At 40.0% G+C, this 121,896-nt stretch overlaps 2 protein-coding genes across 7 annotated transcripts in view; one reads left to right on the top strand and one right to left on the bottom strand.

Moving 5' to 3' along the window:
- The first annotated feature begins 1,178 nt into the window (after nucleotides 1-1,178).
- Nucleotides 1,179-107,306, top strand: RASGRP3 (RAS guanyl releasing protein 3). Of its 6 annotated transcripts, XM_045447174.1 has the most exons (19): nucleotides 1,179-1,467; nucleotides 32,657-32,802; nucleotides 63,189-63,321; nucleotides 66,893-67,087; nucleotides 68,076-68,178; nucleotides 69,373-69,435; nucleotides 70,000-70,131; nucleotides 71,383-71,530; nucleotides 72,977-73,150; nucleotides 73,531-73,647; nucleotides 75,663-75,938; nucleotides 82,247-82,324; nucleotides 86,369-86,485; nucleotides 90,840-90,955; nucleotides 94,023-94,170; nucleotides 97,135-97,171; nucleotides 100,126-100,251; nucleotides 100,577-100,941; nucleotides 104,287-107,306. In XM_045447174.1, exons 4-19 carry the CDS (start codon nucleotides 67,018-67,020, stop codon nucleotides 104,293-104,295), a joined length of 2,079 nt encoding a protein of 692 aa, XP_045303130.1. In that variant the 5' UTR covers nucleotides 1,179-1,467; nucleotides 32,657-32,802; nucleotides 63,189-63,321; nucleotides 66,893-67,017; the 3' UTR covers nucleotides 104,296-107,306. The 6 variants fall into 6 exon arrangements, with proteins under 6 accessions (XP_045303130.1, XP_045303129.1, XP_045303128.1 ...); XM_045447173.1 differs by lacking the exon at nucleotides 32,657-32,802; XM_045447172.1 differs by lacking the exon at nucleotides 1,179-1,467 and having other exon boundaries at nucleotides 32,520-32,802.
- Nucleotides 107,307-119,021: 11,715 nt separating this feature from the next.
- The window catches only part of FAM98A (family with sequence similarity 98 member A), a 16,043-nt gene continuing 13,168 nt past the window's right edge, over nucleotides 119,022-121,896 (bottom strand). Inside the window, exons 7-8 of the mRNA XM_045447170.1 lie at nucleotides 120,910-121,077; nucleotides 119,022-120,820 (exon numbers count right to left, since the gene is read on the bottom strand). Of these exons, the coding sequence (XP_045303126.1) occupies nucleotides 120,146-120,820; nucleotides 120,910-121,077 (843 nt within the window). The 3' untranslated portion in view covers nucleotides 119,022-120,145. The remainder of the gene's footprint in view (nucleotides 120,821-120,909; nucleotides 121,078-121,896) is intronic.

Raw genomic sequence — 121,896 nt, 5'->3', positions numbered from 1 at the left:
ACAATTCGTGGGTTCAAGCCCCTCATCAGGCTCTGTGCTTCAAGTCCCGCATCAGGCTCTGTGCTGACAGCTCGGAGCCTGGAGCCTGCTTCGGATTCTGTGTCTCCTTCTCACTCTCTGCCCTGCCCTTGCTCATGCTCTCTCAAAAATCATAATAAAATAAACATTAAAAAATTAAAAAACAATAAAGTTGTTGTTAAAATTAATAAGTTTTTACAGCATGGGTGCACACTACAAAAAATAAAAGGGCACTAAATATGTATATCACAAACTGATCTGTCCCCACATTCCAGATCCACACTCCCACTTTGCCAAATCAACCGTGTTTAAGTATTTTGTTTGAGTATTTGAATTTCACATTTTGAAAGAAGTTGAGAACTGCCCTCCTCATAGTTTGTGCCAGTTTATACTTCCATCAGCTGTTATGGGGATGCTTATTCCTCCACACTTGAATGGTATTATGCAATACCAAAATTTTGATCTGTCCATATGATATGTGAAAAGCAATATCTAATTTTTATCTTATTTTATGTTGTATGTAATCATGGGAGAAGTTAAACATCTTTCAGTTGCAAAACCGTGGATAATCTTTAATACAGATGGGTGACCAGTCTATAAACTCAACTTCATAATTTCTTTTAAGCAAAAGTGTGTGCTTTTCTTGTTCACCTGTTGATAACTTCCTTTTGTTGAACCTTGCCTCCAAAAGTATTTCAACTACTTTTGAATGAAAAGAAATAAGTTCGGTGACCCCTGTGGTCTGCCCTATCCCTCATTTCCCCCAGGAAATTCTATTTATAAGCCATTCCTTTGGGAAATGCACAAGGTGACACATGTTTGCTGATGGTATTTTATACAGAAAATGATACATCTCCAAACCCAAGCTTTCCTTACGGGAAATGTCAATTTAGCAAAGTGTAGATGATAGGAAATTAAACTTTGACTCTGGTACCATTACGAAAGCTGAATTTTCCTCAGCTTGTTTATTGTTATTCACTTGAAAGAAACACACACACACACACACACACACACATACACACACACCTCAGACTTTTTGAAATCAAATGCATTTCCTGCCTTCTTCTTTCCTCAGTGCTCTTACGACCAGCCTATTTATAGCCCAGAAAAGGAAAAAGCTCCACTGGAGGCAGGAAAACTAAGTTCAGAAAGAATAGGAGGAAGTGTGCCTGCCATTTAGCCAAACAACCTTTAATTCATTGAGCTCAAAGCCTAGCAGCTTCACTGTCGTTGTTAGGCGTAAACAGCTTGCAAATTTGAATTTTTTTTCTCTCCCCACTTTTGACCAGCACTGGGGCATTGAAGGTGATGGCAGTGTTTCAGAAGCCAGAACAGAAATCTCTAGGTGTTTGCACACAGGGAAGAGAAACTTGTTAGGGGTTGGTGAAGTGGAAAGAGAAAATTCAAGAGAGGAATGAGCTTGATATGATTCCACGTCTGTGAGTTAAGGTAAGTGTCATTTTTAAGACTGTCCATTGTTATGTCTATAATGGATATCATGAGCAATGGATATTAGCCAGAGACAGTATATATGCTTTGAAGGCAGGTCCTCATGAAAAGCTCATAAGCTTATTTATATTTCTGAAGAAATATAGAAATCAGTCTCAGTTATGACATATTCAGTCTTTAACAATGATATATATATTTTTGAAATAGTATTTGTTTCCTTAAGATAGCTTTATCTCCATTAAGCTTTCTTCAGTTTCGTGATCACCAGGGTATTAAATAGTATAAATACTTTTGCTGAAGATCATTTTTGAAAAATGATTTCTAGGATTTGTCTGTTTATTCTCTTCAAAGTGCTGATTAATGATCATGTACCATTTCTTTGATCAATACTGGTTTAGAATATATTTAAATCAGCTCTCAAACTTGAGAAAAGTTACTTAACTAAAAGTTAAATTTTGTAGAAAAGTAAGTGAAGGGGCGCCTGGGTGGCGCAGTCGGTTAAGCGTCCGACTTCGGCCAGGTCACGATCTCGCGGTCCATGAGTTCGAGCCCCGCGTCGGGCTCTGGGCTGATGGCTCAGAGCCTGGAGCCTGTTTCTGATTCTGTGTCTCCCTCTCTCTCTGCCCCTCCCCCGTTCATGCTCTGTCTCTCTCTGTCCCAAAAATAAATAAACGTTGAAAAAAAAAATTTAAAAAAAAAAAAAAAGAAAAGTAAGTGAAGATAAAGTTGTTGTTGTTGTTGTTGTTGTTTTCAACACAAAGCTTCTTCTCTGGGACATTCATTTTCAGACAAAGGAGGACTTTCTAGAAGCACCAAAACAACACTGAACAGCTATGGTGATAGAAACTGTTCACCATAATTTATTTACATTTAAGTTAGGATTTCAAAACATTCAATTAGCATGCATTTTCTGAGTGACCTGAAAAATGCCACGAGCTTTGGAAGTGGAAAGGTGGAAAGGTTAAATCCGAGAACAGTTGATGCTGCCCACAAAAACTTGGAAAGCTCCTAGGGACATTCCAAATTCTTTTAACATTCCTTGCCATCAGACAAGCACATTTGTTGAAATGATGCACCATATTTGCATCCACCACTGATAACTACCCCCCATTTTTGTCCTGCAGTAACTTGATTGATGTCACAATGACAACAAAGGGATACGTCTCTAGTGGTCTGTTGAAAAGAAAGAGCAGAAGGAAACGTTGGCTGTTATTTTGGCTTATCCCAGTTCAAGACTGGTATGTTTAGAATCTGTTGCAAGAAGATAGCAAAGCTGGAAGCCAGAAAAAGCTGAGCCAGCCAGATTGTAACTGGTGCAAGGAGCCAAGACGTGGCTGTGGCTCCATGTGGACTTGACTGGCTGTTCTCCTTCCTAGGAGAGTTTAAGCGTTATCAGTATTTTTTTTTCTGTTTAGAAAAATTACAATCCATTCCTTGGAAACTGTAGCAAAGTGTAGTATTCTTGAATAGAGAGAACCAGTTTTCTTAGTTGCTCTGAAACCATAAAAATAAAGACAGAAATAACATAAATCTGGGTAAATATGATAGATCTGAAGAAACAAGTAAAACTCTTAGCACTTGTTTCCAAGACACTCCAGTGCCACAAAGTCAGTTCTGCATCCATTTTATTTTTTCCACCAAGTGAAATCCAGGGTAATCTGATTAATTTCCACTCCACGTGAGACTAGTGATAGAGATGCTGCTTACAGTGGTCCTGGTTTCTGTGAGTGTTGAACTCCCTGCCCTTACAGTTTCAAAACAACTTTTTCATTTGAAAAATGTATATTTTTCTTTTTTTTAAACATATTTTTAATGCGTTTTTTTAAATTTTTTTTTTTTAACGTTTATTTATTTTTGGGACAGAGAGAGAGCATGAACGGGGGAGGGTCAGAGAGAGGGAGACACAGAATCCGAAACAGGCTCCAGGCTCTGAGCTGTCAGCCCAGAGCCCGACGCGGGGCTCGAACTCACGGACCGCGAGATCGTGACCCGAGCCGAAGTCGGTCGCCCAACCGACTGAGCCACCCAGGCGCCCCATTTTTAATGTTTATTTATTCTTAGAGAGAGAGAGAGACAGAGACAGAGACAGAGACAGCACAAGCAGGAGAGGGGCAGAGAGAGAGACACACAGAATCTGAAGCAGGTTCCAGGCTCTGAGCTGTCAGCACAGAGCCCGATGCGGGGCTCGAACTCATGAACCAGGAGATGATGAAACTGAGTTAAAGTCGGTCGCTCAACCAACTGAGCCACCTAGGCACTCCCAAAATGTGTATTTTTCACTTGTATATTTACATTTTGAGAATAGAAATGTTTTAAATACGATCAAAGATTTAACTAATAGAGACAATTAGGAGTTATGTATTTTATTCTAAGAACATATTTTTTTTTTTCACTTTGAGAAGTCTTATGCTTGGTCATTGGTTTCTGGATGCCCGCAGATGGTCATAAATGTGTTCCTGCAATGCCAGTTATTTAAAATAGATTTGGGGGGATTGTTTAATAGTTTTACCAGTTTCTTGATTTTTTTTCAAGCTCCTGAGTGTATTTTATGTTAGAGTTAGCTAATTTTGAAAACAAAATTATGAGCTTTTTTTTTTTTTTTTTTTTTTAGCTTTTCTATTAATCAAATAGAAATCCGTTGCTTGGTTTCCAGCATGACTCTTATTTACTGTGTGTTAATAGGTGACGTTATCAAGCCACCTCTGGCCCTCACATTTAAATATAAGTGAAATCAGATTACTGAAGAGATAGTGTGAAGTGGTGACAAATTGACATGTCGCCATGTGTAACCCATGACTTGTAGGATGCGTTGAAATGGAGTGTGGGGAGAAGCATGCCAAGGTCAGGCAGCTGGACCCACCTGGCCTGATGCTGTGGGGACGGGGGGGATTGCATATTGGTTTTAGTGTGTCTGGGAGCACCTCAAATCCAGGTAAGTGGCCGCTGGAGGTTTTCTTTCTCCTCTGCTCTCATCCCTTCGCGCCCCATATTACAGGTTTACAGCAGCCCCACACCACACAAGCATATTTATGAAGTTTTCCTACTTGCACTACAAACTTTACCTTTGATAACTCAACATTTACTCAGAGAAATGGAATTCTATAGGACACAAAGCATCTTATACCAAATTAATGATTAATATTAACCAAATTAGGGGCACCTGGGTGGCTCTGTAGGTTGAGCGTCCGACTTTGCCTCAGGTCATGATCTCACGGTCCATGGGTTCAAGCCCCGCGTCGGGCTCTGTGCTGACAGCTCAGAGCCTGGAGCCTGTTTCAGATTCTGTGTCTCCCTCTTTCTCTGACCCTCCCCTGTTCATGCTCTCTCTCTCTCTCTCTGTCTCAAAAATAAATAAATGTTAAAAAAAAAAATTAACCAAATTAGTGATGTACATAGTGGGTACCAGATAAGGAGGTCCTCCTGACTCAGGTTTCACGGAGGTATGAGGTTGAGCTGACCTCGCAGGGCGGAATATCTGATGGTACTGTAAGAAATAAGTGTCTGAGACGAGATTGGAACTGTGTACGTGGGCAGGGATGGGAATATTCTTGGTGTGCCCAAGGAATAGGGTTGTCAGATGAAAAACAGGATTCCCAGTTACATGTGAATTTCAGACAAACAACAAACTTTTTTTTTTTAAACTTTTTTAACGTTTATTTATTTTGGGGACAGAGAGAGACAGAGCATGAACGGGGGAGGGGCAGAGAGAGAGGGAGACACAGAATCGGAAGCAGACTCCAGGCTCTGAGCCATCAGCCCAGAGCCTGACGCGGGGCTCGAACTCACGGACCGCGAGATCGTGACCTGGCTGAAGTCGGACGCTTAACCGACTGCACCACCCAGGCGCCCCACAACAAACTTTTTTTGAGTGTAAGTATCTCCGATTGCACTGGTGTGTATGAAGCCTACTGCATGGGACTTACTTATTCAAAAATATTATTTGTTGTTTATCTAACATTCACATGTAACCGGGTATCCTCTGTTTTCATTTCCTAAATCTGGCAACCATAGCAGGGAGCTGTGTGTCAACAGCTTGACATAAGCAGAGGCAATAAGCATAAGGAGCAAGAGAGAAGCGTCTGGAGGAGGTTGGGGTCAGACTGTGGTGGGACTGTAATGCCAGACAGAGGGGTGCAGAATCTAATTTGAATCCCCTGGGAAGCCAGTGAGGGGCTTTGAAGAAGGAAATGACATCAGTGAGATTTGCCCATTCAAGGCAGGACCTAGTGGGTCAAAGAGAGCAGGTTTCTGATGCCTGGTGACAACAGAGAGAAGGAAACCAGATGGAGACACATTAGAGAACAAATCAACATGTTTTGTAAACTAATTGGCTATGGTTATAGGAAGAGAGGAAGTGTTACAGAGGATGTTATGTTTTACTGTCTATTCTAAGAAATAGCCAATCAGAGAGGTAGCAGCAGGTCAGGGAGTTAGCGAGGAAGATGAGGATTTTGGTTTTAGGTCTATTAAATTTGATGCTGTGATGGGATAGTCAGGTGGAAAGAGTAAGTGAACAGCTGGAAATGGGAAACAGCTTCAGAGGGAGGTGAGAAGCAGAAGAGATAATGGCCAGCATTTCCTTTTCTGCTAAGCTTTTCATGTCCAGTGTCTTGTTGAATGCTTACAACCACCCATGGGCAGGTTGTATCACTGGCCACATTTTATGAATGAGCAAACTGCAGCTCAGAAAGGTTAAGTAACACGTCCACCACCAGCTAGCTAGTGAGAGATAGGTAGAGAATGGAACGCAAGTGTGTAAGAGGCCAAAGCCCACATGCCTGCTAATTCCCATGGAGAACAAGGAGGGTCTGCTCTGGATTCATTTTTTGCATCTGCAGAGATCTAAAGGAACCAACTTTCCATGCTGTTATCCGATTATTATTATTATTATTATTTTTTTTTTTTTTGAGAGGGAGAGAGAATGCATGAAGAGGGGAGAGGGGTAGAGGGAGAGAGAGAATCTTAATCAGCTTCCACACTCAGTGTGGAGCCCTCCGCAGGGCTCTGTCCCACAGCCGGGGGTCATGACCTGAGCTGAAATCAAGAGTTGAATGTTCAACCAACTGAGCCACCCAGACGCCCCACTGTCACCTGAGTTTTAACTGGATTCCTGGTCTTCAATTTTTTCTAAGCGTGGTAGCTCTCAGAGTTATGCACCTTTTAGTTAATCTCCCCGAGGAAGAGGGAGGAGGTTATACTCAGAGATTTTTGTGTTTATTTATTTGCACATTTATTTCCAAAATTGGTTTTCCCTTCAGTGCCTCATTTTTTACTTTTCGTCACCTACCTGGTGAATTAAAGATTATGCAGCCAACAGGCCAGAGAATGTTGAACTCCTTACTCTATCCTGGGTTGCCCTCTAGTGTCTGCCTCAGGTAACGACGCTCAGGCCAGGCAGGGACCACGCAGGCAGCCCCTGCTCCTTAGGAAACCAATAGTCAGAGAATCACTGCAGAATCATCTGTGGGTTCCTCAGTGGTTTGGAGGCTAGTTGTGCTAGGAGGTTCTGGAAAAGGACTTCTTGGAATTACGTACCCCCTTCCAGCTGGCTGGCCTGAAGGGCATTTTGAATAGACCAGTGTTATATTTATCTTAAACTTTGTAATCATAAAAAAAAAATCACTTTTTTATCTTGTTAGGAAGGCACATATTATCAAGTTTGGTTATTAAATAGCTTTTAATGCACCTATGTGATTTTATTGTTAATAAATTTTCCTTTTATTCCAAATATTTACTTCAAGAAACACAATATAGTTTTTAGTCAAAAGTGAATAATCTGTCTCTGAGGAATACAGCCTAAGGAAATATTCATAGATTCAGACAAAACTGTATATAAAAGAATGCTTACCTATTTGTAATGGACAAATTTTGGACAAATATACAGTAAAACCTTGGCTTGCAAGCATAATTTGTTCCGGAAACGTGCTTGTAATGCAAAGCGCTTGTTTATCAAAGCGAATTTCAAGAACCATTGGCACAGTTGTGATCATGTGATGTTTTGCGTCCCATACTACTCGTATTGCAAGACATCATTCGTTTATCAAGTTAAAACTTATTAGAAATGTTGGCTCGTCTTGCGGAACACTCGCAGAAAAAGTTACTCGCATTCCAAGGTTTTATTGTACAAAAAAAAAAATAAGGAAATTGTTGAGTAGTATTCCACAATGTGGAATTTCATATAGGCATCAAATTACATTAAAATATTTAATGTTTATACTAAATGTTAAGTGAAAGAGAGAAGGCAAAAAAAATTATATACATGGTATGATCTCACTTTCTTAAGAAATATATATGTTTACATGAAAAAGCTGAGAGCTGAGCATTTATATACCAAAATATTAACAATAGAAGTCTCTAGTTGGTGGGATAATGGGGATTTTTACTTTCTACTTGTTTCCAGGATAAGCATGTTCCCCAAGATAAGCATGTACTACTCTTATAATCAGGAACAAAAAAACAGTTATGTTTTGAAAAAGCGGAGAGCTGAGTGCCAGTGTTCTGATTTCTTGCTGTCATGGCTGACAATCATGTAGGTGCTAATTCAGCTCCATTTACGGCCTCTCTGCCCAGTCAAGGGCTGTATCCTGTTTGGGACAGCATAATTCATTGTAATGGAAAAGATGATGATGCACTAGCCTGGTCTATGACTTCACTATATTCATCAGCAACAGGAAACAAAGACACACACTTTTTTTTCATAATTGTTTTAGTAATAATTGACAATTGGAGGAAATGAATGGCAGAAAACAATTATGGGCAGACAAGATGGTCAGCAGATCAGACTGGGAAATGCAAAGGGGCCAGTCTCAGTTTTGTTCCTACAACGATTTCAGAACATTACAAAGATATTATTGTTTTGTTTTCAATCCACTCCTGAAATCACTGTTGTTTTTACCAGCAGTTACACAATTCTTTGCTGGCAGCAGTGACCCCCCCCCCCAATATGTTTTTGATTCAGTAATCTGGTAATCACACATCAAAGATTTGGAACTGAATTTTTTATGTATATCGATACTCAGGGCCAGTGTGAACTTCTCCCTGTGTGTGTCCACTAATAACGCTCCTTTATAATAAACTGGCCATTTGTGGCCCATACATGAGATTTTAAACGCTTCATTTTCTATTAAACTTTAAAATATCAAATCCATATTTCTCTTTTCTGTGAAATGATCCCTAGTCTTCATTTGAACAGCAGGGGGTTGGGGGTGGGGGTGGGTAACAAACAACCCAAACTCAAAATAAGTGAATTCATGATTCACTCTCTGGTGGAATGAGCACAATTAGTAACCACTGAGCTGAAAATGAAGGCTGCATTCTCAACTAGGAAAGAGCTAAGTAAGGCAGGTGTTACTTACACTGTGGTAACATTTCTCCACCCTAGTGGCTTCTGTCTGTGAGCATAACTTAACTGTCCTGCTGGGCACTTAAAATTCTTAGCATGGGGGAACTACACATGCAGGGCGTGGTTTAACCTGTACTCCAAGTCATATTCTTCTCAGATTAGCCTGATATGGAGTAAAATTCTGCAGCAGCTCTCGCTTCCAATCTTAAAAACCTCTCACTGGTCATGCTCTTTGTTGTGGAGACCTCTAGACCGGTGCTGTCCCATAGGAATATAATGTGAGCCACAACTGTCATGCTATGTTTTCCAGTTGCCACATTATAAAGATAAAAAGAAACGGAATTAATTTTTTAAATATAGTTTATTTTACCCAATATACCAAAACATTATCATTTTGACACAATCAATATAAAAGGCTATTACTGAGGTAGTCTACATTTTTTTTTTCCGGTACTAAGTCCTTGACATCCAGTGTGTACTTTACTCTTTGCATGTGTCTCAGTTCAGACAAGGCTCATCTTACATGCTGAATGGAGTCAGGTGCCTGGTGGCCACTGTAGTAGACAGTGGGAATCTAAACAGAAGACCTATAGTGCAGCCACAGTAATGTAAATGGCATCTGAAATTTGGGCTGTGAGATTCCACTGTCTGTCCAGGACTCAGCCTTCTCCTCTGTGATGTACTAGCAAGCCACTCGAAGAGGGATCAACTGCAATTGAATAGTTGAATAACTGAAGAGCAAGAAAAGATGGCCACTTTTTGACTTTTTGCCTACTAGATCCAATTATTTTCCCTGTTAGAACAATCCAGTTGTTCGTTTAGACTGTGTCTGTAATGGATTCCTCAGTTGAGGGTAGATAGGGGTAACAGAGGTTTTTAAAAACTCCCAGTTTTTGAAATCTGGACTATGTAATTGTTAAGAAACTTTATTTTATAACAATGTTTTCAAGTGAAGTTAGGCATAGGAATAGATTCCATTACACAGCCTAAAACTAACTTCCAGAAAGCATTATGAACATCGTGTTTCTAATAATGCATGCAACTTAGCACAAAGAAAGAAATCTTTAGTAATACACACACACACACACACGCACACACACACGCACTCACACGCGCACACTCCTAACATTGTGATTGCTTGCTGATGTCTATTGTGCATTCTGCCTTGTCTTATTTGAAGAGAAGGAAGTATGCTTCAATAATCTTGTGTAACTACTATGCCCTGGGGACTCTCATGCCAGTCAGCTGGAGCGATAAAGATAGCTCTGTGTGCTAAATGTAGGGATCCAAAAATAGAACTAGTGGAAGTGGATAAAACTACAAGACATCGTAGGTGCTTGTGGCCCCACCAATGGCAGGAACCTGGACACAAGAGCCCCAGAAGTCCTGGCGGCAAGTCCCAGCTCCCTAGAACGATCGTAGTTTGGGTTCATTGCTTATTCCGGGAGGGTTTGTTTAGGAAAGCCAGATTTAAAGCAGTCAGAAAACTCTAAATCAAATGTACATGATGACCATCCATCGATTTACAAATTGGTAGTGCTCCAAAAGCTTGTTTGTAAGAATTTTCTTGGCCTTTGGAAGTAACTTTCCATTTTCCCCATAGAAACAAAGTCATAAATAGTGACTGGGTATGTGCACCTAAAATAACATATATTCTCAATGAAATTGTTGCAATGTATTTACTATATATTTGCAATGTATTACGTTAAGTAATTCTTCTTTATTAATCATTATTATTTTATGAATACATGTTAGTTAAATTATTACAAGGCATTAAAAATTTTTTTTGAATGCTTATTTATTTTTGAGAGAGACAGACAGAGCACAAGCAGGGAAGGGTCAGAGAGAGAGGGAGACACAGAATCCTAAATAGGCTCCAGGCTCTGAGCTGTCAGCACAGAGCCCAAGGCAGGGCTCGAACTCATGAACCGTGGGATCATGACCTGAGCCGAAGTCGGACACTTAACCGAGTGAGACACCCAGGCTCCCCTATTCCTATGCATTTTAGTGAAATAAAATTGTTGTATCACTTCTACATTACTATATCATACATTAATATGTTAATAATTACACTACATTAATCCATAAATAGTATATGAATAATTAAAACAAAAAATATGCTGAATTAACTCAGAGTCACCTTAAATCCAAAACATTGAGCACTGGAATAGGAGCTAGCAAATGTCTGGTGTTGCACCAGGCTCAGGAACAAGCATCAAAGATATATCCTACTTATTTTGTCCCTTAATGTTGGTAGGAAAGCAAATTCACCAAGGAATAACGAGGAAATAGATGGAATTCTTTACTAAGGAGGGCGCCTTACCTATGAGACTCTTAGGGGGAGAAAGCCTTTACATTTGTATGTCTAAACTTAGGATTTGCCTTCTCCTTAAGGATGAAGTACCCCTAGCAATGCTTTTAGTGCGGAGCCATAATTAGGATCCTTTCTCACTCCCAAATAGGGTGAGATTTTCCTGAGTAACATTTGGCCAAGAGGGAAGGTGGAGAGGAAGTCCACAGTGAAAGAGAATATGTGGGCACATGATACAGAGATTCGTGCACAAATGCCCCATTCTCCTGCAGGGAAAGAAAGGCAGAGAATGATGGACTCAACTTTGGATGGTTCTCTGTGCTTTTCCCTGAAGCCTTCAGGATGGGAAACAGGAGGGGAGGGAGGGGTGTGCAGGTGGTCTCTGCGTGTTGGGTACAATTTCCAACTCAGTTTTCTGTATCTTCGTGAGTGCCATGAACTCTTGGGTTCTGTGGATACCACCATGGCTCTTTCTAATCACCAGTAAATGAAGAGCAGGTGGTGAAGTCAGGCATTAACTGGCCTTTAGGCAAGGTCAAGAAGTCTGGGCTGAATGGGGCCACTGGTTGGCTTGACAAATCAGCAAGAGAATTCAAGGGCATGTGGGTCAGTTGACATTATGTATGTAGCTCAAGAACAGGAGTCTAGGCCAGGAGAACAATGGATTCCTATGACTTCTCTCTTTCGGAACACCTTCCTATAATTCCTTCTGGCTGGGAACTGGGGCTGTCTCTCTGGTAACGGAAGCCCACTAACAGAGATCAAGGCATGTTGTGCCACAGGCTGGTCAAAGAGGCATGCTACATCTGGGGCACGCACATCTGTGTTCTCTGTATCCCAAACTATCCCTACGCCTCCCGACGGATGAGCCCATCCTTCTTCGATATCCTTTCTCTCAATTTCTTTTGCTTCTAGGACATTTTCTTTAAAACATCCATGATTTGGGGGCACCTGGGTGGCTCAGTTGGTTAAATGTCTGACTCTTGATTTCCAGCCTTAGGTCATGATCTCACGATTTTGTGAGTCCTAGCCCCACGCTGGGCTTTGTACTGACAATGCAGAGCCTGCTTGGGATTCTCTGTCTGCCTCTCTCTCTGTCCCTCCCCTGCTCATGCTTTCTCTCTTTCTCTCTCAATAAATAAATAAACAAACAAATAAATAAATAAAGCAAGCAAGCAAGCATTTATGATTTTTCTTTGCTCTGAGAACTACGACTCAAACTACCTAAATCCACTGCCCACACTAGTTACTCATTTGAACTGTCAAATTCCACTGCTGAAATTCTCAGCGTGTATTCTGGCACATACCACCTTCGTTTTCTCATTTCTCTCTCAAAGTTTTAAACACATAAAATCAGATACTCTGTCCTCAATCCCATTATACTGAAAATATAATGTCAGAAACTTTCTGACTGATGCGGGAAATGATCTCTTCCCATTTTTATTCCTCTTGATCCCTGTACCATTTAATATCCTACAATTTTCCTCTGTTGAAATCTGAGATGCCACATTGTTCCCGATTTCTTCCAGTCTTGATAAGGGTTTTTTTTTTTTCCTCTGCCCTCCAATGTAGCTGTTTACCAGGGGTCCTTGTCATCTGTGTTTGTCTAAATCCTTTCTCCCTCAGAGATCTTATTCATGGCTTCCATCTGTAAATAACTCTGAACTTGCTTATCTAACTCTGAGGGAATTTTAGCCTCCATTCTAGGTGCAGGTTTCTGTCTGTCTGTTTCTACTTGATGTTCCATCATCGTTTCAAACTTAGCAAGTCCCAAACAAAAACCCTACCCTGTTTCCCTTATCTACCCTGCCTCCCTGTGTTCTTTCCTTTGATGGTGACATCATCCCATCTGGGTTGGAACCATTTTTCCTCTAACTTGTTCTTCACCTCCAGGTAACCCCGTAAGTAGATCATCCTTCCTGTTAAATATGTCTCATATTCCATTCCTCCCTTCCTGTCACTACTGCTTCCATTCTTGTTTGTTTGTTTGTTTGTTTGTTTGTTTTTACCTCAATCAAGGACTCTGTGAGCAGCCATCCAGCTGATTTCCTTCCCTCAGGCTCTCCCCTTCCCTCACACCCACCTCTCCATACTCCTGGGAGAATACTCTGTCTTGGAGAGTGTTAGGACTCTGTTAACAATTGTTAAGTAGACCCCTGTTGCTGGATGGTGAGCAAAACGGAAGTCCACACCAGAAACTGAAATAGAGAGATTTACTACTCACAGGTCCTGGAGGAGGCACTCTGCATACCTTGAGGGTCTACACGGGGAGGTCAAGGTAGGGTACAGGTACAGGACGAGGGCACATGCCTTTATTAGAGTCTGTGAGTGGAATGCTTTGGGGTTCCTGGGCTATGGCCAGATTGGTCGATTCAAACCAAAAAGAGTTTGGTAAGCTCCACCGGGGTCTTACTTAAGGGTAGCATGAGGGAAGGCCCTGGGAGGCTGGGGGGACTGTTTATCACAAGGGTCATTAGGGAAGTCCTGTTAGGAACTTACATGTACCTGTGACTCTGCAGGATATTATCCCCTCGCGTGAGGGGCTAGTGCCTGTGTAAGGGCCCGCAGGCCACTTGGCCAAACAAAATGGATGCTGAGGCAGTAACACCGTGGAGTAACTTAGCTAAATTCTTGACAGAAGCCTGCAAACTGCGTGTGGTCTTAGACAAGCTTCAGTGAATGGAAATTCACTCAAGGCAGCTATACTTGTTTTAAGAAAAATATGTCCTGGAAACACCAGAAGTGAAGTTGAGAATGGCAAGGACCTCCCTCCAGAAACCAGGTGATCAGGGCCTGAGGCTGTGACTGCTGGAACGTGATGGGTTTTGCCATTCCTCAGAGGCTCTGCTCCCCTGGCCTCCTTGCTTTTCCTGTCTCACTGAGCACAGGAAGGAGGATGTCCATCACCTCCTCAGTTTGAAGGTCCTTTTTGTTCAAGCACCGATAGAAATGGATAGATCTCCTGCTTTGAATTCCCAATTCTCTTGAGAAAGAATCTAATAATCAGACTGACCTAAACCTGCTTCAGGTGTATCAATTCCTTGTCTGGTCATTTATGACCTTGACAGAGGAGGCACGGTACTAGTCCTGAGGATGGGGACAGTTTTCAGAAGAGAGGCTTGTGCTATGTAAACCATCTCTTACACATGTGGCCTTCGGATGTAATAGAGCATTTTATTTTATTATTTTACTTCTCTCTGCCAGGTCCTAACCAATAATGTGTCTCCTAACTTTGCCTAAACATGTCGTGTGTTTTCCCTCTCTGCAGATTTCCCTGTGCTGATCTAGGCAGCTCGGGTTCCACCACATCCCCTTTTTTCTCTCAATCCAAATCCTGCAGGCTTCCAGATGTGGTACACATCTGCCATTTTTGACAAAGCCATCATCAGTCTTCAGGGACCTTGACCTCTTCAGAAATGCTATAACACACTGTCTATCTAATATATTGAATCACAGGATGTTTGGTATATTTGGGATATTTCATTTTTTTCAGTCATTTTATGCCTCCCTAGTTAATTTTCCAGGAGTTTCTCCTCTCATCAATTTAATTATAAATTCCATGAGGTATAAGTCATATGAGGGTCACTGGATACCATCTTTCTGCAGGTTATCATACATATACATGAAAATGAAATTTAAGAATGGTGTGATGACAGTCGATCTTATTTTTCTTCTTTGTGCTTTTCTGTACTTTGCAAATTGTTTGTGGTGAACATACATGAGTTTTGAAATCACACACGTACAAAGAACATAAGTCACTTTTTGAAAACCACAACTATTCCAAAAAGGATCAAGTCAACCCCCTGTGATACCTTGACATAAACTTGGGTTTTCTGTACTTTTCTAAGTTGGGTTGTATAAATAATCATGTGAATTAAGGAAGTTGCCTGGGAACAAGAATAGTTTTGAAATCTGGAGCATAAGACTGGGAAGGGTGGCCAAGGTAGAGAGCCTGGGGTGGGCCTGGCCCCCAGGGACCACCAAAGAGGGTTGCATATTATAGAGTGATGAGTGTATTATAAAGACCCTGAGTTTTTGGCTAAAGAAGGGTGTAACACAAAACTTTAAGTCTGAGATCCCATTCAAAAGAGATCAGTGGGTTTTTTTTTTTAAGTCACAAATGCACAGTGACAATATTTTGAAAGGTGGAAAATAGACAGCTGACTACTAACTCAACAATAGAAATCAGAAAATCAATCCAGTTTGCCCTGGAGAACCCAGGAATTCCCCTGAAACTGTAGGTGAAGATGAGGCTAACATCAGGAAGACTGGTTGAAAGTCTTCCTAATAAGCAGTTAGATTCCCAGATCCCTTCCCTTACTTTACATAGTTGGGAGTTGCCCCCTCTCTTGGTGTAGCAGGATTCTGGAGGTTTTTTTCTCTCAAGAAGTTAAAACATGGGGTGTGTAGACTGGGGACCCTGGTCTTTGGATGGGGTCCAGCTGAAAGCATGGATTTTATATTTAAAACTAGAGGGGTACCTGGGTGGCTCAGTCAGTTAAGTGTCCGACTTTGGCTCTGCTCAGACTTCGGCTCCAGTCATGATCTCACGGTTTGTGGGTTCGAGCCCCGCATGGGGTTCTCTGCTGTCAGCACTGAGCCTGCTTTGGATCCTCTGTCCCCCTCTCTCTCTGCCCTTTCTGTGCTTGCCCTCTCTCTCTCAAAAATAAATGCTTAAAATTTTTTTAATAACTAGAGGTTAATTGAAGTTTGACACCAGATTTCTACTCCCACTTAGATCCTAGAATGCTACGGGCAGAACAGAAAATGTGATTGCTAATAAGTTCTAGGTTTTGTATCCTAAGAGTGACAGAAAAAAGATGTTCTGGCTCCATGTCTGAAAAGCATGGGGAAGTGACTCATAGGTTAGGGAATCATCTGCCTGAATCAGATGTTCACCCCTGAAACACTCGAATGTGGCCAAAGCAAGAGAGGTACTAAGACTACAGCAGTTTGGATCACATGCCTATCCCTGGACAATGAACTTTGCCCCAAATACCAAAGAGTTTCTCAAGGTGGGAGGGGCAGAGGAGCTTGCCCTTGAGAGTGGGCATGTAGGCAGACATCACTGGAGATGTCAGCTGAAACTCCTCAGCCTCCCCTGTAGGCAATGCTATGATGGAAGCAAAGGTCCTATGAAGGCTTAAAGCTGTCTTACCAGTGTAAGAAATGAGTACACTTTGCATTTCTACAATATATTATGGGGTTTCAAAGTACTTCATTTCATTAGCTTTCCAGAAAAACCCGTGAGATGGATATTGTCATTCCTACTTTATTGATGATTATGGGGGACTCCTTATGGTAATGTGGTCGACTCACTCACTATCCCTCAACTAGATTGAGCAGAGCTGGTAGCAGAAATCCTGTCTTTTGCTTCTTAGTCTGATTGGGTTTGTATGTTAGCACCCCAGTGATCAGGCCCAAATCACAGATTCCTGGATAACTGGGCAGGGGAGGACATGTGGAGGTGCCATTCACAGCCAGGGGACTGTATGACTGACTGCCCCCTAGTCACCTAGGGTCTCCCCCACAACTGCCTGCACAGCAACCCCAACACGTGTCAAACCAGTAGAGGCTTGGAGAGCGCTTCTAAGCGCACACAGCCAGAGGAGCCACGTGGCCTCCTTTTGGAATAAGACTAAAGAATTAACTTCTGGGAAGAATTTTCCATCTGTTTTCCAGATAAGATTGATTAGAACCATCTACTCAGTTTTGCAGATTCCATGAAAGAATGGATGAATTGTCCCGTCTGGCCTGGCTATGTTTAGTCCGCATTTCTCAGAAGAGTGCTAGCTCCTCCAGGCAGGGACGGCCTCTTTACCTTCAGACCTCTCGAGAAGAGGAGTTAGATGTCCCGGATGTGTGCTCCACGCTGGCCAGAGGGGAGCATGTAGGCTGGAAGGGTGGCCCCATCTGGTGTCAGCTAGACAGCGCCCTGTGCGTTTTATTCACCCTCTGGTGAGGTTATGGTGGGGAAACACTCTGTATTTGCCAGTCCTCTCTGCGTCTCTTACACCTCCCCCACCCTCTCCCCTCCCAACCAAGTCAGTTCTCTTTGTTATTTTTGGTGTAAAGAACTTTCCTCCCATTAATTTCAAGGCTTCAGAAAAGCAGTTAAAGAGATTGAGTTGAAGGAAGCTATCTGATCCTGCTTTCTCTACACACACACACACACACACACACACACCCTCCCTCCCTACACCTGTGAAGCTGAACTAATTAAAAACGGATCCATCCTTTTGCTTGTTATTTAATAATAGTCTTTGCATTTTAACGGTGAGTCCAGACAGTCTGTACTGATTGTGGTTATTGAGGAATTAATAATGCTGTTTTTTATTCCCTGTTTACTGCTCTTTTTCTCTCCTCTCCTGCTTCTTTTGGATCTTTCAAGTTTTCCTTATTCCAGTTTCTCTCCTCTAGGGCTTTGGAAGTTAGGTCCTCTGTGTCTTTTCTTGTAACTGGGTGCACGTAAAAGACATTATTTGATGTAACAGAGTCTAAAGTTAAGATCTCCATATTGACATCTTCTGCATAGCGCACAGATCTTGCAAACCTTTCGTTTTGATTGCATTCTCCCATCTGCTGTCTTATCACTGAGGAAAATTTTAGCTCCGCAGTTTTTCTCTTTTAAGCAGTTTTGCCAAGGGATAATTGACATAGAATAAAAGGTGCGTGTCACAAGTATACAGTTTGATGTCTTGACACATGCATACACCCGTGAAGCCATCACCACCACCAAGATCATGTGTGGCCTCTTAAAAAATAGATTCAGTTCACACTTGAGCTTAACAGGCTGCATGTTACCAACGTCTGCTAGTTTTCAGGGGCTTTGTTTTGCTTAAAAGTTCTGTGGCTTCTGGACAGAAGTAACTGTGATAATTACCGTTCCTCAAAGCCCACTGGGCGTTGTGCCAAGTGCTTTACAGTAATTACTTCTCATTGCTTTCTTTATTGCCTTTAATTTTTAATTATAAAAACAGTACAGGTTTATTGTAAATAAATGTGCTTGTCAAAAATGGATAGTGTAACAAAGGAAAGACTGGCAATTCTTGAAACCCTTTGTTTTCTTCAGAGTGGATATACGTTTATTGCTTGTCACTGCAGATGTTTTCTATTGAAAACATCTATGATTGTGGTAAAAATGGAGCTGAATACATAGTGGAGGGGTTTGGGGGCTTAATAATCATTTATGCACAGTGCTTTCTGCAGCTTGATTTTTTCACTTCTTACTACCACGCCATCTGCCCATCTCATGTTTTTCACGGCCGTATGACATATGTAGCATTGCATTAATGGCATTGTGATTGTTTTTATTAACCTCTCTTTACTTTTAGGCTATTTTTTTTCTTTTTTTTTGTTGTGATTACAGGTGTCTCATGGAGTTTGTCTTAACATATGTCTTTGTGCACTTGTTGAATATTTTTATAGGATAAAATCCTGAAATACAGTGCATTATTCCCAGCTCATATAGCCATCTTTTGAGTTGGGTATTATCATTTCCTTTTCACAATTGAGGAATTTTATGCTTAAAGGGTTAAGCTTACTCAGCTGGTGAGTGGCTGATAAGGGCATGAGAGCCCTGATTTCCCAGGGCTCCAATGTGTCAACATCCTCAACCCTCAACTCACTGCTTCTCCTACTAGTTTGGAAAAATGGTCAAAAAAAAACTTTATTAATGTTGGAATTGTCAGAAGGATTAGCAGGGATTTTCAGCTAATGGTAGTTCTATGGAATTAGAATGCAGGACGTATTTCAAGCAATTTATATTTTCACCTGGCCCTTCAGCTGAGGACACTAATGTGAGAGCTGAGGGGCTATTTTTAGCAGGTTGCTTTAAGCCCTTTATGGGGGGGGGGGGGGAAGTTGTGAAATAGCCTGTCCATCACAGGCAGCTAGGAATCGCTTGCCTACTTTTTTGTTCCGAAGGAAAGGACGCACACCATCTGGGCCAGTAAGTGAGGTCCAAAATTGGACTCATGTTTATTTTACTTAATAAATGTGCTCTTGAATAATATGAGTTGAGTTTAGGTTGGTCGAATGCCATTTTTAATGCAGCAAGAGTGCACACATTTCTTGTAATCCTGCAGTGAGTGGCTTTCTAAAATAAAGAATGCTTTGGTAATGTGAACAAATTCCCTGAATTTATGTTGATTATAACTTATTTTTTCTTTTCTTAAGGCAGGGAACTCTATGCTTAGTTGCTTGTGTCTTAGAGTGTGTTGGATGGTATGGCGATACTCGTTAACTATAATGTGGAGTATATGTGCTGTTATTAGGAACATAGAAAAATATAGTTCAACTTCTCACTCTCAAGTCCCAAATCAAATGACATGACAAAACCACCTAATTTTGAAGAGGTGGTTTTAGAAAACCAACTTCCGCCGGGAGGAGTGTGGCTATAGACCGTGGGCACTCCTATCCTTGTGTGTGGACTGTGGGCCCTATTCCTGTCTCACGGTGGAGCCGTAGGGAAGAGCTGGCTCTTGGCTTACTCAGGCCACAGTCCAGAGAATAAAACAGAAACAAGTGAGGTTTTGACTGATCCTCTTTCACACTAGCACCATCGCATTCTTTGAAAGTACACTGAAATATTTTTGGTCCAATGTGAACATTTTTGTTCTTCATAACTTATTCACATTTGCTCATGTATTTTTTAATGTTTATTTATTTTTGAGAGAGAGAGAGAGAGAGAGAGAAAGAAAGGAAGAGGGGCAGAGAGAGACGGAGACACAGAATCCAAAGCAGGCTCCAGGCTGCGAGCTGTCAGCCCAGAGCCCGACACGGGGCTTGAACTCATGAACCATGAGATCATGACCTGAGCCGAAGTCGGACGTTTAACTGACTGAGCCACCTAGGCGCCCTGCTCATATATTTTTTAATTAATCAGTAGTTGATTCTACAACTGGAATGGCCTTTAGAGTTTATGGAATTTTTGGTGTGTGAAGACAATAAGGACTAGGCTCTAACTTTTAACTTTGACACATTTTAGTTGATTTGATTAAGACAATTTTGGTTTAATTTTTTTTTAAGGTTTATTTATTTTTGAGAGAGAGAGAGAGAGAGAGAGAGAGAGGCAGAACTTGAGCAAGGGAGGGGCTTAGAGAGAGGGAGACACAGAATCTGAAGCAGGCTCTAGGCTCTGAGCTGTCAGCACAGAGCCCGATGCAGGGCTCGAACCCACGGATCGCGAGATCATGACCTAAGCTGAAGTCCGATGCTTAACTGACTGAGCCACCCAGGCTCCCCAAAGACATTTTTGGTTTTAAAAAATAGTATTATTCGTGAAAAGGAAGCATCTTCAAAATAAATAATTTAGTTAATATACCTGGTGGAATATAATTCTGAGAGAAATTTTTAGTGCTTTTAATATAAAAATCTTGATCCTCTAAGTTGACATTTATCAGGTCTATTTTAAGGGCTTCTTAAGGCCATAGACCTTTGTATTGGTTTTAGGTCAGTTTTGGGAAAATGACTGAAAATGTATAGTAAAATGAATAATTTTCCAAACCCAATAATCCCAGTTTTGGATATCTATACTTTGGAATTAAAAGCACCAGTAGCTAAAGATAAACATGCAAGGATGTTTAGTGCAACATTGCTTAGAGAAGCACAGAACTGGGAGCATCTAGAATGTTCATTAATAGGGCGAATAAAGTATGATATACACTGTGGAGAAGTATGCAGCTATTGAAGAGTACAAATTAAATTATATTATTGACCTTGGAGCCAATATATGTGTTCATGATACATTAAGGGGAAAAATCAAATACAGATTCTTTTTTTAATGGAAAGAATAGAACCCCATACATCTATGTATGTAGCAATACATTTTTTGTAGGTGTGTATTATCTTGGCAAGATGGGAGTGGATAGGAGAGAGAGGTTACTAAAATTTTCTTTATGTCTATATCATTTGATTTGCTACAATGAGCAAATTTCTTTCTAAACTTAAATATTTTGGAAAGTAAAAAAGAAACATAGGAGTCTTGCTGCCAATTTTGCAAAAGGAAACAAGACTATTCTTCTATGTGATAATGCAGTTATTCTGACCATTAGAATAGAAATTGAAGAAGAATTTATAGGCATTCAAATACCTATCAAAGCATCATCATGTAGGCTAGTATTTTTCAACTGTTTTAGCCTGAGCTCCCCTGCATTTGACTGCGCCCTCCCATGTGTTTATCTCCAGGAGCCAAGAAGTTTCCCAGAGTTCTTACTTCCTATGGTTATAAAGAAGCAACACCCACCTCTCAGTTCTGACCTCTCCCCTTCACCTGCCTCTCAATTAGAGAGTTTTAGTACAGCATTTTTGATCTATTGCTTTTCACTAATAAGAGTGGCAATCACAAAGATGAGCCCTGAGAACAAAAGCTTCCTGTTTAATTAAAACATGAAGGAAAACTGGAAATTTTCATACCACTTTTTTTTTTTATGTGCTTCTTAGAGTGCTTTCTTAGTTTACCCCCTCTGATCTACAAATGAGAAAATCTGGTTGCAGTAATATTAGATTCTCATTACTCAGTGGGTTCCTGCTCTGTCTGTGGTCACCTTGTGTGCTCCCAGGCAGTCATGATGAAGAACATCTTATCCAAAGGCTTTCTATACACAAAGGGTGTGAGTAACCCCAAGACTGCAGCCAAGAGTTTGAGCAAACACAGTGTAAGAAAATCATGGTGATGTTTAGTGGAGTGTGTGATAAAAGGAATGAAACTTTAGGAAAGGATATGGAAATGAGGTTAGAAGCTCAGTCCTCACAGATTTATAACCTAGAGGTGGTGATGGTTGAATTAAAACGTGAGCAAGTAGTTTGGCACAAAGGACTGGAAAACAGGACTTGCAGTTAGCTAGCTGGGTTTGGATAATGTGATAAAGCGAAGAGCGGAAGCGATTACATAGAACATTGACATTGTTTAGAATTATAGGTTTCCCCAGCTATTCAAAAGGAGAGCATTCCTATGAAACCTTTTGTAAGCCAAAAATGGCGTAAAGCAATGAAGCACTTACCACTAACGTATATGGAAAACTTTTCGAACGTTCCCACACTCCAAAAATAACTCTCTTAGGCTTTTCTGATACCACATCTTACTAATGGATGCACAAAATAAATCGAGAAAAAACAGAGACTCACGGAGGCAGTTCAAAACTGCGGCAGCAGCTTGATACTGAGATGCTGGAGGCAGTTCCCCGGGGAAGGAGCTGGGCAGTGCAATCTTATGCGCTGCGCTGCGCTGCCTCTGTAAAGGCAATGTGCCAAATGCTGAACACCATTTTCGCTTCTCACTTTTTTTGGATTTCTGTTGGTAAGCAAAAGGAGGTGCTAATGTAGCTCTTTTGTAAAAGTGAAGTGGCATAACCTGAACTTTCAAAACGTTGGAGGCCCGCACGCACAATGTTAGCAGATGGATTTAGTATCAAAATAATATGGCTGTTTTATAATTACAACCATGGTGTAGCAATTCCTTCCTTCGTACACTGAGCATCATCTTCCAGCCAAGGCTCGTGGGCTTTGGTATGAACCCAGGACAGTTCAGCAGACTCAGAGAGTGGAGGATGGGGAGAGGGAGGCAAGGGGGTGCCTCGAGTTCACAAATGAGAAAAAGAGGATTTGGAGCTCCTAACTGTGCTTTTCCTCTGATGCCTGCAAAGATCAAATTGTGCCCACCCCGTGTATTTCGTTATCACATATTTCGAGAAGAAAAATTTTAATTTTTTTTTTTGGTCTCATTTTCCCTCAATCAGCTTTGTATTTTCTGCTTTGAAATAGCAACGATGCTGAAACTTGGATAGAAAGGAAACTATAAATCTGAAATTGCCTTTCTATTATTTTCTGTACACTAAATGATTCTCAGAAAAAATGCACAGAGGCAGGCTTAGGAAGTTGTTTTTTTCCTCTAAGCAACTTCTTCAAGAAGTAAAGCAGTCCTGGAAGCAGCAGTGGCATTGTGGGAGATTTAGATTCAGATTGACCACTAGTCTGTGGTTGATAGGGGTGCGATCCTCAAATCTGAATGCCAGTTGGTGTCAAATCAGGGTTTAGAAATAAAACGACTGGAAAAGTTTGTTACGGAAGTAATTATGCTAAGTAAGGTGATTTGTGTTGAGGGTGCTAACCTTTCCTTCTTGTGTTTACTGAATCCAGCTTCAGCTGGAAAGCTAGCCTAGTTTAAGAAGGTGATTCGATGGAGGGAAAAAAAAAAAAATCTGCCATAAAGGTGAATTTAAATTAATTAGATTAAGTGAACACAACTTTACCAATATGTAATAGGGTTTTAAAAACACAAATGAAGTTTTACAAAAAGGGAGAGAGAAGAGAGATAAAATATAGGAAAAAGAAAGAGACCAAAAGTAGAAGTCCATTTTTAACCTGGGCTGGTTTGTCCAGAAATTTGGGGATTTCTCCAGAGATGCTGAAGAAGGGGGGCAGGGTGCTGAGACTGGGCTGTGGGAGCAGTTTCTGGTGGAGGCTGTCCCCTTTTTTCAATCTCCTTTTTATTTCTATGCAGCCGATCTCCAGTTTCTGAATGGCTTGTGTTCAAAAGTTTCCCTTGTAAATCCATAAATTACAACTACTGTTGTAATGCCAATAATTAGACCCCAAAGTGCATTACAGTTGACTTGGCTATTGCACATGAGTGTAAGCAGGTTTAATTAGAGAAGGATGGGCCAGTCTATGAAAATTTCTGTGGCCCCTAAATCATTTGGTGGGTGGGAGGTGCTGCTAAATGTGGAGGGTTTGGAGTCAGATGGACCTGGGTTCTTTTACATCCACATTTCTCTCTTTCTTTCTCTGCTGCTCACGGGTTGTGGGCAGGCTAGTTAATCTCATTAAAGGTCATCATCAGGGGTGATAATAGCATCTCCTTAGAGCTTTGTTGTCAGAATTCAATGAGTATTGTGCACAGATGTTATCTTGTTATATATTAATACTACATTAGTATTAATGTTACAGTATTAATAGATACTAATTGGTATGATATATGATCGTTGTTATTCCTTATATATGGCTTTCTGCATACTCCCCTTTTCTTCTAGAGAGATTATAACCTTTGAGGGTAGAGAGTTTCGTTGTGTATTTTGGTGAGTCTTAAATGCAATGCACTTTGAACATAGACCCTAGATGTGTTCATTTGTTGACAATGATTTGCTTTGTTCAAGGGCTTTAGAGACTAAAACTCTCCACTTTGATTTTTCCACATTTTCTTTCTCTTTGTTACAGGCATGTAGTGAACACAATTCTTATGATAACTCATTGTGCCTGGGTATTTATTTTGGCTCAAGGGAAAGAAAAGGGGAAGAACAAGAGTGAGAGAGAAAACTCCCCATGATACCTAGACAGATGTTAGAAGAAAAAAGAAGAGAGAAGGAATCCAAAAAATGTATGTATTTAAGAAAGAGAAGACTGGGTAGAATTTGCCAAACTTGAGAAGTAAGAAAGTAATGTTGTGTACGCGGTCCCCTGAAAGGAAATGGAGGTGGGGGTGGGGATACAATATGGCCTTAGTACCTCAATTGACCAGCAGGTGGTGTGTCCCCAACTCGGAGCAGCTTGTTTGGAATTTGGCACAAGGCTGACAGATAGATGGGCAGCTTCGGCAGGGGGCAGCTGGCAGAAGAGGTTCCTGGTCTCTGAGCATGTGTACATGGGATGGGTACCATTTAGGAATTTCTACCTAAGGGAATGCCTCGTGTAGGCATAGAGGCCCATCAGGGCATCTCTGAGAGACAGAATCCAGCTGCTCAAGCAACACCATACTTCTTTCCTCTTCCCGCATCCTTTGAACCTGGTGGTTCCACTACTTTCAGTGATTTGCTATTGAATATTGGGTCCAGGACCAGAAGGGTAGAGGATTGAGACTCGGTTGGGAAGATATGTGTAGTTTTATTAATGGATGGTAAGACTTTGCTCTTCTTGGTCCTTTTTTCTTGATCACATTTCTTGACAATGGCTTTCTCCTCTTTGTGGAGATAATTAAAACATTTAAGGATGATTGCATGTCTCTTTATATAAAAAAGATGTCATTTAAAAATGAACAACTGGGGGTGCCTCGGTGACTTAGTCAGTTGAGCGTCCGAGTTCGGCTCAGGTTCCATGGGTTCCAGCCCCACGTCAGGCTCTGTGCTGATGGCTCAGAGCCTGGAGCTTCGGATTCTGTGTCTCCCTCTCTCTCTGAGCCTCCCCCCTCGTGCTGTCTCTCTCTCTCTCTCTCTCTCTAATGAATAAACGTTAAAAGAAATTAAAAATGAATAACTGATACACATTTATAACAGAAAAAGTAGAAAAAAGGTGATAAGTGCAAAGGGGTTGGAAAACACTGACCCCAGTTCCCAAAGATAATCACTATTAAAAACTTGATATATAGTTGACCCTTGAACAACACAGGTTTGAACCCACTTGCATGTGGATTTTTATCAATAAATACAGCACTCTAAATGTATTTTCTTTATTATTTTCTTAATAGCATTTTCTTTTCTCTAGCTTACTTTATGGTAAGAATACAGTATATAATGCATCTACAATGCAAAATATGTGTTAATTGGCTGTTTATGTTATGAGAAAGACTTCCAGTCAACAGAAGTCTATTAGTCATTAAGGTTTGGGGCAGTCAAAAGTTAAATAAGGATGTTTGACTGCATGGGGGGTTGGCACCCCTCACCCCTGTGTGGTTCAAATGTCCGCTGTATAACATTTCAGACTTTTACATATGTTCACATGGTTTTTTTAGAAAAATGAGATCATACTGAATAAACTGTTTTATACCTTGTGTTTTCTGCTTAATCTATGCTGAATATTTTTCTGTGTTAATATACTGCAACAACATTACTTTATAATGATTGTGTAGTGCTAAATCTTACAAATGTATTGTAATTTATTCAACTATTTTTGGTACACAGATTGTTTCTAATTTTTCACTAGTATAAACAATGCTGTGAGAAACATTCCTGCACATATGAAAATCAGTATTATTTTCTAGGGATATATTTCTAGGACAGGAACTGATGAATTAAAGGGTATACATATTTTAAAAAGCTTTTGCTACATATCACAAAGTTATCTTTCTTATAGCTGGTACCAATTTATACTCTTGCCCCCAGAGTATAAAGGTGCCATTTTCCAAAACCTCCTGCCAGCATTGGGAATTATTGATTTTTTTAATCTTTGTTATGTTTAGAAATACTAAATAGTATCCTATCATTTATTTAATTTGTACTCCATTTTAGGAAGCTGATTTTTATTTATACTGGTCATTTATATTTCTTTACTTGAAAAGAGATTCTTTTTTTAAAATTTACTTATTTTGAGAGAGAAAGAAACTGAAAGTGGGGGAGGGCAGAAAGGAGAGAAAGAGAGAGAGAGAGAGAATCTCGAATAGGCTGTGAGGTGTCAGCAGAGCCCAATGCAGGGCTCGAACCCATGAACAGAGAAATCATGACCTGAGCTGAAGTTGGATGCTTAACCGACTGAGCCACCCAGGTGCCCCAATATATTTCTTTACTTGTAAAGTCTTTTTTTTAATGTTTGTTTATTTTTGAGAGAGAGAGAGAGACAGAGCATGAGCAGGGGAGGGGCAGAGAGAGAGAGGGAGACACAGAATCTGAAGCAGGCTCCAGGCCCCGAGCTGTCAGCACAGTCCCTGACGGGGCTCAAACTCACAAACCGTGAGATCATGACCTGAGCCGAAGTCGAACACTCAACCGACTGACCCACCCAGGTGCCCCACTTGTAAAGTCTTTATCATATTCTTTGCCAAGTTGTTAATTATAAACACTACTTATATGTTAAGGCCATTAACCCTTTACCATACAGGTTTCATGTTTTAATCTCATTCTGTCATTTGTGATTTAATTTTGTTTATAGTAGGGTTATTTTTGACATACATAAATTTTACATTTTAGTTATTTAAATATTTAAAACTTTTTAATTGGCTTCAGCTTTTGTGACCATAATTAAAATAAAACAATTTTCATGATAAAAGTATTTAACCATGATTAAAATAATTTTCAGATTATAAAAACAATCACATGATTTTCTTCAAATCTGTGTGTAGTCTTATTTTCACATTTAGCTCTTTTGCCCACTAGGCATTTACTTTGTATATGGTGTGAGGTAATAATTGCATCTTTAATTTTTCCTAATACTTAATTATTCAACCAGCTATTAAATAATCCATTCTTTTCCCACTGGGTTTAAATATCATATTTAACAAATAAACATTTTATTTTTTTAATATATTTTTTTTCATTTTTGAGAGAGAGAGAGAGCGTGAGCAGGGGAGGGGCAGAGAGAGAGGGAGACATAGAATCTGAAACGGGCTCCAGGCTCCGAGCTGTCAGCACAGAGCCCAATGCGGAATTGAACTCATGAACTGAGATCATGACCTGAGCCAAAGTCAGACACCTAACCGATTGAGTCATCCAGGCACCCCAACAAACATTTTAATATAGTACTTGTATTTATATTTTCTGGCTTTCTGTTCTGTTTCATTGCTCTGCCTCTTATAGCAACAGAATCAAATCTTTAATCCTTTTTTTTTTTTAAGTTTATTTATTTTGAGAGAGAGAGAGAGAGTGCACACAAGTGGGGGAGGGGCAGAGAGAGAGAGAGAGAGAGAGAGAATTCCATGCAGGCTCCTCACTGTCAGTGCAGAGTCCCACATGGGGCTCAAACCCACTAATCATGAGATCATGACCTGAGCGGAGATAATGACCTGAGCTGAAATCAAGAGTGGGACACTTAACTGACTGAGCCGTGCAGGTGTGCCCTGCCCAAACTTCTAATTCTTGATGTTTTCAGCCTACTTAATACCCAGTACCCCCCCCCCCAACTCACTGTTGTTTTATAAACTTCTCTTTTAAAAAAAAATTTTCAGGTTTTTTTCTTTCAAATAAACTTCAGGATTTCTTTTTGATCTGTTTTTTTAAAATTTCTGGCATTTTAATCTAACTGTAATTACATTTGTAAATTAAATAGAGGAGAATGAACATCCGTACAATGTTGAGTCTTCCAGTCTTGGAAAATCGTATAATGATCCATTTATTGAAATGTTTTTTTATTTTTTCAGTAGAGTTTCATACATTTCTTTATATATTCTTCATTTTTCTTGTTTTTCCTAGAAATTTTGTTATTATTGTTGCTATTGTGAATAAGATTTTTTTTTCCTGATGTTTTCTAACAGTTTTAGGCTATTATGTGGGGCACTCAATTAATTTTATTTTGTGACTGTTCACCTCACTGACATTTCTAATTATTTAAAACAGTTTTAGAAGTTGAATCTATTAAGGGATTATAACATACGCAAGTTAGATAATTTTGTCTCTTGCTTTCTCATAGTTCTTTAGTTTTGTTGTTGTTGTTGTTGTCTAGTTGTCTTGGCTTGAATGTCCAGAATAGTGCTAAATGATACTAGTGACAATGAGCATCGTTTTTTGTTCCTGATTTTAACGTTAATACCTCTAGGACTACACCATGAGGTATGATGCCTGTGTTTGGTTTGGGGTAATCTTGATCATGCCAGGAAAAATTGTCCTAACTCCATTTCATTAATTAAAAAAAAAAACTGATATTGAATTTTATCAAAAGTCTTTTCAAGAGTACCTACTGTACTAATTCCAAGATTTTTTCCTATCATGGCATCTTAAATATTGAGATTATTCACATCTCTATGGTAAACTATGTTTATATGTGAGGTTCGTCTGTGGTTTCCATTATTAATCAGTTTGTTTTTACATCAGGGGTATTATGTTAGATTTCTATTACTTTTGCACATTTGAACATTTTATACAGCCAGGAAATTATCTGTGGCTTGAAACTCAGGGAGAACTTGATTGTGTAAATAATTTGGACTAAAAACTTTCCTCGGGAACAATTTCTCAATACCTTTTACATTGTTCCATGATTATTGATCTGTTGTTTTTCAGCCTTTTGAGTTAGTTTTCTTCTAATTAACTCTTTTGGCTCTACTTACAATATTTGGTGTGGTATTCTCATTACTGAAAACTTCTAAGCATTTGATAATTGCCTTTTTGTTTTTTTCTCAATCACTGATTTTTCCATTTTTTTAATGTTTATTTATCTTTGGGAGAGAGAGAGAGAGAGAGAGTAAGCAGGAGAGGGGCAGAGAGAGAGACACACACAGCATCTGGAGTAGGCTTCAGGCTCTGGGCTGTGAGCACAGAGCCCTACTAGGGGCTCGAACCCACCAACCACGAGATTGTGACCTGAGCCAAAGTTGGATGCTTAACCAACTGAGCCACCCAGGCACCCCCCAATGCATTATTTTTTGAAAGAAGAGTTATATAATTTTTCCAAGAGCTTTGCTCTTTTTTGACTTATACTTTTGCAATTATATTATAGTTTTATTCCAGTCTGGTCATAGATTGTGGTGAAAATAATTTCTTTTGGGTGCAAATCACTTACAATTTTTGGGTGGCCTAATATAAAATTGGTTTTTGTAAACTTTTCTCATATCTTTTCTGAGCGGAATAAACAGAAGACCTTTCTCTTTCATCATTCATTTATTCAGTCAGCATTGTTTCAGCTATGTGTCTCCTGCAAGAGTCAGGCATGGTATTAGGCACCGCAGGATATAAAATGAACAAGTCACAAGCTTTCTTTAAGGTTGTCAAAGTTTGGATGGGACATAGATACATTAAGACCTAATTTGACACAGACAAATAAATGCAATGGTAGCCGAATTTACAAAAGAAGGGCTTGAACCCTATCACAGCTTCTGGGAATGCAAAGATGCCTACGATTCTACCATGGTTTTGGGGAAGCTTTCAGCACGGAAGTGTAAAAAAATAAATGAATTAGTTAAGGTCAGAGGCAGACTTTTGGAGGCCAGACAATTAACTAGGAAACCGCTGTCATCATTCAGTAATAAATTAAGACATGTAAAAACTGTTAGGAAACAGGAAGAAAAGAGGGGATTTTCACATGTGAGGGCGGCAGGTATTAGAAGAGTCCACACAGGAGGCTGAAGGAGGTCGAAGTGAAATGTTGCAGAAGCCACAAGAGGACACGTTTGGGAATTCTTGGCCACTTAGGTTAAGTGCAGCTGAGAGGTCAAGTAAGATAAAAGCAAAAATGTGTCCAGTAGCATCAGTCTTTGGTGACTAGGGGAAAGCAGTTTCAGTAAAGTTGGGAGAAAAAAGCCAGACTATAAGCAGATCTCAATGTAAATGGCTTGTGAAGATGATGGAGGCATGAGGTGTTTCTCCAGAAGCTTAGCTGTGAAGGGAATGAGCGGGTTAGGACAACAATGAAAGGAGCAAAGGATCAAAACAAATGGCTTTTAAGACATAAACATAATGTGAGCATATTTGGTTAACGAGGAAGGTGAGTGGACAGGGAGAGAAGGCATGATTGTTGGCCAAAGGATCCTGAACAGGTAGGGGTCCCAGGGTGAGACACAAAGCCCGAGGGCTGATGGCCTTTGATGGAAGGAGGGCTCTTTTTTTTTGAGTTGAAGGAGATGATTGGTACCCAGAGGCATTTGGGACAGAGAGGTGGGGTCTCCCCATTTCTTTGCAAGGCTGAGTGTGTTTGTGGAACCTCAGTTATACTGCTGGATATTGTCAGAAGGGTCCAGGGTCTTGTTCTGCACTGACAGTTCACTTTATATGTACGATTTGGGGTCCGTCCCTTCTTCTCATAGAAATGAGAGAACTTTTATGCTTGCCTTTCTTGAGGCTGTTTCTCTCTCTCTCTCTCTCTCATGTTTTATTTATTTTTGAGAGAGAGAGCATGAGTAAGGGAGGGACAGAGAGAGGGGGGACAGAGGATCTGAAGCTGGCTCTGTGCTGACAGCAGCCGGCCCGATGCGGGGCTCGAACTCATGAACCCTGAGATCATGACCTGAGCTGAGTGGTATGCTCAACTGACTGAGCCACCTAGGTACCCTGAGACTGTTTTTTGAAGGATTTTCCAGAAGTCTCTGTCTCATTAACTATGTGGTATGCAATAGACCATCAGAATAACACTGTTAGTTGCAAATAAAGTGATTGATGGATGCCATAAGATCACAAAAGTTTCCAATAAGTAAATCAAAATAACATTTCACATCTTCAATAAGCCTCCTTTTCTGTGTCTGATTAATGATTGTCACACGAGGAGAAAGTTTTATGAAGGTGACATATTTTAGCGCACTGTATTTTGATATCTGTAGTTTATTACTAACTTTGAACTACAGGGGATTGTTTTGAAGATTGCAAAAAATTTCTGGATTTACACTTTGGGCATTCACATGTTGGTAGCAAATTAGTCCCCTGAAAAATTGGCAAGCCTGAGGAGTTTTGGTCTTTGTTATTCTGGAAAAACACTCTATCCTCTGTATGGAGGGAACTTCTGGTTTAATTCTGTAAATAATTATGAGACAAAACCCGCATATGAAAGATTTCCCACATAAACTCCTCTATTGAGTAAGAGCTCACTTATTAAAAATCGAGGTTGACAGTTTAACAGGCTCATTATGGTTCAGAAATCCCCTGGGGCATTTTAACCTTTTAAAATCTTTTTTGGATGTTCATTTTGCCGAATGAGCTGACTCCCTGCCGTATCTCCATTCTGCCCTGCTTGTGCTCTGATCTTAGAAAGTGTCACTCTTACTATAGCAATAAGTCAGGTGCTACCCAAAGTCAGATTGTCCGCAGGCTTTCCTTGGAGAGGAAGATGAAGAGGACGGGGTGGGGAAATCTGCTAAGGTGAGAGGTCTGAATTCAACTAGGTGCCCAGATGGTCTGGCACCTTCGTGAGCAGCACAGGAAACAGCACGTTGGTTCAACTTCCTTGCGCCAAAGGGGGCAGCAGCACATCTATAAAATGGCTTGTACATTTTGCGATCATTTCTGTTTCCACTCTGATTTCCCTGGCTGATCATCTCAATGGCTCTGCTGTGCCCCCAAACGTTGATACAATCCAACAGATAACTAGAATGTGCGGAGGTTTGGTCTTAAGCTACCTGCAGTCGTTTCCAATGGCTGTCTAGACGAAGCTGTTTCTGATATTCTCCATTAACCCTCACACATCTGCCCCTCAGCATCACTTGGCACAGCAGCCCTGGCCTTTGCAGTTAAACTTAAGCATTCTTAGACAGTCTGCTTTCCTCAGAACAGGCTGCCTTGTTAACAGCTCTACCACCAAAGTGAGCCCAGGATGCGGAGAAAACGAAACCAAGATGGAGCACTGCTTTGCTGTATTCCCGGGGGCACCTGGGACGCAGCACCGTTTCCACCTGCTGGGCCGTTCTGTGCTTCCTTCCTTGCTGTTCTAGAGCCCCAGTGAAGACCTGAGTGAGAGGGCAGAGCACAGGGACTGCCAGCCTCCCCACCCCACGCCCTACCCCACCCCCATCAACTTTCCACTTGCAGTGACCTGCCCTCCAGGGTGACTTATCAGATGTTTGGGGTTTGCCACTAAAAGAAAACAAACGGTGGAATGTCCTGCCCTGCGTGCTAATGAAACGGCTGAGCCAGCTCAGGGGTTATGAGGTTTGCGAATTAGGAGAATAATGATCTTCAGTTTCTGACCTCCTGGCACAGGCGGCAGTATTTATCAGGAGGCGCATGTGACTGGTTAAGAGACAGAGCCCCAGCTTGGAGGAAACAGCTGCTTGCGGCATGCTCCTGCATTTGGCAGCTGGACAGGCAGGGTGCTGATGTGAGGACTAGGCGACAGAACCGCCCCAGTAAGTAACTGGAGAACTTTTTCGTGTGTGTGTGTGTGTGTGTGCGTGTGTGCGTTTTATAAGGCACTGACAATTTTTAATTTTGATTTTGGTTTCCCTCTGGCACTAAAGGAGGTATATTATTTGTGTTATTTGTGTTGTCTGTTGGCAATAGCCATTTGTATTTTTACTGATTTTTTTTTTTTTTAGAACCTGTCATTTGCAGAATGTTTTCTGACTTAAAGTGTGAATGAGGCATAGTGCTTGATTCCTATCTAGGAAAACAGCAAGTTGATTTCCTGGTGTCTGGGATGTTCATGATCCGTGGTGTTTAGGTTCAAAGTCAAGTTTGAGATTATGAAGTGGAGAGTGTATTAAAGTGAATCGATGACTAGGTTTGATTTTAATCAATTTTTACCGTTGGAGCTTGCAAAATAGTGTTTTGAGAAATTTATATGTCCGACTTGACCATTTCTACTCAACTTTGAAAACTCTTTCATTTAACAATGCATAACAATCTGCAATATAGAAAACTAACAAAATAATATTGAGATTTAGATTAGAAAGCATGTTTGGGTTTCAGGCAAGCTTCATAACTCACCAAAGACATATTTTCTAGCTCTTCTCTTGAACGAGCTTTTTCAGCTTCGTTGCTTTGACGCTGAATTTTTTAGTCACCCCTGGTCTTCCTTACTTTAGATAAAGGAAAGTTAGTGTTTTGATGATGCTCAGTGTCCTTCCTCTTGCCTGGATTATTAAAAAATGTTACCTGAAGTTGATTATCAACTCTGGGGGCGAAGGGGAGGACTTCCAAATAGCTGAGATCTCTTCTTTCTCAGGTTCATTCAGTGGTGCTGGGGCTTGCTCTTAGGAGAGCACAGAGCAGGCATTATGCTGGAATGGATGTGTTGTTTGGAGACTTTTGTCCTTCTGGGGTAGTCACCAGCCAGAATGTTTCAGAAAGGAAAAGGGGAAAGGGAGAGGACAGCACCCGTAATGGATGAGGTAAACCTCTGGAAGTGACAGGTCTCTGAATCAGAGCATTGAGCGAGATAACCAAATCAGTTCCTTTTTCTGGATTGCCTGGACATTAAGGAAGGTGGGGGGAGGGGGAGTAGGTTGTTTTGATTTGAATTCTTACCAAACAGTTATTTTGCTTGTGACGAGCACAGGGCACCCTGAAGTGTGTTTGCTTCTCCAGGTGATGGATGGATTGTCAGCTATGCTCAGGCTGTCCGGTTTTCTTGCAATTTCCGCCCCCTGCCTAGATGGAACACAGCTCTCCCTGCCCCACCTCCCTGCCCTGGTATGTGGAGGGCAGACTGGAAATGACCTGGGGCACTCTGGTCCCGCTGCAGTTTTCCTCAACACACTTGGTCTGGAGTAGCACACTGGCCAAAGATCTGGGGTGGAAGCACTTTCGGATGACCCTCTGAGAAAGTGGCTAGTCTGGCGCTGGGAAGTTTCTCCCCTTCTTTCCCATAAAATGGAAAAGATTCGACAAGACTCAGAGTGTTCAATGAGACAAAAAGTTATTTCTAACTCCGCCATTTCTTTTTATGACGTTTGTGTGAAGTCCTTGATTTAGCCTGTGGCCACATGGCCCAGTGACTTCCCTATTTGACTACAGGGCCCTAGCTACCCACTGAGCCACTTTTTTAGGGAGTTTGATGCTGCTATAGTTTCACTTTTACTGTGAGTCTATTGGAAAAGAACTATGAGGTGAAATTGATTTCTCCAGAATAGTAGAGACCCCTTCAGTAAAATGGAGGGTCTCACTGGCTATCTCTAGAACAGCCTTCGGAATTATTCAAGTGCTGATATTTTGAAGGCCCACAGACTATTTTGAAAAACCCAATGATATCTTGACTTTCAAAATATAAACAGAATAATAAATAATTATTTTACATGTAGGTAGTATGTCCATAGGGTCAAAGACTTTCAGATCTGGATAGGAATTTTAGAGTGTGCAAATGAGCGCATTTCAGAGTTGAGAAAATTCTAACCAGTGTGTCTGGGTCAAAGTGTTAGTCGCAGAGTCAGGAAAGAGGGCTAGAGGCTTCTGCCAGGATTATTATATTATTATTATAACATTAACACTGATAATTATAACTTGAATTTATTGAGCACTTTGCCAAATGATGTGCTAAGCAAATGTATTTATTTTCTTATAATCTTCAGAGTAAGTGTATGTGCTATATATTATTATTCCAGTTTTATAGGCAAAGAAACTGAAGCTTGGGGACCCCCTTAGCTGGGCAATATGTAGCACAGACCCAATTGGCTCCTGGAACGGACACCGGAAACTGCACACATTAAAAGACTTAACGTGGAACACATACACTAATTCCACACATTTAAACTTAAAAGCTTAATGCTTAATGACATGCTTAACGGGATGCAAATGAGAATGTTTCAGTGCAATACAATTAGACACACAACGTGTGTTAAGGCTCTTTCGAACGGTCCCTGGCAGGAAGGGCGAGGTTTCCCGTTGTGACAGTCCAAGCCCAGGCTGTGCAGGGTCACTGACCTGCAGCCTGTTTTTCTCGCTGAGAGTAGTTCAGTGATGGCTCCCGCATCGGTCAGAACAGCAAGTTTGAGCTTTATGATTACCCTGGAATACACCACTCTTGTTGCCCTTTCTGGCCTTTTCTCTCAGCTTTTCCTGTCACTCCTTTGCTTTGGAGGACAGCCACTCCACCTGTACCCCACACCAAATATCTGGCTTGGTGGTGATAAAACTATGAGGCAGACCTGTACATTGTTGTTCAACCTGGAACATTGGTTGTCCAAGTAGGGGGTGGTTGTTCATGAACAGAAGCAATGTACTCCTTTTGTTTGCTCCATTTGTTCTGAGCTGTGAGGGGAGATGGTAGGCTGGGGCACCGAGGTGAGGGAGGAGAGGTGTGCTTTTCTCTGCACACTTCCCCGACCTGCGTATGGTCGCCATGCTTGCAGGCCATGAACCTGCAGCTTCTCTGGCTCATCAGCCAGAGACCAAGCTTTAAAGAAATCTTAAAAAAATCTCAAAATTTCATTTGGCTCTCCATATTCCTCCATGTGGTTCAATGTCAAAATTAGGGCTGGCGATAAGAAAGAGCACTGAGTAATGCACATATAGCAGAAGGGTCCTTTGCTTAATCAGGAGGAGAATTAAGTACATAGACCAGTCATGGATGTCTTTGAGAAAGTGGTCAAAGTTTTTTCAAGGCTGTTATATGACAAGATTACACATTCTGAAGATCAAGCTCCGTATAGCAAGAAGGGGGAATTTTTAATCAACTTCTCACCTACTGATGCTTCTAAAACTAAGCCCAACTCCAGAGAAATCAGCAATATAGTCTGCTAAAACAGAACCACTGGAAATTACCTCCAGTCCTTGGTGGGAATGGCTTATTTTCATGGCAGTTGGCATAGTCCAGTGGGTTATTTATACAAGAGACACATGAGACAGACTCAGAATCACTGCAGAGTCTGTAAGGTATACTCCAGAGCTGGTTTAAAGCAAAATAAAATGTTTGGTTATCTTCTTGGGACCTTTTAGGATGAGGAAACAAAATTTGTGATGCCATGTTGGCTGCCTTTGTTTCTTTGCCTTTCCCAGACTGTGTATTCCAAAGAACCTGTTCCGGAAGAGTTAACTCCCTTGGGTCTCATTTTCCCTTTGCAGTGATTGCTCATTTACAAGCCGTAGAGTTGTTCAGCTGTTTGCATGTCACATTCCCTTTGTTTTAGGGATTTGAAAATCTGGGTTTTGTGGGGTGTTGTTGCAGTTTCAAATGATCACAGCAGTCTCTCTGGAGTCCGTGGCGTTGGTTCACTGTGTTGGATCTTGAGCCCTTTTGTAGTATCGAGAAGACAGATTCCTGCATTTATGTAGGAATTTTCTGGTGTAAGGCGCTTCCTTGCACTTTGCCACAATTCTATGGAATGAGGGAGGACATCATCACCATCACCACTGTTTACAGTGAGGAAACTGAGAGTGAGGGAAGGTGAGTGAACTTGTCCGTGGTCATGGGACCAGTAACTGGGAGCGCTCACCTAAGTCCTCTGTCTTCTGACTCTGAATAATACCTGTAGAATTGTCTTCTGTGATCAAAAGTGCTGTAATTTGTATTATCTTCTGATGGGCAAAAGTTAAATGGGAGACTGATTTGTGATGTACCATCCCATGCATGTCAGTGATGGTATCTCCAAAGCCTAGGGATATTTGGCCTCAGAAACAAGGTCAGCCTTAGTGATAGACATGGTAGTATTTGCTTGGGGTGGTATTTCTAAACAAACTTGGTCATTTTCCTCCCTGCAGATCCAACGTAAGTTGGAGTCATACTAACTACAGTATGATGTAATATTCAACTTTTATAAGGTATCTGGGTTTTTTGTTTGTTTTAGATATAAAAAATGCAGTCTGTTGTCCAGCATGCACTCCATTATCCCACAAAAATCATTATTGGAACAAAATAATGGAACAAAAGCATTATTAGAAGTTCTGCCTGGTTACAGTACCCTTATTCACATGGGAAATAGTATACTCTGACTACTAGCAACAGTGTCCCCTGTGACCATTTCCCTCTGCAAAGTTATCTGCCCACTACTGAGAGAGTCCTAGCTCTCTAGAATAATTGAGACTCTTCACTACTAGTCAGTTTTCTGGTATGGTAACCCAGTTCATTGTATAACAGTGCTATCTGTATGTTGGCAGGGTCATAAAAATGACAGCACAAGTGCCTGATGATTTTATGATGCAGCTGCACATTTTAATGGCTATGGCTTTGAGGTGGGGGTGTGGGGGGACAAGGGACAGCTCTTTGACCATAACAGCTATTACAGTGTTGTTGTTTCTTTAAAGTAGCTTTTTTTTTAGTATGAATGTGACAGGTAGCCTTCTTTTAATTTAAAAAATCCTGAACATTTAATTCATGAGTTGACACAAAGAGCATTTTTCCTTAGCAACTACTGTAGTAATCAGAACTTTCTGCACCTTTCAAGAAGACAAAGGGGGAAAAAATTGAAAGAAAGAAAGAAAGAAAGAAAGAAAGAAAGAAAGAAAGAAAGAAAGAAAGAAAGAAAGAAAGAGAAAGAAAGAGAGAAAATAAGATGGTACGTTAAAGGCTTAGCTTCCTGGATTCCAGCCTGTAGAATAGAAGTAGCCCCTATTGTAAGTCGAGAGTTCAACTCAATATATGAATGATTTGCGTGCCTGCACATACCCTAACATCTTGGAAGTTTCTATGTGATCAAACCAGTCATTTTATTTCTTGAAGACTCGTCTATTCAAACTGCTGCTCTATCTTTACTCCTAACTTTGTGCTGCTTTAGGAGGATCTGTCCCCACCCCACAAAATATTCCAAGAGCCTTGCCTAGATCATTATGCCATTGATTTGCTTTTGCATTATAAGTGTTGTAAGTGAATGTGTTCCAGGTACAGTCTTTGACAGAAAACTAGTGATGGGGAAAATAATGTGGAAAAAAGTTTGTCATTAGTTCCAGAACTTCACTTTAGTCACTTTGCTGCTGCTTCATTGTTTCAAAAATCACAGACAAGGGGGGTACCTGGGGGGGGGGGCTCATTTGGCTAAGCATCCGGGGTTAAGCATCCGGCTCTTGGTTTCAGCTCAGGTCATGATCTCATGGTTGATTTGTGAGTTCAAGCCCTATGTTGGGCTCTGTGCTGACAGTGTGGAGCCTGCTTGGGATTCTCTGTCTCCCTCTCTCTCTCTGTCCTTCTCCCACTCATGCTCTCTCTCCCTCTCTCTTAAAAATAAATAAATAAATAAACATTTTTTTAAAAGTGTCTTAAAAAAATCACAGACAAGTAACTACATTTGAATGTGTTTACATGATTTTAATTGCTTTTCTTTTTCCCTTCTGAAATATTTGTACTGTGATTGAGACCTTAGCAACTGATGAACTAGGAAGGCAAGGGGCTGGAGAAGAACTTAGGCAAAGAGGCCATCAATATGCCATGGAATCAGACTCCAAATTGAGAGAGAGAGAGAGAGAGAGAGAGAGAGAGAGAGAGAGAGAGAGAGAGAAGGGGGTGTGGGAGAAAGAAAGAAAGATGAAAAAAAAGTCTGTTCAGTCATGCCTCTGTTTTGTTTTGAGAAAATAATTATTTTTCATTTCATTTAACAATTCAAAATGAGCAGAATCAATTTTCCTTGGAGACTTTTATATAAACTCACTTTAGGAAGGTACCAGCTAGAGGTTCCTATTCAGGAACTGACACACTGGTTTGATAGAACTCTTTGGACCCAGAATCGAGGAGCTTGGAAGGACAAACAGCCTCATCTAGCCACACCCTGTCAACTTGCCTATGACTATCAAGGAGGCATGTTCTCAAATATCAAGTTAACATAGAATTCTGGAGCTCAAAAAGTACTCAAGAATTTAAAACTTTTTTAAAATGGAAGAACTGAGTATAATTTCTGGAAAAATCTGGAAAAATCATACCCTGGTTTCAATTTGACTGAACTTTGGATTCTGCCTTACTTTCAGTTCTGCTTTCTAAACGTAGAAAGTATTTCGTGTATACATGGAATGCTTGCCATTCAAAATCATATGAGTTGACAGGATGTTTTGCAGATCACTGTTTATGGCAAGGACAGTGCTCAACTGAATGGTGGTGCTCTAGGTTTCTCTGTTATCTCTCTCTCCCTACTCATTCAGATTCTAAGATGAATCTGTCTCTCTTTTCCTTCTGTAGTTGGCATTTTTTGTAAGTTTATTTATTTATTTTGAGAGAGAGAGAGAGAGAGAGAGAGCGCACGCATGAGTGGGGGAGGGGCAGAGAGAGAGAGAGGGAGAGAGAGAATCCAAAGCAAGCTCCATACCGTCAGCAGAGCCCAACATGGGGCTTGAACCCACAAACTGTGAGATCATGACCTGAGCCAAAATCAGGAGTCGGACACTCTACTGACTGAACCACCCAGGTGCCCCTGTAGTTGGCATTTAAACAGAATCTGCTGCTGGGAGAGGAAAGAAAATGATGTTTATTTTCACAACGTCCAGAGGTAGCCATTATCATTGACATTCTTACAGAAGAGAAAACTAAATTTCAGAGAGGTTGAGTATCTTGCACATGGTCACAAGCCAGGGGAGTAGTGAAGCCAGGGTTCTGGTCCTAGTCTGACTGTAAACAAAGTGTGTGCCTTTTCTACTCAACCACACTTGTCTCTCACTATGTTTATGTTAAAATCTGGTGCTCACTATGGAAAGGGCAGCCATTCTGTGGAGTCTGGATTCTGCTGGCCTTGCCATGTAACCAACATTACATCATGCCCAATACCTAGCCATTTCCATTAGAGGAGTGCCATAGCACAAAGAGACTTCCTAGGAATCTGTGGATTTATGATTGCATCCCGCAGTCTCCTTGTAGCCTGCACCCAGAAAACACTCATCCTGCTTGCATTGTTGAGGTGTTCTCTCAGCTGTGGCATTCTGCACCGTGGGCAGGGTTCTCTTGCAGAGCCTAGCCTCTGGCTACACTCAAAAATCATTACACGATCTCAGATGATGACAAGTATAAAGAAGATCATGACTGGAGGACCTGGCTGATTAACAAGCAGTGACTGTTTGCTTTAAATTATATTTGGTTTTTATGAGAAGTGACATAATGTTGGCATCAAAAGAAGCAATCATACTCGCTTAATAAATTGTTTCTTGGGGCCATGATTACAAATAGATAAAAGGGCAAGCAGACCTTGAAGCAGGACCAGTGGAACATATCTCATGCTATTTTAATTCTCTATGTTTTAGAAGAAATACTTCCTTCACCCTCTCTTGGAAGCTGCAGGAACTGTGGTCGACTTAAGCCAATGGTGGTGGTTTTACTGTGTAAGAATTGAGGTTTTATCTTTTCAGCTATCACGATGACTGAGAAATATATCACACATAGAATTCTGCAACTCTTTGGAATTTTCTCTCACATCAAGCTTGTGTAAGAGAGGCTAATACGTTCAAAAAATTGTTTTGAGTTTTAATTCTCAGATACGGAGATTTTACTCAACCAAAAGTTATTAAAACTTCAGTAAGTACAGTCTAGTTTATGGGACTTCTTATGTGGAAGCTGGAGTTTACATTTTGGTAACAAAAGTTAAAGAAAAAAAAAGCCCCAAATATATTTTCCTACAATTAATTTGGCAAGTATTTTTAAACATATGCTTTCTGCTGCCTATTGCACTAACCTGAATAATGGCACAAACTTTACCCTGTAGGATATTACCACCTATATTAAGCATACCAATATATTTTTTAAAATCACAATAATCATAACACACAAATATTTGGTCTATAACAAAGGCTTGTGTAGAGTTTTGTGGAAGCTGAGGAAGAGAAGATGACTATTTGTGTGAGTTAAGGAATGTTCCTTAGATTTGGTGACATTTGAACTAGGTTCAAAAGGACAAGTAGTCATTGTTAAAGAAGAAAAAACTGTATTTTCAATGTCTTCTTTCCACAAATAACATGTAGCTTGGTAGAGCTGAATCAGAGGGTACATGTTGGAAGAGGAACTGGAGAAAAGGCTCAAAGATAAGGGTATTCTGATGGCTGAGGTAGTGTTTGCCCTTCTGCAGCATTTAGATATTTTTGAGGATGATTTAAAATTTTTAAAAAATCTTTTTATTATAAAACATTTCCAGCATATACACAAGTAGACAGAGTAATATAATGAACCCCCATGTATTCATTACCTGACTTCAACAATTTTTGATGACCAATCTTGTTTCATTTCTACCCCCATGCATGTTCTCTTGTTCCCATATTAGTTTTGACACAAATCTCAAACATTTAATCATTCCATCCATAAATATTTTAGTATGTATTTAGTATGTATTTCTAAAATATAAGTTTTCTTTTGAAAAATCCATAATGTAATTAATACATCTAAAATAATTAACAATTTGGGTGCCTGGGTAGCTCAGTTAGTTAAGCTTACAACTCTTGATTATGGCTCAGGTCATGATCTCACAGTTCATGATATTAAGCCCTGCATCAGGCTCTGCATTGACGGTGTGGAGCCTGCTGGGGATTCTCTCTCTCCCTCTCTCTCTGCTCCTCCTATGCTTTTGCCCTGTCTCAAAACAAACAGACAAACTTAAAAAATAATAATTCATAACTATTATTTTGGCTTGTCAAGTAAGGAAGTGATAGGAATATATTTGTAATCTAGAAAGAAAACTCTAGAGGCAATGAGGGGAATAGGTTGAATAGAAAAAAGACCAAACCAATAGAAGACTCCAGAGATGGATTTGAACCAAGCCAATAGTGATGGAGAAGGTGGAAGAATTTTCAGAATACTTAAAAAGTAAATTGATAGTTCGTGAGATCAATCAGATACAGGGGTGAAGGTGAGAATGGAGTTAAGGAAAATTTGGACATTTTAACTTGCATAACCAGCATATGAATATGCCAATAACTGATATAGTGTAGGGATTCCTTGAAAAGCAATTTAGCCTGGTTTTTCATTAGCCAGAGATGTTTGGAAACAAATCCAAAAATATCTTCCTATTACCCTCAAACAAAGCTTTCAGACCTGGAATATTTGGAGTAATTTTGATTGTTCCAACTTAAAAGTCATTAACAAAAATTAAAACATCCAGAGTAGCATCTAAAATGTTCAAGGGTCTACAGGAGCCCCTTGGACAGACTGATGACTGGGACCTCTTTAGTTAGCACACAATAATAGTTGTAAAATCACAAAGGCTAATAAACATGATTTATTCATCAAATCCCCGAACACTAAAGGTTTGAAAGATGTAAATTTAAAATAATGGAAAGAAGTTTCTCATACTGTATGATGAAAATGTTCAAACAAACAAAAAATCTTGGAAGAATTGTACAGTGTATGTCCATATACCACCAATTCAATTTTAACATTAACAATTTATCATGTTTTCTTTTTCACATCTATTCATTTATCTTCTATCCATCCATTGTTTTATCTTTTTTTTTTTTCAAAATAAGTTGCAGACAGCAGTGCACTTCATTTATAAGTACTTCATCATACATATTATTAACTGGAGTTCAGTATTTGTTTATTGAAAATTCATATTTTACATAGGAGTGATTGATCTTATACATTTATTTTGCCAAAAGGCTGGGACTCAAGAAGGATTAATACAATTCATGGCCGACTCTTACTGGGTTATTGATGAAAACAAGGAGCTGTTTGAGAACTTCTTGATCCTCAAAAGTTGTGGCCATATGGGGCAGCCATACTCGACCACCAAACAGTCTTTGAGGCAATGGCAAGAATTGACTTGGCAAAACTACATGCTTCCCAGTAAATGTTAACTGAATTTGAATGTGAAGAAACTGACCCCTAGAAGCATACACACTCTGCCAGTAAATGATTGGGCAGGTATGAGAACAGATCACCTCCAACAGTCTCACACTGAGCATCCCTGCCTGCCTGTAACAACTCTGCAGAAGAACAGTGTAACAGAGTAGATGGTTTATTAGTCAAAACTGTAGTACAAGCGATGCATTCTATCTAGACCCATCCCGAGATTACTCAAGAGGAGCCAGTGCTTGGGCAATAGGAAAGAAGGTAACCTATTCTCACAAAAGAGAACTCTTGATTCACATATTGAGAAAAAAAAAAAAAGTACTTGTGTTCATAAGTCCTCTGACATTCTCCAGAAAGACTTCACGTGGCTTATGGTAAACAGCAAAAATAAAATAAAGCTGAAAATGATTAGCATAAGAATAAAACAAGGGCCAAAATATGTCAGTTAGTAGAATGATGGACAAACTTAGACTTAGAAAGCTTTGAAATGTTCTAAATTAAGTCAAGTTCTGACATTTTAAAACCTGCCAATTGGCTCCATAATTAAAAATCAAGTGGAGATGATGTCTAGAAGATGCATTTGTTCAAATGCTTATTGTTGATGAAGATGTCTAGGATTCATTTGAAGACCGAAAAATTCAGTTACATAACCAGGCATTTCCTTACACAAAAAGCAGACATTCTGATACTAGGAAGAAATTTAGATGTTTGATTAACTTTTTCAGTTTCCAGTTTGATGTTCAGACAACAGCCTGTTTCAGTGGTTTTCAACTGGGGACAATTTTGCCCTCTGGGGACATTTGGCAATGTCTGGAGACATTTTGGGCTGTCCCTACTGGGGCTGGGGGTGGGGTACTACTGGCACCTAGTGAATAGAGGCCAAGGATGCTTCTAACCAGCCTGCAGTGCATGGGATGGACCCTACAACAAAGAATTATCCAGCTGAAGTATCTGTAGTATTGAGGTTGAAACACCCCGATCCATATATGTCAGTTATAGATCTAACTCTAGTATGCCTTGAAAACACTATATGATTTACATGTGCCATTTCATCTTGTGACTTGTTGAAGAGTATGTGGTGGTGACCTATATCCTTAAGAAATGCTACTGCATTGGCACCATGGCAAAAACGGGGATGTAAAATGAACAGTCCTTCAGAATAAGATCCACAGAAAGCTGAGTTGAGTGGTTGACCATACAAGTCAAAAGCACTCTTTGGTATCTAAGAGCATCAAACGTTGGCAGGCAAGAATGCAGATATTTAATTACTAAAAAAAATATTCAAAGGAATTGGGGACCTGCTGTTTAAGAGAGTGGGGGAAGGGATCGTTAGATCCTAAGTCATAGGACAGTTCATCCTGGGACTTCTCCCTCTGGGACTCGGAGAGCTCATTTCTCTGCTTCCTTCTTTCCTCTTCAAAATCTCAAGAAGGAGAACTGACTGTGTCAGAAGCAGGTGGATTAGATAAACTCCTGTTGGCAACCTGATGATTATGTCTCTGATTTATGTTCTTCTCCTTCATCTTGCCCTTGGTAATTATATACTCTATCTATGTTTACAACCATGTTCTCTTCCTTTCTTCATTCATGTTCCAACAGACCCTTGGTTAGTCCTTCTTCCTCCTGATTCCTTAACGTCTTCTTCTCTACAAGATCATCCCCATCAGGATACAGGTATGTTTCGGCAGCTCTCATCTTATAAAAATGTCCCTTGATCCCCGCATCCACTGCCAATCTCTCTTTGATTCTAGACAGAGTTATTAAATTAATACTCTGCACAATCTGTCTTTGTTTCTTGATCTGCCATTTACTCTTCAGCTCACAGCAACCTGGCTTCTGCCCACAGCTCCACTAAAGCTGCTCTTGTCAAGGTGACCACTAACCTCCTTGTAGCAAAAATTTAAAAAGCAGAGATTCCCATCTCTCTTGTTTGACCTCTCTCAGTAGCATTCAACACAGTTAATGGTTTCAGCTTCCATAAGCATGTCCTTCTCTTGGCCTCATGGAGCAACTTGCTTGACATTTTCCTTCTGTCTCTCTGACAACTCCTCATGACGCTCTGCTGCTTTACCTCCTTTTTCTGACCTCTAGATGTTGGAATGCTCAAGGTGGAATGCTCTTGTCCTTTCTCTTTATACTTTCCTCCTAAGTGATCTGAATCATTTATGTACCTTTAGATGCTGTTCATATGGGGACAATTCCCCAAATTAAATTCCATCTCAGATCTTTCCATGTTTGTTTAAATAACTACATCTTGAGACCTGCACCCAGGAGTTCCACAGGCATCTCAACCTTAACACATTCTTTTTTGGTTTTAATTTATTTATTTTTTTATTTTAGAGAGAGAGTGTGAGTGGGGGAGAGGGGCAGAGAGAGAGAGAGAGAGAGAGAGAGAGAGAGAGAGGGAATCCCAAGCAGGCTCCATGCTCAGATCCATCCCACAACCCTGGGATCATGATCTGAGCCCAAATCAAGAGTCAGATGCTCAACCAACTGAGCCACCCAGGTGCCCCTCAACCATCGCACATCTTAAGCAAAACTCTAGATTTCGTCCAGTGTACCTCTTCCGCCATCCTGCCAATCTTCCCTATCTCAGTTAATGGAGTTATAATTCTGACGGTTTTTCAGGCCTTTCAGTCTTTCACATCTCTTACTAACTTAATCTCCAAGTTCCAACTCTTCAAAGAGATCTGTCCTTGCTACTTACCTAAAATAATTGCTCTTGTCATTCTCTATCTTAGCATCCTGGGTGAGTTTTCATTCCTAGCTCTTATAACAGCTTGTAATTATATATTGGTTTGTCTACGTGTCTGTTGTTGGTTTCTCTCACTAAACTGTATACACCATTGGGCAGGGATCGGGTCTCTTTTGTTCACCAGATACCCAGGCCCTGGCATAATATCTGGAAGGCAGAGGTATTGTGTTCAGTCATTATTTTTTTTAATCAGTAAAGAACTATTTGGATACTAAGCCTAAACAGACACTTACTTTTGTCCTGATGAGATAAGAATCAGATCCTTTTGGGGCACCTGGGTAGCTCAGTCGGTTAAGGATCCTACTCTTGATTTCTGCTCAGGTCGTGATTTCACAATTCATGAGTTCAAGCCCTATGTTGGGCTCTGTGCTGACAGCACAGAGCCTGCTTAGGCTTCTCTCTTTCCCCTCTTTCTCGCTCCTCCCCTGCTCATTCTCTCTCTTGCTCTCTCTCTCAAAATAAATAAACTTAAAAAAAAAAGAGTGAGATCTTTTTTTTTTCTCTTTGAATCACACTTTTAAGTGGATTAAAAGATAATAGTTACACATCATTCAGAAATAAAAGAGAAAAAAGTTAATCTTTAATAAATGCTTGTTGATTGGTGAATTGATTGAGTAGCTAATCGAAAATTTACTTAATTTCTTTGTAATCCTATTTATTTACAACAGAGAAATAATACTACTAACTCTCTTTTTCAGAATTATTTTGTAGAGTGAAGTTAGATTATTGCCCTCTAATTCCTTTTGAAGAAAGACATTAAATAGGCACACAACCCCGTTCGAGATGGTGCAGAGATTACATGTATTATCAATTTCCTTTGTCTGAGAACTGCAGTGCACTGATGTCTGAACTCTTGTGGTTTGTGGGTCAACAAAATGTCAACCTGCTTCTTTGTCATAAGCCCCAGAACTGCTTCAGATGCCCAGTACCCACCAACAAGGGATTTTAGCTTCTTACTAAAACTTCATTATCATCTTAGGCCCCTGAATACAAAAAATATTTTGACAAAGGGAGATGATTGGTTAGGAGTCATATTTGTGCAAAGAGCCAAAGTCTCTTAAAATTAGATTGCTGAGTAGAAATTCCATGACAGACGGCAGATAGCTGCCTCATTTCTCCAAGTCTAAGTGGCCAAAGGCTGCTTCATGTTGGAAAAGTTATACTTTTTAAGATAGATGCATTAGTTCAAAATCAGCTTTCTGACACATGTACTTTTTATGTCCCAGGGACCCCAGTATGAGGCTGGATTCTCTGGAAGCTCACTGTGATGATGTGTTTCCCTTCCTTCCATGAACTCACTGTTTAAACTTGGGCAAACTATGTTATCTATTTGGCCTTGGGGCTCTCCTTTAGAAAGTGAGGTAGTTTACCTGGTGAATAAAAGGTCCCCTTGAAAAGTAGAAATGTTCTCTGTCTCTCCTGTACCACAATCTCTTTCTCTTTTTAGAACTACAGGGTTTCTTTGTAGTAGACAAAAAAGGCACTATCAGAAGACTTGAATGAGCACAATGATGAAATCAGGTGTTTAGAGACCAGGCCTTGCAGCTGCACTGACCCAGTAAATAACCCTTCCTTGGTTTCTGGTTTCTCCTTTTAGAGCAATAAACAACAACAAAGGAAGAATACCAGCTCAACTTGTATAGTCTCTAGTTACCCAAGTGACTCATTATCTAAGTGCCGGAAATTATCCACAGGAAGCTATCCTGAAAGCCCACAGTGATGAGTACCTGTGTATTACTCAAATCTGACATGGAGGAGTAAGCTGTTACTAGCCGTAGTCAATAGATCCAAAGCAACATAGGGAGGAAGTGGGGAAGAGTGAAACTAGATATTCACTATAATGTGAGGAATCTAAAAATGTATTCTCCACTAAGCATGGGTAGGTACATTTTTTTTTAATTTATAGACGTTCCAGTATACGTTCTATTTTCCCTTAATCTTTCCAGAATCTGCAAAGTAAAGCATTGAGAGGGTATTGGCACCAAGTCCCATGCTGTTTGGGAATCATTAATGAACATCTATTTTGCAAGGACTTTTCTACAAAAGGAAAACACAGAAATCTGAGGGAATTGCAAAACTTGGAAGCAATCTAGACATTATAAGCATATTATAAATGGAAATAAGTAATAATCTGCTAGCCAAAGCAAGCCTGACAAATGCTGTAGAAATTCTCAAACTTATTGTCTTGCTTGGGTGGGAGGTGAAGTTTGTCTTGTGATCTGAACCTACTTTTTGAATGAAAATATGCCAGAAGGCATAGTAGCTGTGGTTCTTCTTTGTTTAATCCACGAGTAGTAACATTGTGAAGACCTGTACAATGAAGAATCCCCCTTAACCTTTGCTTAGCATCTGTAATGTCAAGAGGGAGCCTGATGTGTCTGAATTCAGGGCTCACAAATGCAAATATCTGCAGGCCAAGAAGACACTATAATGAGTGAAGTAGATTGGGATAAGAATCTTCTTTATAAATCTACTTCCTTATAAATCTGCTAAAAAGAAAAGGCACATAAATGGCAATGACCCTTGGCCTCAGCTGGGGAAACAATAGAGGGTAGTTGGAACTTTGGGGAACTGGAAGGCAGTTGCTACTCAGCTCCAGCCAGATTTTGCCTCATGAGGCAGATATGATTTCTCCACAAGAATCTGGAGATTTTTAAAAGGTAAAACTGGAAAAACTGGATTTTTAAAAGGTAAAGTCTGGATTTGTACATTTTGCAAATAATGCAAAGATTTTGAAACTTCGTGAGGGCCTAACAAAAAAAATAACATTGATGGGCCAGACCTCTGTCCAAAGGGTCACCATTCTATAATCTGTGAATGATAAGTAAGGAAGAACTTAATTTGCACCATCTTCAATTTGGAGAAAAAATAAAACTAGGACTTGTGGTTCAGTATTTGCCTTTAAATAGGTGTGCTTAGATAAAGAGAAAAAATTTTAAAGGGCATTTGAGAACAATACAATGTTTAAGCAGCAGTGTACTTTTATACTTAACTGCTATAGCATCAGATCTAGGGTTCCTTAGATTTTGTGGGAAGTACGATTTTGTATCAGGACCCACAGATTGCTTCATATAACCACAAAGATGTGGAGATTTGGATACTTCTAAATGGCAAAAACAATGTTCTAGTTTTTATAAATAGATGTTTGGTACCTTGTAGACAGCACATTATCAAAGGCAAGACTCCCTTATCCAAAAGCAAAACTGAATGTTGGAAAAAGCATTATAATGCCTGAGAACCAAAAACACTTGTACAAAACTTGGGCTCTGTTCACACTGCTTTAGATGCCTGAAGGTAACACATTTTGGGTCTTGAGTGTTCCTTCATTTTTCAGTCTAGACACTGCTTGAAGTATTCCAGTATTTTTCTTCCCAGTAATTGATGGCTTTCTGGTGGCTTTTCCCCCTTTATCTCCCAAACCAGGTATTACTATGTAGTAATAAATTAATGAGATTTTTAAACATTTTCTCTTTTTTTATTTATTTTGGGAGAGTGAGAGAGTGTGGGAGGGGCAATGAGAGAGGGAAAGAGAGACTCCCAAGCAGACTTGCGCTGTCAACGAGGAGCCTAATGTGGGGCTCGATCCCACCAAACATGAGATCATGACCTGAGCCGAAATCAAGAGTTGGATGCTCAACTGACTGAGCCACCCAGGCACCTCTAAACATCTTCATTTATATTTTTCTGTTTTAAGAATGCAACAAATAATTAGCATTGCATTGAGTAGTGAGAAAATATCTCTTTACCCAAATGCTTGGTAAAAACTTTCAGGTTTTCTGTGATTAACGGTTGAAGAGTGCTAAGATAGTTAAATAAATAAATACGTGCCCTGGTTCCTGGACTAGAAATTAGAAGTGTTGAAAATATGAGATCTTGTGGCGAGATAAAGATTGGCGAGGGGTTAAAACTATGTGAACATGGGGACTTGTGAAATCCCCACAAATTACCACAGAAGCCAACAAGGCTCTCATTCTATTTTTAGTGCTTGGCTCGGTTTCACTAACTATTTCAACTCTTCAACATCCTTATTGTGACCAGTATCTCCATCAGCAGAACTTTAGGTGGAAATGTTTTTGTGTTCTATCTAATCTCAAGAACATTTTTTTATGGGTTTTGATAACCTGACATGCATTTATTCCCATTCTGGAGAAGAATGAGTTCAATGTCAAGACTGGGGTCCTATTCATGGCCCTTTGGTATATATGAAATGCTACTGAGATTTCTATATGTATCTACTAAAATTTCCTGCTCTTTAACTTCTCTGGGGACATGTATGTGTCTGTGTATCCCTGTAAGGACCTATCTTATGTGCTTGATAGATATTTCTTTGAAAAATAGATTGTAACTGATGGGTAAAAATATAAATAGGTGAATATGAATAGTTGGGTTGTATGTCTAGAGACAGCTACTTTATCCTCCCAAAATAATGAATACTACATAGTAATAACCTGATTATGGAATCTTTTTAAAGTTTATTTATTTTGATAGAGACAGAGAAAGCACGAATGGGGGAGGGGTGGAGAGTGAGAAGGAAAGAGGGGAGAATACCAAACAGGCTCCGCACAGTCAGCGCACAGAGCCCCACAGGGCTCAAACTCACGAAACCATGAGATCACAGTCTGAGCTGAAATCAAGAGTCCAGTGGATGCTTAACTGACGGAGCCACACTGGTGCTCCACTGATTATGGAATCTTTAAGAAAATATGGGACTATAGTACAATTAGCAGAAATGGGATTTAAACTAGCTCTCATTTCATAATTCAGATTTCTAGCCTATGCTGCCTTTTCTCCTCTTTCACCAAATGAGTATGTGTCTATAAAATACATGTGGCTTATAACTTTGAGAGACATGATGTAAATAGGAATCATTTTATTCCATAGTTAGAGGGCACTTTTTGGTCATTTACCAGGGAAAAAACAATAGTAGCTAACACTTACTGAGAATGTACTATATTACAGTTAATTCGCATTTAACCTGTATTAACTCACTGAATTCTCATAATAACCCTACAACATAGATACTATTACTCTCCAACTATATAGATAAAGGTACAGAGGCACCATAAAGCTTACATAATTTGCCCAAGGCCACATACTAGAAAGTACAGGAGTCAAATTTGGTGTCAGTGGTTTGTCTGTAGAGTCGGCTCTTAACCATCAATCAAGCCTACTCAGAACTCATTAAATGACTAAAATGTGTAAAGCCTGCACGGACCCAGAAGAGGGCTGCATTGGATTATATCACATGGACCTTCACAGTGGCTTTTAGTTGTGATGCTTGGAACACGACAGTCTCTCTCTCCCTGTCTCAATGTTGATTGAGTGAAAGGAATGAACACATGTGAACTTTAAATCCAGTTTTAAGAGCCCCATTCTGTTAGTATTCCTGCTTCTCCACACCTCTCTGCCTTTTTCAGTGTTGTTTTCTTTGCATGCGGTTTCTCCTTCTTTCTCCACTCAGTGCAGCCCCCCTCATGCTTTAAGGCACCGCTCGATTCTGTGAGTCAGAAGTTATTACTTCTCTCGTGACTCTTTCATAATGCCCTGTATCATAATTTCTGTTCATTTTCTGGCTCCCTGTTTAGATTTTAAGTCCTCCGAGATTACAATCTATGCCTGATACAATCTTGTACCTCTGCCATGGTGTTAACCACAGTGTCTGGCACAGAAATAAGTGTTTATTAAATAAATGATAAAATGACTGGAAGAAGTTTTCCGTGTATTTCTATTCTCTATAACCTAAATCTGTAATAAAAAATCTAGAAGCATGTCTTGAAATTCCATCATGGGCATGTTAATGTAAGAGGAGTAAATTCACTGAATAGAAGAAGAAATTCAAGATGAAAATAAGATTAGAGAAAAACAGTGGAAAAGAAATCTGACGTTTGCAGATCATCTTGGAAGAAGAAGGTGGTAGAGAAAGATAACCATAGACAGATATCAGATGCACTTCTGGGTTGAGGGCTAGAAAGACAAAAGACACAGTCTGGTTCTTAAGAAATTACTGGGGAGACAGAACCACTTGGTAACATAAATCATACAAAGCCTAAAGGAAGTCAGTAAGCTGAGTACCAAAGTCTGCCTGGAGGAGCTGGGAGGGAGGAGAAGAATTCAAATAGGCATTTCAGAAGTGAGTGTGTGATTGCCAAACAGACTTATTGAGGGGAAGGGAAACATTCTAAAAAAGAAACAGTATGGGCAAAGCATGATGTCCTGGTCAGTGCAGGCTGCTGTAACAAAAATACCATAGACTGGGTGGCTTAAACAACAAACCATTTTCATGATCTAATTATCTCCCAAAGGCCCCGTCCCCAAATACCATCACACTGGGAATTAGGGGTTCAACATATAAATTTGGGCGGGGGCACAAACATTCAGTCCATAGTACATAGAAAAGAAGTTCATTTTATAGTAATATAACATTCTAGAATAACTGAGGGTCAATCTAGAAAACTTTCAACAGTGCACACTGCCATGGAGCAGGGGAAAGGTAATGGCAACCTGAACCTGAGAGTGGAAATGGAGAGGAACTGCGATGGGAGCAGATGAGAAGCATTTGGGAGGTACATGATCAGACCTGCCTGTGGAGGGAGGGGGAAAGGAGGAGCTGGGAAATCTGGGATGAGTCCTCAGTGTCCAGCATGGAATGCCGGGGCAGATGAAGCCATACATCACGGAAGGAAATAAAACAGTTTAGTAGGAGGGTGAAGAAGACATAATTTTTAATTAATTAATAAATTATAACTGAAATATAATTCATATACTACTAGAATCTATCCTTTTTAGTTGTATAGTTTCGTGATTTTTCATATATTCACAAGGTTATAAAGCAACCATTGTTATCAAACTTCAGAACATTTTCATCACCCCAAAAAGAAACCCTGAACTCATTAGAGTCACTCTTTATGCTTCCATTCCCTTAGCCCCTGGAAGCCCTAATTTACTTTCTGTCTCTATGAATTTGCCTATTCTGGCCATTTCATCTCAATGGAATTATACAATATATGGCTTGTTTTGTGGTCTGGCATTTTATTTTATCTTATTTTATTTTATTTCATTTCATTTCATTTCATTTCATTTCATTTCATTTCATTTCATTTCATTTCATTTTATTTGTATGTTTTTCTTCACGTGGCATCATGTTTTCAAGGTATATCCACGTAGCAGCATGTATCAGTATTTTATTCCTTTTTGTGGCTGAATAAAATTCCATCACGTAGATACACTTCCTTTTGTTGGTCTATTTAGCTGTTCATAGTCATTTGGGTTGTTTGAACATTTGGGTTATTATGATTACTACTGCTGACCATTTGTGTATAAACTTTTGTGTGGACATAGTTGTTTTTTCTTTTAAATGTTCATTTATTTATTTTGTGAGAGAAAATGAGAATGAGAGAGAGACAGATCATGCACACATGCTAGCAGGGGAGGAGTGGAGAGAGACAGAGAATCCCAAGCAGGCTTTGTGTTGTCAGTGCAGAGGCGGATGTGGGGTTCAATCTCACGAACCATGGGATCATGACCTGAGCTGAAATCCAGAGTCAGACACTTAACTGAGCCACCCAGGCGCCTCTGAACATAAGTTTTCAATTCTTTCAGGTATATACCTAGGAATGAATTTGCTTAATCATATGGTAACTCTCTGTTTAAGTTTTTCAGAAACTGCCAAATTGTTTTCCAAAGCTGTATCATTTCATATCTTCACTAGCAATGTGCGATGGTAAGGTATGAAAACGTACCCACGAGCTAAGTAAAACTTTCTCAAAGGCACCCCCAGTTAAGTGCCAGAGCTGGGATGTGATCCCAGGTCTGCCCATCTGCAGCCTCCACTCGCTGACCTCTACAGTATACCATGCATCTGGCCTCATTTTCTTTCAGAGTTACCAACATGGAGTGGTAGTTGAAGCCATGGTTGTGGATGAGTTTGTCATGGAGAGTCTGAGGTGAGAAGAAAAGTCCAGGCATGGATACCTGTGGATCCCCAGCAGTAAGAAAGAAGTCTGTGTGTGTCTGAGGTGTGACCAGAGGCACAGGAGTAAAACCAGGGAAGAGAAGTTGCCAGGAAAACCATCCAAGGGGAGAATTTCAGGGGGAGTGTGGTCAAGAGGCAATGCAAAGCTGCTGAGCCTTGAGGTGAATGTGGTGTCTTCTGCCAGAGTAGTTTTGGTGAAGTGTGGGAGTAGGGAGTGAAGGGAGAAGTGGACAGAGTTTGATTTGAGTGTTCTGAAGAGGGCATGGAATCAATCCAGCAAATTCTACCTGACTGTGAAGGATGAGAGCAATAGGAGAGGAGGCCAATAGGGAGCTGATGTTCTTTGTTTGCTTTGGTTTTGGTCAGGAAAGATACCTCATATTTACTTAAACTGCTAGTACTTTAGCTCCAATTCATTAATTCTCCTTTTTTATAAGCATATCAACAAAATCCTTGTTTCCAGTCTTTTGCCTCCTCCAACTCTTTAATAGTGACTTTGTGAAAAGCTATCTTCCTCTCCCTCTGTCTTTTTTCCCTCTTCCTGTGTCTCTCTAGATCCACTAATAAGAGAAAAATACCCATCTGAATCTGATTCATGTTTCTAGGAGTTACAAAATTTCCAAAGGGTAATTTGGTATATTCACAAAGTAGTACATCAACCTCTATAGTCCATGAGAATTCTAAAAGTTCTTTTCGGCATTGATAGATACCCTGACCTCCTTATCTTCTGTATGTAATATGCTATTAATCCATTTATAATGTTGTTCTAATAGGGAAATACACTCTAAATTCCAAAATCACTTTTCAAATATAGTTGGGAACATTTCATAATTTCCTTTTTAATTTTCCATTGTGTTTTATGCTCTTAAAGCCCTTTTTTTAAGTGGGCTTTTTTTGTTCTGATGAGGAAGGCACAGTAATATTGTTTCTGTCGTGTTAGGGATGATGAAAGCAAGCCTTAGAGAAGTTAAAGGGGACCTCAGACACCACTGACATTTATTAGTCACTAATATTTTCTCTTTTGTTGGTATACACAGTGATTTCTTTGCAGGGGTAAGGTGAAATTAGTTAATGCCTCAAATGAGAAGAAGAGAGATGTCACCACCTCTTGAGATATGTCTTCCTTTTAGAGAAAGGAAGAAACGTTTGCTGCAGGAGAAACACCTGAAATCATAGAAAATGACAAAGTCATTAAGTGGAGCCTTCAAATTATGGCCCTCAAGCTATATACGTTTAATGGAGGGTGCAGAACTAATTTTAAAAATGTTTTTTGTTCCTATACTTTACCTTTAATTGGTTTCAATAAAAGGTCTTGCTCCAATTCAGAAGTAAGCGCAAACTGAGACTTTACCATTTCTCAAAAGAGTACTATGAACATACCGGTTTCTGAACAGGAGCAAAATGTTTTCATTTAGATGATAACATAGCACAGTTTCACTTACAAAGGAGAAATTAATATTACCTCTTCAAATGGGTCTGCATGTGTATACAGGAGTTAGCATTAGAATAGTGTAAGAAATTTAGTTTTTAAAGCTTATCACTGTCCATAGTAAAATTGGATAACAAAATTAATAACACTACTAATAAAGCAGCATTGTACAGCCTCCATTCTTCTTTTAGTGTATCCATTTACTTATGGTTTTTGAAAAATCCGGTGACAGTTCAGAACTCAGTGCATCCCTGAGTAAAATCATTTTACTGTCATCAGCTCTTGTTCTAAGTATTGTCGTGTGTCTGTGTGTGGGGGTGTTCCTGTGGGAGAAAGTTTCTTTTTTTTTTTTTTAATTTTTTAAATTTATTCGGAGAGAAAGAGCAAGCACATGAGTGGGGTACGGGCAGAGAGAGAGGGGAAGGCAGAATCTCAAGCAGGCTCTGCACTATCAGCACAGAGCCTGACATGGAGCTTGAACTAAGGAACCACGAGATCATGCCCAAAGCTGAAGCCAAGAGTCAGAAGCTCTGACTGAGCCACCCAGTTGCGCTGAGGGTAACTTTCTTGGTAACAGGTTGATGATATCAATGTCCTGCCCAATTCTGGATTCAAGCTCAGATATTTCTGGCTACTTTGCTGTCTGATACCACTGAATTTAGCTGGTATTTTCTGTTCTAGTTTTGTGACCCATAAAACTTAATAATCCCAGAAGTGTCTTTGTTCAAGAAGCCTTCTCAGATCTCTTTGGTTAAATTTGATCCCCTATTTGTGCTCCCAGAATGCCCTGGGCATGTTTCCCTGACACTGGATGTAATGGGATCCTTATTATATAATAACCAGTTTATGGAGTGCCTGGGTAGCTCAGTGGGTTGAGTGTCAGACTTTTGATTTTGGCTCAGGTCATGATCCCAGGCTCGTGGGATCAAGCCCTATGTCAGGCTCCACACTCAGTTTTAAGCCTGCTTAAAATTCTCTCTCTGTCTCTGTCTCTCTCTCTCTCTCTCTCTGTCTCTCTCTGTCTCTCTCTCTCTCTCCCCCTCTCCCTTTCCCTCTCCCTCTCTGCCCCTTCTCCTGCTCATGCTCTCTCTAAAAACAAACAAACAGGGGCACCTGGGTGGCTCAGTCAGTTGAGTGTCCAGCTCTTGGTTTCAGCTCAGGTCATGATCTCATGGTTTGTGGGTTCGAGTCCCATGTCTGGCTGTGATTCTGCTTGGGATTCTCTCTCTGTCCCTCTCTCTCTGCCGCCGCCCCCCCCCCCCCCCCCCCGTCTATCAAAAATAAATAAAAACTTAAAAAAAATTAACAAACAAAAAACAATAGCAACAAAAAACAGTTTGTAATCTGTATCCTGCAGGGGAAGTAGGCCCTTCAAATGGACTCTTTAGGGGAGCCTGGGTGGTTCAGTTGGTTAAGCATCTGACTTCGGCTCAGGTCATTATCTCGTGGTCCATGGGCTCGAGCCCCACAGTGGACTCTGTGCTGACAGCTCAGAGCCTGGAGCCTGCTTCGGATTCTGTGTCGCCCTCTCTCTTTCTCTCTCTTAATCTCTCTCCCCTCCCCACCCCCCCCAAAACGAATAAACTTTAAAAAATGGGCTCTTTACACCTCCAGTGCTTAATGTTTAACAGATACTTAATCATTGGCCTTATTTTTGCTCAGCCAAACAAATGCCTTTCTGTAAGCATGGACATACTTTTTAAGTCAGACTTCCAGTATGTTGGTGGTTCTTACTGCATTCCTGTGAAACAGATTATACTGCTGGCTGTGCCTTCCGTTCACATTCTTTTGCTTCTTAGAGGCTTTCTGTGTAGTACCTTCATTCTCTTTTGTGTAGATGCTAACCCCTGAGATTGTCATCTGGGCCCAGTGGCTGGTTCCCTAAGAGTTATATTTAGCCATGCCAGTTACTGAAAACCTCTTCCTGCTCCTGGTGGGCACAGAGGCATGAGCCTGTTAGTGCTGGTACCAAGTACTGAACCAGCTCAGAGCTCATCTCAGACGGCCTTTTTTTGGTAACAATTTTGGTAACAATTAAGGAACAATGTTTAGCTGTGTTTTATTTATTGCTAGGTTACTGGGGAGAATACTGGCCTCCCACAGTTCAATGGGTAAAGCACTCAACACAATGAGGACCCAGGTAGCATTCAAAACAATGACTTCCTCCTCCTCCACCAACATCATCATCATCATCATCAAGCTCAATCTGGAGTAAATGAACAGTCAAAGGGTAAGGGATAGTGACTTTACTTGAGGGGATTTGGAATCAGGTCCTTCCAGAGCATTAGTGCCACAGATGAGATTCTTATGAATATAATGCTGGCATCTTGAGGAGAAAACATTGATCTTCATAAAAGCTGTTTTCCCAAAGTTTAAAATTTTAACTTCTAGGCTAAACATTTTCTCGTTCTGAATCTTCTTTTGGGATCCTATTTACAATTTGAACACTAGAGTTGCCATGGTAGGTCATAACCTTTCCAAGGAGTTGAATGTGTTCATCTGGAAACCATCTGATTGCAAATGTGTAATATGTGTATATATCAGTTCTCTTCTGTGTTTAGCTTCAGCCAAATGCTAGGAAAATACCTGCTTGGTTGGACTTTGGAATTTCGTATTTATTGCTAAAGCTTCTTCAAGATTCTCATTTCTCATTTAACTCCTGTTAAATGTAAATATATTCGTTTGATTGCCAATAGTAAATACCAGTAACCAAGAAAAAATAAACAAAATGCCGCTTAGCCTTGTTACTTAATTGTTGACCGGAGCTACAAGGGGGGACTTGTGGAATGAGCTCTGAGCTGGTTATTGACTTCCGTTCAGTATTTGGTACCAGTGAGTCCCTGAATTGCCAAACTGCTGTAATAATGATGGTTATTCATCTTGAGACAATAGAGCCAGTGATCGAATGCTTAGAAGCTAAACACAGGGCATAGTACACATTTGTTCTAGGCAATGCCTAGAAATTGATCTAATAGGCAAGTCTTAACAACAGCTAAAATTTGTGTGGGTAGTAGAAAAAATACAAATTTGCAGAGTCGGACAGACCTGACTTTGCCACTTAACTAGTAATATGACATGGACAAGTAATTTAACCTTTCTGGAGCTCAATTTCTTCATCTGTGAAATGGGGAGAATGAGATTTTGCTTTAACAAAATGATATTCTAATATTTAACTATAAGTAATTTTCCCAACATTATGTGTATCATATTATATGCCACCAACAAGTAGTATTTGAAGAAACTATTATTACTTTGTTTTCTAAAACCCACAACATTGATTATTTATTTATTTAAAAAAATTTTTTTAATGTTTTTATTTATTTTGAGAGACAAAGCAGGAGTGGGGTAAGGAACAGAGAGAGAGACACACACAGAATCTGAAGCAGGCTCCAGACTCTGAGCTGTCAGCACAGATCCCAACGCAGGGCTTGAACCCACAAACTGTGAGATCATGACCTGAGCCAAAGTCAGATGCTCAACCGACTGAGCCACCCAGGTACCCCACAACAACACTGATTATCAATGCCCTATCGATTTAGAAAAAGCTCTTTTCAAGAGAAAAACAAAAAAAAAAACCCAATAACAACAACAATTTAAAACTCAGGAAAACCTCATTATCACATTAGGTAAACCCATCCAAGACAAGAATGAAAAAAATTACTTTTAGAGTTGAGAAAAACACCATTTTCCAGGGCTGCTTATCCTGTATGTCATTTGTTCAATTACCTTTGGGGTTATTACTCCACTGTCTGTAAACGTGGGATACTTTATTCTCTGGGTCACCATGGCCCATTTAAAATGTTGTAACTTTGGTCTAAGCACTGGGCTCATTTCCTTAGTACTCACTATCTGGGTTGATTTGTGATAGAATCAACTTTGACAGTGATGACAGGAGGTTGTGACAGAGTATGATGAGAAAGAATAATCAATTGGAGGAAATAAGGTAGAAAGAGAAATTCAAAGAGTTGAGAGGTAATGTTGAAAACAATGAGAAGGAAAATTAAAGTTAAAAGAAGACCAATGCAGAAAAAAGCAAAGGATGCCAAATATGAAGAGTGAACTGAGAAGAAACAGTAATGTATCTTGTTATTTATGACCTTTTTAAAGAAAATAGGTAATGAGGAGATTCGTGTGTGTACGTGGTAGGGCAGAGATACAGAAATCCCGACTGGGAAGATAGAGGACGTGGGAATGGTGGCTGAGGCTATAGTTGCCCAGAATGCAGTGTTCTGGATCAAGTCAAAGGGTGAGAGACAAACAATTTCTTTATTATATCACATCCAATAGTATCTGTCTTCTTCCTCACCATTTGAAGCGAAGCTGGGTAAAATGGGAGAAGGAAGGAATGCCCTTGTGTGGAAACTACCTAGCAAATGCCAGCCGTGCTTTAGCTCTGAGTTATGGAAACCACATGTGACTGGACTATAACAGCATTAACTCAGAATTGCCTGCTCCATAAAGAAGAAACTTGCCATATAAGTTGTTCCAGAAAAGTTAAATAATTTCAGAAACGTGGCATGAATGATGTCACCCACAGAACAAGGAACACTAAACTCTCAAAACAAACTCCAGAAAAGAAACATCAGCCTTCTCAAAGGAAATAATGGGAAATAGCCCAATAATTCTGTTTCTTTCTTCTGTGCTTTTTACCACATCTGTTGCATATTTTTTCCTCTTGATAAACGTCAGACCTTCTAGCAGATGACCTTGTCTCCTTCTTTTTAGAGTAAATAGAAGTGATTAGACAGAACCTTCCTTGACTTCCTGCTATCAAAAAGACAAATCTACATATATCTCTACCTATTTTGCCCTCTTTCCTGCTGTTACAATGAGAAAGCTGACCTGCTACATTATCCAAAGTAAATCCCTCCACCTATGCATGGCTCCATCACTTCTGTCTTCTCGGGATCCTTGTTATGTAGGTTAAATTCTTCTCCTGTTCCTTAAATTTTCCTTTCCAACTGATTAGCACTTAAATATGCTCAGGTGTCAGATCAGAAGTCTGTAATGGGTATCCAGAAGCTAACTCAGCATTTCCCTTTGGACATCTCAGACAGTTCTAACTCAACACATCTAAAAGTGAACTCATCTTTTGTCCACCATGAATTTCCTACTCCTTCCCCTTCCCCTCAATTTCTCAATCTCAAGGGAATGGCTCCATAACCCAACCAAATGTTTAGCTAGAAACCTAGGAATTATCCCTGATTCCTTCTTTCTGCTCATTCCCCAAAGCCATCGGATCAGCAAATCTAGTGTCTGTCTTCAAATTATATTCTGTAACAAACCACCCCCCTCCATCTCTGTTGCCACACACTGGTGTAGATAGCAATCATCTCTTGCTTGGATGGTTATAATTGACTACTGTTTTCCACATCATCAGTGTAGGTGTCTACTAATGTCTTTTCCACACTGCAGCTGGGGGGATCTTTAAAAAATCTAGGGGTGCCAGGGTGGCTCTATCAGCTCATATCAGGTGAATGTACAACTTCAGCTCAGATCATGATCTCACAGTTCGTGGGTTCCAGTCCCGTGTTGGGCTCTGTGCTGACAGTTCAGACCCTAGAACCTGCTTTGGATTCTCTCTGCCCATCTCCCGCTCGTGCTCTGTCTCTCTCTCCCTCTCATCTCTCTCTCAAAAATAAATAGATGTTAATTTTTTTTTTTAAATCTAGGTAGGATCACACCGCTCTCTTATTCATCTCTGAAACAATGGTTTCCCATTGCCTTTCAGATAAAGCCCATACGCCTTCATATAACTTACAATACTGTTCATGAGCTACCCCTATGGACTCTTTAGTCTCAGGTCTTGCCATATTCAATACTTCAGTCATTCTAAATGTCTTTCAGCTTTTCATAATTGCAATATTCCCATCCACTCTTTGCCTAGCTAAAACTCACTTCACTCCTATACTAAAGTAGTGCCCCTCCCCTTCAGGGGATATATTATTGTAATTATTTGTTTACTTCTTTGCTAGAGTATAAGAATTATGTCTTTCTCATTTACCCATTTATCCTCTTCTCTGCTTGCCCCCAATCTTGTCTACCAGCCACTCCAGTACCTTACTTAGAATCTGGTGTCTAATAAATCCCCAGTAAATATTTGTCAAATAAATTCATTATTTTTCAGAGCTTTATTAACCTTTTTCTTACTGAACTTAATATTCTTGATTCTCCATAGTCTTAGGGAATATAATCATAACACCTTTTCAATCTTGTGTCTGTGGTGAGAAAGGGAGATTCAGCTTGAATGTGGCCAGAACAACAAATGCTAGGATGAATTAGTTGTTAATCCTTAAGGTTTAAAGGCTTGTAATAATTACCACTCATTTTCACTAAGGTTTTAGGCATTTAGAGAAACCCCCTTATTTCCATATGAAGGTCCTATAAAAGCCAAGACATATTTGTGGTCATTTATATATAAAGACAATATCTGCCATTAGGAGGGAAGAGTCTTTAAGGGTTTTTGTTAGTTTTTTTATTGCAATAGAGATAATGCTATAGACAAGACTATGTTTGGAAGTTCTAACATGGCCAACATCATTTCAAAACTGTTTGTTGAATTTTTACTAGATATAATATTTCAACTTATAAATTCTGTAATCCTGGAGCCAGGAGCAACCTTTGCTGTCATTTTGGCATGCTTCCTAGACACCTTCTGGGAATTAAGCCCACAACATCTCTGACAGTCATTACTTTACTTTGGCTCAAGAACTTTCAGGAATGGGATTCCATTGCTGATGAGGCCACCTGCCCCACTCTTAGAAGCTCTAGTGTCACAATGTTTTTTCTCCTATTTCCTTTTTTCTTCTCTAACTTAACATCTCTCTTCCTGTCACTTCAATCATATTGGTCCTGTACTTCACCTAAGTCCTCAACTTAAAGACCTTTAAATATTGGAAGGGAAGAGATACTGTGGGTGAAGGGAAGCACGTTCCCTTGAGCACCCAGTATTTTACAGGACATATGGTGGGTGTATTTTATGTTACCTCTGTAACTCCTTCAACAATCCAGTAAAGTAGGCAGCAATTTTGGCATTTTACTCAGACGTAAGTAAAACTCCCCCACATTTGCTTATCTAGGACTGAAATCCAATTTTCAAAGACTCTAAAGGTTCTGAGTCAAGAGGCTGGGGTGCTAATTTATGTCCGTTAATGCTAGCTGCATGGAGCTGACTCCTTTTTACTATTTCTAAAATTGGGAGCATAGTTCTTTTTGTCCTAGGCAACCTCACAAGGATTTTTTGAAGACAGAGGCTTTCATGTTAATGAAAGACTTTTTGCTGCAGGCAGACATCATGGCCTTTGGAATCACACCCAACAGAACTCTATTGCCCTTTTGAAGTGAGAACTTTTCTCATAGAAGTAATTCAAGCCCTGGGGAAATTTTGGCTTTATTGTGTCCTTTTCAGACTTGTGAGAAAATGTGTATGCTGGGGAGCAATAATTCTCATTTCAGCCAGAGAATACCTATCAACACTAAAGCAAGTCCCAAACCATTGGGAGACTAAACAACCTGGACTAAAATAACATTGACACTCACATTGAGACAGTCAGGAATGATTTAGAGTCAGAGTTTGATGATCACCACAACAAACTGTTTTAGAGATTTACTAACATTCCAAGGTCAGTGTTTGGAAATTTGTAATGAGTACTCCAATGGTACAAGTGTATTTGGACTAAAATAATGTTTTACACTATGTGTATAAATTTTGGTTTTTGCCACATTTACAGCACTTTAATAGGCTGATTTTTTAAAATAGCTATTTGATTTAAAAAATACCATGTCACCAAATAACTATTTCGAATATTTTTCTTTATTTAATTGACTTTGAGATGGACAAAATTTCGAAAACCACCTATAACTCAAGGGTTTTGGAAATGTTTTAACACAACGTGGATTCTTTGGGGTTTCTATTATTTAACTCTGTCTGGGGATTTCTTTATGTTCTTTTATCAGGTTCTGCAAAGTACTTATTATTCAAGTTGGATAAACCAGTTCTGCAGACTGCATCCCCAGTGCATTTTCCAAGAATGACAACTGCCCTTAACATTCTTGCAGACCTGGATACCTATCTGTGTGAAACCAGTAGGTAAGTATTTATTTAAACCATTGTAGATTACATACGAAACTTGCCAAAATAAATATGCCTAGGAAAACTGAAAGAAACGTGCTATGATATTAACAAGAGTTATCTTTGGATGGTGAGATTGCGGGCAACTTTTTTTCCTTCCTGTCCTATTTTAAATGATGAATATATATTGCTTTTATAATAAAGAAGCTTTACTTTTGAAAAAGCAGTTGCAGACACAATAATAGCCACACAAAAAAAATGAGATCTCAGGTGCCTGTGCCGGTGACAGAATGCTAAGTGGGGACACAGACACATCTACCGATTGCAGAAACAAGATTGTAACTGGAGAGCCTGGCCTGCCTGGCTCTCATGTGCTGCCTTCCTTGCAGATCACAAATATAATCCCAAACATAGTGACAGGTCTTTGGTACCACATTATTTCTTTCTAACCCCTTATGGAAGGGTAACACCTTCCTCAAGAATATCAGCTGAATAGAGGTGCCTGGGTGGATCAATCCGTTAAGCATCTGACTTCAGCTCAGGTCATGACCTCGCGGTTTGTGAGTTCAAGCCTCACGTTGGGCTCTGTGCTGCCAGCTCAGAGGCCTGGAGCCTGTTTCTTATTCTGTGTCTCCCTCTCTCTCTCTCTGTTCCTCCACTGCTCACTCTCTGTCTCTCTCTCAAAAATAAATAAACACTTAAACAATTTAAAAAAAAGTAGACCAACTGAATAATTATAGATTTGACCTGAGAAACTAGTTTAGTTAGTGTAGGCCAATTGGTTCTAAGCAATATATTTACCATTCAGTAACAAGAGTTCACAAGATAAAAAGTGTCTATATATACATGAAGGGTAATCAAACTTGTCAATTGTCCAATCCTGACTTTTAATGGGATTGACAGAATTTACATTAAGGAAATAAGAGAAGTGTTGCCCCCAAAATGTCCTGGAAGAGGTACCAAGTTCTTATTATGAATATAGACAGATCCTATTAAGTCTAGAAAGCTGGAAGGAACCTCTATCCCAGGCTGTTTACTAAAAGCTGATTTAAAGTACTAAAACAAACTAAAAATATTATAGTACATATTCATATAAATATGTACATATTCAAAGATAAACTTTTTACAATTTTTATTTTATTCATTTCTTCATCCATCCATCTACTCATTCATTAATTCATAAAATGCTTTTTTTTAGTATCTTCTCTATGAGAGACAACATCTTAGGAGTTGGGGAGTATGCCAGAGAACAAACACAAAAATCCTGAGTTTATAGAGCTTATGTTTATAGTGCTAGAAAGATTTAAAAACAAATAAACAAGTAAAATATATAGTACATCAAATGGGGACGAGTGTTATGAAGAAAAATAAAGCCGGGAGGTGAGGTAGGGCATGCCAAGTGGGAGATGGGTGTGAGGAGAGAGGTCTTGTTGTTTTAAATAGGGTGGTCAGGAAAGGCCTCACCAATAAGGTAAGTTGGTTAAGAGACATAAAAGAATTGCTTCCAGACATCTTTAATATTTCCCTTTCACAAATCGTTTGAGCAGCAGAAGTGGGATAGCATTGATCCCGTGTTTCTGTTATTTTTACTGCACATGTGAAATAATCCTACTTTTTAGGCTCTAAATGTGGCACCGTCAGCACAAGAAGATGCTTTTACACAGAAATAATACACGGTAAAAAATTTCCTTCGGAGTTATATGCCTACTGCACAGACCCACTCATATGTCACTCTTTGGTGGTCCCGTTGAAATAACACAACCATATACATGGAAGTTAGCTTTTTTTCCCTATTCATTCATGTGTCTGCTTTCTGAAGTTGACTTTGAGCCTACTGAAGGCAGGGATGGGACAATGATTTGTTCGTCTCGGCAGCCTCAATGCTTAGCCCAGTGCCTGGCGTCTGTCAGGTGCTTGATGATTGCCTGTTAAATAAATAAATTTCGAAAGTAGAAAAGACACTGACTTCAAACAGTTTAAGAGATTAATTCCCAGTGGGCACATTAACCTATTAAACTGCCCGAAGTGGATAACTGTCTTACATCACGATGAGCTCTCACCTTCTCTAAGCCCTATATGGAGCTCGCATCAAGGACTCTGAAATAAAATGATGGTGCCTCCAACAGCAATGCTTTCAGTATAAGGAACTCTCAGAGGTGGTTTCCAATCCCATTTCCCCTATGACAGTGATGTAAAATGAGAAAGCTGTCATCCCCACATTTTTTCTACCTATGTGACAGATCATTTGGCTATGTCAACTTTCTGATATGGTGTGGAGGAGTGATATTCCTCATACTGGATTAGGGGGCAAAATCATGACAATGTATGATATCCATACTTGGGAGAGCAATGAAAGGGGAAAAAGGAAACTAAAAGCTTCATTTTACAATCGAGTCCTGATTCTAGGCCTTAATAATTGTGTAGTTTTAGACCAGTTGCTGAATCTCTGCAAATCCCATGACCTCATCTGTAAATTGGGAATAATAATTACTATTTTTATGAAGCATTGTTATGAAATATTATTTTGTTGGTCATAACAGTATTATTATGAAGGTCAAGTTGGATAATATCTAGAAAGTGGTATGGTGATTGATCTATAATGTGGATGTTCAACAGATTATTGTTAATACTTTTATGACTATCCCCACTAGTACTAATGTCACTATTAGAGAAATCATGCAAATAAGGCTTTTTAAATCAATTGTTGAATGTTTATATGATCATTGAGGATAATTCTCACAAATATATTTGCACTTTACAATTTACCTCCTTTGGGGTACCTGGGTAGCTCAGTCACTTAAGCCTCTGTCTCTTGATTTTTGGCTCAGGTCCTGATCTCACAGTTTATGAGAGCGAGCCCCACATCAGGGTCTGCTGACAGCTCAGGTCTTGCTTGTGATTCTGTCTCTCCCTCTTTCTGTGCCCCTCCCCTACTCATGTGCATGCTCTCTCTCTCTCTTTCTCTCTCTCTCTCTCAAAATAAAATAAACATTTTAAAAAACTTACCTCCTTCTATATACTTATAATAATATTAAACCAAGTAACATTTATAATATTCTTGAATGTCTCTCTTATCTCTTAAGAATATGAAGAAAGTTGGGGCACCTGGGCGGCTCCGTCAGTTAAGTATCTGACTCTTGATTTTGGCTCAGGTCATCATTTCACGGTTTATGAGTTCAAGCCCTGCATCAGGCTCTATGCTGATGGCACAGAACCTCCTTGGGATTCTCTCTTCCCCCCTCTCTCTCTGCCCCTCCCCTGATCATGTGCACGGTCTCTCTCTCAAAATAAATAAAAACTTAAAAAAAAGAATATGAAGAAAGTTAAGATATTGTATCAAGACAATGTCAGCTGCAAAATGGGCTGGTATTTAACAGAACATTTCTGTGGTCCTGGGGCACCTGCAGGCGAAGGAACAGGTCAGCAGACATTTTGCCATCATGGTGGTTGACATATTATCTCTGTCACTTTGATACTTTTCTGGTCGAAAGATGCAGTCAATGGAAGTCATTATCTTTTTCGGTAGGAAAGTAATGCTATAATGAGGTCTGAACTCTAGTCTAATAACTTTCTTTTCTTGTTTCTTTAGAGTCTTGGAGTATAACTAAGGACAGACACCAGTACTAGCACAAACGTTACCAAGTTGCATGATTATGGAGATGGTCTACCTATTGCTGAAAATGTATCTAGTTTTTTGACAACGGCTTAATAACCATGGGGTCAAGTGGACTTGGAAAAGCAGCAACACTAGACGAACTGCTGAGCACTTGCATTGAGATGTTTGGTATGAGGGTTTTCTCCCTTTTACGTATCTTGATGCTCTGACATCCCCCTTTTCACGTGCAAGTGTTGCCATGAAACAGAATTCAATCTCCACCTCTGGATTTGAGTCCTTTTTGATTGACCCCAATCTGTCTCCCCCAGGATCACTGCCCTCTCTGCATCTTCTTCACTTTACTTCCCACAGCTAATATGCCAGCCACATGGTCCACTTAATGTTTCTGGGACATCCTTGCATCTTTCTATGCCTACACCTTTATTACACTCCTTCACTAAAATTTGCTTCAGGGACCATCTCAGTTGCCATTTCAGGTGTTCATATTACCATTCCTAATCCCCGCTGTCAGCAGTGTGGATTGCTTCCTCCCACAGCCCTTTGGGACTTTCTTATGGTACTTGGTATATGGGGCTATGGTTATTCCTCAGTCTTTTGTCTCAGACAAGCATGGGTAGCACAATCTGCTGCATTCTATATTTGTTTATATGACTTGTACCTTCTACTAAGCTACATGCTTTTTATGTTGTTTATGTATCCACTTCAGCATTTCAGGATATTCTTTGCACAAATGGAATCACAAAGGGGTTGTTTTTTAATTGTTTTTTTTTTTTAATTTATTATTATAGGAAGTGTTAGACCAGAGTCGGGTGGCCAGATAAAATATGGGATGATCAGTTAAATTTGAATTTCATATAAGGTACATTTTTAGTGTAAGTACATCCTAAATAATGCATTGGATATACTTATGCTAAAAAATCTATTTTTGGTTTACCTTAATTGAGATTAACTAAGTGCTCTGTATTTCTATTGGCTAAATCTGGCAATCTAACACCAGAGGGAGGGTGAGACCTACCTATTCACTCAACTTGCAAGGAAGACCCAAACAATAATTGGGTCTATGAGACGTTTTGACACTAATGTTTCTCTACTGATATTAGAAAAAGAGTAATACTGTTGTCTCCTCACCCCTCACTTAATTTTATTTTTTTAACAGATGACAATGGAGAGCTGAACAATAGTTATTTGCCAAGAATAGTTCTACTGATGCACCGATGGTATTTATCTTCCACTGAATTGGCAGAAAAACTTCTCTGCATATATCCTTTCAACTACTGCATAATTTTTACAATCATAAATCAAGTTCTGTATTTAGTAGAGTGTCTAACAAAAGCTGGTAAATTAAGATGAATAAACAGTCTTCAGTCAGTTATCCAGCTGTTTTGTGGATATATATATAGATGTCTACACAAGGCATCTGCGTGATGGACCAAAGAATTGACTATCCATCTGGGTGTTTTGGCTGTACTTGAAAATAATCACTAGATATACAATGAAATGGAAGCTTAGGCTGAATGTTTCTAATTTGTCTTATACATTTCTGCTGTTAGTATAATGAAAGAATAGTCAACACTTATTTAAGACCTAATTTATTCCTTTTAGGATGGGAAAATGATGGACACAGAGGATATGGTTTAGACATATGGAAATGCCAACCAAAATAAGGCACAAATCAGGCACACATGCCACCTAAATTTTCACATTTTCCCTTGTTGACAAGACACAAAGAACATTCTAACAGGTTTATTGCAATCGGTTGGTTGATATTAATTTCAGATTTCCTTCTGATACAAAAGCAAGCAAAGAAACAAACAAAAAGACCCAGAAACCCCATTCTAGTAAGAGCTTTTAGCAATCTACCACTTTTGTACACAGTGCAGTCCCAAAAGGTGATTGAAAGCCAAATGACACAAAATGACAAAATAGCCTCACATGTATAAGGAGGTTTTATTCCTGGAGATCTAATGTTTATTATCAGCCTGCTTCCAGCCCCAGGGGCCTCCACATGACTGGGAAGCCTTACGGGGTAGGAGCCTGATAGGCAGAGGGTCTGTCAAGTATTAGGGCCATGTGGGCTTCCATTGGCTCATTGCAAGCTTCCTCCACTTTCTACTTTTCCTCTCCATCCTTCCTACAGCCTCAGGATAGAAGGGAACATTGGAGAGGGTAAGGAGACATTTACCCTGAGCAGAGGTTCTTGAAAGCGAGCAATATCCCGGTCCTCAGTGTAGTCTGAGAGTCTCCAGGACTCAATATGGGGGTGTAATAGTGCATAGGTTACAATTATTCAGTGCTGATATCATCAGAGCTTGTTGTCTCCCCATTTGAACATCCATATAACTCACATGTCCCTGGTATGGACTTCTTATTAGGAATTCATCTAAATTGGTCAAACAGCTGCAGGTGTGGGCAAAGGAAACAAGGTACAAGGATTTTTTCTTTAACTAGTGTACGTATCGAGATGCCAGTGGAGAAAACTGTGATGAATTTCGGTTAAAGATCTGCTACTTCATGAGGTAAATATACTTATACATGTAATTTGTCTTCTACTTTATTGTTCTGGAATTGTTGATAATTTCTTTTTCCCCAAGCGGCAGACCTAGTTTGGCAATAGAATGGACTCCAATCCCTCTTTTACTGATTTTGATTAAATTGGCTCTCTTCTGTTCCTGGGAGTTGAATTTATCTTTCTTTTAGAGGTCAAGCCATAGCAAATGTGATTAGGGAATGAAACTAGCTGTTGGAAAGAGTAAATTCATTTCTTTTCTATTTCCCCACCATATACTTTCCCATGTAGTTGCCATGAACTGGGAGAAGAGTTTCCTGCACTTAGATGAGAGTAGAGACACTCAGGACTTAGGGTCAGAAAGAGAGACTCAGAGAGGGAGTGGTAGACTTGGGTCCTTGATTGAAGGAGGGAAAAGTGAGAGCTGGTATCATGCAGAAGGGAATAGGAGATTGCTAATTTGGGGTATGGTCCTGGGTTTATGGTGAAATGTAATCTGTAAAATGATACAATAATTTCCATAAAGGTCTAGCTTGAAATCTTCTCATCGTCAAAAATATTTGATGCCTTTCAGGTACTGGATTCTCAAGTTTCCTGCAGAGTTTAATTTGGATCTTGGTTTGATCCGTATGACTGAAGAATTCCGAGAAGTAGCTAGCCAACTAGGGTATGAAAAACACATCAGCCTCATCGACATATCCAGCATGTAAGAGTGGCACAAGCTTCTTTCAAACATGATGAGTCATGATGAGGGGATGGAATAGTGATGGTCCCGCTTGACCTCAGTCCATACTATTTCAGAATCAAGGTGTGCTCTTGTGAAGAAAGTCTTGCTGCAAAATAAGCATAGCCCCACCGGACATAGTTCATCTTTCCAAGCCTCAATTTCTTTATGTATAAAATGGGGATAGTACCTTGGTCATGGGGCTGCTATGAGCATCCAATAAATGCATAGTAAGATAGCATTTGGCATGCAATAGATGCTGAGTACTTAGTTACTAAGTCTAGTTCCTGTCTCCTAAGTCCTTGCCACTCATAGTGTGGCCTGTAGATCAGTAGCACTGGCATCACATGGGAGCTCAGTAGAAATTCAGAATCTCAGGCCCCACCCTAAACCTGCTGAATTGGAAACTGCATTTTAATAAGAGAGCACTAGCTGATTCATGTGCACATTCAAGTTTGAGAAGCCCTGTGCTATGTGCTTCTGAGATCAGCCTGAGGCTTTACAAATGTTGACCATTGTTTTGCCATGAACTGGTTAGCTCATTTACTAGGAACTCAGTGCTAATTAGATTCGCATTTTATATCTACTAGTTAACTTTGTACAGAGAAAACTATGCAATGGCCCTAAGTATGGTTATCCGTCTTGCAAATATATGTTTTTGTGTCCTGGGCATTCATACTCTGGTCCATTTTCCTAGAATACTTCAAGAGTCTTGATCAACAGTGCATGATCCAGGAATCATTAGGGATGTTGTTAAAAATACAGATTATTCAGGTTCATTCCTAGTAAATCAGAATCTCTGGCAGTGAGGTCAGTCCTCTGTCTTTATAACGAATTTTTCAGATAATCCATATGTTGCTGAAGTGTAAGAACCCAACTTCAGGTGGTTTTCATGTGCCTTCAATCACCATCGTATATATTGATAATCTGCCAAATTTATACACCTAACCCTGACCTCTCACCTGTGATCCAAACCTTACTGGTCACAAGAAAGAGCAAGTAAGAAATTCTGGATGGATCGGTGCAAACCCACCCTGTCTGGAAAAACAACTCAAAGTTTATGTTCTATTGGCAGTGGGTCAGTGGTTTTCTCTTCAAATATGAAGGACAGGGCGTGTATTTTGCGCAAGCTCCTGGAAGCAGGCCAAGAGTTACAGAGTCAGTAGGTTAATAACTTCCATTGAGTGAAATGGCCTTTCAGCACATTGACCAGACTCACTGTTTCTTTTATAGTCCTTCCTATGACTGGATGAGAAGAGTCACACAGAGGAAAAAAGTATCCAAGAAGGGAAAAGCCTGTCTGCTGTTTGACCATCTGGAGCCCATTGAATTGGCTGAGCACCTCACTTTTCTGGAGCATAAATCTTTTAGAAGGATCTCAGTAAGAAACTGACATTTATTCTTCCAAGGATAACAACCACCATGCCAACTTTCCCAAGAGCTGCGTTTTCATATTGGCAGCCTCTGTCATTGTGCTCCACTGGAAAAGTGCCCTTAATTCACAGGAACAATCCCTTTTAACCAAAGATAAATATTATCCTGCCTTTATTTTATGGCTTAGGAGCTATATATCTGTCGCTATTTTCAATGTCTCCTTTCATACGATTAAAGCATGATTTTCTAAATACTCAGTGGAGATTTAACCATTCAAGGTTTATTTAGCTCCATTGACTTCTCCCAAGTGAACATGTTTTGCTAGGCCCTCCATTTGAGGGAAGACATATTTATTTAGGTTGGGATTTGTATAAATGCCTAATTACGGGCATAGGTTGAGAATAAGAATTGTAGGCTTTGATGAGACTCTCACATCAGATTGTTTATTTCCAGATATAGAGAGCCAGAATTAAACTTTTCTTTCCTACTCCATCTTAATAGTGTTCCTTCTCCACCTCCTTTCTCTTCCTCTTGACTGTGGTCTCTTCCTAGCCACCTACTCTCTATTTACTTGTTATGAGACTATTTCCACAATGGCTCACGATCAGGCTTTGTCTCACCAAGCTCTGGGGCAATCACTCCTCTTTCTTTTCCAAGGTGCCAGGAAATTAATTACATTATTACTTGCAAAGAAGAACATGAGGTTAGAAGTATGAATTTCTGAAAGACTGATTCTTTTCACAAAATAATCCTATTTGGAGAGGACCTTAATGATCCCTTCCTGGCAGGCCATGAGAGGGAACCCCCTGCATTGTTTACATGACAGAAGGCTCACATGTATTTGGTGGCATCCATACTGACTCCCCCAAAAGGTGTCTGTTTTGCTAAGGAGCTGCCTTACTTCAATTATTGTTTTCTTCTTCTTTTTTCTTAAAAAACTGTACAAAATTATTCTGACTTGAAATCATTATATTCGTATTCATTTCCTTTTCTTTAATGTATGCCATTGTATCTCAGACTTGCCTGGCTGTTGGAATCACAAGTAGTGGGTGAAAAATGAAGACTCTTGGGTTCTTCCTTTGGAGATATTGATCCTTTAGGTCTGAAGTGTCCCCAGAAACCAATATGTTATAATGCAAATGCCTCAGGTGGATCTTATGATCCAGCAAATTTGAGATTCACTGGAATGTGACTTAGACTCTTGTCCCTCCCTGCCCTGTCCAACACTGTGATGTGTAAGCATGTATCTGTGTATGGCGGAGTGAAACACAGCAAAATAATATGTTAAGGGTACGTGTATATTCAAATGTGTAAGATACCATCATAAATGTGAAATGAAAGAAATCATTATGTTGTTATGAAACAGCGTCTCACATCTTCCACACAATGTTCTAATTTCTGATTTTACAAAGACTCCATTATAATTCAGAGTCTCTGAATCTTCTTTTACTAGTTCACTGATTACCAAAGCTATGTCATCCATGGCTGCCTGGAGAATAACCCAACCTTGGAGAGATCTATTGCTTTATTTAATGGAATCTCTAAGTGGGTCCAATTGATGGTTCTTAGCAAACCAACCCCCCAGCAAAGGGCAGAAGTCATTACAAAGTTTATCAATGTTGCCAAGGTATGTATGTATGGGCATTAGCCTGGGGTTCTTAAAGGATTCTAGATGTTTGTTCCCTCTAGAGAAAAGTCATCAAAGAAATTTGGGGTTCACACCATAAAGGACAATTAAAGTATTCATAATATCTGGTGGTGAACATCATACTTCTCTCATGCACGAAGACTGCCTTTAATTGGCAATACTTGGAAGCATTCGTTGTAACGTTTTCTGTAAAATGATGGATATATTTTTCTGGTGGATTGCATTTGTGCTTCATGTTAAATTGATATTATTTGTCCTAGATCCTTGTTATTAAAATAGTGCATTCACCTGTACTTCAGAGAGGCTGGAATAGTTGAAAAATTCTTACAAAGTATTGATGGTAATTTTTTTTATTGCAGAAGCTCCTTCAGCTCAAAAATTTTAACACTCTGATGGCAGTGGTGGGAGGCCTTAGTCATAGTTCTATCTCACGCCTCAAGGAGACCCATTCTCATCTTTCTTCAGAAGTTACAAAGGTATGGTGGATTAAATTCCAATCCTGAGTACAAAAGTCATTTGTAAATTGTTTAGGGATAGGATGCTCCTATCAGAAGGGGAAAGTTCTCTTCCTAGACAGTGGTTGGTTACACATGGGGAATTAAATAGGAAGGGAATAGGCACACCACTGGCAAAAACAGGTTGGAAGTGGTGGCAAGTGTCCCAATAAGGAGGCCTTTAAGAATACCAAGTGTCCCAACAAGAATACCATTAACATATTGCAGTTGTGAGTACTCCACAAATATGCACTTGGTGCTAACTATGTGATATACACTGTGACACACACAGGGCGTACAAGGCAAATAAGACAAATCATTCCTACCCTACCCTCCTCAAATCAAGTCAATGAACACCTGCTCTATTCATAGCACTGTGTTAAACACAGTGGACAGATACAAAGGAAGAGAGAGATGTTGACCTTGTCTAGAAATCCCTCAGATTTATAGCTGAGTTCTCAGGAAAAAAAAAAAAAAAAAAAAAAAAATATATATATATATATATATATATATATATATATATATATATTTAAAAAAAACAATGATCTTTGTCTTTTTAAACTGAGCTTTTTCTGCCATATTTGTTTCCAGACCACAATAATAATATTTTTCCTTTGTCAGTGAAAAAGAACATTTCATCTTTAGGAAAAGATTTCTTTGTAAGCATGTAGTGTGCTGTATCAGTAAGGACACTTTCAGCTCTAAGTTTTAAAAAATCTTGAAATTGCTTAGACAGTAAGGCAATGGGTCATCTCACATACCTGGAAGTATAAAAAGCAGGGCCAACTCCAGGCATAATCTGATTAGAGCTCTGGCTCAGTAGTTCTGCCTACCTTTCAGTATCAGTTGTTTGTTTCCTTAGACTGGCCTTTCTCCTGATTGGGCTGTCTGCAAGTCGGAGACAGGGAAAACTTCCGCCTTCAGCCCTGCCCCCATGGAATGAAAGACGTTGTTTTTAGGCAGATTGGACCATCTCAGGTCACATTTTCACCCCTGGACCAATAACAATTGCTAGAAGAATATAATGTACCGATTGGCTTACCTCTGTGTTCTTGAACCAATCACAAACAAGAGGGATGGAATTATAATGACGGTAAATCAGAACCCAAACTTGGGCCTAGGAATGGAGACAGCTCCGTCTGAGTCACAGGGCTGCTTTCAGAAAGTTGTAGGCTGATCAAAATTGAGGAAGGTCTGGTTGCTCTTAGGCAACCAGCGGTAAACAGGAGGTTGTAAGCCAAGAAGCACTGCTCTCTGACCTAAAACATATCACTTGTTCTAAGCATACTGGGGTTCATTATGTAAGTGTCTTATTTTCCTTGAGCTTCGTACTGAATTTCAAGTAAAGAGCAAAACACATTTTACACATTGTGATGAGTAAGAATTCAGTGGAGGCTCTTAGAGGCTTGGAACCACCAGTGGATCTTCAAAAATTATTTGAAATCTTCTTTCTTACAAAAAAGGAAACTGAGGCCCCTCAAAATGAAGTTACTTGCCAAAGGTCACCTGTCTAGTTAGTGGCAGAGTCCCAAACCACAGCTATCTCATACCTCGGTGTGGCTTTTCCTACCCCATCCCATTCCAGGTTAACCTTTAAGTAATATCTTGAATGCAACTTTCTTAGAACAACAACTGTACTATACTACATACTGTATTTTAATACAATGCATGCTTATGTTTGTGGACTGTAGTATTTCCATGAATTGCCAAACACTTCTAGATGATTGATGCTTTTTAACACCCTACCAGCCCTAGTAGGTAGGCAGAGGTGCGGGCAGTTTCTGTTTTGCCGTAGAATAGAACACACTGTCTAGCTCATATAGCCAGGCCCAGGACATTTTTCTAATTTTCTTTTTCTAGGTTAATAATTTCCCTGCATCAGTGTTCGTGCAATTGATACTTCTCTCAGTGGCTGAGGAATTTCCTAGCCACACATGGCAGGGCCTGGGGGTGGGTAGGAGGGAAGACTGAAAACCCTACTTTTCCATCTGTTCCAGAACTGGAACGAAATGACAGAGCTGGTCTCCTCCAACGGCAATTACTGCAATTACCGCAAGGCCTTTGCCGACTGTGAGGGCTTCAAGATTCCCATCCTTGGCGTCCACTTGAAAGACTTGATAGCAGTCCATGTCATTTTCCCAGACTGGATGGAGGACAACAAAGTTAACATTGTAAAAATGCACCAGCTCTCCGTTACCCTCAGCGAACTGGTGTCTCTGCAGAATGCCTCCCACCACTTAGAACCCAACATGGATTTGATCAACCTGCTCACGGTGAGTTGAGGGGACGGGAGTTTGTGCTGAGAGCTCTTCTCACTTCCCAGGGCATGCGGGAAAGTCCTTGAAGATCATTCACCAGGTTGCATGCAGGGCTGGTAGATGGGGCAGGATCTGAAAGGGAGGGGAGCCCAGCCCCATATCCGGCATGAGCTGAGACTATAATCACGGGGCAGAGAAATTTTCCTTTGTCCTGAGGAGCCTAGGTACCACCCCTATAGCTCTGCTCCTAGAGCTCTTGGAGAGGCCCTCCACCCTCAGCCCCTCACTCTTCTTCGTCACACCAGTCTAGCTCATCACCACCTTCTACGTGGCCTCACCTCATCCATTTCCCTTTGCCCTCCCGCACAGCATAGCTGAAGCCTGGGATAATACCTGGTCCTCCTCCATGATCTCCCTGTCCGCACTGCCACCCTCCCCTTGCCAGCCTGGCCTTTGAGGCCCTTCTAGACTTGTTGTCTATGTATCTTGGGTTGTCATCACCTGATGCCACATCACACTTGCCTTTGAGGAACACTGGGCTTTCCACCATGAACTGCTGCCTTCTGCTTCCTGGCCTTTGCACTTTCTTGGAAAATCCCTTCCCTATCCACCCCTGTGACTAGCTCAAATTCAAAACCTTCTGTCTTTCTGGAGCATTCTCTGTTCCTCTCCAGAGCAGTAAGTGTCTGCTTCATGTGTGGCTCTTGACCTTTATACTTTCTTAACCGTAGGGAAGTATCATTTTGTATTAGATTTTTTTTTCCTGTTTACCTGCCATATATATCCCATATCCCCACTGCCTCTCATGATACCTGGCATATGTAGGAGCTCAAAAGATGAACTGAATGCTGCATTTAGGAATGTTGTGGGTCAGACAGATGAAATTCAACTAGCATTCATATTTTTTGTCATTCGTGGCTGATCTCTAGGTCCTGGCGCTTTTAGACACAACAGGTGTATGGGAGAGAACCTACCCCATTGATGGCTGCCTTGTCAGAGGGAAGAGGCATAACCAAATTCTTTCACCCTTGTTTAACAAATGGAGAAGCAACTTCCCTGTTTGGGTTTATAATACGGAAGCTTCAGACACTTGACTGCAATACTGAGTTGACTCTTTTCCATTCATGGCCATGGAAAATGAAAACAATTTCCTTCTGAAGCTCTGAGGGCCTAAATCCTCTGGGACCACTGCACTGGCATAGGAGCGGTTCCTAGACCTTCTCACACACTGTTCCTAGAACACATGATTGTTTACCAAGGCATAGAACCCCTGAAGTGCATGGAGTAATACCAGCTGTACCTTAGCATAAAGCAGAAGTGGCTGACACACAGAAACACAAATCTCTTGGGACTGAGTTTGTATGACAAACAGTAAACACACAGACATTCTCTACTGGGGGGGAAAAACCCTCTCAATAATCCAGGCACCTGCGTTTATGAATCATTTGCCATGTAAATCTGTTTCCACGAATAAGTGACCAGAGTTGCAGCCCCAATCAGACAGCAAAGCCACAGGCACAGGTGATGTCTGCAGACCAGCTGAAGTTCCACCTGTCTGTGTCCAGGCTACCTTCACTACATGGAGGAGAGTGTCATAGAGCAGGTGCCTACGCTTGGGCATTTTCTTATCCCGACAAAAGATGATGATGGAGTAGGGGAATTAATTTTGAGTTATGAATGAAGCAACATAATGAAAGATATTTAGAGAAGTATCAAAAGATTTTGAATGAAATTTTTGGGAGCAAATGGAAAATTTGAACCCTAGAAATAAAGGCTAAGAAATATATATTTTTTTCTGCCTGGGAAGGAAAGAATAAAGAAAAAGGATGACAACACAATCAATCCCCGCCCCACCCCCTCTCGGGTATTAAAAGAAAATATAGAAGCCACCAAGCACTGTATTTAGGACAACAATGTTATCTAGTGTAGTACAGTGGCAAGAATCCTGGGCAGGAGATCAAGCTTTTAGCTCTGTGTGTGCAGTTACGTAGTTCTGTCTCCTTGTTAGCTAGACCTGCCCTTGGTCTTTTCATAAGGGATTTTGTGCTCATTTGTGAGATCTCTTCCAGCTCTAAACTTCTGTGATTCTAGATACAAGGACTGGTGGCCCCTTGAGAATAAGGAGCCTGGTGTCAATCTGATACTGTGGTTCCAGCCCAGTGGCTCCTCAGATAGCACAGTCCCACATATGGACATCGATCAAGGCAGTTTCTATTTAAAGCCAAGACCCCTCCTCCTTCCCTACAACCAACAAGAAGGTTCATTGCCCAGGAATATACATTCATTCTTCCTGGCCACAAGCAGATTAATCTCTTCAATGCAGATAAAGGAGATTCCCATCAGGTGTTCACTAGAGCCCAGTGGCCATCTCATGAAGCAGATATGTGTTAGGATTAGAACTATTTGACTGACAGAAGCTGTGAGGGCATCCATAAGTGCAGCATTTCTCCATTCATTTTTCCCCAAGATTCTAGGTCAGGTTTTTACCTGAAGTGATTATTTGCCTCTAAACATGGCTCCAGGTGAGAAAGCCAATACATGATTGAGAGCCCTGAGAGATGGAAAATGAGAGCTCTTAAATAAATCAGCAATTACAGAATGTCTGCTCCATGTGGTAGGCTGCATAGCAACCTTGGGACTTTCTGTAATAACTGATTGCATTTTTCATAGCATTTTCACATATATTTCATATACACAGACACCCTGTGAGGGACCCTGGGAAGGGCAGAGAGTGTAACATCACCCCTGTCCCTTTGTATTTTACAAAGGAAGAAACAGATTTCTAAAGGACAAAAGGCTTGCAAAGGGAGAACTTCTGAATCCCCGCTTGGGGTGGGGGTATCTCTCTCTCTCTCTCTCTCTCTCTCTCTCTCTCTGTCTCTCAGTGATGGGCATTTACTCTGTTTGATTTATTTTACATCTATTTTGTTTATTTTATATATATTTTATTTTGCATCTGTAAAAATTAAGTAATCTCTCCTTCCCTCTTCATGGGTGGCTAAAGAAGGAATTAATTACAGAACAAAATCTATGAGTCAGAGACTCTGTGTGCCATTTTTATCATTGTAAATTTAGACCCTGAACAGCCCTGGGCACATGAAGGAAGGGAGACCCCAGCACTAAACACGTGGATTTTGGATTGTTCCTCTTTTCAGGGACAATTTAGAGAAGGCATTTTCCACTGTGATCCTAATCCTGGAACCAGAAGCTTTAAAAGCTGATGCTTCTTACTTTATGGTATACGAAATCATCTGATTCTTTTCATAGTATTTTTAGATCTATCAGTTACTTTTACCATTCTGAGTATATGCAAATAACTGGAAAGCCCCCTGTATTTTTACAGTTTCAAAAAAAAGAAGAAGAAGAAGAAGAAGACGAAGAATTGTAAAAATGGTTAATAAGATAGTTTGATGACCAAGTGTGTTTTATTTTGCAGTTCTCTAGTCAGGGCGACATAGGTCTTAATGTGCAGACTAAATCCACAACCATCTTTGCTGATAAGCTTGGGTGTAAATGCAGCAACATGAAACAGTGATTCAGACCATTCTCCAAGCTCAAAATATGTTAGACACAAGCAAGCATTCTTGAGATTCCATTGACAAGTTGCCTCTAATTATTTTAAAAAAATTGTGGAGGAAGTGAAACATGTTGCTCTGCACAGGGCTGTAAAATCCAGAGGAGATGAGAGAATGCATGTAGGTAGGATCATGGCTGGGAAAGCAGAAGATGGCGGGAGTAATACATTCACTGATGAGCACAGTGGCATTTGACTGGAAGCCAACCATGCAATGCCCATCTCTATGGCCCGCTACACAAACCCCACTGAATGCATGTTAGCTCATTTAATCTTCACAGAAGTCCTGGTAAGGAGCTATTATTTATGCCTCCCATTTTAAAGACCAAAAGACTGAGTCCCACAAAGGCTAATAACTTGCTCAGGATCAAATCACCACTAATAAATTAAGGGCAAACATTTGGAGAAGACATTTCCATCATAGGATCTGGTATCTGTCCATCTGATGTATGAAACTACCACAGATGTTCTGTGTCTTTCAAGAGAGCATCTCCCCTACTCAGTGTGTGGTTTATTTGGATTTCTGGTCAGATGTTCTGGCACTGTTGTCATCCCTTTTCCAGCAGGCACCACTGCCATTCATTATTAAAGTCCGAATCAGTAGGACAGGGGCATGCTCATCGAAGTCCAGATCAACTCCTGATAACAAGGAATCCAGAAGGAAACAGTGACTTGATTTTCTCCCTATGGAACGTTCACAATGCAAGGCAGCAAACTGTGGCTGGGATTATAGAGGCAGAAAAGATGGCAATGGATGCACTGCCTGCTTCTGTGAGGCTTAGAAGCCGGTAGAGTTTTCCATCGTGGAATTTATAAAATAGCAGGCAACTGCCATTGGCAAGATGTGTTTTATTTGGCCCACACAGAATCATAAAAATTTTATGTTGGTTGCCAGGATTTAAAAATTGAGATATTTCATGTAAAACTCCAGATTTCTGGCTTCTCTTGACAAATGAGAAGATATGTCAATTGTCAAGCTGACAAAAATTGGCTGTACCTGAGCAGTGGCTGTCTCCCATTCATCAGGGACCCCACGTCTCCCTGTCACCTCCCTAACCCAGAGATCCAGTGTCACATTCTGTTATTATTGTTGTTGAGCTCAGAGGAAAGGTCCCAAGGTAATTACATCTGCGAAGACGGTTTTGGCAAATAAGATATTGTTATACCGGTGTTTCTACCAAAAGGTCTTTTTCATGCATTTCACTTCATTCCTTTATATAATGAGCTGCCTGGTAAAGGCATTTGTTTGTAAAGGCACTAGGGGATGGTTCCTCTCCTCCCTGGAGGTAGGAATGACTGTTTAATGGAAGATGGATATAGTGCCTGTTCTTTGTGGGTAGGATTTTCAAGATCTGAAATGATGATGGGGCAGTTTTATAGTCAAGTCAATTTCATTATGTTTAGAAAAAATCTTTAGGTGACAAAGTCTAGATAAAGCAGTATATGACCTGATGTGTGCAATCCTTAATTTAAATGTTGTAGGGGCGTCTGGGTAGCTCAGTTGGTGAAGTGTCCAACTCTTGAGTTCAGCTCAGGTCATGATCTCATGGTTCATGAAATGGAGCTCCGCGTCAGGCTGGGTGCTGGGCTTGGAGTCTGCTTAAGATCCTTTCTCTCCCTCACCTGCCTCTCTCTCTCTCAAAAAAAAAAAAAAAATGAAAGCAAGATAAATCCTTGAAAGACATCTTTTGCCTCTGAGTTTTCTCCCACTTCATCCTTCTTGTGCTTCTCCCTCACTCTACACCCATACACATTAAGTTTTTATTTTTAGGCCAAATATGTTAAATAGAATTTTTCATCCCCAATGGTCGAAGAAAGGACAGGGCATCTGGTTATGTTCACTGCTGATGAAATGGAATGATTCATCTGGCATCTTAACATTAAGGGTGTGGGTGAGACTCATCCAGGCTGATTTTAAGTCTCATGCCTTCTATTTTAGATGAATGGGACCATGCATTTTAGTTTTTACTGATTTCATTCATGCGCTCCAATCTTGGTCTAAGTTGTTGTCCCTGCCTGTCCTGATCTTTCTCTCCTTCTTTCTCTGTCCGAATAGTCCCAGTTAGGTCCTAGTTCACAAGGTCCTCTGTGACTCTGTCCTGATCATTTCTGTTTTCAGTGACCTCCCTTCCCCCCCCCCACATAATAATAATATTAGTAGTAACAGCTGTCATAATAATAGTAACATCAACAACACCAAATAACATTTCTTGGCATTTTACTGTGTACCAGGTTGTGTGTGTAGTACTTCACATGAAGTATTCCATTTGATCTTGATCAAAATTCAATTCAGTAGGGATTTTTATGATAATTTCCATTTTACAGATGTGGCAAATGAGTGTCAGAGAAGATATAACTGGCTCAAGGTGCCAGGCTAACCAGTGGCAGGCTTAGGACTTGAACTCAGGCCCAACTGACTCCAGAACCTTCCTTCATGCTTTATATGCTGCCTCTCTGAGCAATTCCTGTAGCATTGAGAGTGGGGGCATCTTACTTCATAGCTCAAATATGTTGCCTTTTGTTGATATAAACACATCTGATATAGCACATAGGATGCTGATGACCATGCTAAAGTGTTTGGTTTAAAAATTTCATGTTCTGCCTCTGCATGCTATCTTTTTAATGTTCTGCATTCTCTCAAATTATTAGACACTGAGCTTCAACATTTGGTTTGAAAATATTTCAGCAATGTAAATAAATAAGTAAATGTGATCCAACATCATCATTTATCCTTTCTAATTTGTTGTAGCTCTCTCTGGACCTCTATCACACAGAAGATGATATTTACAAATTGTCACTGGTGTTGGAGCCTAGAAATTCTAAATCGGTAGGTGGATTTTTTTCTAAGGATCAGTGCCAAACACCATTGATTGTCATTTACAGTAATTGGCTATTACAGTGATGCTTTGTGATCTGAAGACTGAAGCATTTAAAAAATCTGTATTCCATTTTGCCAGTGGAACAGCTTAGCTCTGACAGTTTGAGTATGATTTCTTCATCAGAGGCTAACAAAGAAGACCATTATTTCCAATTACTCTGTTTTCTTGTTATCTTCTATGTGTTGTGTCTCCTCTGAGAGCCTGCCTACCTATAGGTCCTCCCCCTCAACAAAAGAGAATGCATCTTAATGTGAAACAGCGTTTTAGATTCTTCAACATAAAATCCCATTCAGCATAAAATGAAGTTTAATCAATTTTAAATACCCTGATCATAATTCACAAATTTCTCTGCTAATGATCGACTCAACTCAGAATTTCAGTATCACATTAGATAGTGTCTCAATTAATGGCTGATTCTTAGCAAAGAAACATTTTATGATAAGATTGAGGAAATTGCATTACTGAATGTACACTGATTATTAGTTTTAGTGAGCGGACTGTATCTTACATCTGTTTTGCACTCATAAAAGAATACCTGGGTAAATTTGAAATTTGCAGCGAGGATGAGGTTTGCATGTTCAAGGAAAACATGTCTGTACTTGCCTCTTGGACTCGTATCCTCAGATCAGGTTTCTGCAAAAGGTCTGATGACTTACCTCCTTACCAGTTGAACTCTTGGGATGTTGCCAGTGACTTGGACCTTCAATCTGTCCCTGTATTCTGACTCTGCAGCATCAGCCCCAAAGAGGCAGGGCTGTTCTCTGGTACAGGGAGGGTGTGCACTTGAGTCTGAGTTAGTTGACCTGGTAACGTCTGTTCTTAAAATTGTGAGTGTGGTGGCTCCATCAGCATTTTCAGCTCCCCTACCAGAGGCCCATCTCCTGGGGACACTGAAGAACAGACCCATGTGGGAAGATACAGCAGAGGTAAATGGAGGCATGAAGGCTAGCCTCTGCAAAGTTAGCATGAGTAAGAGCTAGAGAGAAAGGTAAAGTTACTGGAAAAAAGCAACCTGTGAGCTCCTCATTCCTTTGCTTTGTTGTGAAGAGGCTGAGCATGGTGTGGCAAGCTATGTGTGTGCCCATGGCATTTCCACCTGCCCACACCTTCCTTTACCTGGAACAAGGCACTTTAATTGCTATCAGTTGGTTGTTGGGAACCTGGTGGGGCATCATATCCATGTTATCTCATTAACTCTGTTAAGGAAACTGAGTCCGATGAGCATAAGTGTCTCACACGGAGCACTAATAGCCAGTAGGTGGGAGAACTGGGATGTGGCTTCAGGCCTGTCTGTCTTCAACACCTGTGCTTTTTTCTTTTAAATGTGTATCTGTTTATTTTGAAAGAGAGAGAGAGAGAGAGAGAGAGAGAGAGAGAGAGCACAAGTGGGGGAGGGGCAGAGAGAGAGAGTGAGACAGAATCCCAAGCAGGGTCCACACTGTCAGTGCAGAGCCCAACGTGGAGTTCAATCTCATGAACCGTAAGATCATGACCTGAGCCAAAATCAAGAGTTGGATGCCTAACTGACTGAGACACCCAAGTGCCCCAATGCCTAGGCTTTTCTACTGCGTGAGGTTGCCTGTCCTTTTCCTGCCACCTCTTATATGGGAACATGCTAAGAACAAGGTACACTTGCCTGAGTTGTGCCTTTTACATTTGTTTTCAGGATAGATTTTGGCCAATTTCAGAAGATGTTTCCATCAAACACAGAAAAATCTTTTTATCTTTTGTAAAGCAGATTCTTTCAAAGTCCCTTCCAAGTGCTAAAATCCTATGAATCTATGAAAACACATTTCCCAATCCCTTACTGCCTCTTATCTTAAGTGGCTTGTCACCCTGTTTTGCACTTAGGTTTGACACATGCTGCCACTGGAGAACAAGCTCCTGTCAGGATGATGGTACCAAGAGCCTGTAACTTCAGTGTGCTTACCATTGGTGCTTGTGGACCTCACCAAAGTCCCACCATGAACCTTTTTCTCTTCACAGGGCACGCTCGTGTCTCACTGGTTCTTTGTGTTTTATTTGGTGTCTCAGTTTTTTCACTCTACCTCTAGGTCAAAAGAAATACCTAACAATTCCACGTATAGAATAGTTAGGTCCAAACAGCTTAATATATATTAATGTTCTAATGACTTAGAACCCACTTTAAAAAACAATACACATACGTTGAAATCAAAATAATATTTTAGGGGCACCTGGGTGGCTCAGTCAGTTAAGTGGCTGACTTTGGCTCAGGTCATAATCTCATAGTTTGTGAGTTGGAGCCCCGCCTTGGGCTCTGTGCTGACAGCTCAGAGCCTGGTGCCCGCTTCAGATTCTGTGTGTATGTGTCTCTCTCTGCCCCTCCCCTTCTTGCACTCTGTCTCTTCCTCACTGTCTCAAGAATAAATAAACATTAAAAAAAATAAAAAAATATTTTAATTCTTTAAAAACCACAATTACTTACTAATGGATGTGTGTGCCTGTTGGGCATGAAACAATATCTTAAATTTTGTCATCAGATTGAATATGGCTACCTTTTTTCTTGTTCCACATTGATTTTTATTTATTTTTTTTTTTTTGCTTTGGAAATATTTGATACCATTGAAAGAAATACAGCATGATCTAATGGGTGAATTGTAAACTATTTCAAGCTGGTAGTTTACATGGTGTCTAACAAATACTGAGTACTGCTGTATTTCCCTTGGGAGTTTGAAATATATTTTGGTATCCCTGAGAGTCCACTGCAGTGTTCTGGATGGACACCTCGTTATACAGTTTGGGAACTGTGGCTTTATCCTTCATCAGATGAACAAAATGAAAAGCTTGATAGAAAGAGTCATGATGTGTGAGTGAGCCTATGTGTTGGTGATCATATACAGATGGCAAGTACTTTTTGGTCCTGTTGGTAGCCCAAAGGATACCAGCAACACCCACCTCAAAACATTGCAAAGGGTTTAAATCTAGTACAGTCACTCTTGCAAACATGTTTGTCCCCAGTTTAGTATCAAATAAACACCTGTTAAAACAGATTTGCATGTATGCACCAGCAAAAATATTTACATTTAGTGAAGGTCCTGGGGAGAGGAATAAAGTACATTGCACTCTTGGCTTGTCTCCCGATAGGATTGTGTTTTGCCTCTGTGTTGTGTAAACACGTTATGCATTATTGCTACCATCTTGGCCACATTATTTAGTGAAAATGTCTTGCAGGAAAGTGGGAAAACATATGGAGGAAGCAAGTTCACAAAAGAGGCTAGAAAGATCTAATTAGCCAAATAGTGAGAAGCGATTAAGCATATTGAAAGAGATGCCAGCATGAGAACATAAACTTGGCCATTCACATGGGCCCATTTACTGCAAACATCTACTAGTTTATTATCAACACCAGGTATTAAAGAACTAGATAACAGGTGTTTTATATATTTTGCATTATACAAAAATCTGTATGGATTATTACATAGGTTTTAAGGATGTTTTAGTAATATTTGGGGAACTTGAATAGAATTTTTGAGTGGGATGAGAGAACAGTATCTTTTTCCCACTTAAAAAAATGGAATCTATGGGGCGCCTGGGTGGCGCAGTCGGTTAAGCGTCCGTCTTCAGCCAGGTCACGATCTCGCGGTCCGTGAGTTCGAGCCCCGCGTCAGGCTCTGGGCTGATGGCTCAGAGCCTGGAGCCTGTTTCTGATTCTGTGTCTCCCTCTCTCTCTGCCCCTCCCCCGTTCATGCTCTGTCTCTCTCTGTCCCAAAAATAAATGAACATTGAAAAAAAAAAATTAAAAAAAAAAATGGAATCTAGACTACTGCTAAACAAAATACACTCTCCAAATATGTATTTAGTTATAGATTAGATTCTATTGACAAAAGATGTTTGTTTTCAGAACATTTAAGTGATACATATGTAAGTTTTTACTGTATTATTAACATAAAAATGTGTATTTCTTTCTCAGTGTCCCCTGATTACTTAAGGTCTAAGATAAAGTTGAAAAGTGTGTTTTTCCCCCCTGTCAGCAGCCTACCTCCCCGACAACACCCACCAAGCCTGTGGTGCCCCTGGAGTGGGCATCAGGAGTGATGCCAAAGCCAGACCCCACAGTCATCAACAAGCACATAAGGAAATTAGTTGAGGTAAGTGATTGAGAGAGAGTAGAGAGTTAGCACTAGAAGGCCCTTTTCTCTTCCCAGAATATTCTACAGTTTCCCAAGAATCAACTGAAGTCAATGAAAACAGCACTCTGGCAGGTAGGATCAATTTAGCAGACACTGAGCTCTACCTGGCATTGGCATATGGGGGAGATTCCCCCAGAATTGCCCTTTTCCCCTTCCTGTCATTCTGTTCTAATTTACCCAAATACCCTCAGCTACTTCCAACTTTCTTTCACCAGCATTTGATGCCTCCATCATTGCCCCTGCAATTTGAGGGACTGTTTGGGGATTAGAATCTACTCATTAAAAACCTATATGGGTCCCAATAAAATGCCCAATAAATTGATTACCTGAAGGTAAGAAAAGATCCTGTAGGGTGCATAGTTTCTCTTGCTGTTTATATTGAGGTCTGTGACACACCTGCACAGAGCCATTTAGGTCAGAAACATTACTTAATTATGGGAAAGTGTCTATCAGAGTTTTCATGTAGAAAGAAGAGTAGAAGCACCATTGTGGGGAAAATGGAAACAGATTTGGCAATAAAAACTATGACATCTGATTAAACATCTGCTTTAATGGATTGGTATGATACAATAGAATCATATCTTTGGGATAAAATAAACTTTTTGCTGGGGGGCGGATGTTTAAAGAAAAAGAGGGGGTGCTTGGGTGGCTTAGTCGATTAAACATCCAACTCTTGATCTCAGCTCGGATTTTGATCTCAGGGTCATGAGATTAGGGCCTGCATTGAGCTTCATGCTGGGTGTGAAGCCTACTTTAAACACACACACATACACACACACACACACACACACAAACCTAAAGAAAAAGAAAGAATTTTCTACATCTTGGATCATCAAGGAAACCCTGATGCATTGGAAGAAAACTACTACGCAGCATGTGAGGCAGCAAGGAAAGTTCAGAAAGGGTGAGGAAAGCGTCTGAGAAGGCCATAAGATTCAGTGGAGGCCTTGTGTTGATGTTGTGTAACAGACCCAGCTTGGAGCCAGGGAAGGTGGGGAAGGAATCCAGCTCCAAGAGTTGCAGCTCAGGAAGGTCTAGAACTGGGAAATGAAAAGACACAACTATTTTCTTTTCCACTCTCTTCTCTGCTTTTCTCTGAATGCTCATTCCATTATCTGCAGACAGACTTTCTTTGCTACACAAGGGGAGTCTGTATCTCCCTCTCCCCCTTCCTCTCTCTCTCTCTTCCCTTTTACCTTCTCTCTTATTTTCTCTCCAGTTCCAATTTTATGGTGGAAGGTTTGTCCAATTTGGATAAATTGCCTACTGTTGGTTCAATCAAATGAAAGATTGGATTTTATTATGCATTTCCACATTAAATTTTATTCTACAAAAAGAGTTCTACCCTTAATATGGATATAAATATGGATATTAGATTATAAAAGTAGGTACAAGTAGTTAACTTTAAGCAACTTTGATTGTAGGTAAGTATTGGTATTGGGACTTGCAAAAAGACTGTATATTTTGTGATTTTGCACAATTCAGTTTTCTATAAATAAACTTACAATGGGTTCTAAGCAGTCATGTTTTTAAGTAATCTGTTCATTTATACTTTGTTCATCTCCCAAAGTACCCCTGAAGCAGCTTGCAACATAGGGCAATATGGATCAAATAGAATAGAGAGAAAGCATTGGGAAAAGGGAGAAAGATTCATTATAATCTGTTTGCATACATCTGCTCCTGGGGAGAACTTAACAAACCTTTTGGAAAACCCAATTTAGCAGAGGGCAATGGAAAAATCCTTTTATTTTTCAATTATAAAGAAAGTCAGAATCATTGTAAATATGCAAGCTTCTCATAAAATACAGAGAATACAAGTTTTACTTTTAGGCCTTGGGAATTCTGCTCTCGAAGGGGAACCACTGATAATTTGTAAACTATCTTGTATGACTTTATTCCCCCATAAACACATACACCCACGTATGTCTTTGAGCAGCATTGTTCAATTATTTTCCTAGAACAGATTCCCATCAGTGGAATTGCTGGGTCAGAGAGTAAGCACTGACTGTCTTCCAGAAAGATTGTGGCTATTTACTTCATCAACTAATATGAGAGTGCCTATTTTCTCATTCCCTAGGAAATTACCCATTATTTTAATGTTTTCCAATCTGAGAGGTTTAAAAAAGTTTTGTTTGTGTTTCTGTAATTACTAGCAGAATCGAGCATTTCCCATGAATGTATTGGCCACGTGTAATTTTACTTTGGTGGTCTCCTTTTCTCCTGAGCTCTCCTGAGCTGCAACAGGTCTCCTCCTGTTTTCCTTTTCTGTCTTTGCTCTCAGGTATATTGCAAATAATCTTCTCTGACATTTATCTTTACATTTGTCAGCTGAGTTTTTTGATTCAATTATTTTGCATTTTACGTAATAAAATATTTTTGTAGGGGCGCCTGCGTGACTCAGTTGGTTAAGCATCTGACTCAATTTTGGCTCAGGTCATGATCCCAGGATTATTTGATCAAGTCTGCATTGGGCTCTGTGCTGAGTATGGAGCTTGCTTGAGATTCTCTCTCTCTCTCTCTCTCTCTCTCTCTCTTTCTCTCTCTCTCTCTCTCTCTTTCCCTTTGCCCCTCTTCCCTGCTCAGGCTCTCTCTCTCTCTCTCTCTCTTTCTCTCTCTCTCTCTCTCTCTTTCCCTTTGCCCCTCTTCCCTGCTCAGGCTCTCTCTCTCTCTCTCTCTCTCTCTCTCTCTCTCCCTTTGCCCCTCTCCCCTGCTCAGGCTCTCTCTCTTTCTCTCTCTCTCTGTAAAATAAAAATTTTTTAAATTGTTTACAGCTTCTGACTTGGATGTAATGTTAAGGAAGGCCTTTCCCACTCAGAGATTACAAAACATAAAAATTATTTTTATCTATTTATCTTTCATACTTTTACAGCTTTCTTATTATTAAAATTGTTTTAATGTTTATTTTTGAGAGGGAGACAGAGCATGAGTGGGGGAGGAGCAGAGAGAGAGGGAGACACAGAATCTGAAGCAGGCTCCAGGCTCTGAGCTGTCAGCACAGAGCCCAAAGCAGGGCTCAAACTCATGAACTATGAGACCATGACCTGGGTTGAAGTCGGGTGCTAAACCACCCAGGCATCCCTATAGCTTTATTTTTGACATTAAAATATTTAATGCATCTAGAATTTAGTTTTGGACAATTGATTTTGTAAGATTATTAGCCACTTAACTCAACAGCACTTATTGGATAATCTTTAATTTCTCTGTGGATTTGAGAAGGTACTTTTTGATGCTCTAAATGCCTATATATACATAGATCTATTTCTGGACTCTGCTCTCTATAGTAAGTTGTAGTACCATGTTGTTTTGATTCATGTAGCTTTGTAGAATATTTGATTTCTGATGGGGCACGTTCTCTCTCATTTCTTCTTATCTTAAACAATATTAGGCTATTCTCAACATGTTTACTTTAATTTGAACTTTAGAATCAATTTGTTCACTTAAAACAAATTGCCACTGGAATTCTGATTGTAATTGCGTTAAAAGTATACTTGAATTTTTTAGGAGAACCTGGGTGGCTCAGTCAGTTAAGTGTCTGGCTCTTGATTTTGGCTCAAGTCATGATCTCATAATGGTGAGATAGAACCCCTCTTCCTGGAGCCTGCTTAATGTTCTCTCCATTTCCCTCTCCCCCTCCCCTGCTCATTCTCTCTCTCTCTGTCTCTCTCTCTCTCTCTCTCTCTCTCTCTCTCTCTGTATCTTTCCCTCCCTCCCTCCCTCCCTTTCTTTCTCAAAAAAAAAAGTACACTTGAATTTTTTTTAGATAATTTAACATTTTAAAGTTTCATTGTCTATTGTTATGGTTTTGGCATTTGTGAGTTCACCAAACTTAACTCTTACCAAAACTGAGGTCTCAGTTTAGACCTCACTTTCTCCAGGAAATGTTTTTTTTTAAATATTTATTTATTTTTGGGAGAGTGCAGGTAAGGGAAGGGCAGAGAGAGGGGGACAGAGGATCCAAAGTGGACTCTTCACTGAAAGGCTGACAGCAGTGAACCCAATGTGGGGCTCAAACTCAGGAACCATGAGATTTTGACCCAAGCCAAAGTTGGACGCTTAAGCGACTGAGCCACCCAGGTGCCCCTCCAGGAAACCTTTTAAAATCTCCCTTAAAATTCCCCCACAGCAGCCTATTTTTATCCTCAGCATTGCACTTATCTTGTTATACCATAAAGGCTTCTTGATTTCATTATTTCCCACTGGATTCCAAGCTCCTTGATAGAACAATATACTAGTTATCACTGCTTTCCCAATAACAAGTTCAGAGCCTGACTCATACCCAGTTATTCAGTAAATATTTGTATTTCCTTTGCAGTCTGTGTTTAGAAACTATGACCATGACCATGATGGGTACATCTCCCAAGAGGACTTTGAAAGTATAGCTGCCAATTTTCCCTTTTTGGATTCCTTCTGTGTCCTGGACAAAGATCAGTAAGTTTTAATTTTGTTATGTTTTAATGCAGCTATCCTGAAACAGAAAATTAGTGTCAGAGGAGAACAGGGATACTTTTATTTTTTATTTTTTTTTAAGTTTATTTCTTTATTTTGAAAGAGAGAGAGAGAGAGCATGAGCAGGGGACGGGGAGAGAGAGAGAGAATCCCAAGCAGGCTCTGCACTGTCAGCACAGAGCCTGATGTGGGGCTTGAACTCACAAACCATGAGATCGTGACCTGAACTGACATGAACAGCCAGAAGCTAACTGATTGAGCCACACAGGTACCCCAGAGATACCTTTAATTTGCATCTTGACAGCTTCAATCCTAGTGTGTTGATGAGACAAGTGTAATGTTTCACTGATTTTTTTCTTGGTGTTCACAAACCTGACTGGCTGGATGAGATTATAGGGCAGGCTACATCATCAGTGTTGAGTGTAAGTGCCCATTTGCAAATGAGCCCAACTCTCCATATTACTTCTACTTAGCTATTTCATCAACCCCAAAACCTCCATCAAGAAAAAATGGAGGAGAAATATAGTTACATCTAGGCTGGTAGAGTCCTCAGCATCAGTGGACCTGAGGGCAATACTAAAACTAAGGAAGGAAAATTATTTTAAATTACTTACAGCTTTCAGAAGAGCAGGTGATGTCTGCAGATAGCCAAGAAGGGTCCTTGCTTTGTTTTTCTCTCCACTAGCTCAAAAGTTATTTTGGTCAATGAAGTAAAAATATATTTCTATTGAGCTTCAAATGATTCCTGGAAAAGTAGATGACTTTGGAAGCTAATATCCAGCTCACTGGAAAATAATGATATGAAATATATATTGCAGAGAAACACTGACATTAGTAATTTGATTGCTTCATTTAAAAAAACAATTTAATGTTTATTTATTTTTGACAGAGAGAGAGAGAGCAAGCAGGGGAGGAGCAGAGAGAGAGGGAGACACAGAATCTGAAGCAGGCACCAGGCTCTGAGTTGTCAGCACAGAGCCAGATGCGGGGCTCGAACTCATGAGCTGTGAGATCATGACCTGAGCCGAAGTCAGCTGCCCAACTGACTGAGCCACCCAGGCTCCCCAATTGCTTCATTTTTAATTATGTGAGATTAGTTCTTAGTTTAAAAATCATCTATAATGAGATGCTAGATTTTATACTGGTGGAATGTCCAAATTATATCACTTTAAAATTCTATAATAATTTTGTTGGTGTGTGAAGTTTTTTTTTTTTTTTTTTTAATTAAATCCGTAGGTAATTCAGTACGCTAAGGCTTTCCTTGGTACTATATCATAAACATCTTAAAACTTTAATTCATCTTCATTGTATTTCTAGAACAAGGAATCCTTTAAAATAAGTTAAATTATTAGAAATAAACTTATTTTACAAAATGAAATTTAAGTTACCTGCTAACTGCCCACCTCCCTTAGTATGTTTCTGTCAGTGATGTGTAACTGAAATTCAGTAGGGCATGAATTTAAAATCACTTCCTACTCTTCATTTATTTTTGTTTTTTCAGCTGATTCTTTAGATGGACCTTACACTGTGCCAGCAAAGATATAAATACAATACAAAGACATAAAATATCTTTGTATATAAATACAAAGATATAAAAAAAATTTTCCCTAAAAATGCAGGTTTGAAATATTCATACTGTATATGATTTCTTCTTTAGATATGTTGATTTTGTGAGGCCAGTAGACCATCCAGGAAGAGATTCTAGCAAGCTCTAGATGTGGTATCAAGATTCAGGAGAACAGTTTTGGAGACATAGATTGCTAGGTCTTCAGCCCAGCCTTGTGAGCTGGAGTCCTGGGTGTGGGAGCAAATTCAAAGTTTAAAGGAAGATGAGCTTGGGCCCTGAGGAATGTAGCTTCAGGGGCTCTTCTCCCTACATGCAGCTGAAAGAATGAAGTAGATACCGCAGGAGAAGCATGGGAGGAAGGAGAGAAACTGTGGCTACGTAGAATCACAGGGTCACATGGAAGACAGAGTGTCAAAAAAGGAAAAACCCTGTCCCCAAGTCATGTGCAGCCAGGAGGTCAGCAACATCAAGGAGTGAGAAAAGGCCACTGAGGATGTCCTTGTGACAGTTTCAACAGAGAGTTAGGGTCAGAAGCCCGGTTACATGGCGTGAGGAGTAATCAAAGGAAATGAGAAAAAAAAATGAAAAACCTCTAATGAACATTCTTTTTGAAAAGCTTGGGAGGAAGAAAGGGAAAGGGAAAGATAGGTGCTGGAGTTGGAAGCGAGGTTGAGGAAAGTCGTTTTCCAAGAGAGGAAGTCACGAGTGTGTTTGTACACAGAGGAAGGAGTGGGTGAAGAGACTGAGCAGAACCCAGAAGGAGCTGTGTCTTGGGAGGCTGGAGAGTGGGGGATGGGAGCATGACTTCCTCAGACCAGGAGGACCCAAGAGAGGACAGATGAGATACAAAGGAATTCTGAATTGGCACAGAAGGGTGTGGTCGCCAGCGTGTGCTGGTGTGGTGAGAAGGCAGCATGAAGATCACCTCTTATCAGGTGGATTTGATCTTGGTAAACAAGAAGTCTGATTATGTGTGGGTGGGTGCCACTGGCTGTGAAGATCTGGAAGAATCCCTCTGGTAAATGGTCTGTAAGCCAATAAGACCTGAATGAAAGATTACCACCACTGGCAGTGGCCTGGATGACAGCAGGCTGAATGAATTTGAGACTGGTGGGCCCAGTCATTACAGTTTTCTGCCTTTCTCCAGCAGCCTGATTCTTGCACACCCTGTTGTTAGGTTAGGGCTAGAAAAGAGATGTCCTTCTGAAGCTACTATTTGGTAATGGAAGAGACTTTCTGTGCTACGACGCACAGGACACACACACACACACACACACACACACACACACATCTTCTTACTCTGAAAGCCTCTGGCACTGAATGCTGTCTTTCGAGGTCCCCTCCTTTCAAATAGAACAGAAAAGTAAACACTGTCCACCTGCTTTTGGCCACAAAGGTTTGGGAGGTTGGGTGATTAAAGTGTGTCAGCCACTTAGCAACGTGGTCTTCAAAGATCGCTCCCTTTTTTGATTCTCTTTACAGGGATGGCCTAATTAGTAAAGACGAAATGATGGCTTACTTCCTGCGAGCTAAGTCCCAATTACACTGTAAAATGGGACCAGGATTTGTCCATAATTTTCAGGAGATGACCTATCTCAAGCCAACCTTCTGTGAACACTGTGCAGGATTTGTAAGTCTGTTTTCCATTATTTCTCTTGTGTGTAGTTATTTGTACGGCATCCTGAGAGTGTCGGAAAATAATACACCAACAGAATCCATTGTGTGCTTTAGATCAGAAGTAAAGTATGATGGCTCCCTGAAATTAAAAAATTAAGTTTAAAACAAAAGCAATATCTTCAGGTTTCACTATGTTCTTTCTAGGATTGTAGGGCTGGCAACAGGGGAGGATAGAGAGGCTTGTTAACTCAAGAGAGCAGTTTGTCTGTTAATCCCTGCCAGGGAAAGGTTCTGCCCAATGAGCCTTGGCATTCGTCACTAATACTCGTAGCAGGTACAATTAAGGGGAGTATTTATCTTCACCAGTTCCTCCCAGTTCTTGTTTCATGTGGTAGCAGTCACCAGACATCCATCATGGCATGGCTCAATAATTCATAACTCAAAAAGTAAAAAAAAAAATCTTTTTGGAAGGAAGATGGTTGTAATAATAAGTAACGTTTATTTGGCACTTGACAGTAATGAAGTACTTCCATAGACGTTAGTATAATTGATCCTCGTAACTAGTTCATGACAAGGACATTTTATTCTCCCCATTTGCCTATCAAGACAGAGAGGTACAGAGAGGATAAGTCCACTTTCCCAGGATCACACAGCCAGTAATTACCAGAGCCAGGATTCAAACACGGGTGTTTTGACTCTGAATCCTGGGCTCTGCCTATGCCACTGCACAAAGGAAGCTGGTTCACTTCTTTTCCCCACATTTGATAATTCTTTGTCATCTAAAGGCAGCTTTGGCCTTGGTATTGAACAAAGACTCATGTGCTCTGAAAGTCTAGTTGATACCCAAGTTGTAGAAGATGAAAATGTGATCCTCTAGGACAAGATGGCCCTGCAGCCAGCATGCCTATTACTCTTTTGTCCAGATGCCAGAGCTCAGTTTTGTTAGCTTCATTCAGCCATCATGTTCCACTGGCTCCATATTCTCTCCAAATCTTACGGCAACCTAAGGTCCGAAATCAAAGGACTGTGGGAAATAATGCTCTACGCCCATCTACATGAGGTCACTGTCTCCTGTCCTTGTCTGGCACCTGACCCAGAGCCTCTTCCTGCCTTGTGTTGTCTGCTAGTTATTAAGGAAGCATTAGCAAGTGATGCCCTGATTTGCCCTCCTGATAGGACTCATGCTTCACTTTATTTTTTCCAGCAGTTCCTGCAGCTATGCTAATAATGTGCCATATCTGGATATTAGAATGCTTCTTCTTAAATCTTATCCTTTCTTGTCCTAGATCAGTGGCTTTTGCTCACACACAAAACTCCCAGGAGCAGTGGCTTCCTGTCTTTCCCTCATGTGACACAGTCTTCTTTCTCTACTTATTAGGGACAAGACCTTGCCAAGTGACTTCACCTCTCGCTAGGCCCAGTCTATATATGTATAATGTTACATGAGTTAATACATATAAAAAGCTTAAAACTGTGTCTTTTGCACAGCAAAAGTTCCATAAATGGTAGCTGTTAGGATTATTATTATTACCATCACCAAGGTCTTGGGGAGGAAAAATTTCTTATCACTGCAAAGTCTCCATGTCTGGGACCTTGCAAATTATTTAAATTTTCTGGATCATCCCAGTCACCTTTTATGGAAGAGACGCAAACTAGATTATCTTTAAGATCCCTGTAGCTCTGACATGATGTCATAGTCCTGACACCACTTCCGTTTTCTGTATGGACTGCTCTGTAGGGATTCCTCTTCCAATCATCCCAGGCACCTGAGGCCTTGCTTCCAGTTAGTTGTCTTAATAATCCTTCCTATCCCAGGGCACATTTGAATCTTAATAATATATTCTGAAGGACCCAATAACTTTTAAGACTCAAAGGAATCACTCTCCACTGGTGGAATTTCCTTCTCAGAAAGGGGTTGAGAATCAGTCTTCCTGATGCTCTGAGTCACTGCACATTGGCAGCTATCTATTCTTCTCATAGGTGACATGATGTCCATACTCAGGGCATTGTTCCCCTATAATACCTGTAAGTGATGCCCTCATCACAGTAAGCCACTGGCCCTGTTTCTTTCAAAATCATTTTATTAAATAGGTATCAGTCATCTAACCTAACCACTACAAGGTTAAAAGTGAGTTTTTCCAGCTTGAGCGAAACCTGCTGAATTGAACAAAACAATACCGATGCTCCTGTGTCCCTCAGCCCTACGTCCGATGCCGTGGGAGGCACGGGAAAGAATGTGGTGTATCAGGGGGGTGGACACACCACCACCAGGATGATCCCCTGAATGACCTGGGTGACCACCCCCTCCTTACACTGGAGGCCCTCACATCTCTCCTGAGACACTTGTCACTTCCTACATCCTCCTTCCTACTTGATTGGCAGAATCTGAACATTATTCTGCATCTCCCACAGCCTTGGCACAGACCAGACACTGAGCAGGCCGAGAATGAATACACGAACAAATAGATCTTTTCCTTTTCTGTATTCTTTTAAGGTACCAATGCTACTTGGAAAAGAACCTTGCACAGTGCAAATGCTTTAGTGGGATATGCACTGCGTAGGTTGCTTAATTTCCCAGGGGGCGTGCCAAGAGGAGCTACTGTGATGAAAAAGAAGGCAGAGGGAGCTGGGGGCTTCCAGACACAGTGACAGCCTCCCCGTGGAATTTTGCTGAGAGCGCATTATACCAAAGTCCAATAATTGTACCAACATCAGTTTCCCATCCCAGCTCCCATTTGGCTTTCAGAAAGAAAAGGGAAGCAAAACTGTTATCGCCCCAGCCCCCAGCTGGAGTGAGCTAGGAGCTGGTTCTTCTATCTGACAGGAAGGGTGTCAGGATCTGCTACATCCTGTTTGTGGGCCACCGAACATCATGCCTGCCAGGACTTCCTTCTTCTGGTCTTCTGGTCTTCTTTCCCACCCCCCCACCCCCGATTTTAATTCAGATTCTCTGACATTCTTTTGTCTTTTGTTACAGCTCTGGGGCATAATCAAGCAAGGATACAAATGCAAAGGTAAATAAATGTAATGTTGCTAACATTTTTTAATGTGATATTTGGGGCAGGAATCAAATTTGACTGATGAAACCACAGAAACTCTTGGTGTCATGGAGAACTTGGGTCTTTGGCCACTGGCAGTTGAAGAGTTAATGTTTTTGGCGGGGGCGGGGGGGGGGGGATCCTTGGAGTTTTGGAGATCCCAGACTGGAATTTTATAGTTTGTTGCAAGAGCAAGCAAACCACCCCTATCAACCCACACACCTGTGGCCCCATCTCCAAGATGTCTTGTGAATCACACAGTCTTGTGAAGCACACAGTTAAGGTGGGACTTCTGAAGTGGGCTGAGTGTAACTAAAATACCATATAAAGGAACTGCATCCTTCATGGGAATAGAGCCCACACTCATTCCCGTAATACAGATGCCTTTCTTTCTATTCTCACATCTAAGCTGTTCCTTTGTCACTAAATCACAGATGCTGATGAGAAAAGAGAAGCCTTAAAAAATTATTTTTGTCCCTTTTCAATATTTGTTCATAAAGTGCCCCATTCAATAGGAATTTATAAACAAGTAAATATATACTTGATGAATGCAATACGCATGCATATTAATAGGCACTTAGGAATATGTTGTTCTTTGTACATATGATCATTACACATTCTTGGTGTTTAATTTCAGAAATTGCTGGATAATTTATGCAGACTATTTGTACTGATGGTTTTAAGAATCTGATAATGCTCTTGAAAGATATAACTACAAAAGGAAACATCTTAGTCACAGAATGGCTTTAGATTAACACTATTCCCTTAGAATGCCTTTTTTCCCCTGTAGCTATCTTTCAGGATTTGGCCCTTATTTTGCGTGAACAGAGAGCTTCCCTGAACCTCAGTGGGAGCCAGTCTCAAAAACCTTCCCTTTAGTTCTTGGTATCAGTTGTCTTAGTGTAACTTGGATTTCTACTTACAAGCAGTAAGCTACTGCAATATCTTACTGCCCAGCCATAGTTTTATTCTGGTTTCTGACCCTATCCCCTAAAGACACACACACACACACACACACACACACACACACACACACAATTTTATGAAGATGAAAATCAATTAAACCCTTGGATCATCTTTGTGCGCATGGTATTTTCTCTTCTTTTTTTAAAAAAATTTTTCTTATGTTTTTATTTTACTTTTGAGAGAGAGACACACAGAGTGCCAGCGGGGAAGGGGCAGAGAGGGAGGGAGACACAAAATCCAAAGCAGCCTCCAGGCTCTGAGCTGTCGGCACAGAGCCTGATGCGGGGCTCCAACTCACAGACAGTGAGATCATGACCTGAGCCGAAGTTGGATGCTTACCCAACTGAGCCACCCAGGCACCCCTGGTATTTTCTCTTAAAGGCACATAGAGTGAAAAGATTAATTGAAATAGACTGAACCTGTCATTATAATTTGGTCTTTCCATGATATCATTAAAGGATCATTTGAAAGAAGACCATTTGGGGGAGAAGTGAGTACTGGAAAGAATTAGAAAGGTCCTCTTTGATAGTGAGAGAGAAATATACTCTTTATTTATTAAAAAATTTTTTAATGTTTATTTATTTTTGAGACAGAGAGAGAGCACGAACGGGGGAGGGGCAGAGAGAGAGGGAGACACAGCATCTGAAACAGGCTTCAGGCTCTGAGTTGTCAGCACAGAGCCCAATGCGGGACTGGAACCCATGAACTGTGAGATCATGACCTGAGCTGAAGTCGCTTACCCAGCTAAGCCACCCAGGTGCCCCCAAGAGAACTATACTCTTTAAAATAATCATATTTGTTCAGTGATTCTAAGGGAAATGTAGGACCCTCTATAGGAAATAATTATGTTGCTCTCTTCCAAAGCAGCCCAAATTTTCTGCCCCAAGTAGCAATTAATATTCTACTCTTTTAAAAAATATTTTAAAAATGTTTATTTGTTTAGTTTTGAGAGAGACAGAGAGAGAAGAATCCCAAGCAGGCTCCACGCTGTCAGCACAGGGCCTGATGCGGGGCTTGATCTTAGGTAACATGAGATCATGACCTGAGCTGAAGTCAAGAGTCAGGCGCTTAACTGACTGAGCCATCCAGGTGACCTTACTCTACTTTCTTAACTAGAGCATTCTAGTGGGAGATTTCACAGAGTCTGCTGCCATTTCAAAGCCACAGTCAAGTCTGGAAAATGTTATCAGGCATAAGCCCACCTTGTTTTCTGTTTCTATGCAAAGAAAAGAAGGAGGAGATAAGATCATTTGTTCTCAAGAGGCACCTGGGTGACTCAGTCAAGTGTCTGACTCTTGATTTTGGCTCAGGTCATGATCTCACTGTGATGGTTGAGCCCAACATTTGGCTCTGTGCTGACAGTGTGTAGTCTGCTTGGGGTTCTCTCTCTCTCTCTCTCTCTCTCTCTCTCTCTGTCTGTCAAAATAAATAAGTAAACTTAAGAAAATCAGTTGTTCTGGAAAAGATCTGGAGGAATGAAGAAGAATAAAAAGGTGTAGGCTAATACTGAATGAAGGGCCATCTCGCTGTAAGTGATCAGAGGCAGCTGTTGGTCCTGGGAGACACTAGACGCTGGGGTTTCTTTCCCTCATTCTGGCTCAGGGAGCCTCTTGGTGGAAAATCCATCTTGGCCTGGGAGAGCCCCAGTCCCATGCAATTGGCATTTAGTTTTGAGCAAAGGCAACTCTGCCTCGCCCCTACTTGTTTGCTCCCCAGCGCCTCAATGAATCGTGTAGTGGAAGAAGTTGAGCAAATGTGAGAGGAACCCCAGGAAGGCTAGTGAGTCCCATTGGCCCTTTTCTAGCCCCTGGACAGACCCCGTGGGCCTGAGCTGGACTCTGAGTCAACACAGGAAGGAGCATGGGGAGGACACGGCCCTGGCTCAGACGCCACCCTGGAAGCCCAGTCGGCACCAGGTACACATGATTCACACTGATCGTCTGTGATATTTTGATATTTTTTAGACTGTGGAGCCAATTGTCACAAACAGTGCAAAGACCTCCTGGTTCTGGCCTGCAGGAGATTTGCCCGGGCACCCTCCTTGGGCAGCAGTCATGGGTCGCTGCCTGGAAGTCCCTCGTTGCCCCCAGGTAATGTCCTCTACTTTCTTACTTTTCTTTTCTACTTTCTTTCTTTCGGTTTGCCTTCCCACACCTAGACCTCCACTGGGTCCTGGATCTGAACCTGGTCGGAGTCGTTATAAACACCAAGGCCAACTTCAGGTGAGAGGCATGGTGACAGCCTTGACTCCTGCTTGCTTCTCTCTGCTTTCAGGTCTCGCTTCTCTGCAACTCACCTGCAGCCAGCTTGGGTCTGCCTCTGGTCCGCCCCTCTAGGGCCTTGCCCGCCGGACTCCTGTTGTTTGCTGTGAAGCGATCAGATGTCACATAATCACGACAGTCTTCCCCCTTCCAGTGCAGGATGAAGTGTTCGAGTTCCCTGGCGTCGCTGCAGGACACCGAGACCTGGACAGCAGAGCCATCACATTGGTCACAGGCTCTTCTCGCAAGATCTCTGTGAGGCTGCAGCGTGCCACCACCAGCCAGGCCACCCAGACCGAACCCGTATGGTCAGAAGCTGGCTGGGGGGACTCAGGGTCCCACACCTTCCCCAAAATGAAATCCAAGTTCCATGACAAAGCAGCAAAGGACAAAGGTTTTGCCAAGTGGGAAAACGAGAAGCCCAGGGTGCAGGCGGGTGTGGATGTTGTTGATCGGGCCACTGAGTTTGAGCCTGACCAGGATGAAGCAGATGCTGGTGAAACCAGACAGGATGGTGAGGTCAGTGCTGGGTCAAACCACAAATGAAATCACTAGAGGGAGGCTGAAAGGGGCCGACATGAGCATCATAGCGAGCCTGGGAGGCAGCCTATAGTTTTGGGGGCTGAATGGTTGGGCATTAACACATATCACTTTTTGTCTTGCTGTTGGCTAGGTACATGATCATGGGCATATTATTTCTTCTCTTTGCACCTGTTTCATCATGTATAAAATTAAACCAGATGGGGAGCACCTGGGTGGTGCAGTTGGTTAAGCATTTGACTCTTGATCTCGGTTCAGGTTATGATCTCATGGTTTGTGGGTTTGAGCCCCACATTGGACTCTGTGTTGATGGTGCAGGGCCTGCTTCGGATCCTGTCCCTCCTTCTCTCTTTCCCTCACGCACTTGTGCTCTCTCTCCAGATAAATAAATAAACCTCAAACAAAATGGAACCAGATGGGTTCTAAAGCTAAGTGAAGTCTGCCATTTCTGTGTCCTAAAATGATGTCCTAGGGACCCATAACTTACTGTGTGTATCCAATAGACCAGTACTCTTTACCAATCAGCTTAGTTTTCCAAGCTAGAATCAAGGCCCAAACTTGGGGGAGGGGGACAGTGGAAACAAAAAACCTGCAGAAAGAGAAGAAGAGTTAGAAACTCTTGCCCTCACTAAAAAAAAAAAAAAAAAAAAAAGGCATTTGACAGCACTATGGAAAAGGGGGTGGTGAGAATCAGAGACATGGCAGACTCAAGGTTCTATAAGCCAGGCTCTGGCTCCATGCAGAAATTATACTCACATCATCCGAAGCAGATTGGGAAGCATATGGAATTTGTTAGAATAAGCTGAAAATATAAATTGATTCAAGATAGACTTAGATAAATTTATTAGTCAACAGTCCATAGTGTATTCAGAAAAAAGATTTGGGGAAATTGGTGTCATATTCTTAACCTTTCAAGCTGTGCCATGGAGGGCAGCCTTTGCGTCTCTACGGAATCATTCTCATAAACAGAATTATTGGGTTAGGCAGAGATCCTATTGGATCGAGCCAGTGTTCTTTATTCTTATGGGTGGTCCTCTACATTCCACTCTTTAGGAGACCTAAACACACTGTCTCCATAGTTCCACCTGATGAGAAAATCTCCAGTGACCTTTAACCAAAATTCCTCTAGTTCCTTCCTCATTGAAGACAATTAATAAGGAGGCCACATATTATTTTCAGTCTTATGCAGTTTCTTGTAATTCCTGCTGAGCCATTTCTTTTCCTTTCTTTATAACACCAACTTTTAAAAACAGCTGTGTTGAGACCTAATTTATGTACTATAAAACATACTCATTTGAAGTGTATAATTCAGTGGTTTTTAGTAGTCACAGAGATGCACAACCATCACTGCAGTCTAATTACAGAACATTTATGTCATTCCCAAGTGTATCCATTAGCAGTCACTGCTCGTCTTCCCTATCTCATTCTGGCCCTAGGCAACCAACTAATTTACTTTCTGTCTCAATAGCTTTGCGATACCAACTGTATTTTTAACATTTCTTCATCGATCATCTTGGCAAATCTTTCAGTCCTATCCTTCCATTTCTTCAACTGGCCTAGCATAGTTCAAGGTGGGAATATAAAGGTGAATAAGAAAAAATTCCTGATACCAGGACAGAGGAAGATATCCTGGGGGAAGGGTCTTCACTTGGGGTCTAAAGAAAGGCCTCAAGGAGTTTACAAAAATGTATTACATTCTATGTGAAATTATATATGGACATATGCTCATTTCTGGGGAAAGGTCCACAGCATTGAGCAGATTCTCAAGGGGATCTATGACCCCCAAAAAGCCAGGAATCGTTGTGCAAGATTTTTTGGATGAAGCCTGAAAATTGTGCTAGTCACCCCATTACCATCCCAGCCTGTGGAGGCTACTTCCGTGAGTGCTGTGGCTATGATTGAAATCTCAGGAAAAACAAGAGCTTCAATGGGTAGGGTCATGGGATGCCTACCTAGAACTTTCTAGATGGTGCTCACCTTATGGACCATCTCTGAATTCAGAGGAGTACCTGCTTTTGCTTAATAATGGTGAAAGTAGCCATGAGCTCACTTCTGCTCACCTAGCACTGTTCAAGTTACCTCAACCTTGCTCCTGGCTTACGAGAAATTCACAACCTGTTAGATGTAGGACAATTACATGAGTAAGAGTTCTGGATCTTCAGCCTGTATAAGCAAATAGAGACAAAGATCTGCATTTTTTTTTTTAATTTAATTTTATGCCTTGAAAATTGAACGTTTACATTTAGGGTTTGTCTTACCCCTTCAATTTTCTCACGAATAAGTCACAGAGACAGGTCACTGACTACTAATATTGAATTTCATGTGTGCTAGTTGAAGAAGACAGTACGTTCATATATAAATAAAATGCATATGGCATACAGGCTCCTTCTCATCCAAATCAGTAACTAATGAAAAGACATTTACCCTTGTTTAGGGAAAAAAGGAAAAAGGGGAAAAAAAAGGTGACAAAATTATGCCACAGTTGAGTATGTAGACAAAGGCGTTTCATACTTAGGATTTTTTTCTGCCTGGCAAGGTAATGAATGGGATTCAGAGAAATGATCTACACATTTATTATTTAGAATCAGATGATGTTTATAAGCCCCAAGAGTAAAAAGGCCCACTGACAGAAAAGACAGTTGTGTTTGTGATGTGCATATTTCCTTTGGCTGAGTTGCAGGATTCACCCTCATTTTAAAATACAAGGGTGTGAATATTTTTCTGTGACCATGGATATCATTTCACCAATGATCATTGAGCCCCTGGATCGCAGGGACAAGATGGCAGATCATAATTATTCTCCTGGCAGTAAGAACATGTATATTTTCTTTATAATGCTTCTTTGTTTTCCATTATCTTCTGCTAAATTAGATATAATTAACAACTCTATAAGGGCTAGGGATTGCTGGACTAAACAAAGTTTAATATGTTTATATCTTTTTCCTCTCTCTCTATATCTCTCTCTATATATACCTATATAGATATATATCTTTTTCCCTTACAAGTTTTCTCAGTGCCCTTATGCAAATTTACATTGTGGATTTCTAAGAGGGAAGCCTCGAGAAGAAGCATTTAACAGACCAGTGTTTTGTGGAGCACCCTTTAGGGAACATTAACATAAGCATCCTTGTTGGACTCTGTAAGATTTAAGATTTCATGTGCTATGGGACTATATGACCTTTTAATTCCCTCTAAATCTTGAGAGTCAAAGTACTGATCATCTGAGATGTTCCCTCAAATGTAACTGATAAACTGCTTTCTAGGAATATTCTTATTTTGTTAAATGCAACCCAGGCATACAACAGGTTCTGATTTGTATTGCAGGATGGCTGACTTCAGGCCGAGGACACTGGAGGCAATCATATTGGCATTTGGAAGGAGCAAGATGAGAAACTCTGAAGAATGCTCCAACTCAGGAAGTTATCTGAAAAGATACGTTGGACTTTTATTGACTGGTGACACCGTGGGATCTCCCTTACTGGACTATGGGACAGAGGATTTCTCCCGTGAACTATTTATTTCCTCCTCCCTGGGCTCTAGTTAGGTGTCACAAAGATTGGGTGATGTAGTTGGTAGTTTTCTCATCTATCTTTTTCTAGAGCCATTTATCTATGAGTGAAGTGAAAGCTTTTCTGCATGTACTTGATACTCCTTCTCTAAACTCCAACTTTAATTTTGTTGTGAGAATATTATTTCAGTATTTTTATAAAGTTTTGGTGGGGGAGGAGTCAATTTAGAGGTCTTTTTTTTTCTTTTGTGCTTTTTGGAGGGGACCAGGACTTATTTTCTAGAAGGACACAGAAGCTCTTCAGATCCTGGAAGGTGGTGGTTCTACCAACCCAAGGAGAAGATGTTTACATTGTTCTTACCATACAGTTGCTATTGGGATATGTAATGAGTCATACATTTATATTCAATAAGTCTTACCCATTCTGCATCATAAGGAAGCTATGAGACAACCATGAAAACTCTCCTGATATTTATAATTGCCATGGGGGAAAATTAAGTATACTTGTCTCATCTGACTAGGTTTAGCTATCTTTCCTAAAACTCCTGTTAAGACTGCCAGTAAGAAATGTGGATGGTGATTACAAAATCAATTAAAATTTTGAGGGATAAAATTTAGGAGAAAAACAAACCACCAGAAAAGCAAACCACTTAGTGAAATGAAAAACACCCAGCAGTCTTTAAAAAGTCAAAATAGTTTTGAGAATTTTATTTGTTACAAAAGAAAAGTTTGGGTTGTGACAGGGAACTTTTGTCCTCTTCTGAAGAAACCACCATCCATAATTAAATACTCATAGAAATCTGATCATCAGAAACCACCTTTGATTAATATTTTATTTCAGCTTTTCATGTATCAATATTTTAAATATCTTCCTTTGACCTAAATAATTAGATGTGGGTCTGTTTTTTACATGATTAGAAGAGAGAGAACTTAGCTCAACATGTTCAAATAAAGAGATTGGATTGAGCCAGTGGGCAAGGGGAATGACCTGGTGCCTCGTGACCAGAGAGAAGCTGGACCCACAGAGGTGCCCTGCTCTGCATTGGGAGTTGAAGTATGTATACCACATAAGACTGAACCTGTTTCTGTGAGGGGCAGTCCCTTCAGCAAAGAAATGCCTTTCTTCTCTTTCTGTTAGGTAAAATTGAGGACAGTTCTATTCCGCAAACAGTTGACCACCTGCTCTGGGCAGGTCCTGTGCTACATACACAAAGACAAGTAACACCTGATCTCTACCCTCAGGAGCTAAGAGCCTGTGGGCGTTACGGCAAGATGGTTCCCTAAAGTACAGTTCCAGATTTGCTAGAACTAATTGTGCCAAACAGACTGAGAAATCAATGTGCAAATTAAATGAAGTTATTAGTTGAGGGAGCTTTGATTAAACTGTGTAATAAGAGAACTCACCATGTACAAAGCCCCTCAGAAAGCCAGCAGCCATCCCTATGTGTTGGCTCTATGTATATATACTATCTATTCCTATTCATAAATGCAATGAAATACATGTTCACAAAATTAAAAACAGAAAATGGCAATTTCATTACGTGAAACATTTCTTGTATATGTTTTTTTTAATTTTAAGAAAATTCAGGAAGGAACTTGGATTCTTCTTTTTCTTCTCAAAGCAATTATTTCACTCATCACTGAGTTTGGGTTAGTTTTGAGTTTTCGTATATAAGAAGAGTTTTATATTGTCAGCCTTCCTGTGACAAAGATACCAAATATACCTTGAATAAAAAAGCAAATACAAACAAGAAAGAAAATAAAACAAACATATTTATGTGTGTGTATGTGTATTCATACATATACACATGCATAGACTCACACACACACTACTATTCTTACTTTGCTGAAGAGGAATCTGTGTCCACAATGAAGCTACCTTATAATTTTGATTATATTATTTTCTCACAACCACTGGTGACTCTGATGTTTCAATCTGTCAATTTCCCACAATCAGTAAAATGAGTAAATTAGGCAAACCCATGGAGAAGCAAAATAAACTATTACATCTGGTTTCTCCAGACCTTCCTTTTGTAGATTTGATGGTCACTATCACCTTTTAGGGGAAAGGCAAAAGCAAAACCAAACTCTTAACAGTGACTGGTATCAGGTACCAGGACAGAATATGTTATATGCTGCAATTCAGTCTTCCTAGAGGGATGTACAAATTGGACTGATGCTGTTTTAGGTCGGCCTCACCAGAGGGTGGCCCTAGTTGGTATTGAACAGTTTTTGTTGAGTGGCTGCCTCCTTAAGCAATAATGTCTCCCCCTGTCCATGGTAACAGTCTCTCCAAAGGTCCAAAGGGCTTGCTGTTTAACTTGCAAGGCAGGACTCCTGCAGAAGGGAGCGTCAAACTGTTACTGATGGTAGGAACCTTAGCATTTCTAAACACATTGATTTTTGACTGAGGAGGTAAATTCAGTCAAATGAAGAGAGTGCAGCCTGTCTCTGGCATGCGATCTGCAGTCAGATTTAAATCTCGTTTCTGCCAGTTGTAGTCATGAGACCCTGGGCAAGTCAGGTACCTCTATCTGAGCCTCAGTTTCCTCCTGTGAAAGGAGAGATTTCCCCACCTTCCTCAACAGACCTCATAGAGCTATTGTAAACATCAGGTTGAATAGTACATGCAAATATCAGGTTGAACAGTATATGTAAAGACCTTACAAGTAAGTTAATCTTACTCTGCACTTAAGCAGGTTTCTTTTCTAAAATTGTCTGCAGGATCCCAGACTATATGTTTTCATGACGGTGTACTTTGGAGGCTCTAAAGCCAACGTTTAACTAAATTCTGTATGATTTAAACAACATGAAACGCATATTCTTATTCCTGGCATTATGTGTGTGGAGGGTTAATTCTGGTCTGTTTCCTAACACTGGCTGTTGTCTCTCTGTTTGAAAATAGGTAGACAACATAAACCAAATGCGTAAAATGTGAGTTTAGAGGAACATAGGTCAACGCATAACTACCCTTAAGAATTTAGTGTTAATAGAGGCAGACAAGAGAAAAACAATTAACTTTTAAAATAAAAAGTACACCATTTATTTGACAGCCAGAATGTATTTTACAACTACTGAAGGTGGTAATGAGTGGAAACGAGTTGGAATTTAAGACTCCTCAGGAAATAGCTTCCTCCAAGTTGCATCCAAAACTTGCTTGCTGGAGTCTAGATGGTACTCAGACCTCAAACAAAAATATCTATTTTCTTTTAAAAATGTTAATAACAAGCACTTTGGAATTCACATCTATTCAGAAACTAAGTGACTTGCAGTTTATACAAAATAGCAAAAGGAAGGCATAGCTGGGGGGCATTCTGTAAGGCAGCTGGCCTGAACACTTCAAAAATAAACCTAAAAGGGACCAAGCAGTTCTGGATCAAAGGAAACACATTAACCAAATGAAACGCAACAACCAAATGCAATGTTGTAAACCTTGATGGGACTTTTAAAGCAGACACTTTGCAGGCAGCAGTTAGGGAAATCTAAATACGAACGATAGCAGTCCCCTTTATCTGCAGCTCAGTTTCCAGAGTTTCAGTTACCTGCAGGTGATACCATTGAAGCAGGTGATTCTCCTTCTGACCAATTGTCAGGAGGTCATAGGTCGACAGTAGCCTAATGTGACCCCTGCCTCACAACATTCAACCTCACTAGCTTGCTTCACTCACCTCACTTCTCCTCATGCGGGCATTGTGTTATCTCACATCATCAGAAGATGAAAGGTGAGTACAGCACTGTAAGAGGTTTTGAGAGACAGGGGCGCCTGGGTGGCTTAGCCGGTTAAGTTTCTGACTCCTGATTTTGGCTCAGGTCATGAGCTCAGGTATGTGGTTTTGAGCCCCGCGTCAGGCTCCATGCTGATAGTAGAGTGTGCTTGGGATTCTCTCACTCTCTGCCCCTCCCCCACTCATGCTCCCTCTCTCTCCCTCTCTAAATAAATAAGTAAATAAGTAAATAAAAACTTAAAAAAGATGTTTTGGAAGAGAGAGGATATTCACGTAACTTTCACTGCAGTATTTACGTTCTGTTTTATTCTTAGTTGTTAATCTCTTACTGTGCCTAATATAAAAATTAAACTTTATCATAGGTATATTGTAGGAAAAAACAGCCTTTATTAGGGTTCAGTGTTAACCACGGTTTCAGGCATTCGCTGGGGGTCTTGGAACATATACTTTGCTGATGGAAGGGCACTACCATATGTTAAATAACTTAAAGTGTATTCACTTCAGTATGAAAATGATTTCATGGTTCTATAAGAGAATGTCTTTATTTTTAGGAGGTGCCTGCTAACATAGGGATGAAGTATCAATATTGCTATTTACTTTAAAATGGTTCAGTGAGGGGCACCTGGGTGGCTCAGTCAGTTTAGCGTCTGACTTCTGATTTTGGCTCATGAACTCGGGGTTCGTGAGTTCGAGCCCCACATTGGGCTCTGCTGTGGTGGGATACTCTCTGCTCCTCCCCGACTCTATCTCAAAATTAAAAAAAAAAAAAAAACATTAATAAAAAAATCTTAAAATGGTTCAGTGAAAAACAAGTTTTTGTGTAGAAAGAGAAAGTGAATGTGGCAAGATGTTAACAATTGTTAAATCTGTGTAAAGGGTATATGGATATTCACTGTACTATTCCTTAAGCGTTTCAGCAGTTTTGTAGTTTAAAAAAGCTGGGGGTGGGAAAAGAAATGATTAATTCTAATCTTGCTGGAAATCATTTAGAAGCAACAATGAGAAGAACAACAAAAAGCAAGTTCCATTTGCAGAGTACCTAGGAGGGCCCAACAGGAAAGATGGCCAAAAGCATCAGAGATTGATCAGAGGCTTTCAGGGGAGATGTCCCCGTAGCAGAGGGATTATAAACAAACAAACACAGGCAGCTACAAGCACCCTCTCAACACAGAGGCAAGTTCTGAAGTGCATCTCCTCATTCCTTTGTTCACAAGGGAAAGAATGCATGTACCAGCCCGGGTCAGGAGCCTCCTGGACCTGGTTTGGTTCTGAGAAACAGAGCAGAGCACACAGACAGGGAACATTTGCAAGAACATGATCTGCTCTACCATAGCAGGCTGCTACAGGCTTGTGACAAAACAAAACAAAAAAAGATCCGCAGTTGCCAGTCCTTGCCAATTAGCCTTGACTAATTGAACTTAGTACAAACCCCAGGATGGTGACAGATTTCACCTGGTCTGGACATTATCCTGGCTCCTTCCCTGCATGAACTTCCCATAGATTTTGGATAAAAGTTCAAAATTACAGACAGTTAAAACAAAAACCCAAGGCATACCAGAGGGGGGGAAAAAGGATATAGCTAAACAGGTATCAGAAGACCTCTCACCTGAAAGCAAGCCAACCAACCACACTGTTACAGAGCAGATGAAAATTGTTTCTGCACATATTAAAGCCACTTCATGAATTCCTAGTCCACAGAAATCACGATAATAGTAAATGCTTAGTGTTGTTTTAAGCTACTAAATTTTAGGGTATTTTGTCACACAGTAATAGAGAACTAACACAATATCCTGCTGGACAGTTCAATGCTAACGTTTAGATTATCTTCTCTACTGTGCAAAAAGTTGTTTCCCTACCAGATAAAAATTGTTTGCATTCTTATTAAGTTTTCTTCAAGTGAGAATCTGGATCCTAATCCATAAAAAATAGTATAACAAACAAAGTTCTGTTCCCCTAGAAGAGAGTTTCTCAACCTCTGCTTGACTGACACTTGGTTCCAGATAATTTTTTGTTGGGACAGGGTGGGGGCTCTACTGTGCATTGCAGGTCACACTGCTAGATGCCAGTGGCACATCCTCCTCTCCCTTAAGTTGTGACAACCAAAAATGTACCCAGACATTTGCACATGTTCTCTACGGGGCAAAAGTGCCCGTCTCTGAGAACCACTTCCCAGAATTATTTGGAGGTCTTGTTCAAACACATGGCTGGGGCCTATCCACACAGTTTGATTCTTTTGGTCTGGGGTAGGGCCTGAGAATTAGCATTTCTAACAAGTACCTAGGTGATATTGGTGCTGATCCTGCTACCTGGGTATTACACTTGAGAATCATTGCTCTAGAAAGTCAGATAACCTTTATGTACAATTGTTAGATACTACTTTAGAATGAAACCCAAAGGCCGTGAAGCCCTCTTTGGCCTTAATTCCAGGTTTCCAATGACTTTTCTTAGTATTTCTAAAGATATAGAAGGTGAAGGCAATTCTGCATAGTTATAAAGGTAAACACTGGAACAGAACTCTAAATCTTTCTAAATACCAGAATACAAAAACCAAAGCCAAGAGACCTTATAACTTTTAAAAGTCTAAAAATGGAAAACACATCCTAAAATAAGAAGAGTTCAAATAAGTTCAAATATATCTGTCATATAAATGTAAACGGGCTAAATTCAACTATTAAAAAGATTCTCAGACTGGTAAAGAAAAACCCAGTCCTAGGCTGTGTATGAGAGGCTTGTCATAAGTGATTCAGACACTCAAAAGTTAAAAAAAATGGACAAAGATATATCAGGCAAATGAAAACAGAGGAAATATTGGTCATAGATATAGTATCACATAAAATTCAAGGCAAAAGGCACAAAAAGAGACAAAGGCAGGCCTATTTCAATGCTAAAGAGAACAATCCACAATGAAAATATAATTACAGACAGATGTTTTTCACCAAACTATAGAACATCAACATTTATAGGACAAAAGTGTAGGAGATTCAATGAGAAAAACACAAATAAATAAGTGGAATAAGACATTTATTTTCACCTTCTCAGCTCATGATATAGCAAATACTGAGTACGCAAAAAAAAATAACTTGCCAGATGTGGACCATCCAAAATGGTAGGCACCAGCCAGTGTGCTGTTGAGTACTCAAAATGTGGCTAGCCCAAATTAAAATGTGCTGTAGGTTGAAAACATGCCAGATTTCAAAGACAGTTCACAAAAAAAAGGTAAACTACATCCTTAAGAAAATTTGATTATTGATTACATGGTGCAATGATAACATTTTTGATATAATGGGTTAAATAAAATATATAATTAAAAATAATTTTACCTTTTTTTACTTAACATGGCTGCCATAAGATTTACAATTGCAGGGGCGCCTGGGTGGCGCAGTCGGTTAAGCATCCGACTTCAGCCAGGTCACAATCTCGCAGTCCGTGAGTTCGAGCCCCACGTCAGGCTCTGGGCTAATGGCTCAGAGCCTGGAGCCTGGTCTCCCTCTCTCTCTGCCCCTCCCCCGTTCATGCTCTGTCTCTCTCTGTCCCAAAAATAAATAAACGTTAAAAAAAAAAAAAAAAAAAAGATTTACAATTGCATACATGGGGGCGCCTGGCTGGCTCAGTAGCAAGAGCATGTGGGTCTTGATCTCAGGGTCGTGAGTTCAAGAGCCATGTTGGGTGTAGAGATTACTTAAATAAACTTAAAGAAAAAAAAAGTTAAAAAATAAAATAAAGTGCTCCTGAGAGACACAAAAGAAGATTGAGATGAATGGAAAGCCCACTAAATTTTTGGGTAAGAAGGAAACATAAAGATTTCAGTTGTCTTTGAATGAACCTTTGAATTTCTTACTTCAATTCCTAAAAAGTGCTAAGAGGCAATTTGTTTTTCATTAGCAAATCGATTTTAAAGTTCATGGTCGGGGAGGAACAAACATGAACAGCAAAGTAATATCTGAAAAATACTAATGAGTGAGTACTAATTAGCTCCATCAGATATTGAAGCACAATATTATAAAGGTATGAATTCATAGACATAGAATACCAAGTCCAGAAATTGAGGAAGCAGTAGGATAATTAAGTATATGATAAAGTGGTCATCTCATATCATTTCAGAAAATAAATATAATTCAGCAAAATAACTAGAGACCACTGGGAAGCAAGCTTAAAATAAATTTGGATTTACAGCATAATTTACAAATGAATGAAAGATTTACATGGAAAAACATCAAACCATACTATAAACTATGGGATAAATATTTTAAATTATTAGATAGGTCAAGCCTTTTTAAGTAGAATGTAGTACACAGAGCTACAAATTCATTAAGACAAATTCAACTTCTGGGTTTCAAATAAAATGGGCAAAGGAATTGAAAAGATAATTCACACCAAAAGAAATCCAGAGGACACAATATGTTACCCTTCTCCCTAAAAAGAAATATAACTTAAAACTGTACTAGAGTAATAGTTTTCACTCCTCGGATTCAAAAAATTTGAACACTTTTTTGGCATGAGTGTGGGGAAGTAGACATTCCATTCACATATCACTGTTGGGAATATAAATTTGTAGAACCTTGATGAAGACCATTTTGGCAACATCTGTCAAAATTCAACATGTATTTTCTTTTTGACCTAGTAGTTCTGTGTCTGGGAATTTATCCTAAAGATGATGATGATGATGATAATGTTAGCAGTAGTAGCAGCTGAAACAGCATTTACTGTATGTCAGGCATTGCTCTAGGTAGTTTACACAGGGCCATTCAACGAATCTCTGTAGTAACTCGAGTTCTTACCAACAGTGAGAAACTTGAGGCACAGAGAACTTAAGTAACAGGCCCAAGGACACACAGCTAATAAGTGGTGAAGCTAGGCTTCAGACCCCAGCAGTATGGATCCAGAATCCCGGCTCTTACTTGTGACCTCTCAAGATCTACTGGGACACAAGAGAAATACAAAGTGAACACGGCTTATCACAACATTATTGTTCAGGATAGGAAACCACTGTAAATAATCTAGTATCAATTAATAAAGCCCGGGTTAAACAAATAAACGCTTATATCTATCCATACAATGTAATGCCATTTAGACATTAAAAAAAAAAAAAAAAGGAAACTCTTCATGAATTGATATAGAAAGGTCTGCAAAATAAATTTTAAAGAAAAATCAAGGTGAAAAACAGTATATATGGATGTATTGCATGCCATCATTCGTGTATAAGTGGAGGGAAAACATAAGCTTATTTATTCTCTTTATATGTGTAAAATATGTCTGAAAGAGGACACATCCACACACCCATAACAAATTAGATATCTATGAGTGGGTAGGGGGAGGACTGTGTGGCAGAGGGACACAGAGACTTCAGTGAAAAACTTTCTATGTTTTGAATTTTGAGCCATGTAATAGCTATTCAAAAATGAAATAATTGGTTTTTAAATTCCAAATATAGCATTCTTTCCAGTGCCACATACCATCTCTTTTTCTATAGCTAAAACACCTTCAGAGGGGTTGTTCTACACACCCCAGTGCTAGTAGAGATCATACTCTCAAAAAGAGGCTTCTCTGGTACACGATATAGGCAGCTACTTCTGGTCTAGGACAGTGCATTATTAATGAAGTAAGTCCTCAGACATACATGAAGACATTTACCAGCTTATGGTCTTTAAGCCTTTCTGCTCACCTGCACATTTTTAAGTTTATGTACAAAATGTTTTATCATAAGTTTAAGTAAGTTTATTGCTTGCTGTAAGATGAAATGAGCATTGACTGTGATCGGAATAAACATTTCAGGACATGATTTGATAAAATAGGTTCTAGGTACCTTACTGAATAATGACCTCCAAATCTGAAAGAAAGCGTTTAACATTTTGTCTATGAGTTTTATCCAATGAATCGTAATAAGATTTGGTTTTTATAAAATAGTCTGGTGATATTTAAAATAATCCACATAACTAACCAATACTCTTTTGGTTTCTCTGAATTCAGAATTTCCCTAGACAGGCCAATTTGATCCTTAAGGGAAATAAATATAAAGAGATTTAAGGGGCAGGAGTGCTTTGAATAGATGTTAACCAATATATTTTAAGGTCTCTGTGTTTGGTACCCAGAGGATTTTACACCTGGTGCAATTCACAAGAGGAATATATCAGAGATATACTGTGGACTTTTTGTTTGCTTGTCTGTCTTTTGGTGAAGTGGGAAAAGTTATTTTCTCAGCTAGGTTTGGGAAAGAGTATTTGTGGAAGACGAGGATTGGGAATTTATTCCCCTACTTAGAGCAATCCATTCGAGCAGCGTATCCTTTGCAATGACTGCATGTTCTTGCTAATTCCATTTTGGAAAACTATGCTAAATCAGATGCATCATCCTACCTTCTTAGTTTACCTTGTTTTTTTTTTTTTTTTTTTTTTTTTTAATCATTAGGAAAAGAAAGTGCCCAACTAGAGGGAATATTTGATAGAAATGTAAAAACAAGGAGTCTCCTGATCTTCACCTCCATCCCTTTGTTGTCCTTGATGCTGTTGCAGAGCTGCTCTGTTCTACACACACTGAATAGACTGGAAAAGATTTCTCTTATTAGACAAAAACTAGAATTAAGAAGCATCATAGGTCTGTATGTAGGATATCAAGATAATTTAGGCTGTTTTGAAGTTGTAATAAGGAGAATTGAAACATTTATTCCAAACTTGAACCAGGAAGGGACGAGAGATATTCTCCCTTTGGTTCTATTTAAGGTGTTCCTGAGCAGTAATTACTTATGTATTGATAGTAGCTAAACACTGAGTTTATACCATGTACTGTACATCATGGTGGGCATTTTATACAGATTATCATACTTAATAATTGTTAGTGCACTCAAGTTCTGAATCCAGAACACCCATCTCCCGGTGCTCTAAGTGAATTGTTAGGCAAATATTGTATCCACACATTGCTTTTCAATTTTAATACAGGTATACATTTCATTGCCCTAGTCTGTTACAGATGTGCCTCTAGGGGAGACATGCTTTCTATTACTTTTGTTTTTCCATGGGAAAGCACTTAAATAACAGGGAAAGAAGGTAACTGTTTGCGGTGCAATATTTAAAACTATTATCTCAGCATCATTGTAAATAAGATTACAAAAAAGCCCTCCCTTATCCCTTTCAGTTGGGATTTCTGAAAATTGAAGGTTAGAATGAAACAAATTTCTTTATAGTTTTGCACTAATGTAGTTGACTTTAAAAATAAATTTTTTAAAATGTTTATTTTTGAGAGAGAGAGAGACTGAGCATGAGCAGGGGAGGGGCAGAGAGAGAGAGGGAGACACAGATCCAAAGAGGGCTCTGAGCTCCTAGCTGTCAGCACAGAGCCTGATGAGGGGCTCGAACTCTTGAAACATGAGATCATGACCTGAGCTGAAGTTGGTTGCTTAACCCACTGGGCCACCCAAGCACCCCAATGTAGTTGACATCTGATTGGTCTTCTGTACCACTGGTACATTGAGTGGGAAAGGATTTTGTAGGAATCTAATGCAGGAGACATTAGAGCCAGTGCTGGCTAAGGCTGTGTTAAGTGCTGGAAGCTATGCTGGGAGTAAACCTTTTTGTCCTGAGGAACTGATGGTACTTTTCAAAACTTTCCCCAAGAAAATTTCTCCACTATCTTGTAAATGCCTCATTTAAAAAATGGCATTAAGATACAGTCAGTGATAGATAGGTTTGCTTTGAATTCACAGAGAATTCTGCAGTTGACCCTTTTGGGTTCTTGAAGATACTCACTTGAAAATTTCCTTGAAAATTTCCTTGGCTTTTTGTAACCTCTCAGGGCACACTTCATTCCATTAAATTTTACATTGTTATTTTACTGTCCTTCTCCTCTAGTGAAGATTCTGGAAACAGTCTAAATTTACTTTCATGTCTTTCCTTCCTCAAACTCCAGTAAGCTGGCTTTAGTTCTGAAAGTTCTATTGAAAAGGTCACAAGATATAATGGGTATTTTAAGCTCTGGTTCACTGAATCCCTGTAGTATATGGACTTGTTGGTTACTGAGCTCTGGAGCCTAGGTTTGATTCTAGCTCTCCTGCTTACTAGCTACATGGATGTTGGTAGTCTACTCAACAACCATCCTGGGCTTCATTCTTTGTGTGAAACTGGGGTAACACAATGCTCTTGATGAAGGGTAACAGACTACTGCTGTTACTACTAAATCTAGATTCCCATGCTGCTGTTTTCCTCTTGCTTCTGTGACCCTGACGCATCACTCCTTAAGTGATTCCGAGATTCTGTCTAATCTAGAAAGATCTAATGCCCTTTCCCCCTCTTTGGTGATTTAATACAGAGTCCTTATTCTGAATATCCCAATGCAAAGTCACTGGATGTTGATCATTCCCAAGTCTGTCTCCTGACATGTCCCCAAATTTCAGATTGAAATCATCCCCCTCCCTATTATTATATGGGATATAATATATGCTTCTGATTCCAATCGTTGCCCTCTCCTTAAATCCATTCTCTTCTCCGGTCAGTGATTTACATAGAATCCAGATCTATGTTGCATACGCTGGTATACTGAGGCACATAAACTAGGTCCAAATTACTTAGGAAGAGATGTAGAGCCGTCTATTAACTGGCTTCTACCATGTTTCTACTTCATAGGAGCAATACTAAACACTGTGTTACCCTAGTACCCTGGTGTTAACTTTCATTTTTATTATATTCTGTAATTACCTGTTTCTGGCTCTGCCACTGGACATTTTCCAAGGCAGGACTAACTTACCTCCATATTTTTTTCAAGGTCTTCCCTGAAATTCTTAGGGAACATGTTTAAAAAAAAGTTTCATTCTAGTTCCACCCTAGGTTTCTTCATTTACATTTAGTGGGAAGTAAATGATTTACTGGGAAAGTTCTCGTGCCAACAGCTGTGTTTATGCAACATCTTTACCAACATACTTTTACAGGTGACTAAAAGTACCCAAGGTGAGTGAGTTCAAACACTGACATGCGTACCTGCCTCCATCAGTGATTTGAACTGTAGGAATACATTAATGTATACAATTGTGGAAACGGAGCACTGAACAAAAAGAACATTTCTAATGATTATAATTATGTTAGTGAGCAACGAGAAACAAGAATAGCAGGGAAAAAAGACATTTTATATAACATTAGGTACCCTGTGATGAATGTAAGTAAACCCAATGGCCCTGTTAAAAAATAATGAATCAAATGCCATCCAAAGTACTTAAGACAGAATGGTTAAGTATTATGAATATGTCTAAAACCTATTTTCAAAAGGATATAATATAGGTAAATAAAATATCCAGAAAGGTAGAATGGGCACAACATAAAAAAATCCAATAGAATGTAAGTGATTTGGGCAGTGGGAAAATAGGTTAGTATATACAGACATGATTTCAAATGGTTTCCCTTAGCAAGAACTTATTTAACTCTTCTGTGTCCAGCACAGTTGGATGGATACTAGCTCAGTTTGGATCTAGAGCAAGAAATGAGAATGATAGTGGCAGATGTCAGATAATCTCCACAGAGAATGTGGACATGCTATTTTAGTTTCTGGTTCAGAGAAAAAACAAAAGCACTAACAAAAGGTTCTTTCTCAATCTAAGTTAACAGTATTTTAAGATTTCATATGTCAAAAATTCCCATCTAAACATTTATCTTATTTCTCCAAGGAATTCCCACATTCCCTAATCTAGTTATTGTTTACTGCAAGTTAAAGTTACGAATATGTGTAAAATCAATACACGCTCTATACAAAATCTCAGAACTTTATTTTAATATAATGACAAACTAACTGGTGGTTTGAAAGATACCCTATTCAGAGAGAACTTAATCTGTCAAAGAGGAGAAACTAAAAGACCATCTTTTTATGGGTTTATAATGGGGGGAAAATGCTAGTTTGAGGCAGAAAACAGAGATGCAAATTTTAGAGCCATCATTAAAAAAATGTGTATTTGCTTGCTTACATGCTCAAATTTGAAAAGCAGTCTATTAACCACAAAAATAAATCAAAATTATGTTTGTCAAAAGAATGAAACATATTCATTAGGTATACTGTGGAGTCTTTGGTTACAAAACAGATAAAGCAAATGTTAAGGTAACTACTGAGAATACATTCTAGGTTAAGATGTGAAACCTTGACAATTTTATTTCCGATAGGACATCCCTATACATACTAAATATATTTAATAGCATAGAGACACCAATAATTACAACTTTCAAGACAGACCTTAAAATCTTTAATGATTTAAATAAGAGTATTTTCAATTATCTTCAAGTTTGAACATTTTAGGATGGTAAAGTCTTGCCAAAAAATCTAAAAAACCGGTAAAATTAACAAAATGATCAAGGTAGGCTTTTAAAATGGTTTTTAGGTACCAAAAGAATGTGCCTATCTCAATATCAAAAAGAATATTGCTATTCTATGGCAAGACATTTAGTAGGAAAAGGAAATACTATTCCTGTTTTTACAAACATATATTTCCAATTCACTTCCTTTTAAGAAAAATGTCCCTCATTCGTAGGAAGAATGGCGAAATAAAAAAAAAAAACCCTGAAAGATTAGGGTCATTAATTTATCTTTGTCTACAACATTGTGTAACAACAGCTCCCCCCAGTGGCCAGAAATGAGTAGTGACGCTTTCTAGCTGTAATGTTCTAGTGAAAGGTAAATTTGGAAATATGTATTTTTCAATTATTTATGGCCTTAGGGTAAGGATTATCTTTCATTACAAATTATGTTTTAAAGAAACACTCAATAATCTTTGGGGAAACAAACTCTTAGCTCTTAAGCTGGAAACAAGTATCCACAATAATTCAGTTTTTAAAAGTAGCTAAAAGAAAACTCAAACCAGAGAGAGAACATACAGATACTTTATTGCTCACCTTTCACACAAAGCACACCTCCAGCCATTTTCTTTCACAGCTTGACAATGTTTACGTTTACAAAAACCCAGCCCGAAGCTTCATGTAGATTTCAGTAAAGGAGAATGTAAAACATCAACTCAGCCAGGCTTTTGTTTTCTGCAGCAATAATAAAGGGCCTCCTGCACTAAGCAAAAATCTGTCCTCTTACTTGGTAGTGCATTTCTTCCATTACAAAAAAAGTCTCCTGCCCCAAGCAAACTAATTTTGTATTTGCTGAGCCAGTGGTATTAACTCGTGCATAAAACAAATTTCAGTTTGCTGTTTCTTCTAACAGATTTCAAGTAAAAATAAGGTTTAAGGAGGAACTTGTTTTGAATGGATGCAGGTCAGTTTGAATTGCTATACTATATAAATGCCTACATGTATTATAGGTTCACAACTTAGTTTGCTTTTATAATCTTTACGGATTTTGGCCATGTTCAAGGTTTTCAGAGTTGAGCATATGGTACAGTATTCCATCAAAAGAATAAGGCTACTGAATGTGCTATCTGCAGAAGAGCTCATTTAATAGGAACAGACCCAAAGTTCTATCATGAAGCAAATGTGGCATAATCTCTCTGAATAAAAAGCCAATCGGGGCAGAACTGTGCTTGGAAAATAGGCATTAGAATACTTCAAGGAAAACACATATAAATGGACTGTTAATATGAGGAAGCCTTCCTAGTTGTAAATCTAAAAAAATCTAGGAGAATCCTCATTTTCAAAACTGCTTTTTGAAAACTACTTATTCAAGTAATTTCTTCCCCAAAAAGTACACGTGTTCTGACTGTGGAATTAGTCTACTGGTCAATTAAAGGCAATTTTAATTACCTTTTAAAAAATTCTTCATACAAAGGAGAGAGGTTGTATATGTTTCTCAAACTGCATTATGTAAGTCCTTAAAAAAAAAACAACAAAAACAGAATTGAATGAAGACCTACAAATACTTATGCCAAGCAGGAATCTGCCTGCCACCTGTGGTCTCACATTAATTCAAAATTGATGCTGGACTCAGAATTCTGAAACTAAGTTTCTATTACTTGAGCTCTAGCAAAATGTAAGGTTCCGTAGCCTCAACTAGTATAATGTCTTCCCTGTCCAAATCCAGAATGATTATACTGATAACCTCCATGCTGGAAGTGCTGTTCAAACTGTCCCCCTTGGTGATAATTCTGGCTCCCCCTTCCTCCCCAACCTCCTCCCTGGCCTCCACGTCCACCCCGGCCTCCACGACCACCTCTCCCTCCACGACCACTGCCTCGATCACTATGATGCCCACCATCTTGGTATCTATTGTCCTGCTGGTATCCACCACCCTGGTAACCACTTCCTGTATATGTAGATGTTTGGAAGCCACCATAACCACCACCTTGATAACTACCACTATGGCCACCACCATGATAGCCACCTGGCTGGAAACCTGAATCTCGATAACCACCATCTTGGTAGCCACCTCCTCCTCCTCCTCCTCCACTCCCTCCATCCGTCCAGCCTCCTTGATGCTTATTTCCTCTTCCTCCCCCGCGGCTACCATGGTCATAGCCACCACGTCCACCTCTCCCTCCTCCTTGTTCATGACCTCCTCGTCCTCCATATGAGGAATGTTCATAACCACCTCTCCCTCCTCCTCGGCCTCCTGCTTGCTGCTGGGGGCCATCTTGCCTTTTCTGCCATGGTGGCATCTCTGGAGGTGGAGGTTCAATTTCGTTGGGTCTACCTCCTCTGTCAGGCACCCTGCCCATCAACACCTATGGGGTAAGAAAGAGGTTTTAAACTGCTGTATTTTTATAAATAGAAATAAATGTACGTGAAAGAAAAGTGAAGACACTTTAATCACCTTATTGATGGCACAGGCAGTCTTTTCTCTTATAGAGCCACTGCTTGTCCTTAAAATCTTCGACAAGTCCTGTCTTGCAGCCAGAAGGTGGGCGACAGAAATAGTACTTTTAGGAGATAAGACTGAGCGTTTTGGCTGGTAAACCTTTGCTAATTTTTCTGTCTGACTCTGTTGAAACAAAGTGTTCAAAGACAAAAGTCAATTTTCAAAATGAAAAAGAAACACTGATATTAAATATGTTCAAGACTTCCCAAATGTCTGATAATGTTACTAGGTTTAAGGTTGGAGGAGAAACATTATACTCACCACTGCTCCAACCTAGTCAATAACTATCTGAAGATACAACTGTGAGACCTGCTAATAGGGCAAAGAATAATGTTGGGAGGTGGCTAGGAGGGAGATACAAAGGGTCAAGGGGCTTCCCTTTAGGATTGTGGGGCCAAAAAGGTAAAAAGGTTCCCCCCTGCCATTGGTCTCAGATCAAACATATTCGTTTTATCTACGTAGATACAAGGATGTAAACCATTTCAGTAATTTTGCTTTTTAATTTTCCCATCTTTACTTACAATGAGAAAAAATGTTAGCTATGATTAATTTGTACTAATTATGTTAACAGGACACATTTCTTCCAAAGTGATCCCCCTGTGTAATACTTTCCTCTATTATAAGTAATAAATAAGGAAAAAAGGTGTACATTAACCATTTAGTAGAAGGGTAAGTTAATGACTAAAACTGTCAGCTCCTGAGAGACAAAACACTGGGAAACTGGGACACCGGGGCAGGCCACTTAGATGTGTGTGAAACACAAGACTGCAAAAGATAAATGAGCAAAGGACATAAAGAGAAATTTCACACACAAGAAAGTAAAGTTCAAATATAAGAAATGTTTCCCAGACAAATTAATCTAAATGTGAGAAACAACAATCTCCAATCTACTAAATTTTGGAAGCAACAGTTACAAGTACGATACACAGTAAAATAGCACAA

This window comes from Leopardus geoffroyi, chromosome A3 (genome assembly GCF_018350155.1).
Source record: "Leopardus geoffroyi isolate Oge1 chromosome A3, O.geoffroyi_Oge1_pat1.0, whole genome shotgun sequence".
Lineage (NCBI taxonomy): Eukaryota > Metazoa > Chordata > Mammalia > Carnivora > Felidae > Leopardus > Leopardus geoffroyi.
Note: the sequence above shows the minus strand (reverse complement) of the source record. Positions and strands in the feature narration are given on the sequence as shown.

What these genes read in the sequence shown, in the direction of transcription:
- RASGRP3 (XM_045447173.1), top strand. Translation starts at nt 67,018, where the DNA reads ATGGGGTCAAGTGGACTTGGAAAAGCAGCAACACTAGACGAACTGCTG. An exon ending in AGCCTAGAAATTCTAAATCG is followed by an intron (nt 82,325 to 86,368) that starts GTAGGTGGATTT and finishes CCCCCCTGTCAG; the next exon opens with CAGCCTACCTCCCCGACAAC. An exon ending in GCAAGGATACAAATGCAAAG is followed by an intron (nt 97,172 to 100,125) that starts GTAAATAAATGT and finishes GATATTTTTTAG; the next exon opens with ACTGTGGAGCCAATTGTCAC.